This window comes from Hemiscyllium ocellatum, chromosome 20 (genome assembly GCF_020745735.1).
Source record: "Hemiscyllium ocellatum isolate sHemOce1 chromosome 20, sHemOce1.pat.X.cur, whole genome shotgun sequence".
Taxonomy (NCBI): domain Eukaryota; kingdom Metazoa; phylum Chordata; class Chondrichthyes; order Orectolobiformes; family Hemiscylliidae; genus Hemiscyllium; species Hemiscyllium ocellatum.
In genome coordinates this window covers 52,211,567-52,355,745 of record NC_083420.1, presented here as the reverse complement: position 1 = coordinate 52,355,745, position 144,179 = coordinate 52,211,567, and the positions used below count along the sequence as shown (strand labels likewise).

The following is a 144,179-nucleotide window of genomic DNA, read 5'->3' as shown; positions in this document are numbered from 1 at the left end:
GTTTGATATGCTTTCCTTTATTGGTCAGAGTATTGAGTACAGGAGTTGGGAGGTCATGTACAGGACATTGGTTAGGCCACTGTTGGAATATTGTGTGCAATTCTGGTCTCCTTCCTATCGGAAAGATGTTGTGAAACTTGAAAGGGTTCAGAAAAGATTTATAAGGATGTTGCCAGGGTTAGAGGATCTGAGCTACGGGGAGAGGCTGAACTGGCTGGGGCTGTTTTCCCTGGAGCATCGGAGGCTGAGGGGTGAACTTATAGAGGTTTACAAAATTATGAGGGGCATGGATCGGATAAATAGACAAAGTCTTTTCTCTGGGGTCAGGGAGTCCAGAACGAGAGGGCATAGGTTTAGGATGAGAGGGGAAAGATATAAAAGAGATCTACGGGGCAACTTTTTCACGCAGAGAGTGGTACGTGTATGGAATGAGCTGGCAGAGGATGTAGTGCAAACTGGTACAATTGCAACATTTAAGAGGCACTTGGATGGGCATATGAATAGGAATGATTTGGAGGGATATGAGCCAGGTGCTGGTAGGTGGGACTAGATTGGGTTGGGATATCTGATTGGCATGGACGAGTTGGACTGAAGGGTCTGTTTCTATGCTGTACATCTCTATGACTCTATGACTGTAGGAGAGTCATGATCATGTTTAAAATGAACATTGATTTTAGGGTGTGATAGAGAGAATAATAACAAAGTGTAAAAGCTGAACCCATTCAAAGTTTGCTTCTATAAAAGATATTTGCACATTTGAGCAATATACTGCAGGCAACAGAGAGGAGAGAAGTGAATCACTCAAATGATGGCTGCAATGAGAGACTTTAATTAAAATGTGAAAATTGAGAGAATTGTTCATTCTCTACAGTGCAAAAATTAGTAAAGGGACTGAAAGAGATAGTCAAAATTATCAATGATTTCAATAAGGATGGCATGATGCCTCAGTCGTTAGCACTGTTATCTCACAGCACCAGGGACCCAAGTTTGATTCTACCCTAAGGTGACTCTGTGTGGAGTTTGCATATTCTCCCTATCTTTAGAGACCGCAATTTCCCTTCCCACGTGGTTAAAGATGCCCTCCAACGCATCTCGTCCACATCCCGCACCTCCGCCCTCAGACCACACCCCTCCAACCGTAACAAGGACAGAACGCCCCTGGTGCTCACCTTCCACCCTACCAACCTTCACATAAACCAAATCATCCGCCGACATTTCCGCCACCTCCAAAAAGACCCCGCCACCAGGGATATATTTCCCTCCCCACCCCTTTCCGCCTTCCGCAAAGACCGTTCCCTCCGTAACTACCTGGTCAGGTCCACGCCCCCCTACGACCCACCCTCCCATCCTGGCACTTTCCCCTTCAACCACAGGAACTGTAAAACCTGTGCCCATATCTCCTCCCTCACCTCTATCCAAGGCCCTAAAGGAGCCTTCCACATCCATCAAAGTTTTACCTGCACATCCACTAATATCATTTATTGTATCCGTTGCTCCCGATGCGGTCTCCTCTACATTGGGGAGACTGAAAGGGAATAAATATTTTAGAAGAACACATCCTTTAACATTTATTCATTGCATTTAATGGAATATGTTTTACCCAGTTGGTTCTTAATTTACAGTATAAATTGAAGTTTTCGCCTTTCTATGTCAATCTTTCATACTTGGAATCATGTTCACTATATGTATTATCTATCAATGTAAATGAAGCTGAAAAATATGTTATTTTGAATTCTTGTGTACTTCATTAAATTCAAAAAATTATTTGGTGTGTTTTCTTTATTTTCTTGCGGGACATGGGCATTACTGACTGAGCCAGCATAATCTCTTGTTTCTCGTGAGAAGGTGTGGGTGAGCTGCTTTCTTGAGTCATTACAGTCCATGTGCTGTAGATAGGCACACAATGCCCTTAGCGAGGGAGGTCCATGATTTCAATGTAATGCACAAGTAGTTTAAAAATGGCATACAAAATCGAAGTATCATTTTAAAAAAAGTATGACTGATTATCAAAGTAGAATACATCCAATGTTTAATGTAAATCCTGGTCATTGTAAATTGCTTCAATGATGGGATTTAACTAATTTATACTATAAGTTAAAGTGACCTCTAGTGTTAATATTTTAATAATATTTAGTCAAATACTTTAAAGCAACTGGATGTAAGTTTGCTCACTGAGCTGGAGGGTTTATTTTCAGACGTTTCGTCACCATTCTAGGTAACATCATCAGTGAGCCTCTGGTGAAGCACTGGTGATATGGCCCGCTTTTTATTTATGTGTTTAGGTTTCCTTCCGTTGGTGATGTCATTTCCTGTTCTTTTTCTCAGGGGTTGGTAAATGGGATCCAAGTCAATGTGTTTCTTGATAGAGTCTCAGTTGGAATGCCATGCTTCTAGGAATTCTCGTGCGTGTCTCTGTTTGGCTTGTCCTAGGATGGATGTGTTACCCCAATCAGAGTGATGCCCTTCGTCATCTGTATGTAAAGATATTAGTGAGAGTGGGTCTGCTCTGTGGATGACACCTTTGTCATCACTAAATGAAACAAATTAGAGGAAATCTTCATGACCATCAATAATACCTTTACTGGCATAAAATTCACTAAAGAAGAGGAAAACAACAACAAACTGCCATTCCTAGATGTTGCAATAGAGCGAACAGCCAATGGGGAACTTCAAACCAGTGTCTACAGGAAAACAACACATATGGACCAAATACTGAACTACAGAAGCAATCATCCCAACATCCACAAACAAATATTATTTAGAATATTATTTCAATGAGCCACCACACACTCTAGCACAGAGGAACTATGCAGAGCAGAGGAAAATCACTTATACATTATATTCAAAAAGAACGAGTACCCAATGAACACAGTCCACCGATTTTGCAGCAACAAACCCAAACAAGCAGACAAAATGCATCTAGAAATCTTAGCCGCTTTCCCCTATATAAAAGACATCACAGAAATGACTGCCAAACTATTCAGACCTCCTGGCATCATGGAAGCTGACAAACTCACTAACACCTTAAAACAGCAGCTAATGATCTGAATGACCCTATACAAATAAAAAGCAAAAATAATGCCATTTACAAAATACCTTACAAGAACTGTAACAAACACTACATTGGACAAACAGGCAGAAAACTAGCCGCCAGGATACATGAACAGTCTCACCAGTATCTTAGATTAGATTACTTACAGTGTGGAAACAGGCCCTTCGGCCCAACAAGTTCACACTGACCCGCCGAAGCGCAACCCACCCATACCCCTACATTTACCCCCTACCTAACACTACGGGCAATTTAGCATGGCCAATTCACCTGACCCGCACATCTTTGGACTGTGGGAGGAAACCGGAGCACCCGGAGGAAACCCACGCAGACACGGGGAGAACGTGCAAACTCCACACAGTCAGTCGCCTGAGGCGGGAATTGAACCCAGGTCCCTGGCGCTGTGAGGCAGCAGTGCTAACCACTGTGCCACCGTGCCGCCCCTAAATATCTTTAAATAAATAGAAATAAATACACCTAAATAAAAAGTGGGCCATACCACCAGTGCTCACTGATGATGTTACCTAGTATGGTGATGAAAAGTCTGAAAACAAACTTTCCAGCTCAGCCAGCAAACCTACATCTTGAACCTCAACATGAGCCACAAATCTTCTCAAAACTCACTGACTTCAAAGCAACCACTAATTTAGCAGGATTTTTATACTTTAAAAAGTGATTTAGATGGCTTTGCCTTCCCATTAAATAATTTTGAATGGAAGGATTTTATCCAAATCTGCTACATCAATTGGAAACATGTTCGGTCCTTTTGTTCCAAAATGCAATGTGTAAGAGGCTCTGTTCCTCTTACAACTGTGTTGCAGTGGTATCTGACTCCGCCTCTCCAAGTTACACATAGACCTGATTTTGGCTCCTTAAGCATCACTGAGTTGACAATCCAGGAACTTGCCTATGGACGTATCTGCAGCCCATTGACTACATCCTCAGGGGCAATTAAAGAATGACAATTAATGCTGCCAAAGCCAGCGACCCCCATATCCATGAATGAAAAAAACAAGAAAAACTTAAATATTTAAAAAGTTGCAAAATTCTATACATATTTCACAGAATTAAACTCAACAGACTGAAAATATGATTTGTCCTTTCTGATGTAAATACTCTGTTAACATTGTAGTAAGTATTAATTCCTGCCAAACAACCTCTTTGGTACGAAAAACAGTCTTTTCCAAGGAGAGCCATATACTTGTTAATTGTTGTTGAAGATATTGCACACAAAAGATTGAACTTTATCTCTCTGTCCGTCTTTTCTCGCTTTCCCAATTCAATCCTTTCCTTTATTTAATTTTGAACATCAGATTTTGAATTAAATATTCTAAGTGACTTGTCCTTGCTCAGACTTTGTATTGTTCAATAATGAAACATCAGACTGGTTTCTAACGGACACACACAGTTTCCAGATGATCGAGAGAGGATATTGCACTTTTAAAATGCTCGGGTGACAGTATTTTCCAATGCAAAAGCTTATAGAAAGTAATGAGCAAGTGTGATATTTATTTATTGTAACTGTCCATCTAAACAGCCATTTCCACCAATCTTTTAGGTTCTCTGCTGACCTTGCACCAAGTTGTCAGTGATCACTCCCTAACAAGTATGATTGTCTAGCTTGGGAATTCTGTATCGTTAGTTATGGCTGAGGTTTATAAAATCATGAGGGGCATAGATATGGAGAATAGCGAAGGTCTTTTCCCCAGGGGTGGGGAGTCCAAATGTTTAAAGTGAGAAAAATTAAAAGGGGCCTAAGGGGCAACATTTTCATGCAGAGGGTGGTGTATATATGGAATGAGCTGCCAGAGGAAGTGACGGAGGCTGGTACAATTGCAACATTTAAAAGGCAATTGAATGGGTACGTGAATAAGAAGTATTTAGAAGGAGATGGTAGATACGAATTCAATAAATATCTGAAATTAAGAGTCTAATGATGACCATGAAACCATTGACAATTGATGGGGAAAACCCACCTGGTTCACTAATTTCCTTCCTTCAGGGAAAGAAATCTGCCATCCTTACCTGGTCTGGCCTACATGTGACTCCAGACCCAGAGAAAAGTGGTTGAGGCTTAAATGCCCTGTAGGCAATACATGCCCACATCTTGCGAATGAATTTTAAAAAATAGTGTTACAATTGTTCACCAGGTAAGGACGTTTAACCTTCATCCTTCACCACTTGGCATCCTGCTTCACTTAGGACATAACACTGACCCAGGCTGTAATTTGGATACAGAATGGTTTTGTGGCATGCCTTTCTGTATTGGTGAACAGAGAAAGGGCTGTCCTAATCTCCGCAAGCCCATCCATCAGTACCTCCAGGATCTCATCTGTGAAGTAGAGGCTGAGTGCTATTGGTAACATCTTCAATGGCGATGTACGAACATTATGAGGGTCAGTTCCAGGCTTGGAGCACCTGAAGTGGTGTGAAGTTGGGCTTTGAATGGTATGAATTCCAGAAGGTCCCTGCTGTAATGACCACTTCAGTCTCTCAGTCTCAGCCCACGAGTCTATGAGACAGAATTAATAAGACGAAGTGTTTGAGATGAAGTGAGAATGCAGGAACCATGTGAGAAAAGTCAATCCAAGTTATGGCAGACAGGTGCCCTGAATTGAATTCAACAAAGATAAGAAAGTTCCACCCTGGAGTTTGGTTTGAAGAAAAAGCCAAGAGCTTACTCTGCATGCTTCTGTGCTCAATAACATTTGGCACTTATGCAGCATTTTCTGAACTGTAGTGCTCATTGAAGAGATGAAGTTTCATTCAAAGTTTCATTGCAATTTCGGCCAAGCGTTACAGTAGAATAACAAGCACGAGCAACAATCTGTGACAGAGTAGCAACCATTGGGGCTTACTGTGGACAAAGGAAAGGGGTTTGGCAAGTTAAAGCCACAATTTGATCAAGAATCCATATCCTGGCTGGCATTATTATTTCAAGCTGAGATTTAAGATGACATTTTGTGAAGATTATTCATTTATGAGGTCAGCGCTAGCAGACCTGAACGAAACATGTGGCTTGGAACCTTTGAAGTCAGATTGGTCATAAGCTTTCCTTGGCTAAGTCAATGACATCATAGCTGTCTACCAGCAGGAGCTCATTATCATCTTGATATATGTGGAAAAAGTTAAAAAGAAAACAGCAGAAGGATGTAGTCAAAACCAGAATTGATGATGTGTCCTCTGAGGAATTCTTTACAAGAAGTTACAATATTTAGGGAAAATATTGCATTAAATATAGTACTGAATTTATATTTGGAAAATAGCCATTTGATTTTCAAAGGGTTTTTTTCAACTTCTTACCTTTTATTTTGTTTACAGAATATCTACATCTACACTACCAATCATGAATATTAAAAAGTAGGTTTAGAATGATTGAATATCCAGTGAAATTCCCCTCACAAGAGCCATAAATACCAGTCATAGGCAGGTTTGTGCCCAAGTGGAAATCAATCCCATTGAGTTTCCTAAAGATTGCCACAGCAGGGTTGCCACCACAAATGCCTCCACTCTGATGCTAGTCTGATGCTAGAGCACCTAACTGAAGAACTGTTGCCTTATCAACTTTTACCTTTTGCTTCAGAAGGTAGAGATTGGTCATTGTTGTGTCAGTTTTATAGATCAAAAGCAGAGTTAAAAATTCCCAATTTTGAGATTCAAGATGGCGGCGACCCAGCAAGTCTGAGTCTGTAGTGCTCTGCCTAAGACTCAGGCCAAGTGGGGCACCCGCCTTCACCTCACCCTTTAAATCATTTAAGATAGCTTTTGCCCAGTGTAGTCAGTCATTTTACATCAAACTTGGATAGTTTGGTGTTGCTTCTAAAATGACTAAGGGCAAAAATTCCCGCAGCTCACAACAGGCAGGGACCCCTCCCAAACCCCCTCGTGCAGCAGCAGGGACCCCTCCCCTACCCCCTCCTGCAGCAGCAAGGACCCCTCCCCCACCCCCTCCCACAGCAGCAGGGACCCCTCCCACAACCTCTCTCACAACAGCAGGGTCCCCTCCTCCACCCCCTCCCACAGCAGCAGGGGCCTCTCCCACACCTCCTCGTGCAGCAGCAGGGACCCCTCCCCCACCCCCTCGCGCAGCAGGGACGTCCACTGCCGCCTCAAGGGACTTACCTACGGAGGCGAGCCTGATCTCCGGGATCACCAAACTTCAAGAGAAGATCGACATTTTTATTGAGGAGTCCCGGTCCAGGTGGGAGTCGTTCTCAGTCATGCTGCAGAAGTCTGACCGAGAAATCGAAAAACTTGAGCAGCATGTCGGAGGGGCGGAGCAACGGGCCACGGCCTCAGAGACAGTTGCCGAGTCGTCTGTAGGTCAGGCTCTCGAGCAGTGAATTTGGACCTTGGAGGAGCGCATCGATGACCTCAATAATCGGGGCCATCGGAAAAATATTCAGTTGCTTGGCCTTCCCGAACGGGAAGATGAAGGCCAGCTTGTGGATTTCTTGGAGCGATGGCTCCCACAATTATTGAAGTTAGAGTCAGGACTGGGCTGAGTGCGGATGGAGTGGGCCAACTGTGTTGCTGTATGTAGGCCCCCGCCCAGTTCTAATCTGACTCCAATGCTACAAAGAAAAACAAATGCTGCTGGAAGCCTGGGAAAGGATACCCCGCCCATGATGCACAAGGGCTCCAGAATAATGTTATTTCAGGACTTCTCTCCAGCCGTGGCCAGCAAAGGAGGGCATTCGATCAGACGGAGAAGCGTCTGAGAGACCTAAATATCCAATACATCATACGTTGTCTGGCAATGTTGCGCTTCAGACATGGAGGATCCATTTACAACTTTGGGTGACTGAAAAAAGGAAAAGAATTCTTGGATTCTCTTAAATAGACTGCGGGATCTGAACCATATGGATAATGACTTTATTTTGACCCCCACCCCCATTGTTTACCCCCTTTTTTCTCTTTTTCTTTTCATCCTTCTATCATTCATTTTTCCTTGGGAGTTGGGAGGGGGGGGGAGCCTTGTTCTTTACACTTTTCCTTTGGTTTCCTTTTTATCGTTCGTGTGGCTTACTCGATTTGTGGGTGAGGGGAGTTTGTTTTGTCTTGCCCTTTTCTTAAGAGTGGAGATTTCCTCTTTTCTCATTTTACTTAGTTGCTGAATCCTCGCCGGGATTGTAATTTTATATACTTCTATTTTGTACTGTATTTGCTAAATGCAACCAGGTGTTGGTGTGCGTGGGGTGGGGGGTGGGGGAGGTTACTCAATTTTAACTTTGGTTTTATAAAATACTTGAATTTGTCCACTCCATTTTATAATGCCTGGGCCGAGGGCAGAGCTCTAGCTAGGAGAGGTTACAGTGGGGTTATCGATAGTAGTTATGCCCCCTGGGAGCAAGGGGGAAAGTCTCCTTTCAAACACGTTTTGCGTTGTTTTTTTTAACTTAGGAATAGCTTTTAATTGTGTTGGTTTAAATGTTTTAAAGGATTCTTGTATTTGTGAATTTACTACGGTCTTTATTCAAGGTTTTCTGAGTGGGGTTCTTCCTCCTGGGGGTCTCGGGCTTGCCGAGACGATCATCGCTAGCCATCAAGTCTCAAAAAAGGGATTGATGTAGCTCTCTTACAGTAGACACATCTACTTGGCAAAGAACATTTAAAGCTACAACATGGTGGATTTGATCAGGCTTTTTTTTCATCTTTCAGTTCAAAAAGTAGGGGAATAGCCATTGTTATTCAGAAGAATCTTCCTTTCCAAATGTTAAACCAGATAAAAGATATCTCATGAGCTGTACCACCAATGCTGCATGTGCAAGATCCTGTGAATCTGCTGGGAAGAAAGATGCACCAATACTAGCTTTCTTGAGCAGGCCAACATCCCCAGCATTGAGGCACTAACCACACTTGATCGGCTATAATGGGGTGGGAATGTCATCCAAATGACCAATACAAGACTCTGCAAGCAGGTGCTCTACTCCCGCCTCTGAAACGGCAGGCGAGCGCCAGATGAACAAAGGAAGCAGTTCAGTGATACCCTAAAGGCCTTACTGGTGAAGTGGGTACCTGGGAATCATTGGCCCAAGATCATCCAAAGTGCAGAAGGAGCATCGAGGAAGGCATCGAGTACCTTGAGAATTGCCGTCGGAAAAAAATGAAAATCAAGCGAAACAACGAAAGGAGTATGCTGCAACACCAATACCTCACCCATCCCTTCCCATCACCATCTTCAACACCAGGTGTAACAGAGCCTGCAGGAGCTGTTTCAGTCTGTACAATCACCTAAAGACTCACTGTTAGAGTGGAAGAGAGTCATCCTTGTCTGTGATGGACCACCGATGATGGTAATGACATTGCCTTCCATACTCATGCAAATAGTAAACGCACACATAAATGGAAAATGGCTGTGACCACACCCAGAGTGAGCAGAGTAATTGCTCTTTTCTCAGCTGGAACAATAGCGCTTCTCTTGTAAGGTGAAAGTGAGGACTGCAGATGCTGGAGATCGGAGTCAAGAATGTGGTGCTGGAAAAGCACAGCAAGTCAGGCAGCATCCAAGGAGCAGGAGAATCAACATTTTGGGCATAAACTCTTGTAAGGCTCTTCAATGGGCAATTGCATTAATCAGGCATTTACACAGTGGAGATTGAAAACATCTATAAGTGTCATACCATGCAGGTGAAATGCAAGCAGTATCTAGCTGTGTGCAATGCAAATCCTGGTCACAGGCATCAACCATGCCATTGGTCATTGCAAATTGAAGATCATCATCTCTGTGAAACAGAAAAAAACATAGGCAACCTTAAAGGAGGCACCAGCATGCATGACAATATTCCAAGATCTTAGGACAATGTTGTAAAAATGTCACTTAGGAGAGATGCTAATGCTAACTGTTCATCTCACTGAGGACTTGTTCTGCTTCTGATATTCCCTGCACAGATTAATTGGCACTGTGACAACTACAGCACAGGTAATCCAATCAACAAAGGTTCATAGACACTGAGAAGGAGCAGATGTAGTAGCAACCTTCAGCAGCTGCCAAACAGTCTGCATATGAAGAATTTACTGCTGATGGTCACCTCAGTATGTGCAGGAGATTTGACTTGATTTATTATTGTCATAAGTACCTTGGTACAGTGAAATGTTTTATTCTACCTACAGTGCAGGCAGATCATTACATACAAAGTGCTTTACGGTAATAGAACAGAGCGAGGAATAAAATGTTGTGGTTGCAGAGGTGCATAGAGAGTGAGACCAACATTAAACTTAAAATTTGAGAGGTCCATTCAGAAATCTAATAACAAGTGGGAAAGAAGCTGTTCTTGAATCACATTGGTGTGTGTTTAAGCTTTTGTATCTTCTGCCTGACGTAAGAGGTTGGAAGAGATTATAAGTGGAAGTGGAAGGAATCTTTGATGATGTTGGTTGTTTTGCTGAGGCAATGAGAAGTGTAGATGGAGTCAGTGGACGGAAGGTTGGCTGGTGAGTTGGAGGTAGAGCAGGCCCAGAATCTATCATCCTCAATTGCATTTCCACAAGATTAGAAAGGAGCAGTGCTATTGCAGATTACAGATATCCCAAGATGCTACCACAGAACTATGCCAACTGCTGGAATGGTATCTGCTACGTAAAAGAATTGGTATCCCATTGGCTGTTAAGGCGATGACTGTGCAAAGTCTATTTTATACCCCTGGTTGTTTTCAAGGAGTTACTGGGGAACTGGGTGGGATATCTCAGTCTTCAACAAACACATGTATAAAGGCTGCTACAAATGCAATTTCTGCCAGACCACACCATTTCATCTTGTTACCCCAGAATGCTACAGTCTGGAAAGTAGACTTTGGCAATGTAGTTGGATTTTCCAACTGTGCTATTAACTATACATGTCACAATGCGTGAGCCATTTGAAAACACAGCCAACTTCATCAATACAAAAGGTTCCATTCCATCAAAGTGCAAATGACCTGAGATGATATCATACCACATCTTAGAGGTATGCACACAATATTCTGAGAGCTTCTAGAATTCCACAATGTTTTTCCAAATGGTGGCTGGAGAGTTGGGAGAGCAGCAACAATCTTCAGAGGAGGTACATGAGGATGTAAATCAGGTAGGTGTACAATCAACTTCCACATGCTGAAACAGGGTAAAAAAAACACAAAACACCAGGTTATAGTACTAGCTGCTCCTTCATCAGGTAGTTATCACAGTTAGTTGAAAACGACCTGATAAAGGAGCAGTGCTCTGAAAGCTAGAACTTTCAAATAAACCTGTTGAACTATAACCTGGTGTTGTGTGATTTTTAACTTTGTCCACCCCAGTCCAACACTAGTTCCTCCTCATCATGCTGAAGCAGTGATAGATTGACGCATGGTGCTTTATCCTCTCATTTTAATTTTTGTCCACAGTACTGAATACAGGCTCTCCATTCAGTCTATTTCAGAACCCAGCAGCTTCTCGGCTCTCCACAGGTCACCTCACTTGAGCTCCCAACCATCCTTAACCCAAACTTGGATTGAAAATGGGTAATCGTGAGTCCTTTACAATGGGCATGTCCATACAGTGGGAAGTTTTCATGCATTTGCACACCAGACCTGGGAATGAAACTCTGGGCCCAAAAATCACGACACATTCTGAATAATTTTTTGAGAAATCTGATGAGGTAAAAGACATGAAAACAGAAAGTGATAGGGAAACTCAGCAGGTCTGGCAGCATTTCTGGAGTGAGTAACAGAGTTAGTATTTGGAGCCTGGTATCCCTACAGTGTGGAAGCAGGCCATTTGGCCAATCGAGTCCTCTTCACCCCTCCAAAAAGCATCCCATCCAGACCCACCCCTTACCCTATCCCTGTAACCCTGCATTTCCCATGGCTAATCCACATAATCTGCCCACCATGGACACTATGGGCAATTTAGCATGGCCAATCCACCAAACCTGCACATCTTTGGATTATGGAAGGAAGCCAGAGGACAAGATTAGATTAGATTACTTACAGTGTGGAAACAGGCCCTTCGGCCCAACAAGTCCACACCGACCCGCCGAAGCGCAACCCACCCATACCCCTACATTTACCCCTTACCTAACACTACGGGCAATTTAGCATGGCCAATTCACCTGACCCGCACATCTTTGGACTGTGGGAGGAAACCAGAGCACCTGGAGGAAATGCACGCAGACACGGGGAGAACGTGCAAACTCCACACAGTTGCCTGCGTCGGGAATTGAACCCAGGTTTCAGGCACTGTGAGGCAGCAGTGCTAACCACTGTGCCGCCCACAGGACATGGAGGAAACCTATGCAGAGACAGGAAGAACATGATAGCGTCATAGAAACAGACCCTTTGGTCCAAAATGTCCATGCCAACCAGATATCCAAATCTAATCTTGTCCCACCTGATAGAGTCATAGAGATGTACACCTGCAAATGTGTTGCTGGTCAAAGCACAGCAGGTTAGGCAGCATCTCAGGAATAGAGAATTCGATGTTTCGAGCATAAGCCCTTCATCAGGAATAGTATTCCTGATGAAGGGCTTATGCTCGAAACGTCGAATTCTCTATTCCTGAGATGCTGCCTAACCTGCTGTGCTTTGACCAGCAACACATTTGCAGCTGTGATCTCCAGCATCTGCAGACCTCATTTTTTACTCATAGAGATGTACAGCATGGAAACAGACCCTTCGGTCCAACTCGTCCATACCGACCAGATATCCCAACCCAATCTAGTCCCAGTTAGTTGAAGAGGTCGATTGAAATAAATGAAAATACTTAAATTAGAACTTCTTACCGCCATTAACATCAACTCTACATTAATGGGAAAAAATGCTCAGTTTAATTATTTAATGGGAGAAAAGTAAGATTGCTTTTCAAATTTTAAGGCCAGTTAAGGTCAATGTTTGGACTTCGTGTGTTGTTTTTACTGTCCTATTTTAGCACAGGTCTATATCTGATCTATAGCTAATGGTGTGATGAGCTGGAAATTTGAGAGCTATGAGGACATTGTCACACAGACATAATTTACAACATTCAGCATGTGCATGTTCTTTAAAGAGGCATTTAGTGTCAATATTTCATCTGTTTTCCTCATTTTTACTTTATCCTTTTGCTCCTGACAGTGAAACACGAGCCATCCTAAGTCAAAGACAGCTTCCTTTGTGCCTTCTCTATTTAAGAAAGAGTTCACCTATTCCCATATGAATCAATCTGAAACAATGGAGAGAATTTTACTTGATGTGGATTTAACAATAGCTGATTAGAGTTTGAGGAGGGTTTGTGAGATCAAGTATCCTATTGCGCACATTGCATCTGTTTCATCAAATCAGCTCCTTAACATTTGTCATCAAATGTGAGGTCTTCAGTCAATTCTACTCACTTCACAAATGCATCAGATAACATTCTTGCCTAAAAGACAGTGAAAATACTCAATCACTACTTCAATTTTGCAGTCAAAATGTTCAATTAGAGAGAATGATAGACATTAGACAATGGCTGAATCTATCATTAAGACCTCAACAATTGATAAGGCATGAAATGATCTTACTGAGATGATAAAAGCAGCAATGTTTTTGAAAGACAGAGTTCCTGTAACACTGCATTACAGTAATAATAACCTTTGTGATAGCTTTGCAAAAAACAAAATAGTAGCTAAAGAATCCGTGAAAGAGTGTGATAGCTACTGTCAAACTATATTTTTTTTAAATGAACAACAATTCTTGGAATATACTAGAAAAAGGCAACATTTTAAAATGCTAATAATTTTGTTTATTTGTAAATGCTGGTAGATGTCCCCAACTTATAACAATCCAAATAGGGTAGCCCAAACTGTTAAGCTCCAATTATGAGGGATGATTAGTTCTCCTTAGTGTCAGAGAAATAGCATGGAAACAGATCCTTCGGTCCAACATATCCATGCTAACCAGATATCCGAAATTAGTCTAGTCCCATTTGCCAGCATTTGGTCCATATCCCTCTCAATCTTTTTTTATTCATGTATCCATCAAGTTGCCTTTTAAATGCTGAAATTGTTCCAACCTCCATTACTTCCTCTGGCAGCCAATTTCATACACGCACCACCCTCTGCATGAGAAAGTTGCCCCTTAGTACCCTCACCTTAAACCTTTGCCCTCTATTTTTGGACTCTCCTATCCTTGGCTATTCACTGTATCTATATCCCTCATGATTTTATAAACCACTGTAAGGTCACCCTTCAGCCTTCGACGCTCCAGGGAAAATAGCCCCACTCTATTCAGCTTCTCCCTACAGCTCAAAACCTCTAAACCTGGCAACATCCTTGTAAATCTTTTCTGTTTTCCTCAAGTTTAACAGATACAGCAGGGAGACCAGATTTGAACATAGTATTACAAAAGTGGCTTCACAAATGTCCTGGTTTTGAACCCAAGTGCAACATGTCATTCCAATGCCTATACTTAACGCACTGACCAATGAAGGCAAATAAATCAAACGTCTGCTTCACTACTCTGCCTACCTGTGACGCCACCTTCAGAAACTATGAAATTGCACCCCAAGGTCTCTTTGTAGGACTGTATAATTCCTATCCTGATTTGGCTTACAAAATGCAGCATCTTTGGGCAGCACGGTGGCTCAGTGGTTAGCACTGCTGCCTCACAGCGCCAGGGACCCAAGTTCAATTCCCGCCTTGGGCAACTGTCTGTGTGGAGTTTGCACATTCGCCCCGTGTCTGCGTGGGTTTCCTCTGGGTGCTTTGGTTTCCTTCCACAGTCCAAAGATATGCAGGTTAGGTGATTCGGCCATGCTGTAGTGTTGGGTTCATTAGTCAGGGGTAAACGTCAGGGAATGGGTCTGGGTGGGTTGCTCTTCAGAAGGTTGGTGTGGGTTTGTTGGGCTGAAGGGCCTGTTTCCACACCGTAGGGAATCTAATCTCATCTTCTTTATTCACTGGTCCCTTCAGTTAGTTGCAACAGGTTACTTTATAAACACAGATCCCTTCACTTGTGGAAATCTGTCAGTCCCAAAAGAGCCAATTTAACCACACTTTTCTTGAGTTAACAAAGAGTGAGTTTACTAATTACTACACACAAGAATTAATAATGCAACACACATGCACACAGGTTAAAAGTAAAAGGTAAGTTCAAAAAGATAAAGGCTTTTATAAATCAGAAAAAAATGAGTCTATGAACTGTTTGTGATGAGTCGATGGTCCAAGATTGTAGTTGTAGTTACATTAATGCTAGGGCATCTGAAGCCATTTTCACAATCCATGGTTTTGCAGACTGGTCGAGAATCCTTTCAACCATGATTAAATTCCAGCATTCAGGATGCGAAAGAGCTCTTTTGTTTACGGATTTCTTTTTGTCTAGCTGCAAACCAGCTGGCTTCTGGCATTCAGAGTAACAGAAGACTTTCACCTGCAATACAGAGATGATGAAGGGATAGTCCTTCATAGCATGCTTATGTTCACCCCCAGGCTAATACACATGAGAACATGCACTAGCACAGTTGAAACTGGCTTTTTCACCCCTGTTCTTCTGTATTTTTCAAAGGTAAAATTGCAAATTATGTCTGAGGTTTGGGACATAATCTACAGGGTTGGTTTGCTGTTAAGCAGAAACTTGTCAGCCCCATGTTATTTGTGTTATCATGAAAGATTGCAGTCTAAACTACTTGATGTTGCCTCTCTCCATCACCTCTCCCTAAAAGACTTCCCTTTGCATCGAAAGGTGTGACATTCCATGGATCGCTCTCTCTCTCTCTCTCTCTCCAGACAGCCATTTACTGGCTGGGATCAGCTCTTTTCAAAAATACAGTTTGGAATTACAACTTAAAAAATCATCCACATTACTTCAGTATTATGACAGTGATGATGCAAAAAGTTATAATTTTAGAAGACAATTCATTTTCCTGTCAATGCTCTCAACACGTTTTTCCTTGCTGGAGTGTTAACTCCTCATTGACATAATTCCAGCCTTCAAATTGTTATCCAAGTCATCAGTGCTCACATGCAAGTCTCAGAAGGTGAGGAGCAGTTTCATTGTGAGTCAAATCCTTAGACACATTTTTTCCAGTGGGATTGCTTACAAACATTTAAAAGCAGGATCCTCTTTGTTTCTAACTCAAGACCACTGAGCCTAACTGTACAAGTCTACCACCAGTTTGGCTGAGATTAACTAACTCAACACAGATTGAGGATTGGAGGCAAAGTCTTTTGATCTGGAGAAGTCAACAGCTCTCATCATAGACTTGCTGAACTATCTGAATTCTTTCTTTATAAAAAGATCTTCTAAATTAGTTATGTGTCACAAGCTTACTTTATGTTGTTTTTTATTATTTTATTATTGTTCTTTAGTGTTTTAATAGAAACTATATGTGCACATGTTATTCATTTACGACCAAAGATACTACTTGGCACAAACTTCACTAAAGTTTCTGGTTTCAGAAAGGTTACACAAATATTCAGCAATGCAGAATGGCCATGGACTGTGGCAAGTTACCTTAGTGTGGCAGTTTACAGAAAATAAAGTTAGTTATAAGGAAACTTTAACTGCAGACTGACTGTTTTATGCCACAGAAGGAGACAAGAGGCAAAGAATTTCATAGTTTCAATGTTCTTATTTGCAACATTGCTGACTGCATAGCAACCTACTTTCAGGATGTACATCAGAAGCAGTAACAGGCAAACCTATAATTGACATGCTAACCTGTACAGTACAGGACTAAAAGTATAGCAGAGAGCAGAGGTAACATGCTGTAGATCGATCTAAAATATTCCATAACCAACATGTAAACTCATCCCGTATTCATCCAGTTGGAATGAATGATTTCAGTTCCATGAACATCCCCAACTTCAACAACTGCAGAATCATCCATTAATGCAAAAGACAACGATAAATCGAGTGAATGATCCACCTTGGCCTCTTCCTAATGTAACACCATTACAGAGACCAGTCTTCAGTCCTATGAACCTGAACAAGACAATCAAATTATATTATGATTCCTTTTGCAATTTCTGAGATATTTATGAGTCTGTGCATATGCAACAAGACTGTTTTGTTTTCTTTATTCATTCACAGGATGAGGGCATCACTGGCTGGGGAGCATTTATTACCCATCTCTAATTGCCCAGAGGGCAGTTAAGAGTCAATTACATTGCTGTGGGTTGAAGTCACATGTAGGCCAGACCAAGTGGGAAAGACAGTTTTCTTCGCTAAAGGACATTAGTGAACCAGAATTTTTTTCAATTGAATTCAAATTCTACTATCTGTTGTGGCGGGATTCAAACCGGTGTCTCCAGAACGTTATCTAGGTCTCTGGATTAGCAGTAGGTGAAGCCCTTCCTGATGAAGGGCTCTGGCCCAAAACGTTGAATTTCCTGTTCCTTGGATGCTGCCTAACCTGCTGTGCTTTAACCAGCAACACATTTTCAGCTCTGGATTAGCAGTCCAGCAATAATACCATCAGGCCCTCACCTCCCATAAACATGGATTACTCTATTCCTGACGAAGGGCTCTTGCCCGAAACGTCGATTTTCCTGCCCCTCGAATGCTGCCTGACCTGCTCTGCTTTTCCAGCACCACTCTAGACTCTGGTTTTCAGCATTTGCAGTCCTTGTTTTTACCATGGATGACAATCATGCTTGGGCTGATAACTACACATAGCACAAAGCGGAGGTTCAATTCCCTTTTGTTGGAGATGATAATTGTCTAGCATGGGTTGAACCGTGTTGAAGTGACTGGGTTTTAAAAAGGAGACCTGATGTCAATTATGGTTGGATGCAAATCACTGATCTAACATAAACAGTGTTTAGATGATGGCAGTTAACCTCGTAGCAGAGATAAAAATGCTCCTGGTTACCTGACCATCAAACATGACAGTGAGGCAATGATGGAAATGGGCTTTGATGCAAAACAGTCCTTTTCTTTGTCTTCTGGTTCATGATTCACTGCCCTTGAGGAGATTCAGAATGAAGTGAGATTCAGATTACAGCTAAGAATGAGAGTGAGAAAAGATAATTAAAACATAAATAGAGGCAAGTGCTCCTGTAAGTTTACCTGCAAAAGATGTCCCATTGTTTGAATGGGAATTTTGAAATGTTGAGTGAAAATTTTGACCATGAGCGTTTTCTGATTGACAGAATCAAGTCATCAAATTTACTCATTTCCTTTCAGATTACAATTATGGAGCAGAACAATACGTGACCTGATTTAGTATTATCCTTGTTTCCATAAAACTTCAGAACATTTCAGGTAGTACACATTTACACGAAGTTGGAAGCATTAACAAACATCAACTTTGATAGTCTTCGCAGAGATCGCCTAAGTATGAATTAATTATAGGGATATGGACCAAAGGTTGGCATATGGAGTTAGGCCACAGATCAGTCATGTTCTTATTGATTGCTGAAACAGGCTTGAGTGCATGAATGGCCGACTCTTGTTCTTATATTCATATGTAGGTCAGAGCAAAATATAATTCCTTTGGAGCATTATTCACCAATACCAGTTCCAATAGAGGTCTTTTTTTAAATTCCCAAACCTTCATGAAAGCAACCATGGAAGTCTGCTTTTCTCTTTCCCAAACCATTTCATACAAACTATGACCCAGAAAGAATTAAGCAATGTTTATGTCTGACACACCCCTTTAAGAGGGATTTGCTGACGGTTCGTGGAATCCCTACAGTGTGGAAGCAGGCCATTTGGCCCATCAAATCCACACAGACCCTCTAAAGAGCATCCCACCCAGATCCAGTCCCCTACCTTATCCTTGTAACTCTGTATTTCGCATGATTAACCCACCCTGGCTGCCCATCCTTGGACACTATGGGCAATTCAGTATGGCCAATCCACCTGGCCTGCACATCTTTGGGTTATTTAGTATTCTTTCCCATTTTAACCACTCCTGCTTCTAACATATTTTAAAGAAATGCTGTTTATCTCCTGTATTATTCAAGAATGTAGACAACAACATGAAGAAGCAAGTTTCTGATTTGAGTTTCATTAAAGCAGTTGTCAGGGTCAGAAGAAAAGCAGAATTCTGTTTTCCCAAATCTAACAGAAACATGAAACAAGATGCTTAATGCCATGCAACAATATATTAAAAATAACTAATTTGTTACATTATACTCTAGATGAGAAGCATGACAATAAAAGTCATTGTGGGGGAAACTGACTTTCATGAGGAATCAGATTGAAATAACACAGAGGGCAGTATTTTCAAACTTCCATACATTCTAGTAAAGTCAAAATGGCAATTAAGCATCTCTTGCAGTTCATTGGACTAGCATACATTTCAAAACAGCTGTCAGTTCTATGGAATCCAGTTAGATATAATTGAACGCCTTGAGGTTGAAGAAACATTATCATATAAGTCAATTTTCCACTTCCAATTTCCTTGAAGGAATCTGTAGAATTCATGTAATTTCTGTAAATTCAATGGACTGGATTCTCCTCCACAATGCCAGATAAAGTGGAACAGATGGCAAAAGGAGCCGAACTTCTGACAATGAGGTTAGCTATTATCTTACTGCTCAAATCTGTACTCTACCCTGCCTTTTCACATTGAACCCTCAGTGTGTGCACTTTTCCGGTCTGTGATAAGCAAATATCTGGGTGCATATGGTTCAAGAGTCTGGGCAGATTCTATTAACCCAATGGATTTCCTTGATATTCTGGCCCAGTGACTGCCCTTCCCATGTCTTGTGTATGAAAAATGGCAGCAAGCCCCAAAATATGACATAACTATCCACACTTGAGAAAGACAGCACTGTGAGAAAGTGAGGACTACGGATGCTGGAGATCAGAGTCAAAAAGTGCGGAGCTGGAACAACATAGCAGGTCAGGCAGCATCTGAGGAGCAGGAGAGTCAACGTTTCGGGCATAAGCCTTCATCAGGAATGCATTGCAAAGTCAGCATTGTAACAGCCTCAAGCTTCCAATTAACTTTCTAAATAGGTCTTCTGGCGTGACTTTGTTACAGCAAAGCATCTTATTTGATCTGGCAACACTTATGTTACCTCCTGTAACATAAGAAATTGGATGTAGATATCATGCTATTGAAAAATCCAATAAACATTTATTACAACTACGTATTATACAAAAATTTGACATTCACAAGCACACAGGTGCCTTGGCTAACATTAAGCTATTACATTACAGAGCAGCATGCTTCCAGCAGCATGTCATGCTCCAAAAGATTCCAGGGTAAGATGGAATTAGAGTTTTGTAATATCAGATTATGCGCTATTATACAGTGATAATATTGTAAGCATGCCACTTGAAGGCATATTGAAATACTGACTGTGAGACATACACAACATTCACCCTTTGTTCAAAAATAAAAACTTATTCTAATCAGATATAGGTAGTTGAGACGTGTGGTGCTGGAAAAGCACAGCAGGTCAGGCAGCATCCAAGAAGCAGGAGAATCAACGTTTTGGGCATAAACCTTCATCAGGAGGGCTAATGCCCGAAACGTTGATCCTCTTGCTCCTCGGCTGTTGCCTGGCCTGCTGTGCTTTTCTAGCACCACACTTTTCGACTCTGATCTCCAGCATTTTCTCCTAGCAGATATACACATAGTTGTTCACTGGTACATGCTATCATTTGAAAATTATATCAATAAGTGAAAAAGAGTTTTTAACAGATTTACAATTCAAATTTCAATGTAACACTTTGGAGATTTGATGATGTGTCCTGATCTAGTGTTCTGGAAAAGTAGACAATATTCTCCAGTTGTCTTATAGCTGGTTGCTGTGACCAAACATTACTACACTATCAGCATTAAGCCAATATCATGTTCATGGTACTCCAAGGATACGTGAGTAGTACTGTGCTTGAATCTGTGTACTGGCTATCTATAACATCTACAATTGAGCTGGGAAAACAAAGTATCCAGTGAATATGCATTGTGAAACACTATCATAATATCACTTTATATGGTCTAAAGTTAAAAATTTTCAAATGTATTTTCTACAATAAACCCAAAATCTAACTATCATTCTTTAAATTCCTGCGCAATGTTTTTGTCAAATATTGCTGTCAGAAAATTTGAAACTAAAACTGAGATCAAGCGAATTTAATGCTTTTGTTTGTTTATGTTTAATTTGTGTTTTTCTTGTATATACAGCATTATGAATACTTCATAATACAAGAAATCGCACAGCCAATGCAAAATAACAATTATTGACTGGGATGGGAATTAAATTGTGCTCTGCACTTTAATGGTTGTAAGATCAAAATGAAAAATTGCATATTGCAACATTAATACTTAAACTTTTGTGCTGTTATTAGTCACTACAAGCTTATATTAATGTATTATGGAAGTTTAAGTGTTTTTTTTTCCCTTGCTTTCACATTGTTCAGGAAGCAGCAGTGCTCACATGCAGAAATAAAGTATCACCCAGGGAAACCCAATCAGTAGGTAGGAGGCTGAAAGCAGTCAATTTTGATATTTGTGAAGGATTTTGTCACTTTAGATTTAGTAAGATTATAGCTGTAAGTATTTTACAATGCACGAGGCTGTAAATATTTTGTTAGAGCACTTAAAAAAGACATTTACGAAGAAAGCTATATCCCAATCAAGTAATTAGAAAATACTTAATTTAAATTAAGTCCCACAGCCTCAACTGTTAAGTTTCAATGCTAATTTGACATGTAAAATGTGAAAGAAAATCTATTTAATTATGTTCATTTTTATCAACACTTGAAATTATACAGCAGCTTTAACATTATTGTTGTCCCAAGGCATTTCTACATATGTATGCATTTTGTTTTTGGACCTATTTTTTTCCGAATCAACTTATTTTCCTTCCATAGGTCATGTATTACCCTATATTTACTGTCAACCAAGGACAAAGACCATATGTTGTAACTAACAGGTCTCTTGTGTCATTACTCACGGCAAGTTAGATGATGCACTTTTTTTTATGACGGGGCATTAAATTATGCACCATTGATGCATTATTCTCTTGCTAAGGGAAGCTGAGTCTGTCCTATTAAAGCTTAAAAATCTCATTAATGTAAACAGCCTGAGGTCAATTATAGTTAATTCTTGTTGATGAGGCAAGTTTGTAGAAAGGCAGTTACATCTAGGTCAAAAGGCGGCAGCATGAAATGGCTTCCCTTTCTTTCTCTTTTCACTGCTTTTACCACTTCAAAGATACTCATGAATACACACACACACACACACACACACACACACACTGCTGCTCATGCAAGAGTCTGAGGTGAGAGTAGGGATTGAAAATCTTTAACAGTTTGAGATCCAGTCATGCAAGAGAGAGTTGCAATGTGTGCAGAAACAAGACTTTGAATACATTAAAATTGAATTATGCTGGATGCAGTGAATAGCCTCGAGTAGTCTGTATAAATAGCTCTTTATGAACATCAAGCTCCTGCATACCAATGCTGCACAAGTATCACCATTTTATTAATTTTCCATTTTCTTCATATTCTCTCCTTAGACAATGGATCATATTAGAGAACAGTACCACAGTCATAGCAATCACATTACAATACTTCAACTATAAACCTCATAGAAAAATATCAAAACTGTATTCGATTGCAGGATAGCACGGCCAATATCCAGCTTAATTTTAACATGGCACATACCAAAACAAAGAAAAAAACAAAATTACTGAAGAAACTCAGCAGCTCTGGCAGCATTTCTGGAGAGAAAGCAGTTAATTTTTTGAGTTCAGTAGCTCTTTTTCAGCATTGGTAATGGCTGGGAAAAAATCGTATATATACTGATGATGGGAGTAGGGGTGGAAGGAGTAAGCAGATAGGTGGAAACAGTGCCCAGAGAAAGAAAATTAGGAAGAAAAAGGGATATTGACAGCAATCCAGGGAATGGGGAAAAGCTGATAATGGTGATTTACATGAGTGGGTGAAAATGGGTTGGTTGTGCTGAAAGCAATCTATGTCATAACATTTTCCAGTGTTAAGTCATTGGCAGATTTTATTTCTGTTCCTAAAGTTCGATGTCTTTGCAATCTTGGTGGGCTATGATTTTGGTACAGGCCAGTTAACCTTTTCTCAACTAGATAAAAAATCAAAATTCCAGTTATTTGCTAAAAGTATAAAATCATTATGCTCCGTGGTGGAAAACAGAAGCATTTTAATTAATATAAGAGTCAGTATAGCAAATGCAACCTAACCTATTTTTAAACATCCAGAATTAACATGAAGTAAACATGAATTAATAGGCAAATTTTGATTGTATATAAATTGTACATTGCATATGAAATCACAGATACAATGAAGACATCTTATGAATTGGCTAAGCAGTCCACTCAGATCTTAGTGATCACAGGTAGTCACAAAATGCTTCAAAATCTGTCTTCCTCAGAAGGAATTTCAGCTCCTCTCCTACCAGGAGCTAATTTTATATCCAACCAACAGTAATGAAAAAGCAGCCCATAGTCCATGGTCATCACTACAAATGGAACACATTTGAAGAACATGCTAAACTCGATTTGGATTATCATAGAATCCCTTCAGTGTGGAAACAGGCCATTTGGCCCAACAAGGCCACACTGACCCTCTGAAGAATATCCCACCCAAATCAATTTCCCTGCCCTATTACTTTACATTTCCTCTGACTAATCCACCTAATCTACACATCATTGAACACTATGGGCAATTTAGCATGGCCAATTCACCTAACCTGCACGTCTTTGGACTGTGGGAAGAAACCGGAGCACCTGGAGGAAACCCACGCAGACATGGGGAGAATGTGCAAACTCCACACAGTCATCCAAGGGCGAATCAAACCCGGATATCTGGCACTGTGAGGCAGCAGTGCTAACAACCGTTATGGTTATGTAGACCCATCAATGTTATGTTCCACCAACAGAAGGCACTGCAACTTATTTTTGCTTCTGGGTCAGTATTGTTTGCTTTAGTCTTCCACAGCTTGCTTGTACTGCAATTATAAACTTCACAATTGCTACAGCTCATTTTGGACTAATCTTTATCATTATGTATCTTTCAACAAAGCATTGATTTCCCAAACTCAAGTTTGTTTTGGTTTTCCGAGAAATAGGTATACTCTATTTCATTTCTAAGTGAACTTTTTTTTGCCCTTTAAGTTTCATTTCAGTTCGGCTTCGAGTTGTGATTTGCTTATCATCAATTAGTGCTTCAGGAAAAGCAAAAACAGCTCTTCTAAGAATATTTTAAGGCAGCCAGAAACATGCAAGAAAACTTGTGAGAACTATATGGTCCTGAAAACACAAGGGCTGTACTTACTTTCGCCTATAACTTCAATGGAAGACAGATGGAATTCTCAGAGAAACAGTTTATGCTCCAGAAATTGACTATTTATCTAGTTTGTCTCAAGACTCTACTGTTAGCATTGTGACAGGAGATTTCAAAAGCCCTCACGGCTGCCTGAGCCCCATAATTCTAAATAGGTCCAGAATATTCTCAGGAGTTCTTGAAGGGGAGGGAGGGATAGTTTCAGGTAAAAATGAACAATGAAGTGGCAATAATTGTACACTATTTCTCTTATTCCAAGGAAGTGAGAGTTTGGTTACTGCAAGGCATCCCATCTAGCAACACATAAAAACTAACTACATTCAGCCCACTTGGTAGCAAACTGATTTGTGATACACAGACAAACATGGAATGGCATGCAGCTTTTTGATCTCGACACACACAGAAAATTGAGTCTGTGAACAGTAACAAAAGCCTTCTGTTTCATGAAAAATAAATACAACACCTGCATTCAGGGCTGTAACTGATAACCATTATTAACTCTTTTGCAATCGTGATGTTTATGACATGGTTTATCTCTATCTTGTAAGCATCAACATGGTTGGAAGTTAAGAACAATTTACTTAAACCTTAACTTATGACATTCATTAGTACCTTATTAGATTTAACTAGCTCAACTATTCTTTCAACCTGTGTAATACCTATGAAGATAAGGTTTGATAACCAAGTGTTGACAGGTATTACAAAGGTTAGATTAGATTAGATTAGATCCCCTACAGTGTGGAAACAGGCACTTCAGCCCAACCAGTACAAACATAATAAGATCATAGTCAATACATGTTCTTAAGAAGACTGCTAGATCTTTCACATATGTGATCAGGTTATTAAATCTTCAATATCAAATTTTCAACCCATCTCCAAATATAAATAATTACCCATTGTTCAATCTATTTCTGCAATTCAGTGAAATTTTATTTGTTAAACATTTTAGTTAATTCTATTTCTTCAAAATGTTGCCATACATAAAGAAAAATTGATTACTTGTTCTTAATACAAATCCACAATCAAAATACCGCAGATGCTAGAAATCTTGAAAAGAAATCCAGAAAATATTGGAAATATACAGCAACCCCTTCACAGACTCTAACCTCAAAGGGCCCCCAATCCCAGACAAAATACTTCTGCCTCCTTCCCAAAATCTGTAAACCTGATTGTTCTGCTCAACCTATTGTTTCAGCTACTGAACTTATTTCTTCCTCCCTTAATTCTATGTCTTTCTCGCCTCGTCCGGCTCATCTTGCCGAGATCAGTGATCTTTCCAACCTCCTACATCAATGCTATTGCTTCCAGTTTCCTAGCCTGCCTCTTCTTTATCATAGATGTCAAATCTCTCTACATCTCTATTCCCTTAGCAAGGTAGTTGGAGAACTCACTGCTTTTATTTTGAGTAAAGGTCCACCCAGTCCCCGTTCACCACAACTCTCCTCTGACATACTGAACGTCTTCTCACATTGAGCAACTTCCACTCACTTTCCCTAAACTAAAACAAGTTGTAATGGGCACCTACACGGATCTTCGAGTAAAAAGTGAGGTCTGCAGATGCTGGAGATCAGAGCTGAAAAATGTGTTGCTGGTTAAAGCACAGCAGGTCAGGCAGCATCCAAGGAACAGGAAATTCGACGTTTCGGGCCAGAGCCCTTCATCAGGAATGGGGGGCTCTGGCCCGAAACGTCGAATTTCCTGTTCCTTGGATGCTGCCTGACCTGTTGTGCTTTAACCAGCAACACATTTTTCAGCACCTACATGGATCCTTTGGTATCCATTACTGACCCTTCCTTTCCCTTCCTTCACTTGTCTGTTTTCATTTCAGAAGGCAAGTTATCAGCAAATGTTTGTAACAACCCACTGGCTCACAGTTAGTGTGACTACATTTTCCATACCCCATTTCCTAGTGAAAGTACAGAGCAAATATGTTCCTGTAAAGATAAAGGGTGAGGCCAACAGCAGAGAACCCAGGATGTCAAGGGACACAAAAACTAGGGTTAAGAAAAAAGAGAAGCTTATGGCACATACCTGAGGGATCAGTAAAGAGTCTCTAGGGGAGTATAAAAATGCAAGGGATCTTAAAAATAAAATTAGGAAAGGAAAGCAAGCTTACATAAAATAAAGAGTTTTCATTAAACATACAAAGAGCAAGTAAATAACTGGGACTGCATAGGGACTATAGAAGTAATGTGAATGTTGATCCAGAAATGTCAGGGTGAAGGACTGTGAAAATCTACGTTTCGGGCAAAAGCCCTTCATCAGGAATACAGGCAGAGAGCCTGAAGGGTGGAGAGATAAATGAGAGGAGGGTGGGGGTGGGGAGAAAGTAGCATAGAGTACAATACGTGAGTGGGGGTGGGGATGAAGGTGATAGGTCAGGGAGGAGGGTGGGAAAAGGTAAAAAAAAGTATAATGGGTGGTTGGGGGTGGGATGAAGGTCCCACTCCCATCCACCCATTGTACTCTTTGTTACCTTCCCCCACCCACCTCCCTGACCTATCACCTTCATCCCCACCCCCACTCACGTATTGTACTCTATGCTACTTTCTCCCCACCTTCCTCTCATTTATCTCTCCACCCTTCAGGCTCTCTGCCTATATTCCTGATGAAGGCTTTTGCCCGAAACGTCGATTTTACTGCTCCTCAGATGCTGCCTGAACTGCTGTGCTTTTCCAGCACCACTCTACTCCAGAATCTGGTTTCCAGCATCTGCAGTCATTGTTTTTAACCCACCTGAAGGACTGTGAAATAATAGTAAAAATTAACATAGAGTGACAGAAAGACAGAGTGTGTGAGAGAGAGAGAGAGAGAGAAAGAGAGACAAAGTACCATTGGGTATCTTTCAGGTTCTCTCTGGCCATAGCTGAGGTGTCAGATGACTGAGGACTGTTAACGTTATCTCATTACTAAAACTATTACTAAGACCAGGCAATCACAGGCTGATCATTCGAACCTTGTTGCTGGGGAGATTATTACACAGAATTCTGTGTGACAGCAAATATCTGTACTTGGAGAGCATCAGATTAAACCGGGACAATCAACATGGATTTGATAAGGTAAGGTTGTGTTTGACAAATTTGATTGAATTTTTGAGCAGGTAACTAGGCATGTCAACGGGTGGTAATGCAATTGGTGTGGTCCACAAGGCTTTTGATAAGGTTCCTTATGGCAGACCAATAAATAAACTAACAGCCCATGGGATCTAAGGCTAGGGGGCACATTAGATCCAAAATTAGCAAAGAAACTGGAAGGAGAGAGTGATGGGTAGAGGTATGTTTCTGTGACTGTAAGTTTGTTTCCTGAAGGGTTCCACAGCGGTTGGTGCTAGGGATCTTGCTGTATGTGGTGCATGTTAATGATTTAGATTTAAATATGGGGTGGGGGTATGATCAAGACTTTCACAGATAACATGAAAATTGGTAGGTGGGTAAGTAGTGAGGAAGATAGCCATAGACTACCTAAGGATATCAAAGGACTGGTCAATTGGGTAGAGCAGTAGTAGAAGGAATTTAAATTTAAACGGGGCAAGGCAAGGAATTGCACTGTGAATAGTAGGATCCTAGAAAATACTGAAGATCAGAGCAACTTTGCTGTTCATATTCAGAGATACCTGAAGATAGCAAGGTAAGTGGATGGTTAAGAAGGCGTAAGGGACTGAGGACACAAGTGCAAAGAGTATATGCTGGAACTGTGCAAAAAGATGGTAAGGCTGCATTTGGAGTAGTCACACAGCCATAAAGATGTACAGAACAGATTCTGGATTAGTGGTGCTGGAAGAGCACAGCAGTTCAGGCAGCATCCAAGGAGCAGCGAAATTGACATTTCGGGCAAAAGCCCTTCATCAGGAATAAAGGAAGTGAGCCTGAAGTGTGGAGAGATAAGCTAGAGGAGGGTGAGGGTGGGGGTGGGGAGAAAGTAGCATAGAGTACAATGGGTGAGTGGGGGTGGGGATGAAGGTGATAGGTCAGGGAGGAGAGGGTGGAGTGGATAGATGGAAAAGGAGATAGGCAGGGAGGACAAGTCCGGACAAGTCATGGGGACAGTGCTGAGCTGGAAGTTTGGAACTAAGGTCAGGTGGGGGAAATGAGGAAACTGTTGAAGTCCACATTGATGCCCTGGGGTTGAAGTGTTCCGAGGTGGAAGATGAGGCGTTCTTCCTCCAGGCGTCTGGGGGTGAAGGAGGCCCAGGACCTCCATGTCCTCGGCAGAGTGGGAGGGGGAGTTGAAATGTTGGGCCACGGGGCGGTGTGGTTGATTGGTGCGGGTGTCTCGGAGATGTTCCCTAAAGCGCTCTGCTAGGAGGCACCCAGTCTCCCCAATGTAGAGGAGACCGCATCGGGAGCAGCGGATACAATAAATGATATTAGTGGATGTGCAGGTAGAATTTTGATGGATGTGGAAGGCTCCTTTAGGCCCTTGGATAGAGGTGAGGGAGGAGGTGTGGACACAGGTTTTACAGTTCCTGCAGTGGCAGGGGAAAGTGCCAGGGGGGAGGGCGGGTTGTAGGTGGGCGTGGACCTGACCAAGTAGTCACGGAGGGAACGGTCTTTGGGGAAGGCGGAAAGGGGTGGGGAGGAAAATATATCCCTGGTGGTGGGGTCTTTGTGGAGGTGGCGGAAATGTCAGCGGATGATTTGGTTTATGCGAAGGTTTGTAGGGTGGAACGTGAGCACCAGGGGCGTTCTGTCCTTGTTACAGTTGGAGGGGTGTAGTCTGAGGGCGGAGGTGTGGGATGTGGACGCGATGCATTGGAGGGCATCTTTAACCACGTGGGAAGGGAAATTGCAGTCTCTAAAGAAGGAGGCCATCTAGTGTGTTCTGTGGTGGAACTGGTCCTCCTGGGAGCAGATACGGTGGAGGCGGAGGAATTGGGAATACAGGATGGCATTTTTGCAAGAGGTAGGTGGGAAGAGGTGTAATCCAGGTAGCTGTGGGAGTCGGTGGGTTTGTAAAAAATGTCAGTGTCAAGTTGGTCATCATTAATGGAGATGGAGAGGTCCAGGAAGGGGAGGGAGGTGTCAAAGATGGTCCAGGTAAATTTAAGGTCAGGGTGGAATGTGTTGGTGAAGTTGATGAATTGCTCAACCTCCTCACGGGAGCATGAGGTGGCGCCAATGCAGTCATCAATGTAGCGGACCCTTTGGTCCAACTCGTCCATGCCAGCCAGATATCATAGTAAATCTCGTTCCATTTGCCAGCATTTAGCCCAAACCCTAAACCCTAAACCCTTCCTACTCATAAACCCATCCAGATTCCTTTTCAATGTTGTAATTGTACCACCCTACACCACTTCCTCTGGCAGCTCATTCCATACATGCACCACTCTCTGTGTGAAAATATTGCCCCTTAGGTCCCATTTAAATCTTTCCTCTCTCACCTTAAATCTACATCCTCTAGTTTTGGACTCCTCACTCCTTTTCTCATGATTTTGTAACCCTCTATAAATTCACCCCTCAGCCTCCGATGCTCCAGGAAAAATAGTACTGCTTATTTCTTGCAGTTATGATCACATTATGGAAAGGTTGTGATTGTACTGAGGAAGGTACAGAGGAGACTTACATGAATGCTGCTTCAGCTGCAGGGTCCAAACTATGAGGACAGACTGGATAGCTTGGGGTTGCTTTTCCTTAAACAACAAATGTTGAGAGGACACCTCTCGAGGAATGTAAATAAATGAGGGCAAGGATAGGATGAATAGGAAAACACTTTTTTCCTTCATGGAGGCATCAATGACCAGACTTAAGATAAAGGACAGAAGGTTTAGAGGACATGTGAGGAAAAATGTTTTCACCAGGGATTAATGGGAATCTGGAACTCATTACTTGTGAGGGTAGTAGAGGCAGAAACTAAAGTAACATTTAAGAAATATTTGAATGTGCACTTGTGATGCCAAGATCTACAAGTCCAAGTGCTGGAAAGTGGGATTAAAATAGTTAAGTGGTTGTTTTTGACTGGCATGGATGTGATTGGCTGAAAGACTTTTTCTGTGCTGTAGACCTGTATGAGTAGAGTGGTCAATAATCAGCGACATAGATTTAAGTAGAAAGGTAAGAAGACAGCTGAGGAGAAACTTACTCAGAAGGTAGTGGGGAGTCTGGAACACACTGTCTGTAAGAATGGCTGCCTCAGAAACTTGTATAACATTTAAGCAATATTTAGATATAAACTGTGTTGCTATAGCCTCCAAGGCTATAGTCCAAAAACTGGAAATGATGTAATCAGATCTTAGTTGACTGATACAAATATGATTGGCCAAATGACCTCGTTCTGTGCTACCTGTAAGTCTACAATGGCATGCTTGATCTTCTTATCTGGAAGACTGCAGCTCCAATCTTGTAGCACTCCTTTAATATTGCAACAAAATGTCAGCCGAGATTATATGCTCAATACTTTGAAGTGAAACTTGGATAAGTGCCTTCTGACTCAGAAGTAAGAGTGACGATAACTAAGATAAATTGTACGGTTTTGACTAAAACACATTTATCTTTACCTACACTGGGTCCATATTGAGATTATAAATTACTTGGAAGTAACTTAGAGAGACTTGCAATAGTAAAAGGGTTAGAACAATTAATCATTTCTAAGTTTCACTTAGATAAGAAAAACTATTGTGCTGCAAGTGGATTCTTAGCAGATATTCAGGGTACAGAAGTTGTTACATGCACAGGGAAAGCAGTTACCTTCTTTGGCCAACTCATGAAACATGCATGTAATAACAACAAGCTGACTCTTAGGACCTTGCTGATTGAAAAAGGCCTCTATTCTCAGTATTTTGCTGTAAGGCTGTGAAACACTTATGATTAACATTTATCAAGAAAAGAAATTCAAAAATTTTCATTTGTGTCTGCAATACATTGTGGGTATATCCTAACAAAACAAGTTCACAGATGAAACTGTCCTCTCAAAGACAGAGCTCCCAACTTTGCTAGCACTCGTTAAACTGAGGCAGCTTTGTTGGCTCAAGCACAGCGCAGGATAGAAATCAGTCACATACTCAAGGATTTGCTGTGTGTCAATACAGCCGGAGCCAGATGACTAGTAGGATTCCAATGCATCAGACCTAGGATGCTTGCAAGCATGACATAAAGACATTTAGTCTGAATTATCTCACCTGGAAGTCTCTATTTGATGACAGAGGAAAATTGTTATGCTGTAGGCTGGTGTTCATCATCATAATGACCAGAAGCTACAGTGGCTTTGCAATAGACAAATATTAAACAAAAAATCTACAATGACACTCAGTAACTTCTATCATAGCATATATGATAGAACTTTACATGAAGCCACCCCTCCTAAATTGGCTTTAGTTGTTCTGCATCCAGCATCTTTTGGAGATGGAAGGAAGCCAAAATAGTATACGACATGCTTAACGAGGGATGATATGGTACTAGATTTTGTTTGGCTCTAGATAATTATTCTGGGCGAGTAAATGAATTGAAGGTCACAAAACAGGTTAAAAATATGGCTATCATAAATTGAATAAGAAGAATTGTTGGAATTTGCAAGTTCAGACCGAAAATACCTAATTTCAAATTGGTGAAAGAGAGCCTAGCCTAGATTAAATATATGGAAGAAAAGTATGGGTTAAAGCAACAAGTTGGTGATATTTTAGTACCACATGTACTAAAGCTAAGTATGTTTTGAGGAGAAAAGTGCTGCATCAAAGGTTCAGATTTCGGGTTTAAATAAATGATGGGAGAAAGTGTTAGGTTTTCAGAAGAGGTATATTGTAAGGGCTTTTTTAACTTAACTTTTCTATTTTTTATATCTTAATACAAGGGAAATAGGAAGCGAAAGAAAATTATATTTATAAGCAAGTCTAAAATTGCTCACGTCCAACAAAAGAATAGAGTTCATTCTTTATAAATCACTGAAGAGGTAAAAAGGCAGTCAAAGAGGGGTTATGACCATAGACAAGGAGGTGGACACATTATATAATTGAAAGTGAGGAAAAGAAAATTATTTAACAGTCATTTAGATTTGTTTTTTGCCTTAGAATGTAAATGTAGTACTTGAGGAATAGAAAATATACTATGCTTTTTCTATAAGAATACAATTTGCCATAATATTCCAACAAAATATACAACCAACTACAAACATGACAATTTTTTACAAAAAAAACTTTGTCATTCAAGGAGACAATGCTGAATTAATATCTTCTGGTCCCAATTACTTGTGAAGATATTTTTCAGCACCAATCCTAATTTGTCATCAGTGGGTGAAATAAGTACTAATCATTTGCAAACTGAAATTTCTGCCGCAAATCATTGGCATGGCTAGAGCTATAATAGACTTTTGACATAATAAATATGACAGCAATGGTGATATTAATTTTCATCAGATTAACTATCCCAATGAAAGATGTTGTAATATGAGGTTACTTGACACAAGTATTACTCAACCAGTCTGAATATTTGCAACATTGACGACATTAGGGTTCTATTCTTCACCTGAGCAAGATCAAAAATCATGTCATTGCTGTTATGGTTTAATTAATATTGATTTACATCCTAAGTATGATGAAGATGGATGGCCAATAGTCCTTTGGCATACTGCAATAAAATGGCTCAGGATTAATTTTTTTGAGAAGTTGATTGACACCACAGCGGTAAATAAATCAACTGAAGATTACTTCTTACTATTTGAACAATAACCAAAGGATTAATTTACATTAAGATTAGAATGAATGGTATAGAAAAATAAAGAAAAGGTATGCAATGTGTAACCGGCAAAATATAATCTAAACTGAATTGCATAATATCAGAAATGGCTCATGCCCGAAACGTCGATTCTCCTGCTCCTTGGATGCTGCCTGACCTGCTGCACTTTTCCAGCAACACATTTTCAGCTCTGATCTCCATCATCTGCGGTCCTCACTTTCTCCTAATATCAGAAATGGTCAAACTTGTTGAGAACTGTCTGGCAATATTATTTGCTCTGAAATTATACATTTAACAAAATTATAATTAAAGTAAATGAATGTAGAAACTGAGAATTCTGTCCTCTGGATGTATTGTTTAGAACAAGATATTTCCTGATAAGTAACATCCACAAACATTTTGGCAGTTTTCATAATTACTTTTTACTAAACAATTTACTTATTTATGTAAATACATATTAACCATACATGAAGTAAAACCATTTAATTGTCCAACTTAACAGTATTTTCTAATCGTCTCTTTATTCAATGTCCTCTTATGAAGGTGGTAAATCATAAGTTTCTATAGGTAACAGCCTGTCAAATCTGAGAGAGGGAATACTGGCATGCTATTCGGCAATGGGGAGAATCATCACTGACCCCTTCCTATTATCCAAAACTAAGAGTGGCTCAGTAGTACAATTATGGACTGAGTCCTGAAATTATACTAGTAGGGCTGACCTTATGGCACCAGGTGAGAGAACCAACATGAGCAGAAAATCTACTTAATCTTGTCCTCACCAATCTCTCTCCTTAGATACAACAATCCATTACATTATCAATGAGAATAATTGATGCTCAGTACTTATGGGGATGAATTTTCGAAACTGATGATGCTGTGCATGATGTGTAAATCTTCAAAGTTGTTAAATGGCTTAGATCAAGACTAGATCTGCAGTTTAATCCAGGTATCTATCAACAGCAACAGAATTTTATTCTACCTCAATCTGTGATTTACATACAAACATATGAATTATGGGTATGGTCCATTCAGCCCCTCAAGTCTGCTTCCAACAATTGGTAAGATTGTGGCTGATCTAAACCTTGTGGCCTGGTATATCCCTCACTTTATCATTACCATCAAGCCAGTGTACCAAACCTGGTTTAGCAAGGTGTGGAGGAGAACATACCTGGAGCAGAATCAGGAACACCTAAAAATGAGGCATAAATTTAATTAAGCTACAACATTAGGCAACATGCATGTTGAATAGTGAAAGTAGTATGCTGTAGACAGGGCTAAGTGATCCCATAACCAATGAATCAGATCAAAGCTATGCAACCCTGTCATATCCGGTCATGATGGTGGTGAACAATTAAATCACTAACAATTGGCAGAGACTTCATAAACATTTCCAACCTTAATGATGACGTATGTCAAATGGTTGATCAAGTTTGGTCTTTTCCTGAAATCCCCAGTCAGATTTAAGACAATTCAAATTACTTTTAGGATATCAAGAAATGGTTGTGTATGTTGGAAAGGCAAAAGCTTTGAGTATCAACATCCCAACTATTGGGCTGAAGACCTGTAATCCAGAACTATCTGTGCCTCTAGCTAAGCTCTTACTTGGCTACAGCAACAAAATAGACACCTACTGAACAAACTGAAAAGCAAACAAAACAATTAGTCTTGGTATGTCCTATTTATGTAAAGCAAGACAAATCCAACATAATCAATTATCACCTGATCAATCTACTCTCAATTACCAACATAATGGAAGGGGGTTGTTGATAGAGCTATCAATCTGCATTCTGTTCACCAATAATCAGCTTACCAATGATAGTTTGTTCCTGTCAGCATTGTTCACTTCTAGACCTTGTCATCGTCTTGGTCCAAACACGAAAGTGATGTGATGAGGGTGGCTGTCCTTAAGATAGAATGTAAAATCATCGTCTCATAGAAAGATACGCACATGAAATGGCCACTTAATCCATTATTTCTGTGCCAGCCCACAAAAGGGCGATCAAGACTTCCAGTTCCTGGTCCACAATCTTATAGGTCACTTCAAGTGCAGATCCAAATACTTTTAAAACATTGAAGGTTCCTTCTTCCACTATTCCTGGATTAAAATGCTTTGACAATTACCTGCTAACACTCTTATTGATTTCTTTCAGTATAAACCACCTAGTTATTGACATGTTTGTTTAGAAAAATATGTTGCTCCCATTCACTTTATCTCATAATTTTCTACATCTGAATGAAATCTTCCCTGACCTTCTTTGTTCAAAATAAAAAAAAACACCCAAAAATCTTCCCTTAAAGCTAAAATTCTCATTCTTGGTGATATCCTTGTAAATCTCTTCTATCTCCTCACAAGTACATACACATCCTTTTTTAATTTCCAAGAACATAACTGTACATTCTTTTCTAACTGTGATGCAACTAGTGTTATACCAGTCTAACAGAACTTCCTTGTGTTATATTCTGTGCCTTCAATAATCAAGTATTACCACCTTATCTACCTGTCCTGCTACCTCCAGAGATCAGCTGACTGGTCTCCAAATTCCTCCTTCATATGCAGTATGAGTATTATTTACTATATACTGCATTGTCATGTTTGTCCATATCAAATGCATTACCTCACTTCTCTGAATCCATTTGTCACATTTCTGGCCACTTGACCTGAGTATTGATAATTTCAATAGTCTAGAGCTTTGTTCTTTTTTGATCTACATATAGCATTAATAAGTCTTACTGAAACCAAAGTCATTAATTTTTGTTGCGCCTGCCACACAGTGTTTTAACTCACATCTAGCAAAGAAACTGTGAGTCAAATCTTAATAGTAACAAACAATATATGTGATGGATGGCAATTAGAAAAGGGGGGGAAGTCTCAGATACACTCACATAGATGGGTTAACTCCAGGAAAGGGAAGATAGGCAGGCAGCTAGTGCAGGAGTCTTTTGTGGATATACCCATTTCAAACAGGTATCCTGTTTTGGAAAATGTAGGGGTGATGGATTCTCAGGGGTATGTAGCACGAACAGCAAGTTTCTGATAGTGAGACTGGCTCTAATGCAACGAGGGGTATGTCGGGTTCCAAGAGATCAATTGTGTTATGGGATTCTGTAGTCCGAGGTACAGACAGACGTTTCTGTGGCCTGCAGCGAAAAACCAGAATGGTGTGTTGTTTCCTGGTGCCAAGATCAAGGATGTCTCAGAGAGAGTGCAGAATGTTCTCACGGGGAAGAGGGGCCAGCAAGAGGCCATTGCCCACATTGGAACCAACGACATAGGAAGGGAAAAGTGTGGTATTCTGAAGGGAGATTACACAGAGTTAGGCAGAAATGTAAAAAGGAAGCCCTTGAGAGTAGTAATATCTGGATTATTCCCAGTGCTACGAGCTAGTAAGGGCAGGAATAGGAAGATAAAGCAGATGAATGCATGGCTGAGGAGCTGGTGTATGGGAAAAGGATTCACATTTTTGGATCATTGGAATCTCTTTTGGGGTAGAAGTGACCTGTACAAGAAGGACGGATTGCACCTAAATTGGAAGGGGACTAATATACTGGCAGGGAAATTTGCTAGAGCTGCTCGGGAGGATTTAAACTAGTAAGGTGAGGGTGGGAACCAGGGTGATAGTGAGGAAAGAGATCAATCTGAGACTGGTACAACTGAGAACAGAAGAGAGTCAAACAGGGCTGGCAGGGACAAGGTAGGATGAATAAATTAAACTGCATTTATTTCAATGCAAGGGGCCTAACAGGGAAGGCAGATGAACTCAGGGCATGGTTAGGAACATGGGACTGGGATATCATAGCAATTACAGAAATATGATTCAGGGATGGGCAGGACTGGCAGCTTAAAGTTCCAGGATACAAATGCTACAGGAAGGATAGAAAGAGAGGGGGGGGAATGGCATTTTTGATAAGGGATAGCATTACAGCTGTGCTGAGGGAGGATATTCCGAGAAATACATCCAGGGAAGTTATTTGGTGGAACTGAGAAATAAGAAGGAGACGATAACCTTTTTGGGATTGTATTATAGACCCCGTAATAGTCAGAGGGAAATTGAGAAACAAACTTGTAAGGAGATCTGAGCTATCTGTAAGAATAATAGGGTGGTTATGGTAGGGGATTTTAACTTTCCATACATAGACTGGGACTACCATAATGTTAAGAGTTATTAGGCAAGAATGTTCAAAAGCTGACTGGGGGCAGATATTCACACGGAAAGGGATGGCTGGAAAATGGGAAGTCTTCAGAAATGAGATAACGAGAATCCAGAGAAAGTATATTATTGTAAGGGTGAAAGGAAAGGCTGGTAGTATGGGGAATGCTGGATGACTAAAGAAATTGAGGGTTTGGTTAAGAAAAAGAAGGTAGTATATGTCAGGTGTAGACAGGATAGATTAGTGAATCCTTCGAAGAGTATAAAGGCAGTAGGAGTACACTTAAGAGGGAAATCAGGAGGGCAAAAAGGGGACATGAGATAGCTTTGACAAATAGAATTAAGGAGAATCCAAAGAGTTTTTTTTTAACAAATATATTAAGCCCAAAAGGGTAACTAGGGAGAGAACAGGGCCCCTCAAAGATCAGTAAGGCGGACTGTGTGTGGAGCCGCAGAAAATGGGGGAGATACTAAATGACTATTTTGCACCAGTATTTACTGTGGAAAAGGATATGGAAGATATAGACTGTAGGGAAATAGATGGTGACATCTTGCAAAATGTCCAGATTACAGAGGAGCCTGACGTCGGTGGTGGGCAAGTTGTTGGAGGGAATCCTGAGGGACAGGATATATATGTATTTGGAGAAGCAAGGACTGATTAGGGATAGTCAACATGGCTTTGTGCATGGGAAACCATGTCTCACCAACTTGATTGAGTTTTTTGAGGAAGTAACAATGAAGATTGATGAGGGCAGAGCAGTAGATGGGATCTATATGGACTTCAGTAAGGCATTCGACAAGATTTCCCATGGGAGACTGATTAGCAATGCTAGATCTCATGGAATACAGGGAGAACTAGCCATTTGGATACAAAACTGGCTCAAAGGTGGAAGACAGAAGGTGATGGTGGAGGGTTGTTTTTCAGACTGGAGGCCTGTGACCAGTGGAGTGCCACAAGGATCGGTGGTGGTTCCTCTACATTTACATAAATGCTTTGGATGAGAGCATAAGAGGTATAGTTAGTAAATTTGCAGATGACACTAAAATTGCAGGTGTAGTGGTCAGCGAAGAGGGTTACCTCAGATTACAACAGGATCTTGACCAGATGTGGCAAATGGAGTTTAATTCAGATAAATGCGAGGTGCTGCATTTTGGGAAAGCAAATCTTAGCAGGACTTATACACTTAATGGTAAGGTCCAAGGGAGTGTTGCTGAACAAAGAGACCTTGGAGTGTAGGTTCATAGCTCCTTGAAAGTGGAGTTGCAGGTAGACAGGATAGTGAAGAAGGCGTTTGGTATGCTTTCCTTTATTGGTCAGAGTATTGAGTATAGGAGTTGGGAGATCATGTTGTGGCTGTACAGGACATTGGTTAGGCCACTGTTGGAATATTGCGTGCAATTCTGTTCTCCTTCCTATCGGAAAGATGTTGTGAAACTTGAAAGGGTTCAGAAAAGATCTACAAGGATGTTGCCAGGGTTGGAGGATTTGAGCTATAGGGAGAGGCTGAACAGGCTGGGGCTGTTTTCCTTGGAACATCGGAGGCTGAGGGGTGACCTTACAGAGGTTTACAAAATTATGAAGCGCATGGATAGAATAAATAGGCAAAGTCTCTTCCCTGGGGTCGGGGAGTTCAGAACCAGAGGGCATAGGTTGAGGGTGAGAGGGAAAAGGTATAAAAGAGATTTACGGGGCAACTTTTTCACACAGAGGGTGGTACGTGTATGGAATGAGCTGCCAGAGGAAGTGGTGGAGGCTGGTACAATTGCAACATTTAAGAGACATTTGGAGGGTATATGAATAGGAAGGGTTTGGATACGGGCCAGGTGCTGGCAGGTGGACTAGATTGGGTTGGGATATCTGGTCGGCATGGACGGGTTGGACCAAAGGGTCTGTTTCCATGCTGTACATCTCTATGACTCTATTTAACACAATTAATATGATAATATCAAAATATGCTACAAACTAACAATTTATACTGTAAATCTAATCAATTATCTTGTGCTTTAACTTAACTGTGGATGATCATATACCATCACACTAGATCTTGGCCTTGATCCATGTGGTGATGATTTTATGGTCTTCTCGCGATATCTCAGAGGTATCTTCTCTACACAGTGGCTGGTCTTGAGTTACTGCTCTGGAGGGTGGTTTAGCAGCCATTCTTATACTTAGAAGTCTTTGCACCCTTTTGGGAGGGTCTTTGATGTTCATCAATAAATCACCCTGATCAATCGGATCCAACCAAGTGTTGACATGTCGATGGCAGGGTGGTCCTTGAGCATCCATTCTGGGGCTGTTGGGTGAAAATTGGTCAGGTAGCCCTCTCCAAATTAGGGTGTGAGTCACTCTTGTGTCTAGTAAACAACTCAATGTTTACGATTGTCCTAGGGATGGCATTCAAATCTTTTCTATTCAATTCCAATTCAAGGGTATATTGTATTGTCCGCAGCTGCTGGATCAGTTACACACTGTATGTCTATAACTGCAGCCTGTCTGAATTCTGCAGATTATTTATTCCAGAGTCTTTGAGCACAGTCACTTTTGGTCAAAGCTTGTTTCAATTTCCCAGCATGCCTCATTTATTGTTCATTTTTCATAAAACTATCGTTTTGAGCGGCCCATCCAGCCACTCTTTCCTGGCTGGTATTATACCTGGCATGAAAGGAGATGTTTGTTGGAGGCTAATCACCTCAGCCCAGAACAATGCAGTTGGAGTTACTCCGATATGCTAAGCTCCACCATCTTCAGATCCTTCATTCATAACCTTCCCTCTGTCTTAAAATCAAAATTCAGGATGTTCATGATCCAATCACAAATCCTCAGACAATGAAGCCATTGTGTCCATACGAAACATGACATGGACAAAATCTAAGTTTGGCCCAGTAAGGGGGAAATAGCACATAAGGCCAAACAAATGTGAGACAGTGACCACCTCTGAATAGTGTAACATCTCAGAAAGTTCTTCCTTAAATCACTCAGGTATACACTTGCTCATTTTCAAAACCAATTTCTGCAACAGTCCCAAATTCTACCCTAAATTCCCAATGATTTTTACCCTAACTAATAGCCTTTGATGTGGAACTTTGCCAAAGTTCTTCTTGAAATTAAACAGTATTAGTGAGACTATTGCTGAAGCTGTAGCCCAATTAGGAACTTACAGTTGAGATAATAATTATAACTTGAACTTTATTGTTTTAGATCATTTGTTGATCATTTCTAAAAGAAAAAAAATACATGGCAATAGGAAAGAAAAGCAGGAGAGTGAGGCTAATTAGCTAGCTTCTTCAAAGAGTCAGCACAGCTACAATGCATGTTTTGGCCTCGCTTGTGCTATGTGGTTTAGTTCATCTACTGCTGAAACTCTCAACTTCACCTATTTTATCTCAGCTTGACAATTCCAATGCTCTTCCAGCTAACCTCTCAAATCTCAACTTCCATAAATGTGAGATAATCTAAAACTCTGCTCCTATATCTCAGCTACACCAAATTCTAATTCCCCATATCCTCTGTGCTCACTGACCTACATTTGTTAGTGGCCATATAACACCTTGATTTTAAAACTCGTCTCCCTGTTTCAAATCTTTCAAAAGACACAGACTTCCCTATCTCTGCAACCTCCTACAGCCCCCAACATATCAGTACTCATCCAATCCTGGACTGTTCTGCTACTTTAATTGCTCGTACATTGGGGAACATGCTTTCAGCTGCTAAAGTCTTAAATTCTGAAGTTTCCTCTCTAAACCTTATTTTTCTCCTTTGAGATACTCCCGCAAATCCACATTCTTGATCAAGCTTTTGATTATCTGTTCCAAATATCCTTATGTGATTTGGCATCAAATTTTGTTAGATAACACTGCTCTGAAATGTGTATCTATGCAAGGGCTTAGGTTCATGCAGGATAGCTACAACATTGATCTGTATTGGTGTTCCTCAGCTATCAAATAGTACCTCTCCCTGGACTGTGATTTGGGGGACAGAGCTGGAATCTGACATCTCTCAGCACATTACAGCGGAATAATTGCCCTCAATTCTACTTGTTGGACCATATTGAATTAAAACATCAATTAATTAGCTCTGTCAGTACAGTAACTAAAATTGACAGCATTGATTTGAACGTTGATGTGGATTAAATTCAAAGCTCTGATCTACTTCAATGAACTGCTTACATTCTTCATGTTTAGACTTGGCAACAGAAATTGTTATTTAGAAACTTCTCCACAGTCTCTATTTACACTCAGTCAAACTCAGCTGATTGTTTGAACAAAATCTTTGATCTATTTTTCTGACAGCTGCAGAGTATTGCATCTTGTTATTTCAACTTTTAGATTTACCAGCTGCAATTCCTGAAAGAACCATCCAGACATTGCATTGCCTATTTCCACTCACCTGTCTTGGTGCCTGTCTTCAATTTGTCAATTATTATAACTTTATATACCTTAAGTTAAACCTAGATTTTTTTTACTCACATTTCAGTCTTAGCTGTCTTAATCTAATTTGCAATCGTGTTGTCTATATAACCTCATTTTCCCATGTCCTTTTCACCATGGCTGGTACTCCAGACTCGAACCTGCATTTTTATTCCTCTCTTCTCTAAGCCTTCCCTGTTATTATGCCTCATTTTTCTCTCTACCCGCTGGTAATCCACTGTTAAAATTTCTATATCTCAAGTACTCAGTCTTTCCTACTCTTATGCCACCATCTTAGGCTTCATATCCTCTTAATAACCCTACAGCCTCCTTCTGTGCCTCTCTAGGTATTCTCAAAAGACCTATTGTGGTATTTATCACTGTCTCCTAATGAGTAGCAATACCCATTCTGTTCCTGACTTCACCATCCAGCCTGCCTGCTGAGAATATTACAATCTCCTCTGTCTGTCTTGTCACTTCTAACGCTGTTCCTGTGAACATTTCATGTCGGATGCTTAGTCCACTGTTTCAAATCTCCCCCAAATATGCATTTTAATGAAGGTTTTGCTGTTCATGAGTTAATTGTAAACAATTGCATTGATATTATTACCTCAACAGAGACATGACTAAGAGTTGATGACATCTTTCCCCACACATAGCTTTTCCAACTGTGTAGCATCCATCCTGCTACACTTGCATAATTGTGTACTCATCTTTAAACCATACCTTGATATTTTTCCCCTCTTTTAGCAACTTCTCATTTGGACAGTCATCATGTTTCACTCTTAACACTTCTCAGTTAAAATCCTTGTTTTACCACCTACGCAGTTATCAAATCACCCAATTAACCCAATATACCCCATTAAACTTCTCAATAAGATATCCTCTCTGCTTTTTTCTCTCTCCTCCTGTATTTAGTAACCTTTCATCCTTGGTGATTTCAACTGCCATCTCAACTCTTGTTCTTTGCAAACTGAGCTTACTCTGCTCCTTTCCTCCATAGATCTATCTTTTCTGAAAAACTTCTCTTATCACAGATTCAATCACCCATTAATGCATATGCACAAATGGTCCCATTGAGTATTCTTCTTAAATGACTTGAGTCGGACTTCTATGTTCACCGATTTGAATATAAATTGTAGTCTATGCGAGGTGGAACCAATGTAAGGCAGGCTGGCTCTTATCTTAATGGAAATAGTTGTTATGGAATGAGAAACTGGTTGATGCACGTTAAATTTGTTTCAAATCGGTACCACATTAGTAGAATGATGTCAAATTTGGGCACATTAGTATAAGTTCATGTGATCCAGTAATATCACAGTTTTGTTGGATGAGAAGTCTTCTTTTAAATATTGTTTGATGATAAAATAAGCTTCTTAATGAATACATTGGTAAAGAATAACTTAACTGACCACTGAGTCGGATAAGTTGACTATGGTCTGCTGTACCTATTGAATGTTTAGTGTTGGCGAAATAAGCAACTCACCAAGGCTCCTTCTACACCATCTTTCAAATCTGTGACACCTAACACCAAAATGGGCAAGGGCAACAGATATATGAGAATCTTATACCTGCTAGATTCCCTCCAAGCGACATATTCTCCTGACTTGAGTGTAGTGCCAATACTTCACTGTAGCTGTTTCCAAATGCTGAATCTGACTCTGTGACAACACTGATGCTATCATATTAACCGTAATGATTCAAAAGGCAGATCACCATCACCTTCTCCAGGATATTAGTGGTGAGCAATAAAATCTGGCCTGGCCGGTAATGCCCACACCCTGTGCAAAAATAAAAAGGTTAGTGGATTTCTTGATTAGTAGTTTGAATATTTTGGCTGTTTTTGAGTCATCTTGTATGTTGGAAATACTTTAGAGGAGATGATAGCTCTTAGTGTCGGCTCTGCTTTATAGATCTAGGGTTGCCCAAATTGAAGAGGATGAAGTAGTATGAAGTTTATAAGAAAGCTTGGATAGAAAATTATCAATGTGTACTGAGAGTAACTTGCTATGAATTTAGCTCTCAAAAACTAGGGTGGAGTTTCTGGGAAGATTCTTGTAGAAGTGCTTTGTTCAATAATGTTTTGAGTCAATGATCTTTCATTGGAATTTCTCTGCTGCACCACAATTTCTTTTTTCCATGAAGACTGTAAGAGCAACTGAACACTTGCACATTTTCTGTGTTCACATCCATTTTATCCCCTGTTGTAGCCAACGAATCATTCACAGCTGTTTCTCTTCCACTTTCTGCAATGTAGCTTCCATTTAAAAAAATCTTGGGCATTTCCTATTCTTCGTCTGCCCCCTTGAGACATCATCCAAAATCAAGTTTCCACGATTACAACGACACACAGCTTTCCCTACTTGCACCTCTTGATCTGTTCTCTTTCCAAGTTGTCTGAGACTTACCCATCCCTCTACAAAATTCCTGTCTACACACTGATGAGGTAGAGGAGTTTTCAACTTTGCCATAAACTCTCTGATGACATGATACCATTGCATGGCCACTGTCTGAACTTGAACAACAGACTGCTATATTTGATCCCAAAGATGAGCTTCCCACTTTACAAATGCACATGACATCGCTTGATCCCACATTTTATCAACTCGTGGCCTGCTGAAACCATCATCCGTGCTTTTTTGTCATCTCTAGATTGACCATTCGAACTCAGTCTTGGCCAGGCGGTTATTCAGGGCCGTTCGGTAACTCACCCAAGAGCGGAAGTTCGGAGCCAGCCAGCCAGAGGGGCTTCCGGTGACGTCACCCCGAACTGGCTTCAGCTGCTCGGTGACGTCACCCTGGACCGCTTTCAGCTGCTCGGTGACGTCACCCTAGGCCGCCTGCAGCTGCTCGGTGACGTCACCCTAGGCCGCCTGCAGCTGCTCGGTGACGTCACCCTAGGCCGCCTGCAGCTGCTCGGTGACGTATTTCGCGGGCTGTGTTCGGGGCACGTTTCAAATCCGTACGGACGAAAGGAATAAATCTGACCGTCCAGACCCTGAATCCAGGTGATATTCGGTGACGTTAAACCGACGCTTTCCCCCTTCACTGAGCGATTCCCGAATTCGGGCGAAGCCGCAGGAGCGTCGCGAGGAACGCCACGCGCGCGGTCGGTTAAGGGCAACAGGCGCAACACACACCGAGCCCTCCCCTCCATCCACCTGCACCACCCATACACACCCCTCCCCCCTCCCCTACACACCCTGCCCTACCCCCACACCCTCTCCCCTACACACCCTGCCCCACCCCCACACCCTCTCCCCCACACACCCTGCCCCACCCATACACACCCCCACACCCTCTCCCCCAAACACCCTGCCCCACCCCCACACCCTCTCCCCCACACACCCTGCCCCACCCATACACACCCCCACACCCTCTCCCCCAAACACCCTGCCCCACCCCCACACCCTCTCCCCCACACACCCTGCCCCACCCATACACACCCCCACACCCTCTCCCCCACACACCCTGCCCCACCCCCACACCCTCTCCCTACACACCCTGTCCCACCCATACACACCCCCACACACTCTCCCCTACACACCTGCCACACCCTCTCCCCTATACACCCGCCCTACCCCCACACCCTCTCACCTACACACACCTGCATCACCCCCACACCCTCTCCCCTACACACCCTGTCCCACCCCCACACACGCCCCAGCCACACACACATCTGCCCCCCCACACGCCCACCCTCACACCTACACACACCTCCCCCACCCTCACCTCCTCTCCCCTACACACCCTGTCCCACCCATACACACCCCCACACCCTCTCCCCTACACACCTGCCCCACCCCCACACCCTCTCCCCTACACACACCTGCCCCACCCCACATCCCCTCCCTACACACCTGCTCCACCCCCACAGCCCCTCTCCTACACACCTGCCCCAAACCCACACCCCCTCCCCTACACACCTGCCCCACCCCACACCCTCTCCCCTACACATTTTGGAAGGTCGAACTCGAATGCTGAATATAGGATTAAAGACAGTGTGGAGGAACAGAGGGATCTGGGTGTGCAAATAGATCCCTCAAAGTTGCCACCCAAGTGGATCGGGTTGTTAAGAAAGCATATGGTGTTTTGGCTTTTATTAACAGGAGTGTAGAGTTTAAGAGCCGTGAGATTTTGCTGCAGCTCTACAAGTCCCTGGTGAGACCACACTTGGAATACTGTGTCCAGTTCTGTCGCCCTAATGTAGGAAAGATACAGAGGCTTTGGAGAGGGTGCAAAGAACGTTTACCAGGATGCTGTCTGGACTGGAGGGCTTGCCTTATGAAGAAAGGTTGAATAAGCTCAGATAAAAGCAAATTACTGCAGATGCTGGAATCTGAAACCAAAAGAGAAAATGCTGGAAACTCAGCAGGTCTGGCAGCATCAGTAATGAGAGAAAAGAGCTGACGTTTCGAGTCTAACTGACCCTTTGTCAAAGCTAAAAAAAGGGAGAAATAGGGAGGTATTTATACTAGGCTGAGAGAAGGTGAGCCATGGCTCCAGAAGCAAAGGTAGCAATAAATATTTCCTTCCTCAGTGACTGTCTTCGCCTCCGACAAATATTTCCTTCCTCAGTGACTGTCTTCGCCTCCGACCATATTTCCTTCCTCCGTGACTGTCTTCGCCTCCGACCATATTTCCTTCCTCAGTGACTGTCTTCGCTTCTGACTTTATTGCTACCTTTGCTTCTGGAGCCATGACTCACCTTCTTTCAGCCTAGTATAAATATCTCCCTATTTCTCCCTTTTTTTTTAGCTTTGACAAAGGGTCAGTTAGACTCAAAACGTCAGCTCTTTTTTCTCTTTACAGATGCTGCCTGACCTGCTGAGATTTTTCAGCATTTTCTCTTTTGAATAAGCTTGGATGTTTCTCTCTGGAGAGAATGAGGAAGAGAGGAGACTTGATCAAGGTGTACAAAATAATGAGAGGAACAGATAGACTCAATAGCCAGAGACTTTTCCCCAGGGCAGGATTGACTGGTACGAGAAGTGTGGAAGCAGAGTCATTTGGGGACATTTAAGCAATGGCTGGACATGCACATACATAGCAGTGAGTTGAGGGTTGCGTAAGTTACTATATTTTACATTAGGATTAAATCTCAGCACAACATCATGGGCCAAAAGTGCTGTATTTTTCTATGTTCTATACACCTGCTCCATCCCCATAGCCTCTCCTCCTACATACCTGCACCACCCCCACACCCTCTCCCCTACACACAAGTCCTACACCCACACACTTGCCCCTGTCCCATACCCACTCTCCCACACACCTGTACCACCCCCACACCCTGTCCCCTACACACCTGCCCTATCCACACATCTTCTCTTGCACCCCTGGCTCACCCCCACACCCCTCCCCTGCTCACCTGCCCCACTCCTCCCCTACACACCTGCCCCCCCACACACATCTTCTTCCACTGCACACCTGCCCCCACACACCTTCTCCCCCTACACACCTGCCCCACCGCCACACCCTCTCCCCCTACGCATCTGCCCCACCTCCACACCCTCACACCATACACACTCTCCCCAAACACCTCCCCACACACATTTTCTCCCCCTACACACCTGACCCACCCCCACATCCTCTACACACCTGCCCCCCCTCACACGCACCTCCTCCCCTACACACCTGCCCCACCCCCAAACCCTCACCCCATACACACACTCCCCTACACAACTGTCCCACCCCCACACACTCCTCTACCCACCTGCTCCATCCTACACACCTACCCCACCCCAACACCACCTACAGATCTGCCCACCCCCACACCTCCCCTCCCTCAAACTCCCCTCTCAACCTGCCCCACCCCAACTCCCTCTCCCTCCCTCACACCATCCTCCCCATATCAGCTGCCAATACCTGCCCCTCCCCCACACCTCACCCCACACATCTCCCCCCCACACCTTCCTCTCCCTCAAACACACCTCCCCACCTGCCCCTCCCCAACAACCTCCATCTCCTCCCCCTCCCTCACATCACTCTCCCACGACCCTCCCACCACCATCTTCCTGCTACACACCTGCCCCTCCCCCACACCTCCCTCTCATTCCATCTTCCTCACACCACCCCACACCATCTCCCCCTACACATCTTCCTCTATCCCACTCCTCCATCTCATCCCCCTCCCTCACACCACCCCACATCATCTTCCCCTACACACCTGCCGCACCCCACACCTCCCTTCTTCACCTCCCCCATTCCTAACCTCCCCCATTCATCACCTCCCCCTTCCTCACCTCCACTCCTCACTTCCGCCTCCCAACACCATCCCCCCTTACAAATCTGCCCCTCCTTCACAACCCACTCTGCACACTTGCACCTCCCTACCACCTCAGTCTCCCCTCCCCCACTCCATCCCCCTCCCCACACCATCCCCCTTCCCAAACCATCCCCCTTCCCATACCATCCCCCTTCCCATACCATCCCCCTCCACATCTGTCCTTCCCTCACACCCTCTCCCCCTACACACTTGCACCTCCCCCACACCTTCCCTGTCCCCATACCATCTCCTCTTACATACTTGACCCCCTTCCTTACCACCCACCGCCTTCTTCACCCCCCCTTCTACACCCCCCAATCACCCTACCTTCTTCACCGCCCCTCTTCACCCCTCCCCTTCTTCACCCCTCCCCTTCTTCACCCCTCCCCTTCTTCACCCTCCCCCTTCTTCACCCTCCCCCTTCTTCACCCCGCCCCTTCTTCACCCCGCCCCTTCTTCACCCCGCCCCTTCTTCAGCACCACCCCTTCTTCACCCCGCCCCTTCTTCACCCCGCCCCTTCTTCACCCCGCCCCTTCTTCAGCACCACCCCTTCTTCACACCACCCCTTCTTCACCCCCCCTTTTCCTCACCCCCCCTTCCTTAGCCCCTCTCTACACACTTGCCCCTCCTCTACACCTCTCCCTCCATCACTTCCCTATCCCCCCACACCTTCTCCCCCTACATGCATGTCCCTCCACCACACCTCCCTCACCCCCTATATACCTGCAGCTCTCCTATATCTCCCCTCCCTACCTCACCTCCTCTTGTCCGACACATCTGCCACTCCCCACAACACTTTGCTTGACACACCTTTCCCTCACCATACCCTTTTGACCTTCCTCACCCGACTCCCATCCCACCTCCCCATGCCCCATTCTTCCTCCCCACACTTCTGCCCCCTACACCCCCCCAGTCCTTTCCCCCTTTCCACACCCCCATCCTCACCACAACCCCTTTTTTCCTTCTTTGCCATACCATTTTTCTCCCTCTGCCTCATCACACCTCTTCTATTCCTCGGCCTCGCACCTCCCCCACACCCATACCACTGCTCCCCACTCACTACTTACCCCCTCCATGCATCAACCCCCCTCCCATACTCTCCCCAGGTCTCTGTTCCCTCCACAAATTCCGCTGCCCTCCCACCCGCACCCCTCTCCCTCCCCTCCCCGCATCCCTCTCCCTCCCCTCCCCCTCCCCCTCCCCCTCCCCCTCCCCCTCCCCCTCCCCCTCCCCCTCCCCCTCCCCCTCCCCGCATCCCTCCCCCTGTTCCCCCTGCATTCCCCACTCCCCTCTGTATTCCCCACTCCCCTCTGTCCACCCCTGCACTGTCTTCATTCCCCCCTGAATTCCTCACTCCTCCCCCTACTCCACGATCTTCTCTCCCGGATCCCTCTCTCTCTGCCCGCGGCCCTTTCTTCCCACACCCCTCTCCGTCTGTCTTCCCACGCATGCCCTTGCCCCCCCCCCAACAGCACACTGTCCCTTGCCCCACCCCCCGTGTCACCCTCCACTCTCTCTCTCTCTGCCCTGTCCCACAGCCCCCTCTCTTCCCCACACCCCAAATCTTGTCCTTGCCTGCCTCCCCTCAACCCTTCTCCCCTCCATCCCATTTTTTCTCTGTCCCTCCCCTACTCCCTCTGCCCATAACCCACACCCCACCTCTATTCATTAACCCACTCCTCTCCTTCTTTGCTCTCTTTAACCACTCACTTTTTTCCCCTGTCTCTTTCTCCCCCACCCCCCTCAGCTCCATCAAACCACCAGCCCATGAACTGATTTTTACTTTAATAAAATCTTTGTTTAAAATTTATGATATCTCATAAAGTCTTTTGTGTTGTAAACTCCTGAACCTGACTCACTAATTTGTTGTAATGGTGAGGGGTGATGTATTTTAAAGTTATTCTGGACCCTAATAATATCCTGAATGTTGTAATCTGGCTGAAATTTATTGAGCCGACTATCTGGAGGACAGTAATTGCAACAGGCTCCTTTTCTCTTTAGAGAAATAGATTAGTCGTATAGACAATTTCCCATCTTTAGTATCTGTTTTTTCTCAGTCTAAAGTTCGGTGGAATTATTTGTGAGGTCGGTCTAATCCTTGACTGTCCCAAAATGGGCTAGAATTAAACATCTTGTAACTTTTTTTAATCAACTACTTCACAGATGTTATTACACAGCTCTGGAGCAAGTGGGACTTGTCTCTGGTGGGGACACTAGCACTGAGCCACAGAAGGGCTGTATGAACTAGAATTATAATCAGATGTGGTTGCTGGAATTTTAACAGAAACTAAATTGTTACATCTCAGGGAGAGTGGAGATTATTTGTGTTTCCACTTTGACACATTAGATAAAGAGCATTTATTTTTGGGGTGTTAAGTTCTCTTTTCGTATGAAGAGAGCACTACAGGCAGAAGAAACCTGCACTACTCTTGTCACTGTCGAGTTTCCATTTAAGCAGTAATCAAATCCAGCTTCACTTGGATTTGGAAAAAAACAAAGATTAATTTGACTAAATAAACATTTACGACATTCACAAATGAACAATGGTGAGCTTCCATATTTGAAATTGGTTCGTGGGTGAAACATATGGGAAATGCTCAATTATTTAAATTAAATTTGTTGAAAATGTTTAGAAGCTGAATTTATTATTTCTAAATTACAGGATAAAATGATGGCGTTTGGTTCCTCTGGCCAGAACTTCGTTCCGATATCTGACCTTCATCCAAACTCAGCACGACCTGTAGGTGCTAATTGGACCACAGCGTTGTAATAGTTCAAATCTGTTACATTCATATAACATTTTAAACAGTTGTCTGATAGGACTTATTTATCAGTGTCTATTTAAGCTTGATCCAAAAATATTCCATTTTATCCTTCTGTTTCCGGTATAGGAGAGAGCTGCAGAAACCTTTTGTTTGTGAATCATTCATCACAGAATCAATTCTTTATTCAGCCATGATATGTAGACATGTTTTTGCAGGTTAAAATTTCACATTGTCAGAAAATAATGTGTTGCCCTTTTGCATTACGTTAAAACACATGTCAATCTTCTGTGGCAATGTATGAGAAGTTAAGTCTTCAGATGAAACAGGGTTGAAGGCTGAGGTAATTGGATTAGTGCATATGTTCACAATGCAACTTTTTAATATCCATTCATTCCTAATTTTTCATTTTTTTTTAATGTTTCCAATTTTGTGGAAACTGGCTTTGAATTCTAGCTTTCTAGATAAGTTAACGTGGACAGTTTCCATTGTAAGAGTAACAGTAGAAATTTCTAGTGGGAAAATTTGAGGTACTTTGCTCTTAATGATAGGGGTGGATACAGTGATACTGATCAACAAGCATTGATTCTCCACGTGCACTGAAGTGAATATTACCCTATGATTTTTAACATTATGTAGGTGAAGATGCATTTAGTGTTTTACTTATACATTGTCAATCTGAGACTAGTAGCTATGGGGTGATGCTTAGCTAATAAAAACAGTGCTTCACTGTCAGTTGCGACTCACTTTCTTTGCCAGAAGAAAGCTGTCTGCACCTGTGCAGTGAATTGGTAACCTGAACTCTGCCTCCTCAGCAATAATTTTTAAAGGTTTGGGCATTGAGTAACAATGTTTGCTTGCTTGTACCTTAAAATTTAGTGTGTCTTTTCGTTATTCAGGAGACCTAAGTGCCAGGGTTCACAATGGTTTAGCCTTATTCCGCATCTTGTGTTTTAAAAAAAAACACAAAATCGCTTCCTGAAAGAGGAATAACACTGTTTAGCTTCAATGTAGAAGCGCATCAGATCAGGCAGCATCCAAGGAGCAGGAGAATTGACGTTTCGAGTATAAGCCCTTCTTCAGGAAGGGTTATGCCTGAAACGTCGATTCTCCTGCTCCTTGGATGCTGCCTGACCTGCTGCGCTTTTCCAGCAATACATTTTTCAGCTCTGATCTCCAGCATCTGCAGTCCTCACTTTCTCTTAGCTTCACTGTATTCAGGCTTCATATCAGGATCTGCATCAAGTTATATTGTCAGTGTGAATCCAGAAACACTTTGTTTGGCATATAAGTAACTATGCCATTGCTGCCTGCAAACAATATATGGGTGTCAGTAAACCTACTAATACACTTAATAGTACACCACTACGCTATGTAATGATGTAACAAACCTTAATATTACACATTGATTCCTTCCAGTGTTATTCTCGATATGCTATTTTATTCATTTCAGAGTGTGGCTGGAATAGTGATTGGAAAAATTGATGCGAAAGGATTTCCAGACCGAAAAAGTTGAGTATTTGTGTTCTCTTAAAGAAAAGGATCATTTTTTGGTCAATTTACCATCTAGCATTTGCAGAATTTATAATGTTATTGATATATAAATTAAATTTTATTCAATATTGTATGAATGAATTCAATCTATGATACTGATTCAGATGCTTGCTACTCGATTCTGTGAGTGAACGTGCAAGCTATTGCTGTAACTAATTTAATAAATGCATGGCTTTCTTTGTAAGGAGCATATGATGTTCTTGTAAAATATAATGACAAAAATGAATATTAGCCTTGACCTTTGTGTTTGTTAAATTGACAGGCTGTCTAATTTGGACAGCTTTGTACTTGTATGTAGCATTTAATTGACATGTCTGTTGATGCATGACACATTGTTAGACTTAACATTGGTAGCCTCATTGTATCTGTGTTTGAAATTGTTTATTTTTATATTAAGCTTTTTTTAATCCCCTAGTTATTTTAGTTGCAAATTATGGAAGGTAACTGAATTGAAGATAAATATAAATACATTTATGTATTTTGAGCAACTTATCCACATCCAGTTTCCATGTTTGAATTATTGTTCAAGGGGCAGGGTGCTTGTTGTGCAGACCTCTTGTTGCAGTTGATCTTTTGCCTGTTTGGGGGCTAACTTTATTGGTGTAGACATTTAATAACATGAAAGATGGGGTCAAGTGTAGTGCTCATGTAGCTTCACTTCCATTATTACAAATTGCTTATTTTCTGCACAATTCGGTTTTCAACATATGCAATTTCACCTTATGTACTTCAAATATTTATTCCTTCTTGCACTACTTGATCACAATTGGCAATTTTCTGTAAACTGTTTTGACAACTTTCTGTCCAGATCCACTCTCAGATCATGAGATTCACGCTATATTTTGTCTACTCAGTTCTTTTCTTTGATCTGAGGGGAGTGTGTTTATCTAACATATTGGCAGTACTCACAAAGAAACTGAAAATATGGTTGATGAGGAAAATGGGACAGTTCACATTGGTAGAGTAAAGAATAATCTTCGCAGCTTTGGCATCATGTTATAGCAGAGGACAGGACAGCTTTGCTCATTATAGGTATCACTACTACACCTGACTTGTCAGTGTACATTAATGTTTTTACAGTGAAAAACCACAGCCAGTACTCAAAGCATGGTCATTTATCAGCACTGCTTCAGCAGTTTGGCACCTGGGCTTGTTTTGCCAGTCACTGACACCGTTTGAAAATATTTTAATCTATTAACATCTATAAATATATTCAAAATTTTCTCCAGATATAGCCCATGTGAAAATAGACATTTTCTTGCACTTAATTAAAATAATTCTCCCATTCATGCAATACATTTAGGTAAAAATGCTGCTTATTATTTTGTAATTTGTGTAATTACCTGCAAAAATCTCTTTTAAAACTCATGAAATTGACTGTTTGGTTTACAATAGAGCTAAACTATTTGGCTGATGCTGTAAACAAGTTTATTTATTTGAGTAATACGGCATGTTATTTAATTCTCTGCTGAAGAACTCCTTTAGTAACTATTGATACTATATTAAGTTCATTCAGGAAGAGTATTTGTTGCATTTCAGTGTTACACCAGCACACCGACAAATCTGGTAAACAAAGCATATGCTGCTACACTTAATGGTCTTGTGCACTGTAGCATCTGTGTTACAAACTTATGTGGGATATTAACCGAAAAGAGATTTAAAAAAGAGAAACCTCAGTTCAAAATGCTTTCCTGTCCTATATAAGTAAAAAGTACTTTAATCTCTAAAGAGGCAATATTGTATTTATTTCTTTTTATTTTAAACCCATGGAATCTCATCTTTTAAGTCTTCAGTCTCTGCAAGTAAATTTTCTATGTCAGCAATGTGGGCACACACAATGGTCATTTTGGGAAGCACCCGGGTGAATTCAGAATTCAAATAGACAGACCCTTGAAGTGGGAAAATAGATGTTGCTGTACATTAGGGCACTGTCATTCTCAGCAATCTTGTGCATCCCCTGGTGGTTATTTCAGAAAAGCATTGCCAGAGGTCTGAAAGCCAATCAATCACAATCTGCTCTCTTGGGCAGTCTGAAGATCTTGAAGATAAATTAAGGAAGAACAATTTCAAATAAAACTTTTGGAAGTAACTATCTACTGTAAATATTAAAAATAATATTGCTTTATCTTAGATAATATAATTTGTGAAGATCTTTGAGAACAGTACAGACACAGCATTGAGCACTCATTGTGTTTCTACAATAGGAAATATAAATGTGGTTAGGGAGCAAAATCACTGAACAATTACAGCAAATTCATTATTGTGCTATTGCTTTGTAATATTCAATATTTAAAAAAATAAACTGTAGACCTCATACAAAGTGGAAACTTGTATGTTTTGGGAAGTTATAATGGGAGTTAAAAGGTAGAAAATATTTACTCAGGAATTCATGTGAAGAAAACTAATACAGACTGGGTTAATAGTTCGTACTTCTGGTTTCTATCAGTTTCAAATGGGCAATAAATGCTGGCTAGCCAGCGACTTCCATGTTCCACTAGTAAATTTATTTCAAAAGTTCAAGGTGAAAGTGAGGATTGCAGATGCTGGAGATTAGAGTCAAGAGTGTGGTGCTAGAAAAGTTCCACAGGCCAGGAAGCATCCGAGGAGCAGGAAATCAATATTTCGAGCAAAAGCTCTTCATCAGGAATGAGATTGGGAGCCTCGGGGATGGAGAGATAAATGGGAGGAGGGTGGGGCTGGGGGAAGGTAGCTGAGTGTGCAGTAGGTGGATGGAGGTGGACGTAAAGGTGATAGGTCAGAGGGAAGGGTGGAATGGATAGGTGGGAAGGAAGACAGACAGATGAATCAGGTCATGAGGACGTTGCTGAGCTGGAAGGTTGGAACTGGAGTAAGATGGGGAGGGGGAAATGAGGAAACTGGTGAAATTCACATTGATGCCATGGGGTTGGAGGGTCCCGAAGTGGAGGATGAAGTATTCCTCCTCCAGGCGTCTGGTGGTAAGGGCATGGTGATGGAGGAGGCCCAGGAACTGCATGTCCTCAGCAGAGTGGGAGGGGGACTTGAAGTGTTAGGCCACGGAGTGGTGGGGTTGATTGGTGCGGTTGTCCTGGAGATGTTCTCTGAAGCACTCTGCGTGTAGGTTTCCCGTCTCACCAGTGTAGAGGAGACTGCATCGGGAGCAACCGATACAGTAAATGACGTGTGGAAATGCAGATTAAACTTTGATGGATGTGGAAGGCTCCTTTGGGGCCATGGACAGAGGTGAGGGTACAGGTTTTGCAATTCCTGTGGTGGCAGGGGAAGGTGCCAGGAGGGGAGGGTTGTTGGGGGGCATGGACCTGATGAGGTAGGCGCAGAAGGAATGGTCTTTACAGAAAGTGGATAGGGTTGGGAAGGGAAATATATTTCTGGTGGGATCTATTTGTAGATAGTGGAAATGGCAGAGGATGATGCGTTATAAATGGGGATTGGTGGGGTAGAAGGTGAGGACCGGGGAAACTGTCTTTGTCACGGTTGGAGGGGTGGGGCTCGTCTCAGCTTGCTCCTACTCTTTCCCCCCCACCCCAATTCATCTCCACATACCTCGATACTGTCCTATCCCCTTGGTCCAGGAACTCCCCACATACTTTCCGGACACCACCTACGCCTCCATCTCCTCCAAGACATCCATTTCCCTGACACCCAATGCCTAAATAGTATTCTTCTTTGAAGACCGGAATTTCCCTTCCCATGTGATTGATGATGCCCTCCAACACATTTCATCCACCTCCGCCCTCAAACCCCACCCCTCCAACTGCAACAAGGACAGCCAACTTGTCTGAAAAATATGAAAAAATTGACCTTTTAGCAAGCAACATTAAAACCAAGGACCTTTTCCATCCAGTTCCCTGTACCCATCCCAGAGGTTAAGACTAGTAGTGAGATCATGGAAAACCAGCCTTTGTGTACAATAGCAGCCCGTTCTTGACTAAGAAAGACACAAGTGTCAAAATCTATAGTGGCCATAAATGTGTCAGGTTAGCTTTTGGCTGACTGAAGAAAAGAATATTTGAGGGTTCTTAGTGATCCCTGTTTATGTTTTGATGATTTGGAAAAACTACATAAGCACCTCAAAGCACTGGAGAAGTGCCACCAGTGAATTCCTTCAAATTTAAAGGCAGAAGGGTGGTCTAAAACAGACCCTGAAGCAACAGCTGTTCTCAGAATGCTTTTGCAACATGCGATGTCCAGGAGAAAAGGGACATGATTTTGGGAGATCCTCAAAGCATTCTAGAAAGACATTAAACATTCCAAAGGACTCATGACAGGTGTATGGCCTGTGACTAGCAGAAAATGAAAAAAAGTCATTCAGAAAGTTGTGAAACACATCTAAAGACTTCGCCATGAATATGTAGAGATGAAGTCAAGGCATCAGAGGAAGCATGTAAACCCATTAGCCAACCCTTCAAGCAGCAACTTGCATGTCACAGAGACCGTGGGTCACATATGGAGCTTATTTGAGGAACAGCTACTGTGGCTCCTTGATAAGTATACCTATCAGGAAAGGAGGTAGTGTCGAGAGAGGAAGCCATGGTTTACTAAAGAAGTTGAAGCTCTTGTCAAGAGGAAGACGAAGACTTATGTGAGGATGAGGCATGAAGGCTCAGTTAGGGGACTTGGTAGTTATAAGTTAGTGAGAAAGGATCTAAAGAGAGGGTTAAGAAGAGCTAGGAGGGGACATGAGAAGTTGTTGGCAGATAGGATCGAGGAAAACCCTAAAGCCTTCTATAGGTATATCAGAAATAAAAAAAATAACTAGAGTAAGATTAGGGCCAATCACAGATCATAGTGGAAAGTTGTGCATGAAATCTGAGGACCTAGGGGAAGCGCTTAATGAATGAAGCACATTAGAAAAGGGCACTGTTCGTGAGAACACAGAAATACAGGCTACGAGATTAGATAGGATTGAGGTTGATAAAGAGGAAGTTTTACAATGTTGGAATATCTGAAAATAGATAAGACCCCTGGACCACTGGGATTTATCCTCCGATTATGTGGGAAGCCGGGGCGAGATTACAGAGCCTTTGGCTTCGATCTTGATATCATCATTGTCGACAGGAGTCGTGCCAGAAGACTGGACGATAGCAAATATTCCCTTGTTTAAGAAGGGACAATTCTGGTAATTATAGGCCAGTGAGCCTTACTTCGGTTGTGTGTAAGATGTTGGAAAAGTTTATAAGAGCTAGGATTTATAATCATCTGGAAAGGAATAATTTGATTAGGGATAGTCAACACAGTTTTGTGAAGAGTAGGCCATGCCTCTCTAACCTTATTAAGCTGTTCGAGAAGGTGACAAAACAGGTGGATGGAGGTAAGGTGGTTGATATGGTGTACATGGACTTCAGTAAGGCGTTTGATAAGGTTCCACACGGTAGGTCATTGCACAAAATCAGGAGTTTGGGATTGAAGGTGATTTAGCGGTTTGGATCAGAACTTGGCTAGCTAAAAGAAGAGAGAGGGTGGTGGTTGATGGGAAATGTTAGTCCTGGAGCTCAGTTACCAGTGATGTGCCGCAAGGATCTGTTTTGGGGCCACTGCTGTTTGTCATTTTTATAAATAATCTGGAGGTGAGTGTAGAAGGATGGGTTAGTAAATTTGCAAATGACACAAAGGTTGGCAGAGTAGTGAATAGTGCTAAAGGATGTTGTGGGTTTCAGAGGAACTTAGATAAGATGCAGAGCTGAGCTGAGAAGTAGCAAATGGAATTTAATGCAGAAAAATGTGAAGTAGTTCACTTTGGAAGAAGTAACAGGATTGCAGAGTACTGGACTAATGGTAAAATTTTTGGCAATGTTGATGAGCAGAGATCTCGGTGTCCAGCTGCACAAATTCCTGAAAGTTGCCAGCCAGGTTGATAGGATTGTTAAGAAGGCATCACCTTGGATGGTGAAGGCTAACATGAGGAGTCATAGCTTTAAATTTAGGGTGATAGATTTAGGACAGATATCAGAGACTAGCAGGGGCATGGAATGGCCTGCCTGCAACAGTAGTACACTCACCGACGTTGAAGGCATTTAAATGGGCATTGGACATACATATGGATAATAATGGAACAGTGTAGGTTACATAGGTTTCAGATTAATTACTGCACCGTAATGTTCCATGTTCTATATTCAACTTTTCAGCCATTTCAGAACACAGCTGAGCCAGAATACAAACAACTCAGCTATGATCTCAAGGCACTACCTAAGTAAAAAAACGTAATGCAAAATGTATTATTCTTCTGTGAACATTAGGTTGATGTTCATCTAAAACATGCTGTAATTAGGCACATTTGTTAGAGGCGTTTGAAATAATGAAAGGATGGGACAGTGAAACTGGAAACAGTTCTGGCCAGGTTTTTCGATGCTAGGCCAGGAATCCAGTGCTTGGACAAATTCGGGGTCTTGACTCTGCACTTAAGCTGCTTCACGATTATGACGTGATCTTCAGTTCAAATGGCCATATTGCCTAAGAGACAAACCCTAAACCCAGTCAAAGTCAATACGTACGAGGCTGAAATTATCTGGATGGCACCTGACTGGCACAGCTATAGTGGAGGTTGCTTTGCTAACTTGAGCAGGCAACACCTCGCCAGGCTGAGAGTTTGAATTAGACAGGTTCAAAATGGCTCTACTTGACCATTACTGTGCACAAACAAGTATGTTCACTTGTGCCGACAAAGATGTTGAAAATTGAATTCCGTTCCATACAGCTCCTTTGGGCATTTAACACCTTGCCTGCCCCTCTCAACTAATGGTCTATTGAAAATTTGAATTGTCTTGGAGGCATCAGGATGCCAACCTGGGCTCAGTGACCACCATTTTCAAAGCCGCACTGCACTGGGGCCTGAATTCATGGTCCTTTGTAAAATGGTATCCCTCATGTTTGAGAGCAGAAATGTGGGAAAGAAATAAGAAACTTCTTTTTAACACACAATACCGAGACTGTGAATGTACTCCAAGTTAGTGAGAGGAGTGAAGATATTTAAGTAATCCAGAACAGTTAAGGTAGATGGTTAAAGCAAATGTGGAGAAAAGAGGAATCAGAAGAGTAAACACTAACAAAAACTAGTTGATCTGAAACTTGTGTTTTGAAATTTCTATGTAATCAGAATAAATAAAAAGAATAAATAAATACATAAAAGTTGAAGGGAAAGCTTTTCTCTACATGTATAGTTGCTTAAAAATTCCAGAATCCTCCTGAAGGCAAGGAGAAAGCAGAAGTAAATTACTTTTCTTTTTACTAGTTTAAAAGTTGTGATGCCGAAGTTTGTACTTGTATTTTATTTTTATTCATTCATGGGACATGGGTGTTGCTGGCTGGCCAGTATTTGTTCTTATTACCCATCACTAGTTGCCCTTGAGAAGGTGAAGGTGAGCTGCCTTTTTGAACAGCTGCAGTATATTCAGATGTACATTAATGATTTAAATCAGTAACAATCCAGATATTTACATATTTTATTAGAAGTACAAATGCATACAGTTTGGTAACATTTTGTTTACTTTCTTTAGACATTGGGACAGAAAGATACACGTTTACTTTCACAATTCGAGATTGTCCAGTTTCCTTCATCAATGTAGTTTCATGGGGGAGAGAAGAATATGTAAGAGGGCTTTCCAACAGTTTCAGAATTGGGGACTGCGGTATGTTTTAATTAAATGACTAGCTAATAAAATTAACCTTAAAACAGAAATATTCCATAACAAGTGTGTTTTTCCCATGTATTCAATGTTGCATATTATTTTGAAGAAAGTGCACCATTCAAACAGTTAAGTGATCCATATGCATGTTGATTTTTGACAATTTAATTCATCCAAGACAGACATTTTGCTTAAAAATCAGTCACACACTAGTCTATTTGTTTTGTTAATTATAAATGCTAGCAGTAGTTGAGTTTACATTATCTGACCCATAGACTCTTGATTGTTATTTAAAATAAACATTCTACAATATTAACCTTGCCTCAATACCCATGGGCTTCATGAAGAAAATGATTTGTTCTTCGAAATGATTCCATATTTATCAGCAGTCTTAAGATGTTCATCCAAATGTCTATTTTTCAGGACAAAGTTTTCAGAAGTCCAAAGTCATGCAGTTTGTATGTTTTGCATGCATTTCAGAAAATCAAAGAAATAAACCCAAGTTCTTCTAATGAGTTGATGTATGCATGTAGCTCATCAATAGTTCTGTCAGCCAGAACAGTGACTGTTGACAACTATATACCCTCCTAAGAATAGGGGTCCCTGAATCTGGAACTTCCTGATATTTTAGGAATTTTGAGGAATGCTGGATATCTTTAGTAATAAATTCTGGTACTCATTTAATCAAATGTTGTCTTAGTGGTAATTTTTAATTCCCGTTTACAGGATTATATTTTGTGTTTTAAGTTACAATTGCATTTTTTTGCCTTTGTTCTATTGTTTAATCAGATTACATCAATATGATGGTGCTGATTTTGAGCTTAGATTGAAACCAGGAGTGACTTGAAGCTTACTTTCATATGTGGCTTGACTGACTTAAGCTGTGTGCTTCTCTGAAGCCAGTTATTTTACATTAATTCGGAATTAGTAACATTCCGGCTCTTGAATACTGACTTCAGAAAATAGAATTGTGAAAAATAGTTTAATTAATACAATGCACTCTGGCCTGTCAAAGTGCAAACCAGTTGAATGGGTTATTTTTTTCATGTTTCTAGAACTGTTAACTAATTTTTTTTAAAGTTTTGTTTTAATAGACTTAACTGCAAAAAATTGATGCCATCTACACCATATTGTAGTTTGAGTATTTTTGGTTGGTCAATAGTCTGAGATATTAATTGGCTTTTGTATTCCAGTTGCTAGCGAATCACAGGAACTGCACAGCAGGAACATGTGGAATTCCCACTGCAGCTGATTATGTGGGAATTGCCTGAAAATAATGAATTTTCCAATGGGCAATTGCCCTCCATTTGGAACCCTCGAAAATAATCCATTAAACTCACAGAATTCAGATTCAGATTGGGCAGTTGTTGGAAGTTGTGTGCCAGAAACCTGTGCAAGTCCTGACCAGTGAATCCAAGTATGAGTTTTCCATTTGATGCCTTTTAGGGACCCAAGTTTAATATACTAGGATTGTTCTCTCCATACTTGTTTGACCCTCTTTCTTATTATAGTTATACAGAGTCTCAAAGATGATGTATCCATATACTTATAATTTGAAAACATTTTTTGCTAGTTGTGATTGAAAATCCACTAGTGCAGGCCAAGGATATAGAAAAGGAGGAAAGATTCAGCCCATCTACTTCAAGGTATATTGAGAGTTATATCTTCACCACTCAATTATAGTATGAATGCATGAAGTCCTCTGATGTAATTTAAATTGCTCAATTGTTAACAGTGGAGGTTCTGGTCAAATATAATGAAAATATTTATGATATTTTGTCCTCAACATTCATGGTGGGGCAGGGAGGTGAGCAATGATGAAAGCTGATGGAGGGACCCACCAAACTGTAAGAACACCATCATTTGATCCCACATTGGGATGTCCCTTTTGAATTCACTCTGGCCTGTGAATTCCACAGTGCTGTCTGAAATGCAAATTCCATTCTCAATAAGTTAGCTCTATTGGACTCTTTATGGAATAGAGCATTGGAGATTGTGAATATTTGAATAGTGAAATTTGTTTGATTAACTGAACACCAGTAAGAAATGAAGATCAAGAAATTCTGATTCATATTTTTTGGAAGAGTGACTAATACAATAAACAGAAAACTGTGAATGTTTTTTTGAGGGAACTTTGGATAATATCTTTCATATTTCACTGTAAGCTAAAATTGAAGGCAAATATTGACCTGGCTAGGAAATTAATTGAACAGCTGAAGATAGAAAGTAGGAACAATGGCCAGAGGCACCTACTGGTGTCCTAGAAGGATTCATGTTCCAGTCTGAACTATTCATCATATTTATTAACAATGTAGATGATGAGATAGAAAGCTACATATCCACCTTTTGACAATGAATAAATTTAGGTGGCATTGTAAGCAGTATAGACAGAAACATAAAATTACAGAGATATTGACACATCAAAGAAATGAATAAGTTTTGGGATTTCATCCTTCCCCAGCTACCTTCAGTTCTGGACTTTAAACGTTAACTGTTTTCTCTCTATTGATGCTGCCAAATCTGCATTGTTTCTCCAGCACTCTGTTTTTGGTTTTGGCAAATAGTAGAGTGAGACATTGGTAGAGTGTTTATTCATTATTTCACATCATCATTACTTGGGAGAAGGAGGATGCAAGTACAGAATTTGGTAAGAGAAACTGTGAAGTTCTTAAGCAGATTAATGTAAGAAGCTAGGAAGATTTGGAGAATTTCAGAGATTTAAAAGATCCAGATGAGTTACATTTCAAGCTATTGCAGGAGATAAGGGAGTAAAATACAAAGGCCCTTACTCAAACTTTTAAATTGTCTCTGGCCACCAGGGAGGTGCTAGAGGACTGAGTGGCAGCTACTGTATTTCTATTTTACAAGAGGGGTGGTAGAGATAGACCAGGGAGCTATAGACCAGTGAATCTAACATTGGTAGTGGGGAAACTATTGGAGAAATTAGTGAAAGAGAAAATTAATCTCCATTTAGAGAGGCAAGGTTTTGATCAGGGATTGTCAGTGTGGCTTTGTCACAGTGAGGTCACACTGAACAAATCTGGTGGAACTGTTTGAGGAGGTGACCAAGTTTTGGATGAAGCTAAGACAGTTGGAATATCTGTTGGACTATAACCTGGTGTTGTGTGATTGTTAACTTTGTCCACCCCAGTCTAACACCGGCACCTCCACATCAAGGCTAGGACAGTTAGTTTATATGGATTTCAGCAATGCCTTTGATAAGGTCCCACATAGGAAACTGATAACAAAGCTAAAAGCTGATGGGATCCAGGGTAACTCAACAAGGTGGATCCAAAATTGGCTTGAGACAGGATGGTGGTAGAAGACTATTTGTGTGACTGGAGCCCTGTGTGCAGTGGCATACCACAGGATCAGTGCTGGGCTGTCTATTGTTTGTGATATTCATAAATGATGTAAATGAGGATGTGGGAGGGATGCAGGTTACATATATATTGGTCATGTTGTTGATAAGGAAGACGGTCTCACCTTATAGGAGGACATAACTGGATTGGTCAATTAGGCAGATCAGTGGCAGATGGAATTTAATCCTGATAAATGTGAGGTGATGCACTTTAGGAGAAGGAACAAGACAACAGAGTACTTAATGAATGGCAAGGCGAAGGAAGCTCAAAGGAACAGAGGTTTTTGTTTTGGGATGTTTGTCCACAGCTTCCTGAAGGTGGCAGGATAGCTTAATAAGGTATTTAAGTAGAGATACAGTAAACTTGTAAGAGCATGGAGGTAATGTTGGAGCTATACAGAACTTTGGTTAGGCCACTGTTGGATAACAGCATGCAGTTCTGGTCACCACATTATCAGAGGTTTATGATTGCACTGGTGGAATTCAAAGGAAATTCATCAGGATGATGCCTGGGATGGAGAATTTCAGTTATGAGGAGAATTTGGATAATTATGGGTTGTTTTCTTTCAAACCAGCAAAGTTGAGGGGGAGCCCAGTAGAGGTGTACAAGATTATGAGAAGCATGGACATGTGAATAGAAAACAGCTGTTCCCTTTGGTTGAAGGGTCAATAACGAGAGGGCATAATTTTAAAATAAAAGGCAGAAGGTTTAGAGGGGATTTGAAGAAAAACTTTTCCACAGAGGGTGTTAGATTCAACTAGGAGAAAGTGAGGACTGCAGATGCTGGAGATCAGAGTCGAGAGTGTAGTGCTGGACAAGCACAGTAGGTCAGGCAGCATCCAAGGAGCAGGAGAATCTACGTTTCAGACATAAACCCTTCAAGTCTGAAATGCACTGTCTAGGAGGGCAGTTGAGGCAGGAAACCTCACAACACACAACCAAAAAGTAGGAATTGTTTGCTTTATTTATTTTAAAGTAGGCCTCATTAACCCAATAGTATTATCAGCAATGTCTCCAAACTCTGATCCAGGTGTTGCATAGTCAATCACTGATGTATGAACAGTTCATAATTAGTCTTGACTGGCTACGTAGTGAATGTCCAATTTCTGATTGATTGCCAGTGAAAGTGACGTTCATTTACAGGTAGTTCTTCTATGATGTGATGGTTGCATTCTTGTGCAACCCTGCATTATAGAAAAATCACATGTTAGCAGCAGTGCTTAAAGTGTTGGCGATATAATCGCATTATAACCAACACCATTTTAAAAGTTTGTGCTTTAGAAACAATGTCTCCAATTCATCAATCATGTAACAGTGACTTCACGTTAATGAAACATGTGTTACAGCAGAATGACCTGTACTGACCTCACTTCCCATTATCTTATGATTTGATCTTCAAGTTGATAATGATCCATGGGCCTACCTTCTTCTTCTTGGTTTACTGTGGTTATTTTAGACTTTTTTCTAAGATAAAAGGAAAGCTTAATATATTCTTCACTCATTTGTTTTAGAAAGGAAATAGATGCTGTTAAAAGCCAAAGATTGATACTCAAGTTCAACGTCTCACATTTTGCTTAATGATGCAAGTTTCTATTATATCAGCCACTTATCACTGACATTTATTCATTCATTGAGTCATTTAGGTCCTTATAATCTTTTTTAAAATAAATGATGTCGTGTAAAACGTTGCGCATACCCTAAAAACTCTATAAAACTATGACAGAATATCACAATATATTAATCTAAACAAATTGTTCTAGAGAATGTAAAAAGGAATGAAGTAGTGAAATATTCATATATATAGAAACTCTAAGGAAATGTAGAGTAACAAACTTAAACATACATTGTTACAAAGTATTATTACAAAGTTAACTCTAATACAAGGATAAAACTTAATGCATGAACTCAACATTTTACCACATTATATTTCATTTGCCAAACTTTTGTCCACTCACTTAGCCTGTCTCTATCCATCTGCAGATTCATAGTATCATCCTCACTGCTTGCCTTCCCACCAATTTTTGTATCATCCATAATTTGGTGGTAGTAAGTTCACTTCCATCATCCAAGTCATCATTATATATTGTTAACAATTATGGTCACGCACTGATATAAACTTAGAAAATTGGAACAGGAATAGTCGTTTCAGCCCTTTGAACCTCCACCACCATTCAGTATGCTCATAGGTGATCATCCAGTTCAGTGCTCAGTTCCCTCTCTCTCTCCATACCCTTTGATCCTTTTTCGTCCTAAGGGCTATATTGTACTCATTGAAAACATCAACATTTAAAGCACAACCACAGGCTCACGACTCTCGGTAAAGCAATTTCTCCTCACCTCAATCTTAAAGGACCTGTCCTGTATCCTTAAACTGTGGTCTCTGGGCGTGGACTCCCCTGGTCATCAGGAACTTCCTGCATTTACCCTGGCTAGTCCTGTTACAATTTCCTAGGTCTCCATGACATCCCTCCTCATTCTTCTAAAATGCTATGAATATTGTCCTCACTGATGCAGTCTCTTTTCAAACATCAGTCCTGCCATTCGAGGAATCAATTGCACTCCCTTTATAGCTAAAATATTCTTCAGATAAAGAGGCCAAAAACTGCACACAGTACTCCAGGTGTGATCTTATCAAAACAATTGAAGCAAGCCATCCCCATTCCTGTACTCAAATCCTACTGCTATGAATACAACATGTCACTTGTCTTTTTCACCACATGCTGCATCTGCATGTACACCAACATTTCAACTGATTCGTGTACAAGGGCACTCAGGTCTCACTGCACCATCCTTTTTCCCAATCTGTCACCATTCAGATAATAATTTACCTTCCTCTTCTTGCTACCAAAGTGACTAACCTCATATTTAACCACATTACTCTTCATCTATCATGCATTTGCCACTCACTTGTCCAAATCACACTGAAGCATCTTTGCATCCTCCTTATAGGTCATCATTCTGAAAGTGATTGCTTCAGGGTAAAAACAATGACTGCAGATGCTGGAAACCAGATTATTAGAGTGGTGCTGGAAAAGCACAGCAGTTCAGGCAGCATTCGAGGAGCAGTAAAATTGATGTTTTGGGCAAAAGCCTTTCATCAGGAATACAAGCAGAGAGCCTGAAGGGTGGAGAGATAAATGAGAGGAGAATGGGGGTGGGGAGAAAGTAGCATAGAGTACAATAGGTGAGTGGGGGAGGGGATGAAGGTGATAGGTCGGGGGGCGGGGAAGGGTGGACTGGATAGGTGGAAAAGAAGGTAAGACAAGTCATGGGGACAGTGCTGAGTTGGAAGTTTGGAATGGGGTGAGGTGGAGGAAGGGGAAATGAGAAAACTGTTGAAGTCCACATTGATGCCCTGGGGTTGAAATATTCCGAAGCGGAAGATGAGGTGCTCTTCCTCCAGGTGTCTGGTGATGAGGGAGCGGCAGTGAAGGAGGCCCAGGATCTCCATGTCCTTAGCAGAGTGGGAGGGGGAGTTGAAATGTTGGGCCACAGGGCGGTGTGGTTGATTTGTGTGGGTGTCCCAGAGATGTTCCCGAAAGCGCTCTGCTAGGAGGCATCCAGTCTCCCCAATGTAGAGGAGACTGAATCGGGAGCAATGGATACAATAAATGATATTGGTGGATGTGCAGGTAGAACTTTGTTGGATGTGGAAGGCTCCTTCAGGGCTTTGGATGGAGATGGAGGAGGAGGTGTGGGCACAGGTTTTGCAATTCCTGCGGCGGCAGGGGAAGGTGCCAGGATGGGAGGGTGGGTTGTATGGGGGGGGGGGGGGGGTTGCGTGGACCTGATCAGGTAGTTACAGAGGGAACGGTCTTTGCAGAAGGCAGAAAGGGGTGGGGAGGGAAATATATCCGTGGTGGTGGGGTCTGTTTGGCGGTGGCGGAAATGTCGGCGGATGATTTGTTTTATGCAAAGGTTGGTAGGGTGGAAGGTGAGCACCAGGGGCATTTTATCCTTGTTACGGTTGGAGGGGTGGGTCTGAGGGCGGAGGTGCGGAATGTGGACGAGATGCGTTGGAGGGCATCTTTAACCATGTGGGAAGGGAAATTGCGGTCTCTAAAGAAGGAGGCCATCTGGTGTGTTCTGTGGTGGAACTGGTCCTCCTGGGAGCAGGTACGGCAGAGGTGGAGGAATTGGGAATATGGGGTGGCATTTTTGCAGGAGGTAGGGTGTTCATTGCTTATCAGCAGTTCACATTGCTTCACGTTAGTGTCTTTAACCCAGCCATCTGCACCTGTTTAAAAATGACCTTCCTTCCAACATAAGGTTAGATTTGCTGATAACATATATCCAAAAGTCATCCAGTTAGTGAAGAAGCCCATGCCAAGTTATCCAGGCTTGGGAGTCAAGTTGTAAGTCATCAACAGTTCCAAGGATGACACCTAGTCAAGGTTGTGATCTTCTAACACCTGACTGAACAGGCCAATTTTCTACTTGTATATCTTTGAGCATTGTATCTGGATTGTCAAGAGCATCACCCCCATCAGGTCTTGCTTTTTCCAAGCGCTCAAACATTCCAGGTGAGGACAAAGACAATACAATAAAGACACACCGAAATTGGTAGCCTTGACATTAATGGCTGAGAGGAGCTTGTTTTCAATGTTCATAATGGTAATAATTGCACCATCAAGCTGCTGCATGCTTTGAGTCCGACAGCTTGATGATGAAGCAGAGAAGTGGATAGGAATGTGAATAAAAGAAGAAAATCCTCCCCTCTGGAATTCACACTCTCATGACAGATGAGGCAGGATCTGTCAGCATATCCCTGGTACTTGTGACTTATTTAAAAGACCACTGTGCACCCAGATGAGCCCAAGCATTGCAGAACTGCCTTACTCAGTCAAGGATGAAATCTGAACATGTCAGAGAAGGGGATCATAATATCACTGTCCTTCAACAGGGACTAGGAAGTTCTGGTCAAGGGGGTGATGAAAAGGGGAGGAGTCCTTTTCCCAGAAGATTAACAGAATAGTCACAGCACCACTGGCAGCATATTTTGAAGTCACCACCCAGACAGAACTATTGTGATGGTGAAGAAGCACGGCCAGCAGTGCTGCAATAGGATCAGTTACCCTCTCCATTCTGGCAGGGTAAGTGCCATACTTTTCTGTTCTCTCACATCTGCACTACCTCTGCTATTGTACCTAGCACCTACCAAGGGTCACACTCTGGCATTCGCACTCTTACCTATGTTATGAAGATGTAAGTGTGTACTGTACCTTTAAGAGAGAGAGGAAGATGGCAAGGACTGAAACCACAGAGTGTGCTGAACAATTTAAAAATGTAACATTTTTTTGAAACAAATAGCTGGAGTTGCATTGCATTGAACAAAAACAAATTCAAATTCAGCCAATCAGTTTAAATTATGCCCCAGATACCAAAATTCAATCAAATTTTAATTTTACTATTTGAGATGACATCAAACCAATGAAATCATCTGATGTTTTAGGGTATAAAACCAGACATTTTGAACAGTTAGAGACAGAACAGCAAAGAACTGCCAAGCATCAACAATGGCCAACAAAATAACTCTCTGAAAGGTACCTGTCCATAAGAAATTTGTGCAGCAAAACCCTAAAGCCGACCTAGAGAAATCTACAGAGAAAGTTCAAAGACAACAACTGGGTTTGAAAGTGATTTGCCATAAATCTGAGAGGGAATCTATCGGATCAGTATTGTAGAGTGGAAGGTAAACTATAGGCTTTAGAGAAAGGAGTAGTACATGGTGTTGTTTTAATGATCTCTTTTGGATTTAAAGAATAAAATTATTAATTTTTACTTTAAATAATGAGATCTGGGATAATTCTTTGCCTCTCGAAATTTAACAGAATACAGCCTGAGGTGAGCTTCTCTGTGTGTAAGGTTTAAATTTGCAGAGAGGTTTACACTGTGTCGTAACAGTTTGAGGGCTCTCGTCCGTGATTTGAACAGGTTTAGACAGATCCAGTCTGGGATTTGGACAGATTTGAATAGATTTGGGGATCTAAAAAAAGCCCAGTAAATTTAAACACTTGCCAGTTAGTGTTCTAGGTCATTAACTAAAACATAGGTGAGACAATTTGTTTAATTTTGGTTACTTGTACTTAGTTCAATTCAAAGGGAGAGAAATGGCTCTTAATTGCCAAAGAGGTTCTGGAGTTTGCAAATGATTACCAAATTTGCCAGGAAAATTTAGAAAATAAAAGACATACTCTTAGACTGAGCAAAGAGGTTAGAATTGGATTTAACCAAAGACAGAAGTAAAGCTGAAATTATTACTCCAACACTTAGAGGTATGAGAGAAACAGACAATTGCAGTAGAGTTAGAAAAACTTCAATTACAATTGAGGAAAATTGAGTTTGAAGATAAAGAAAGAGAGAGGAAGAGAAGAAAGGGAAAGAGAGAAGGAAAAGAAAGAGAAGGTTCTTAGCTGAGCAAAATGAGAAAATTTGAACTCAAGAAGTTGCGACTTAATCAGCAAAGTAAAGAGGATGGAGATTAAAAGAGAAGGTAGCATTATATGCAACTATGTCAGAACTCTGCCACATTTTGATGAGAAAGATGTGGAAGTCTTCTTCATTTCAATTGAAAAATTGGCTGGGCAGATGGGGTGGTCCAAGGATTTATGGGTAATGCTAGTTCAGACTAAATGAATTAGTACTAGAAGCACATAGACAGCCGTTCAGAAACATAAAGAAGGAACTGGATCACACTTACGTTAAATTCAAAAGAATTAAATGTAGTCATTTTGATAGATGAGTGTGGGCCTTAAAGATAGAGGCTCTAGGAGAGATTATTCTGCAGGAGGAGTTTAAAAACTCACTTCTAGAGATGATTAGAATTGACATGGAAGAACAGAAATTTCAGAAATTGAGAAGGGCAGCAGAGTTAGCAGATGAATACATGTTGGTGCAAATGACAAGCTATTGGCCAGAATTTCATCCTGTGAGGAATAGAAGTTGGGAAAAGGGGAGATCCTACATTATGAAACAAAGAGTAGAGAACACTGGTTACTGTTTACCACAGGTTAAAGAAGCTCAAGTGAGTAGAAAGGAAGTGAAAGGCCTCAAGTGTTTTCACTGTAATGGAGGAGGTCACAGAAAATTACAGTGTCCTGTTTTCAGAAGGGTACTGGGAAAAGGTGTTTTCACTGCCAGAAAGTGGGACACGTAAAGTCACAGTGCTGGGCATTAAGGAAAGGCACTGTGGGAAAAGATGTGGTAAAAGAAGCTAAGCCAGTGGCTTTAGTGAACGTAGTAAAGGAAACCCCAAGGAGAGCCCAGGATATGTAGGAGAGTGTATGGCCTAGGAAAGGGCTGGGTATAGAGTTAGTGCCTGATCTCTATATAGAATTTGCCTCTGTGGGTAAAGTTTACTTGGAAACAACAGGGGGAAAATGGACAAGAAGTTTTCATTTCGAGAGGTACAGGATCTAATCAGTGTCTAATAGTAAGAAATGAGTGAATTTGCACTCTTTCTGGTCTGTTACTTGAGAGTGTGGTAATTTGTGGGTTAGAAGGACAAAAGTTTGGCATTCCCTTATGTAAGATCAGGTTGGAGTGCCAACTCAAGACTGGGGAAGTATCTGTGGGAGTTATTCAGAGTGTCAGTTTCAGGAATCCAGTTTGTTCTTGGGAAAGATTTAGCAGGGTCCAAGGTGAGAGTGACCCCCTTGTTATGGAGAAGCCAAGAAAGATCAAGTAACTGAGGAATTAAAAGAAAAATATCCTGGTATTTTCCCAGACTATGTAGGAACAAGATCCCACTATCATAAGTGACAGCACAAAACAAAAACTAAAGAGAAAGATGAAGGAGTTGAGGTTCAGTTAGCGGACATCCTGCTTGACGTAATGGTGCAGGATAAACCCGTACAGGCAGAGGGTCAGACAGATGTGTAGTTCTGAAAGGTTGAGGGACTTGCAACGGAAAGACAAGATGATTAAGGTTATATGTGTGGATGTATACTCCGAAAAGGAGGGAGCGGATATTCCTGAGGGTTATTATCTGAAAGAACTGAAGAAACAGGTGTTAGTTACTGCCCCACAGAGTCAGGAATCAAATGCAGATGTTGTGGATTTTGATGTGCCTCAAGATATGTTAAAAAATGAAGAAATCCTTGAGGAGTGAGATAGGTTATTAAACTATCTGTCTCAGGAGCAAAGAACACAGTTGAAAGGTTTGTTACTACAGTATGAGGACATATGTAGGAATCAGTTGGGGAGGACGAACGCTATTGCATGTGAAGTAGACGTAGGGAATACTGTTCCGATAAAACAGCACCCGTATTGGCTTAATTCTTTCAAAGCTAGACAGGTCCAGAAGAAGGTGGAGGCCATGCTCAACGAGGATATCATCGAACTGAGACAGAGCAAATGGAGTTCACTGATTTTCTTAATTCCCAAACTGGATGGGACTCAATGATTTTGCGTGGATTATCGGAAGGTCAATGCCTTTACAAAATCATTCATTTTGGAGGACTGTATCGAGAAAGTTGGACAAGCCAGTTACATCACCAACTTGGACTTATATGGTTACTAGCAGGTACCTTTATCAGAGACGACAAAAGAAATTTCTGCATTTATAACCCCAAATGGGCTATATCAATTCAAAGTGATGCCCTTTGGAATGAAGAATGCACCCGCCACATTCCAAAGACTCATGAACAGAGTTGTGGCTGGGTTAACAAACTGTGCATTCTAATTGGACGATTTAATGATCTTTAGTAAGTCCTGGAAAGGTCACATGGTACAGTTGGCAGAGCTCTTTAACGACTATGAGAAGCAAAACTGGAAATAAACTAAAAACAAAACTGAATTTGTGAAAGCAGAGGTGACATTCTTAGGACATAACATCGGTCATGGAAGGTTGACCCCATGGAACGCAAAGACAAAGGCCATCGGGAGGAATTTCCATGACTAACATCACAGGAAGAGGTGCTTCAATTTGTGGGACTAAGTGGATTCTATTGGAAGTTTGTTCCAAACTTCAGCAGTGTAGTGGCACCATTCACTGATTTACTGTAGAAGAACACAAAGTTTCAGTGGACAGAACAATGCCACAAGGCATTTGACCATTTAAAAGCAATATTTACTAACGCACCATTTTTAGCTAGACCAAACTTTACAAAACCCTTCAAAGTTGCATCGATGCTTGTGACAAAGGAGTTGGAGCTGTACTCCTACAGGAAGATGATGATGGAATTAAACTGCCAATTGGTTAATTTTCGAAGAAACTCAACTTCCACCGAAGAAATACTTCATGATTGAAAAATAACTATTGAGTTTGGTACTGGACTTAGAACATTTTAAAATGTATGTCACGAACAATGTGTAAGAGACAAGTGAGTACACGGATCACAATCCCCTTACATTCTTGGAATGTTTTAAAGACAAGGATATGAGACTATTTCATTGGAGTCTTATGTTACAGACTTTTAATTTACAAATTGTACATGTCGCTGGTCTTAAGAATATAATCACAGATGCATTATTGCGGATTTAATTGATAAAGTATAGATGAGATTGGTATCTATTCAATCATATATATATATATGGGAATAAGTTAATATGGACTTCAATTAAAGTCATATGTAGGTCGTGGTAATGTGGTTAAGGAATAGAGAAACAAAATGAAGCTATCTTTTCATTATGATAGTTCATTTTTTTTCTTAAGGGGGGAGGTGTTATGAAGGTGTAGGTGTGTACTGTACCTTTGAGAGAGAGGAAGCTGGCAAGAACTGAAACCACAAAGTGCGCTGACCAATTTAAAAATGTAACATTCGATTGAAACAAATAGCTGGAGTTGCTTGCCATGGAATAAAAACTAATTAAAATTCAGACAATCAGGATAAATTATGCCTCAGATACCAAAATCCAAACGAATTTGAATTTTACTGTTTGGGATAACATCAAGCTAATGAAATGATCCGATACTTTGAGGTATAAAACCGGACATTTTGAACAGTTGGGGAGAACACCAAAGAACTGCCAAGTACCAACAAATACCAGCATAATAGCTCTCTGAAAGGTAGCTGCTCATAAGAAATTTGTGCAGCAGAATCCCAAAGCCAACCTGGAGAAATCCAAAGAGAAAGCTCGTCATCCGAAGATGACGCTGGGTTTGAAAGTGATTTGCTGTAAATTTAAGAGGGACTTTATGGATCAGTATTGTAGAATGGGAGGTAAAATATTGGTTTAAGCGAAAGGAGTTGTACATAATTGTTATTTTAATGATCTCTTTTGGGTTTAAAGAATAAAATTATTAATAATAACTTTAAATAATTTTGTGTCTCAAAATTTAACAGATTACAGTGCTAGGTGAGCTTCTCTGTGTGTCAGGTTTAAATTGGCAGAGAGGTTTACCCCATGTTGTAACACCTAAAACACCATCTTCACTCACTTTCGCTTGCCCCCAATCTCCCCCACTACTACCTTGCCTGGCCTATGTATTGTCGAATCACTTGTCTGGGATATCTCATTACTTTTTGATCATGTGTGCCCCAGCACGAACAGCTATGATGCTCAGCTAATGTCACCTCACTCAAACCTTCCTTGAAGCATTAACAAGGCTGCTTCATGCACCTCAGATACTGACACCTTGGTGGGAACATTAGCCTTAGAAAGTTTGGGAGCAAAATCTGGTGAGCACCTCACTGTGACAGCTCTGTAGCTGGTCAAGGATGAAAAATACCAGGCCATTGACATCCAGAGGACCAGGCATGTGGCCAGCCCCAAGCAGGAGAGGATCCCATCTGCATTCATGGATTTCGTAAGAATCCATATGGAGGAACAGAAGCAGACATGAATATTGGATGCAATTACCTCCATTGCCAGAAGCTGCAGTAGTGCAGCAAGTCACGTAACGTCTGGTTGTCCAAGGACAAGTTGGTTACTGCTATAGAGAGCCAAGCCTGGCACTCAAGATCTGCTGGAGAGATGCACATATCTGTACTCCATCACTCCAGCCATTGGTCCTCAGATCAAAGGTACCCAATAGGGTGACAGGAAACATGGTGAGGACCCTTGATTTCATCAACCTAAACATAGCTGAATTCCTTAATCCCTATAACTATTCTGATAAAGTTGCTCTACATCCTTGCATTCTTTCTAAAGTTATTATATTTAAATTCCACTGATGTGGAGGTGCCAGTGTTGGATTGGGGTGAACAAAGTTAAAAATTTCACAACACCAGGTTATAGTACTGTTGAACTATAACCTGGTGTTGTATGATTTTTAACATAACTTCCACAGTTAGGTTTGAATTTGTGTCCTCAGAGCATTAGCCTGGGAATCAGGATTGCTAATGCAGTGGCATTACCACTTCGCCATCATCTCACTTTATGAGAGAAGAGTTTAATTGATGGAGAAATTGAAGATAGTTGGGCCTAGGATACTGCTTTGAGGAACTCTTGCAGTGATGTTCAGGGACTGTTCATTGCTCTACTACTGCTTTCTTTCATTTTGCTAGTCATGACCTCAACCAGTGGGAGCAATTTCCCCCTCATTGCCATTGACTTCAATTTTGCTAGGGCTCCTTGATACCACACTGGGTCAAACATTGCCTTGTTGTCAAGGGCAGTCATTCTTACCTCTCCCTCATGTTTGAGACAAATCTGGACCGACAGAAAACAGGAGTGAAATCCAAGGCAGAGATTGAGACAATAAAGAGGTGAGAGCTATGCAGCAGAGATATTCAATTAATAAGCAGAAATTAGACTCTTATTTCAATTCTCTCCAAGAGCGACATCTTAAGATTAAACAGCACAACTATTTTATATGCTTTTGAATTCATAGAATTGCATGTTGGTATGCCATTAGTTTAATGACAACTCAAGTGAAGTTTGTTCAAATATAAAACTTAGTTTTGTGCCAACAATGGGATTGAAAAGGTTGCTGAGAATCTGAACATATTGATGATGTATGTTTTTTTTAAGAACAAATTGGATCTATTTTCCAAGCAATGTTTAACACAATAATTTAGACAATGTAACAAATAATTACTATTTTAAAAAAAAGATTCATCCTGTAGTTGAAACCTTTCGCATTAATGTTGTTTGTTGTTTCATATTTAGTTGCTATAAACTTCTAGTCAGTGAGAACTTCTCAACGGTGAGATTGTGCCATGACTTGGACCTTGAATCCAGACTTCTCTCCTTGTTGCATTTACCTGTGAAAGATCCTCAGGATTATTATTCACTTGGAGATATTGTTCATAATGGCCAAAGCTTGAATGGAAACATTATCAATATACTGGCATCAGTCAGATCGGTGAGCTTTTAGTAATTAAAATATAATGGATGTTTTCTTCAGTGAAGCAATGAACGTTCACTACCACACATATTCTATATATGAGTTTAGTAGAAGAAAAATTACTTTCACGTATCTAAAACAATCATCAATTAATACTAAATGCTAAGCACTGACAGTTCTTTTGCACATTGTTAAAAGAGAACATGACAACATTCTTAATGAGTTTTTTAGATTAGTAATGTGAAAAAAGATTATTTTCATCATTCCATTTATTATGTTTCTCTGTTCTTATTTTAATTGGTGATTTCTGATGACATTCTCTGGGAATTGGAGGCATTAATGAATCCAAATGTGACATAACCTAATATGCACAGCTAAATGAAGAGTTTGCAGAAAGACTCTGAATTAATGATGTTACCTGTTGACATTTATTCAACTTTCACATGCCAGCCAAATGAATCTGATTTATGGAGCCATCCTCCACAACTTAAACAGCTTTGGAAACACATTCATTGGTCATGTTGGTTTTGTGTATTGGTGAACTGCAAATGCCCTTGGAATGACTGATGAGGAGCCGGCTTTAGAACTCAAACCATAAATTGGTTTGTCCTGAACATGATAGAAGTTGAGGTTACTGTATAAGCTTACAGGATTACCAGGTCTACACTTGTCCTAAACAATGATCATTAAGGGAATCACTCAAGGTTGCTCTCAAGATGCTGATCTTAATGTGCAGCCTGGGGAGTAGGAATGTTCTTCTCAATCTCAGTGCTAATCACCACTTCCCTATTTCTCAATTGTGTACCACAGGATTAAGCTTTTGGCTAAAACCCCAGCCAACTGATCTTGCTCACCTGCCCCTCCCCTGCAAGGGCTTTCTCCACCACCAGTTTCTTATTCAATATCCTTGACAAAGTGTGGGTCAAACCAGGAGTTGATTAAATTTTTACCAGAAATTAATCACTTCTAAATATTCTCGTACCTCTTTCAGCACTTCATATGGTTTTACCCTTAAACACGGTTATTGATGTTCCTATTAATAGTGATTTGCATATTTTTATGTTTACACCAAAGAAGTCAAATTAATAGTTTTAAAATAATGTGTTTGATTTAGAAAAGCTGTAAAATTTTCAGATTACGTTTAAGTAGTGTAGACTCAGCCAATAGCCACTGTCATCAAACAGGGGTAGAACTATTCTCACCAGATTTTATTGTTATCCCTCTAGTCCTACCAGTAAATTATGTGCCATGGTTCCTCCTCCTACTCCCATACTATTACTTATGATGTCTCCCAAAGATTCATCAATATTTCTCATTTCCTTGGTGTCACCTCACTGACATCAAACAAAAACCTCAGCATTAGTTTCCATATGCACATTGATAAAACACAGCTTTACCCCATTTTCATTTCTTGACTATGTTTCCAATGGTTAGATTGCCTGTCCAACAAACAATAGTGGATTGGCAGAATTTTCCCTCAACTAAATATTGAGTAGGAAGCAGTTACTGTGTTCAGTCCTTGTCAGAAACTCCATTCCTTTGTTATTGTCATCATACCTTTCTCTGTTAAGTTGCCTGATGTCAAACTTGTCTGCTGTAATCTTGATGTTATGTTTGAATAAATTGATGTACCTACTGTATGTCTGCACCATCATCAATATTGCTGTTTCAACTTCTCTTTCAAATGTCCAATCTGCCCTTGTCTCAGCTTATCTGTTGCTGAAATTCTCATCATAGTTTTGCTACCTCTAGCCTTGACTGTTTCAATAGCATCCTGTGCAACCATCCTGTTCTACCTTGTGTGAATTTGAGATCATTCAAAACTTCTAGGTAGCTAGGCTTGAGTAGACTTGTACTTCAAAAATTACTGCATAGGTATTATGCAGTTTATTTCTGGATTTACTCATTCTAAGTGAAGCCTAAGGAAATATGTTGAAGTAGAAATCAATTTAAGATTGAGATCTTTAATTTCAATAACATTAATCTTCAAAGAACTCTGTTGTGATGTTTATCCCTTGATGTTTATGGTAAAAATGTAATTATTTCACTATTGAATTAGTATAAAGATTAGAAAAAATACTTTGTCTTAAGGTAGGGGAGCAGAAATATTTTACTACTGCAGACAGAAGAAAAGGACAGCGATGCGAAGTAAAACTGTTTGACGAAACTGTACCTTCGTTCCTTTTGAGATGGTCAGTGTATTTTTGAACTCTCAGTAAATGCCATTAAAAAATTTTGGAAGTTGCTTTTGGTAAATTCTTAGATTGATTTGATGGGCTGTTCAACCAATGTGTTATTATTCTCTTAGAATTCTAGCCTTTTACCATATTTGTGGTAATGTATCTAACTGAATCTTGGTGTCCTGAATTGATGTTTGTGAAACCATTTCCAAATGTTGGTCAGCCTTCGTGTAAATAAATGCTTTCAGATTTGTCTCCTAAATGTCATAACCCCATAGCTGTGCCCTAAATATTGCTTTTCCATCATAGTGGAAAGTATCACTTAGAACTCAATTGATATCACTCATTAATTATCTTATGTGCTTGTATAAATTTTCTCTTTGGGGTTGAGAGGCTTGAGTTTTTCAAGCTAATATAACAATTTCTTTTGACATCGGAGATCAGCCTTCTAGTACCTTTCTGTACTGTACTTCTAGGCTCTGAATTCATCTCTTGATGATACTGCATTACATGGCATTACAGTGCCAAATGATCAGGGCATGCATTTTAGTACTACCTTGCTGGTATTCAGTGCAAATGACTTACAGCATTTTCTCTTTTGATCTCCCATCTATAGACTTTGTTACTTTTATTGGTTTATTTTAATTATTGACGTCATTATATTTTGGATTTTAAAACGTTAAAATTGTTAGCTGTGTCTCTGTGATGAAAAGCGTCCCAGATTTTCAAAATACATTTTAATTATATCAAATATTAAAAATAGGAAAACACTTTCACACAGAGTGTGGTGAGAAACTCCCTGCTTGTAAGGATGCTAGAGGCAGAAACCCTCACAACATTTAAGGTTAGATGTGCATTTGTGGTTCCAAGGCATTCACGGGTATGGGCCATGTGCTTGAAAATTAGATTAGGATAATTAGGTGTTTATTTTTGTCCAGGAGAGACTCGATGGGCTAAAGGGCCTTTTCTATGAGCCACTATGATTCTGTTAGACAGCAAATTATGCTTTGCAATGCTTATTTGCTCATAAATTGAAATAGATTAATTCTTCAACAGTGAGAAAATAATAGATTTTTTATATTTTTGAAGGAAAGAAATCTTTTTACAGGTTGACTAATATTTATGTGATTTCCATAGTTGGGATAATGAATCTATACAGCTTGCACAGACATGGATACCCAGGGAAACAGGTACTGTGTGTGTCAGTTTGTGTTGGGTGTGTTTTTTTAAATCTGCTGAAATAAACTTTCATCAAGTCTTCATATTTTTATCAATTATTTTTGCAACTGTTACAGTACTGTTCATAGCTGATGTACGAGTAAATTATGATGGTTTTCGCAACACTATGGCTGCCACTGTGATCTCTAAAACCATAATTACAACAAATCCCGGTAAGTCTTTCTGACTTTTAATTAAATGTAACATTAGATTGACTTTCTAAACTTTAAGAATAGTTTTCAAGTAATAACTTTAAGAACATAGCATGGAAATCTTGGTACACTCAAACATACTAATCAGACAGTCACAAAGATGTGCGGGTCAGGTGAATTGGCCATGCTAAATTGCCCGTAGTGTTAGGTAAGGGGTAAATGTAAGGGTATGGGTGGGTTGCGCTTCGGCGGGTCGGTGTGGACTTGTTGGGCCGAAGGGCCTGTTTCCACACTGTAAGTCTAATCTAATCTAATCTAATCTAATCAGGAACAGCAGGCTCTTCAGTCTCCTCCATTCAATAAGATTGTGTCTGATCTGATTGTAAGTTTCATATCCATATTCCTGCTGACCCCTAATAACCTTTTAATCTCTTGCTTAATAAGAATGTATCCCACAACACCAGGTTATAGTCCCAACAGATTTATTTGAAAGTTCTGGCTTTCGGAGTGCTGTTCCTTCATCTAGTTACCTGATGAAGGAGCTGTGCTCTGAAAGCTAGTACTTCCAAATAAACCTATTGGACAATAACCTGGTGTTGTGTAATTTTTAACTTTGTCCATCCCCAGTGCAACACCGGCACCTCTACAAATATATCCAGCTGAACCTTAAAATATTCAAGGACTGTAAAGTTGTATTTTTTTTAAAAGAAGTTTTTTTAGAACATCTGGTTAAGGCAAACTTTCAAGTTTCTAAAATGATTTTATATTTACAGAAGCAAAGTGCTTATTTCATGACCAATTTTCTGTAACCACATTATTATAAATAGAAATGTTACATTCATTGGTAAATACCCCAAGAAGATGAGTGCCCAATCTCGAAGCCAATAGTTTTCATTTCAAGATTTCTCTCCTAGTGGGTTTTGATATAACCAGAGTAAATTATGGATCATTTATATTGCAGAACCACTTTGATTTGAAGTAATATTTTATCTCAGGTTATACATAACAAACTTAGTTAGAACATTTTTTAGAAGTTTAAAAGAAAAGATAAATAGATAATATTCAGCAGATCAGTCAATTTCTTTGGAAGGATGTCTTCAGATGACATGGTTAATGTGTCCTAACTTGCATTGATTTAATCAGCCTGTGCTCACTGTCCAGCATTGGGCCATGGTGAAGTAAAACCTTGATTTTAAAATCCCATTCCTGCCTGTGTTTATAATCTCTTCCAGTCTTACAACTCTCCCTGATATCTTGAGCACCACTCAGCTATTGGCAGCCATGCCTTCAACTACCATAGCTCTAAGCTCTGAAATTCTTTGCCTAAATCTCAACTGTTTCGACAGTTGAGGCACTCATTGAAACTTCTTCGACAAAACTTTTAGTCACCTACCTAAACAGTACTGTTAGAGGTTTGGCTTGTTACGGCAATGGAATGTCTCAATAGACTATTGTGGTAATCCTTCAAGGTTTTCTTTGATAGTTCAACTTAAATTATATGGAATGAATTTAACTTCTTGTGAAATGAAATGCATTTAAAAAGAACACTGAAGCCTCTGAAATCAGGCAATGCATGGCCAAGATGTAAGGTAACCTCACTACTTTTAACCTAACCTCATAAAAAGTACATTCTGCATTGCTAGTGTAACGCATTTTGATTTAGTGGAAATGACTATGTAATGAAGGATCATTAATTCCAGATACTAATAGATTACGAGCCGATGCCATAAACATAATTTTTGTTCATTTACTCACTAGATGTGGGCATCACTGGCTAGGCCAGCATTTACTGCCCACCTTATTTCATTTGAGAGGTTGGTGGTGACCTGTCATCTCAGTCCATTTGACATAGTGCTGTTAAGGGATGATACTCCAGGATTTTGACCCAGACCCAACAACACTGAAGATATAGTTCCAAGTCAGTTTGGTGTGTGACTGAGAGGGGAACTTACAAGTGATAATGTTTCCCATGTTTCAGCTGTCCTTATCCTCCAAGTTGGTAGAGTTTGTGGGTTTTGAACCTTAAATGGTACGCACTGCTGCTATTGGGCCTCAGTTTGGATGAAGTGAATTTTGAGGGTGTCAAATGGGTGCCAGTCAAATAGGCTGCTTTTTGCTGGAGCTTTTTGAGTGTTGTTGGACCTGCACCGATCTAGGCAAATAGAAGGTATTACATCATACTTTTGACTTGTGTCTTGTAGATGATGGATAGTTCAAAGGTGAGTTCCTCGCTGCAGAATTCCCAGCCTCTCACCTGCTCTTTTGGCCATAGTACATATATGGCTCGTTCAGCTCATTTCCTGGTCAATGATAACACCTGAGAATCTTGATAGTGATGGATGCAGCTTTGGAAATGTAAATCAGTATCAGGAGAGTGAGGTCACTGAAACAGTTAAAGTTGATTGGACCAAGGACAATACATTAATGTCCTAGTAGTGAGATGATTGATATCCAATAACTGCAACCACCTTCCTTTGTGTAAAGCATAAATCCAACCAGTAAAGAGCTTTCCCCTGATCTCATTAACTCCAATTTGCTGGGACTCCTTTATGCCACACTCGGCCAAATATTGATTTGATGTCAAGGGCAGTCACCCTCGCTTCCCTTCTCGAGTTCAGTTGTCTTGAAATGCCAGTTCTAGCAAATATACTACATACCCGCATTCCAGTTATAATCTACATTTTTTTTAACTAATATTTTAGGAAAAAATATTGGTCAGAATGTAAGGAGATCTCCCTCCACTTGACTTCAAGAGTGCTATGTAATATCTAACTGATTTTAACTACGGAATATATTCTCTTAATTGAAAAACAGCTTTAACGATGTTCATTATTCCAACTTCTTGTTCCAACCTAAATTGTTTGTGTAAATCCTGGAGGAGTTTAAAACCAGTTTTTTTGGCGATTACACTGACCTTTATCCTGGAGGAGATTCAGTGGTGATAGTGACCACAATTCAATTATGTTTACTTTAGTGATGGAAACAGATAGGTATATATCTCAGGCAAGAGTTATAGCTGGGGGAAAGGCAATTATGATGTGATTAGGCAAGATTTAGGATGAGCAAGGAAACTGCAGGGGATGGGCACAATTGAAATGTGGAGCTCATTCAAAGACCCGCTACTGCAGGTCCTTGATAAGTATGTACCGGTCAGGCAGGGAAGCAGTTGTTGAACGCAGGAGCCATGGTTTACTAAGAAGTTGAATCTCTTGTCAAGAGAAAGAAGAAGAAGGCTTATGTTAGCATGAGATGTGATGGTTCAATTAGGGTGCTTGAGAGTTACAAATTAGCCAGGAAAGACCTAAAGACAGAGCTAAGTGGTGGCAGGACAGGCATGAAAAGTTGTTGGTGGATAGGATCAAGAAAAACCCTAAGGCTTTCTATAGATATATCAGGAATGAAAGAATGACTGAAGTAAGATTAGGCCAATCAAGGGTAGTAGTGGGAAGTTGTCTGTGGAGATAAGGAAAGCGCTAAATGAATACTTTTCATCAGTTATCACACTAGAAAAAGACAATGTGGTCGAGGGAAAACTGAGATACAGGCTACTAGACTAGATGGGATTGAGGTTTGTAAGGAGAGGTGTTAGCAATTCTGGAAAGTATAAATATTGATAGGTCCCCTGGGCTGGATGGGATTTATCCTAGGATTCTCTGGGAAGCAAGGGAGGAGATTGCCGAGCCTTTGGCTTCGACCTTTAATTTGTCATTGTCTAAAGGAATAGTGCCAGAAGACTGGAAGAGAGCAAATGTTCTCTTGTTCAAGAAGGGGAGTAGAGACGATCCTGGTAATTATAGACCTGTGAGCCTTACTTCGGTTGCGGGTAAAGTGTTGGAAAGGGTTATAAGAGATAGGATTTATAATCATCTAGAAAGGAATAAGTTGATTAAGGATAGTCAACACGATTTTGTGAAGGATAGGTCATGCCTCACAAATCTTGTTGAGTTCTTTGAGAATGTGACTAAACAGGTGGGTGAGGGTAAAGTGGTTGATGTGGTGTATATGGATTTCAGTAAGGCATTTGATAGGGTTCCCCATGATAGGTTATTCCACAAAATACAGAGGCAAGGGATTGAGGGTCATTTCGCAGTTTGGATCAGACATTGGCTAGCTGAAAGAAGACCGAAGGTGGTGGTTGATGGGAAATAGGTCTGCAGATGCTGGAGGTCAGAGTTGCTGGAAAAGCACAGCAGGTCAGGCAGCATCCAAGGAACAGGAAATCAACGGCTCTGACCCGAAACGTCGATTTCCTGCTCCTCGGATGTTGATGGGAAATATTCATCCTGGAGTTCAGTTACTAGTGGGGTACAGCAAGGGTCTGTTTCGGGTCCACTGTTGTTTGTCATTTTTATAAATGACCTGGATAGGTTACTAAATTTGCAGATGACACTAAGGTCGGCACAGTTGTGGATAGTGACAAAGGTTGTTGTAGGTTACAGAGGGACATAGATAAGCTGCAGAGCTGGACTGAGAGGCAGCAAATGGAGTTTAATGCAGAAAAAGTGTGAGATGATTCACTTTCGAAGGAGTAACAGAAATGCAGAGTACTAAGCTAATGGTAAGATTCTGGTAGTGTAGTTGAGCAGAGAAATTTTGGCTTCCAGGTGCATAGATCTTTGAAAGTTGCTACCCAGGTTGATAGATTGTTAAGAAGGCATACTGTGTTTTAGCTTTTATTGGTCGAGGGATTGAGTTTCAGAGCCATGAGGTCATGCTGCAGCTGTGTAAAACTCTGGTGCGGCCATACTTGGAGTATTATGTACAGTTCTGGTCACTGCATTATAGGAAGGATGTGGAAGCTTTGGAAAGGGTTCAGAGAATATTTAATAGGATGCTGCCTGGTACAGAGGGAAGGTCTTATGAGGAAAGGCTGAGGGACTTGAGGCTGTTTTTGTTGGAGAGAACAAGATTGAGAGGTGACTTAATTGAGACATATAAGATAATCAGAGGGTTAGATATTTTGGACAGTGAGAGTCCTTTTCCTCTGAGGGCGATGGCTAGCACGAGGGGACATAGCTTTAAATTGAGGGGGTGATAGATATAGGACTGATGTAAGAGATAGTTTCTTTACTCAGAGGTTAGTAGGGGCGTGGAACGCACTGCCTGCAACAGTAGTAGACTCACCAACTTTAAGGACATTTAAATGGTCATCGGATAGGAAGATGGATAAGAATGGAATAGTGTAGGTTAGATGGCTTCAGATTGGTTTCACAGGGCAACGCAATAGCGAGGACCGAAGGTCCTGTACTGCGCTGCAGTGTTCTATAACACTATTCATTCCAGAGTACCTAAACTGCATATCTGAATAATTTTATTTATAAGCTGCATTTCAAATAGTCCTACAAATAGAAAACAATACTATAACTCTTTTATTGACTCATTCATTTTAACCCAAAGATCTTTTGATCTTTTCCTGTTTTGTTCATTTAGTCTGCAATGATATCATACTGATATGATCTTCTTTCTGTACGGTTATGATCAGCGACTCGTATATAGTTTATTTACTATTGCATTATCATTGAATAAGCAGGTCATGGATTTCTTTTTCTGTGTCATGACTAGATTATACTCCATTGACTAATTTGTAATTTACTTAGATTTTTACTTGATGTACCAGAACATTGTTAACTTTAAATATCTAAAATGGATTACTGCTAAATTTTGTGTTTTTACCTGGAACTACGAAGACACAAAAGAAGCCAACCTGCTGTTTAACTTTGCCAAAGAGTGTGCAGAAAATGGTGAAGATGATCCAGAACAAAGAAATGAATCAATTAACTGTAAGTCATTAAGTTTTACATTAAATTGTACTTCCAAATGTAATATCCACCAGTGATTTAAAATTATAAATGTGATTTAAAATTTATAAAAGTTATATTAGACAAACAATGCAAGATCCTTAACTGTGATAAATATAGTTCTGGCTTGCAGTGAGCAGCAATACAACAGAGTTCCTGCTAAACTTGAAGCAAGTTACATGCAAAGACATGCTGACCTCAGTGGCAAAGGTTTCCCCAACATTTGTGTCATTGAGTAAACAAAACAGCTAATCACATTGAGACATTTACCAAGAAATCTGAATCACTGATTATCTTTTGATTTTCAATATCACTACACTAGTTAGAGTCAAACCTGGTAGAAAGGAAGATGGTTGCAGTTGTTGGAGGTCAATCATCTCAACTCCAGGACATCTCTGCAGTAGGTCCTTAGGGTAATGTTCTTGGCCTAGCTATCTTCAGTTGCTTCATCAATGACCTCTCTATCATAAGGGTCAGAAGTGAGGATGTTCACTGATGACTTGTTCAGTGCTCAGCGCCATTTGCGACTCCTCAGATATTGAAGCAATCCATATCCAAATGCAGCAAGACCTGCACAATATCCAGGTTTGAGCTGACAAGTGGCAATTTATATTCATACCACACTAGTGCCAGGTGATGAATGTCTCCAACAGGACAGAATCCGACTATCACCTGTGACATTCAATGGCATTACCATCAATGAATCCTGTGCTATTAGCATCCTGAGGTTCCTATTGACCAGAAACTAAAATGGACTCGGCATATTAATACTGTAGCTATAAGCACAGAATAGAGGTTATTAGTAACCATTAGACTTGCTAAAGACTGTCCATCATCTACAAGGCATTAGTCAGATGGATGATGGTACATTCCTGACTTGCCTAGATGAGCACAGCTCCAACAACACTGAAGAAGCTTGAAACCGTCAAGCCAAAGCAACCCACTTGCTGAGCACCCCATTCACAAACATTCGGTCCTTCTATCATCGATGCTCAGCAGCAGCAGTGTGTATCATCATTTATGAAATGCAGTGCAGAAATTCTCCAAAGCTCTTTAGTTCCTTCAGAGTTACTGGGTCAAAGTCTGAAAATCCCTTTCTAATGGCTTCCAGACCCACAACCCCTACAATCTAGAATGACAAGGGCAACAAGGTCTTCTCCAGGAGGTAACTCTTTTAAGATGATTAACAGATTTAAAACAGAGATGAGGTGAAATTATTTCTCTCAAACCGTCATGAATCTGTGGATTATCTTAGAGCACAGTGGATGCCAGGACTTGGAGTAAATTTAAGGAGGAGATAGATAGATAGAATTTAAATTTTAATGGTTCAAAAGATAATGGACAGGAAAGAGACCAAAATGAGATCAACAATGATCATTTTAAATGGTGGAGTAGGCTCAAGGGGCTGAATTGCCTTAGTTTACTCCTATCTCCTACGTTCTTTTAAATTGCACACCATCTTAAGTTGTAGATATATCACCGTTCCTTCAGTGTTATTGAGTCAAAATCCTTCTGTAACGGCTTTATGGATACAGCAATGGACTACAGTGTTTCAAGACAGCAGCTCACCACCACTATGGATGAGCAATAAATGCTAGCCCAACCTGCGATGCCCACATCCCATGAATGTTTTTAAAAACTGGGGTATGATATAAAGATTGGAATATATATTTGGGATTATGGTAAAATCTGGATATCATTGAAAAAAACTTAAATGTGAATAATACATGGAATTTTAGAATCATATTAAAGAAATCTGACATTCCAGAAGTATGAAAATAGGTTTTCTGATCAGTGGGGCAGTTCAGCAATGACTATGAAAATCGTCACTGTTAAATGCTAAATTGTTCTTCAGACAACAGGGTGTGACTTTTTCAGGGGGTTTTATAGCAAAGCGAACAGCTTGAAAGGCCAAATTTTCATCAGTTCAGTGGTTTTTCATTGATTGTTGTCTGGTAAGTCAAACATACATGCTTTGGGAAAATGAAGAATCACTGACATCAACTTCTGGATTTCCACATGAAGCTGTGCATGTGCAGTTTCCAGAACCTGCTGTCAGTTTCAGGGAAATAATGCAAATGACCATTAACAATTCCACCAACATTACTACTTAGATCTCTACTTAACAATTCCTCCACTAAGTATACAAAAATGAGATTGTGATGTTTTTTTCTTTATTCTCTGCTGGGATGTGGATTTTACGACAAGTGCAGCATTTGTTGCCTATTTGTCTTTGAACAGAGCTGTTTCAGATGTATAGTTAAGAACAGTGCGTTATTGACACATCAATGCTGAAAAGACCACTTTTTGATTTTAATGCAGAAGCTAGGTATGTTTGAAGTTGTCTTGTCTGTTCTTTTATCACGTACATAAGTCTAAACAGCAATTTTAACAGGTAAATTTTATTCTGCATTGTTATTCAGTCATTGTGACTTCTATTAATATGGCAGCAAGTCTTTGAACAGCATCAAGGTTGTTGAGCATCAGTTAATGTATTTTTCGATGAATATTAAACAATGACATTGAATCAATTATGCAAGAGAGTCTAGCAAAGAAAAAATTCTAAGGCCCAAGGAACATGTGTCAACACCTAATGAATGCATAAATGGCAAGATGTTTGTGATCTTATTAATGTAATGCCAGAATATTGATTATGTAATAATATTAAAAAATGGTTCGCTGACTACAAACAGAATGCAAAATAAGCTGCTACAAACAGACAGGAACAAACTGATATTGGAGATCTCACGAATGCTAACAATAATACACTAAGACAAAAGTAGTTAATTTCTATCCCTAGAGATTTCTGAAATGGTGAAGCGAGTAGAACCGGGTTACCTCTCCCTTGAAGGAAAGGATTCTGGTATAAATTGTAGTTAGTTTTAAATACCTGCTTGTTTAATCAATCAGGATTTGAGGTGAAGTGCCTATATATGCTCGGAGACTTGTTTATTGTCAATGGGAGCTAATTTGTATGTAATGGAAGAACTGCAGCACAAATGAAATCTTTCAGAGTAAACACTTTTTAATTTATTTGTTACGACCCACAAAATATTCTTTACAGCTTAACATTATTTGCCTGTTGGCAGAATTCTAAGCAACTTATTTTTATGTTACAACCAGCACACAATGAAATCAAACAGAATAAACAGTTACCGTGAAGTAATGATCTTGATGCCTATAAAAGTAAAACCTTTTAATTTTTCCTATTTCTAAAAACAGAGATCCATTAATCCAAGTGACATAACAACATTTCCAAGATTTTTTAGTCATTCACAGGCTAGGGCAGCATTAGTTTCTCATATCTAATTGCCCTTGACAAAGTGGTGGTGAGCCACTGCCTTGGATTACTGCAGTCCGTGGAGCTGAGAATAGGTGTGGGTAGCTATGTCCATGGTGCTATTCGGTAAGGGAGTCCCATGATTTTTGACCCAGCAATGGTAGAGGAATATAATTCCAAATTGAGATATTATGTGAATCTGAGGGGGACTTGCAGGTGGTGATACTTCGATGCATCTACTGCCCTTCTAAGCATTAGAGGTCATGGGTTTAGAAGATGTGGTCAAAGTAGCTTCCAGCTCTATTAATGTCACTAGCACCAGTGTGGATGATGACAACTGGATCCCTCCCCTCTCACACCAATTTCTGTCCAAACCCAAAGTGATGTCCTTAACCCTGGTTCCAGATAATTAACACAGCCTTCAGGACTCAGTCTCACAGTTGCAGAAAACAGTATCTATTCCTGTAAATTTACTATAGGGATATCGTGGTAGATCATTTATCTTCTCATTCTCATCCACATAACTGGCAAGAGCCTTGTAATTGTTAGACGATTGCAAGGACAGACGCTGTTTGAGATCTGCCCCATTGGTCCCGATACTTGCCTCACCACTTGCCATACCTACCAAGTTTGAAGTACCAAATCTAAGGGGTGTGACTGTCTCCTGGAGCAAAATATCGAGGTAACTTTTCCTCTGCCAGAATTGGCAGAATATCTGCTGCTGAGAATTCATCTCCTCAACTTGGATCCAAAGTTGTTCAAGCTGCTAACACTTGCTCCACATATGTTCATTGTGGATCACGTTGGTGATCAATTTTGACATGCTGCAGCTGCAGTGCATCACTTGACTTGACATCGCTATCCAGTTAAGTTATTAACAAAATCACTCCAGTATCTTTGCTACCTACACTTGAAGAATCCCAATTGTTAACACTATTCAGATTTTTCCCTTTTTAACATCTCAGTATCAATTCTATACCTAACAATCTATTTTTAAAAGAAAAAAACTAAAGATCTGTATGCAGTCTAAATACCTTACTTTTTATTTAAACACCAGAAATCAGCTGCTTTGCTTAGGCAAAAACAACCAAATGACTTATTCCTCTGCTGAGCTTCTGAAACGGTCAACTTAGAGACTGAATTGTAACTCGCTCTCTCAAATGCTCAGTCACACTAAGTTAGCTGCTTATACATGTTGCCAGAGCTGGGAGTTGATCTGAGTCAGTTAATGAAGGTTCAGTTTCAGCCAGTTCTTAATTCGGCAGTTCTTTCAATGCACCTCCTGAAAATAAGATGACTCAAAGTTTGAAAACACAGAATTTGAAGCTGCAGATTTCACTTTAAAGCCAGTCACAAACTACAATGCAAATTAACTTTGCACATTTTGATGATTCAGATTCGCAAAATTATCAACTACATGCACTGAGCCCAACTCTGAACTGGATTTGCTCATTGATTTGATTTATTTACTTTAAACCAATTTTTCTAATCAACCTGTTCAGAGATGTGGGACCTGAACTTGGGATATGAACACTATTATGAGTCACAAGAGGACCCCCACTTATTGAACTTGTAGTTCCCAAAACAAAGGGTTTATTTCACTTAGTTAATGACGGTCCAGTTTCAGTAGGTTCTTAATTGGGCAGCTCTTCCAAAGTAACCCTTGAAAATAAGTTTGCTCAAAGCTTGCGAATACAGAATTTTTGACTGCAGATTTCAGTTTACAGGCAACTACCAATTCCAGTCTAAATTAAATCTGTGCAAATTAAAGATTTAGACATTTTCTTACCAAGCAAATGCACACACTTAGTCCACCCATAGTCATCTTGCTTTGTTGTAGGTGAGAGTTCAACCATTAGATATTTTTCCCCATGTTTCTCATTGCTCTAGCAATACTGGAGTCATTTTGATGTCAAACTAAGTCCATGACTGCCTTGATGTCACCTTGCCTCTGGACTTCAGCTCTTCTCTCCATGTTTGAACAAAAGGTATAATAACATCAGGAGCTGAATGTCTCTGGCAGACTCTAAACTGAACGTCAGGTGGCAGGTTATTGCTGGGCTTTTTATCACTGTCAATGATTCTTTCCATCACTTGGCTTATGATTAAGAATAAAGTCATGGGGCTATAATTGGTCATGTTGGAGTTGTCCTGCTTTTTAATGGATTGGACATATCTGAGCAATTTCCACTTTGCAAATACCAGTGTTATAGCTGTACCAGAACCACTTGGCTAGGGGCTGGGTTAATTCTGGATCACAAATCATCAATACTGTTGCTGGGATTTTGTTAGGATCGGCAGTATTTTCAGTATCTAGTACCTTTAGCTGTTCCTTGATATCATATGGAGTGAAGCAAATTGGCTGAAGCTTAGCATGTGTGAAGTAGAAGCCGAAGGAGGAGATTGAGATTGATTTTCCACTTGGCACTTGTGGTTGAAGATGGTTGCAAAGCTTCTGTGCTGGACTCCTTCATCATTGAAGATGCAAGTTTTTCTCATTCATTTCTGGTATGTGGGCATCACTGACTGGTCAGCATTTATTATCCGTCCCTAGTTTCCCTTGAGAAGGAGATGATGAGCTGCCTTCTTGAACCACTGCAGCCCACCTGCTTGGGTTGATCCACAATGCCATCAGCACTACTGCAACTAAGTTACTTTTGGTGGTGGAAATTGTCCCCCCACTTTGAAGACATTCTGTGCCCATGCCCTCAATACTTTCTCCAATTGATGTTGCACATGGAGGAGTACTGATACATCAGCTGAGGAGGTCAGTCCTTGAGTTTCCTTGCCCATGTTTGAATTAATGCAAAAAGACATCATGGAATCTGGCGTTAGTATTAAGGATTCCCAAGGCAGCTGCACCCTGACTGTATATCATTATGCCACTGCCTCTGGGTCTGACCTATTAGTAGGACAGGACGCAGCCAGTGATAATGACAGTATTTTCTCGATGTCTGTAAGGTATGATTCAGTGACTATGACCAAGTCTGGCTGTTACTTAACTAGACTGTGGGATGAACCTGGATGCTAGTGAAGTAGACTTTGCAATGTTGACAGGCTGCATTTGTCATTATTATTTCTGATGCCTAAGTTGATGCCAGGTAGTCTATCTGGTTTCACTTTGTTTTTCGGGCTTCAAAGTAGTTTGTTACAACTGAGTGACTTGTTAGAACAATTCAGAGGGCATTTAGAGTCAATCATATGGCTGTAAGTCTTGGGCCATATATAGACCAAACCAGGTAAGCATGACAGATTTCTTCCTGTAAAAAGCATTAATGAACTAGATGGGCTTTTATGACAACTTTTTTTTATTCTCTTGTAGGACAAGGGCATCGCTGGTTGCCTGTCCCTAGCTGCCCTTGAGAAGGTGGTGGTGAGCTGCCTTTTAAAATTGTTCCACTGTCGGTGGACCCCCAGTGCTATTCAATGGAATGCACAAAAGCATTCTGAAAATGACATACAAGATTTAAGTTATCATGATTTTAAAAAATGGCAGATTATCTAACTAAAATACATCCAGATAATGCAGGCAGCATTTTGACCCAGTGACACTGAAGGAACACCAAATCAGGATGGTGAGTGGCCTGGAAGAGCACTTGCAGATGGTGCTGTTAGCTCCCATCCAAGCCACTCATCATCCTGACATGGTTGCGACTAACAATGGTTTCATGGTTACCATTAGACTGGCTTCTAATTGCAGATTTATTAATTGAGTTTAAATTCCACAAGCCGCTATCCTTAGACTTGAGTCCATGGTCCTAGAGAATTAACCTGGACCTCTGGATTACTAGTCCACTGACGTTACCACGACATCATTGCCACCCCTGTAAGCCTGTCTAGCTCCATATATTAATCATTTCTGAAGATACAATATGCCCACACTCAAATTTCTGCTTTCCTTATGGACCAGCATATTACAAAAGGTATGTGCTAATAAAAAAAAATTACAGATCCTAGGCAGTGATTAAGTGTGAGACACCCAAGTTGATACTACCATTATTTGTGCAGTACCTGTATAATGAAGGCTCCTTGAACACTTTTCGAAGGGTTCTTGGGTGCATGCTATATAGATATCTTAAAGAATAAATTTAATGGCAGCTGACATTTTCTTTCATCCATAGAACTATATAATTTGTAATGCTTATGTATTGTGCAATCCTTTTACTATTGTAGAAAAGGAACATTTTATTATGCTGTTCAAGAATTATTCCACCATGATTTATTTATTTTCATTTATGTTTGCAGTACAATCCATTGTGGATGTATTCACTGTCCAGCAGTTAAAAAATAAAGTAATGGACAATGTTGGCAAGGCAGAACCCATGTATGGAATCATTTTTGCTTATATTACTATGTTTAACATTGATTCTGACAGTTCAAAGATAATAAAATCTAAATGGTAAGAATTACACTAATTTTAAATTTGAATACTAAAGATACCCCATTTTATGTGGTGTTGTACATGACATAGCAGTCATATTTTTAACAGAAAATATATGTACTTAGCATTGCTCTTCCATGTTGCGTGGTCACAATTTGGTAACAAATGTTTACCAGATGCAGGGATTTATTTTGCATTGTCAATAATATTAAGTTTGGAGATGTCTTCCCAATAGTAAGGAAAAACTGAAATGATGCCAGAAAACAAATAATATTTTGGCCTGAATATTCCAATATGGGGAGCAGTAACTTACACAACTGAAAATGTCCTAAAACATACATGTGGACAATACTTAGGCAGGAAGTCTTAACTCCTAATTGGTGTTTTATCCTACCCTAATTGCTGCACAATTCTCTTGGACAAGTTGACCATATATTCATGTAAACTAGTGCACTTTTACCCTCAACAGAACATTTCCTGCTTTTTAAATGGATTTACTTCCTGCTTTCCTGCTCAGGAGCTTAGCGCCAAGTAAATTAACTAGTATGTTAAAGCCCCTGGAGAATCTGAAATTACAAAAACAAAATGCCAGTTAAAATTGTGCAAAACAAAAAACTGAAGCTATGATTATGATTTCAAGTTGAGGAATTTGATGTTGAATCCAGAACATTGTAACATGACAAATTGAAAGATTAGAACTGCTGAAGTTTTAAATAAGTTTCATTATAACAGTGTTCGGGATGGAGTAGGGCGCAGAATTAAAATAGCAAACAAGAACTATAAAAGTATTTTGTGTTCCATATGTAATAGGAATTCTAAATGCATAATTCTGTGTTTGTCAAAGTGGCAGGTGCAGATTTTTGATTGATGTTGGTTCAAATGCATGCACAAATCCTTCCTGTTCATCTGACACACTGAATCCCTCAAGTATCATCACCAGTTTTGATTTCTGGCTGGATGTGTCTGACCATACAGGCACTCTTCAATCATGTAACTTATCAGGAAATACAGCTGAAAAAACTCTTGGCTACACAGTAAGTAACTGGTACTTGGAGTTTTGATTAAAGTTGGAATATGATAACTGATAGAGTGTTTTTTTTTAATGTTCTTTATTCCAGTGGTTCACAAACTAGGGTTTGAAGAGATCTTTTGTATATGCTAAGAAATAATATAATAATTGAGACACAGATCCACCAGTTTTGTTGATATCTGTAGGTAAATATCTGTCTACCAAATAATATTAAAACATTGTCTACATGTTGTACTTCCATTTTGAGGATTATATGGAACTGTAATTTAGATTGGAGTGGAGTGGGGTCGTGCTATCTGTGTTTGCTAATCTATTTGAAAAGGGGACCTTTAACCAAAAGCCTTTATTGCACCACAAATGAATGATGAACTTCAATTACATTGGCCAGGCCATCTGGAAAATTTATATCTCTGGACAGGCAGAGAAGATTAGGAATGTTGGCTAACCTGAAATCAGTAGCATTAAAATCAAAAGAAATAAGTCACCTGATCTTTTATGGATGCAGGTTAAAATTAAAAGTTTCTTTTTCAGATTGTTTATTTAATAAGTTTGCATTATGCCTGTTCGCTATCAAAAATCTGCATTTACATTTTTCATATTAAAAACAACTCTATATTAAGAATCAGTGTATATCGCATTTTTTCACAGTTAGCTAAATCAATTTTTCAATTTTGCTGTACCTGTGAAAAATAGCATCGCATTTAAATATATATAATAGTCCAAACAGAAAAACAATTAGAATGCTTTTTTTTCTTTCTGTGGATCATTAAAGGACTGTACTACTCTAAAAAGAAAGCATTTAATAAGAAAATATTCATGTTTTGTATAGGCACATATTAATTTCTTAAATTATAGCTACACCAGGAAAATCAAATGTCCTTTATTGAAGTCTAGTTTTTCAACTTTGTACTTATAATAAATTCAGAATAAAATTTAATTAGCAATATCATAAAACAAAGCTTTAAGATTATTTGTATTTAACATGCTAGTGCTAGCTTTCCTGTGGAAGGACCAGTTTGAAATGAGAATTTTCCCACAAAGACAATGTTATTTTATATTGTAGTCAGAGCCGCTACTGTTACCCCACACAGAATGGTGTTAAATATAGTCTGATAACAGTGTTATGGTGTTGAATATAACTGAGAGACTAAAGATGATGATCCCAGCTACACTGCCAGTCACATTCCTCAATCAAAGCATTTCATTCATAGAGCCATACAAATTGAAACAGACCCTTCAGTCCAACTCATCCACGCTGATCACACTTCCCAATCTGTCCTAGTCCTATTTGCCAGTATTTGGCCCCTATCCCTCTAAACCCATTCTATTCATGCACCCATCCAGATGCCTTTTAAATGTTGTAATTGTACTTGCCTCTACCACTTCCTCTGGCAGCTCATTCCATACACACACCACTCTCTGTGAATAAGTTGTCCCTCTGGTCCTTTGTCAATCTTTCTTCTCTCACCTTAAAACTCTGGAATCAATCTAGCAAACCTCCTCTGAACCACCTCAAATTGAACTATATTCCTGTTTTTTTAAAAAAAATTCACAATTAATTAAATCACATTCATGTTATTAAAGTTATCTCAGAGAAAGAAAGAAGACTACAGCCCTTAAATGAATGTCATGCTGGTTCATCACCCTATTGCAGATGTATTTACAAGTTATACTCCCCATATATGAGAAATATATGAGAACATACAGATGCCTAGTGATAGTTGCTGCTATTTGTAATGGGGTTTCTTTAAAAAGTTCCTTTAATAAGGTTTAAATGATTGATAATATAAAATTATTTTAGTCATAAAGTTTGCACTGTTAACTGTGTGTGTATCAGATAAGGTTCAAAATTATGTCCAGCTGACTAATAATATATACATTAAAACATACATTACCAGTAGCTTGGACTATTTTTCAAATTCCAGAACACACGGTGGACGTTTCCAATTCCACTATTGCCCACTAGTGGTCTGTATTCTTTGTATGCTGATTTCTGAGTTATGTCATAGTGTTCGAAAAAATGACGATCTATGTCTTATGGATACGGTAAACATTTTATAGGACCCTTAAACAGTCAATGCAACTAAAACCATAACCGGAAGTATTTTGTCAAAAGCTGTAATTCTGAAATCATGTGCTTTTGACCATTTTGTAAACAGCAAAATAACTAATTTCCTTGCACAAATGTGAAAGACTTAATATTAACCAGGATGCATTGTGGAATAATTTTGAACTGTAACCAATCCACACACACAAAATATTGTGTTTTTATACAGAAGTATATTTGATTTTTGACTTACAACAGAAAATATTATTTGTATATGAATGAAATTAGATATGATTTTTAAAAATAATGTTACACCTTCTAATCCTTTCTTCTGATTTAAATTTCAATTACTCTAAAAAGGGATGCGAATCTAATTTATACGTAAACCAAATTCTTTTATATAGTAAACTGGATTCATTTTCAATTAGATATGTTATTTAGCCATAGCTCTTCCACTATCCGTGCCTTTGTCCTTGTTTAAATGATCTTCCCCAGTTTTGATGAAAGGTCATCAATTTGAAACATTTGTTTCTCCAAGGATGACCTGATACATATTTAGAGCATTTTCTGTTTCCATTTCATAGATAACGCTAAAACCCAACATCAAACTTCATGTATTTAAGTTGCATTCCATCAACACAAGTGATATAAAGCAGATATACTGCAATTAAATCTGTGCAATTGCAGTAAATGTGCAGTACTCTAGTACTGTGGATCTTCGTAGGTCAAGCATCAAATTACAGATCCTCACCTAGAATTGATTTGTTTTAATTGTTTGTCCTTGAGGATCCATCATACCCTCATTTCTTTCTAACTTAAGGTGACTTGGGAACAAGAAACGTCAGTGTCAGTGCCATTGGTGTAGCTCCAAGAACAAGGTTGCAGTGCAGGAAGAGCTTTAATGATCTATGAGTTAACAAAGTTTGTGAATTTAGTCTTCAAATCATATACCCTAACAATAGCACCCCACCAACCTACTCAACTGGTCTATTAGCTGTTTCACCATCCCACACCAACAATCAGTACTCAACCCTTCAACTCATATGTTTATCTCACTCACTCAAAATTAAAACTGTTGCAAAAAACACTGAAGATGAGTGACTTCGAACAAATCCAATCCAATTCTAAACAATCATATGAGGAATGTGTAAACTTAAAAGGTATCAATCAAATATTACGTTTGGATCATCTTCTGTTTGATACATTTGCATTTCGGACATACTCAAGTACAGTGTTTAATTTGAATTCATTTTTAAAAAATCAGAATCTGGCAGTAATAAAGAATAACAAGAAGCAGAAATGAAGTGGGGCTAGATTAAAGCAACAGTTGCAACTTCAGCACCCACTAACTTCATACTACTTATTCATTTCAAAATGTTCAGCCTGCAGTAAATGTCAACTGTGCTGTTGATTATTGGCACATCTCGGGGGCCAAAATTGTGAGTGACGAGCACCACTTATGATCAGCCTGTATTACTTATATCTAGCCTTAACGGTGAACTGCAGTATGTTTGGAACAGATGCTGCCAATTATGCAAGAATTCTTTCTTGGCAAACATTGAGTTTATAAATGCAGATGCATGGTTTTTAGATGCTGCAGTGGTAATCTTACTGGAAAGGATCAAAAGAAACGATTATATCATATCCATTACAAGGCTTCCCAGACAACCTCAGAAGGCAATGGGAAAAGACTGAATTTAAGTCAAAGCATGAGGACCTGGATATAGTGCTGCAAGAAGTTTAGTGACCTCACGAGTTGCCAAGATCAAAGAATGTATCATCAATTACTATTTTCTACTAACTGCACCAGTAACCTCAAACACTGCATAATTCAATTCCCCATAGCACCTAAACTGACATCTTCCCCCAATGGAGGACAATATGGTGCTCAACCACAGGCAGCAGGAACTAATTAGAGGCCTGCCTGCAATGATCTAACCCCAATGAAGGAGTGCAGTCATTGTGGCAGACATTATTGGAACAGCCATTACTGATACCATGACCAGCAGCATGGCTGAATGAATTGAAAATGACAAGACTTCACATTACATCACTTGTTATCCTATTCTCTCCGGATCTTCAACAACTTGTAGCATCTTTGAAAACAGTACTAATAAACCCAATTTATTTGCCTGGGAGTAATTTAAAGAAGAACCTTAATTTTTTGTTGTATAAATATGCACGGTGGCACAGTGGTTAGCACTGCTGCCTCACAGTGCCAGAGACCCAGGTTCAATTCCCGCCTCAGGCAACTAACTGTGTGGAGTTTGCACATTCTCCACGTGTCTGTGTGGGATTCCTCCGGGTGCTCTGGTTTCCTCCCACTGTCCAAAAATGTGCAGGTTAGGTGAATTGGCCATGCTAAATTGCCCGTAGTGTTGGGTGAAGGGGTAAATGTAGGAGAATAGGTCAGGGTGGGTTGCTCTTCAGCGGGTCGATGTGGACTTGTTGGGCCGAAGGGCCTGTTTCCACACTGTAAGTAATCTAAATATGAAAAACTTAACTTAATTATATGCTTTAAGATTACAAAACTGAATCTGCGTGTCTTATGCTATAATTCCTAGGCAGATGAGTTTTGCAATTTAACAGAAGAGCAGAGAACATCATTAAAATGGAAATTCCTTTTGGAAAGATGCAAGATTTATCTAAAGGTTTGGATCTTATTCATCCTTAATTACTTTTATATTTTGCAGCATATTACATACGAAAAAGTCATGCTATTTAAAATAAAAAATAACAATATTTTGTTGTAATGCAAAACTGCTTCCTGTAAAGGACCAATCGTAGTCCATGTTGGTCTGAATGTACTGGTTATATAATCGTTACATAAATGGCAAATCGAGTCCTTTGAAAGTCAAAACTTACTGAAGAAATCCAATCTGAATCCACCAAGAAAGAATATGGGAAAGGAAATCTTCAGTCCACTTCCTCCATTCAAGATATATCCTCATCTTGCTCCAGGGGTGAAATATCTTCTACAGTGTTCAAACGAAGGGACAGCAAACCAGGATGAATCAGATATGCTGACACTGAATATCACAACGCAGTGAAATTCAAATCTTCTATGTTTGAACCTTCTCCCTATCAGGCCTCTTTCCCCCAAACTCCCCTTTTCCTCCAGAAAGGGTCCATTTGACATCACTGCCTGCCCTGCTCTGTGCCCTCCCTCACTTTTGCTACCTGCTGCTTTGTTCCACAGTTCATTGCTTGAGATTTGCTGTCCTGGCAAGTACACATAACACACAGTGATCATTTGCTATGCATTTTCATGATAAGCAGGTTCGGTTGTGCCATGATGGGTACAATGGTCATTTCCACGTTAGTGGCAGCCTTCGCTTCTTGCATCAGTCAGCTGATGAAGGGCTTCCTGATGAAGGGCTTATGCCCGAAATGTCGAATTTCCTATTCCTTGGATGCTGCCTAACCTGCTGTGCTTTAACCAGCAACACATTTTCAGCTCAGTCAGCTGGACAAATGATGAGGGATGGGGTGATATTCTGCATTTCCTCGCACGGACCTTCTTGGCCTCTTAACCTGTACAGGTACCTACCATGGTATCTGGGCTCTGTGGTGAATCACACACATTGGGGTCTAGCTTAGTCAGGTCTCCAGGAGTCTTGTGATTAACAAAATGTGTTGAACCAGTTTCTGCCTCTTGATGGGTCTTCCCAGTACCATTTTCCAGGAATGGAGAAGCCCTTCTCTTATAGGATGATGCCATTGGATTCGCAACTCACAAGTCACTACAAAATTTCACATCATATGTACTAGCCTCCACCACTTCCTCTGGCAGCTCATTCCATTCACACACCACCCTCTGTGTGAAAAAGTGACCCCTCTGGTCCCTTTTAAATCTTTCCCCTCTCACCTTAAACCATGCCCCTCATGATTTTATAAACCTTTGTAAGGTAATCCTTCAGCCTCTGACGTTCCAGGGAAAATAGCCCCAACCTATTCAGCATTGATCAAACCCTCCAACCCTGGCAACATCGTTGTAAATCTTTTCTGAACCCTTTCTAGTTTCACAACATCCTTCCTATAAGAGGGAAGCCACATGGGATACCCTGAACTGTTATGTTCCCAGTTGAGGGAGAATGATTGTAATAAAGTTACTTTATAAAGGATTCCTTTCTCTTGTGGATACCTTTCTCGCAAACACAAATAAACCTAATTTTTAAAAGCAGCCAGTTTAAATACACTTGTCTTGCTTTTTAGCAAAGCTTCAAAGCCACGTTGCTTGTCATGGTGATCCGCCATTATCAGTCAAGGGGCCAGGCAAGTTGCTGTCTGAAACTATGCAACGACAATCTCACACCTGTACCATGTGCCAGAAGCAACAACTGCAAAGCTTCAACCAAATAGCCTTGTGTCAAAATCTAAGGAGGGAGGGGAGGGTTTTTTAAAATTTATTCATTCACAACGTAAGGGCTGGCTAGGCCAGCATTTATTGCCCATTCCTAATTGTCTAGAGGACCGCTAAGAGTTGACCACATTGCTGTGGTCCTTGCAGTCAACGTAGGCCAGACCAGGTAAGGATGGCAATTTTCTTCCCTAAAGGACATTAGTGAATCAGATGGGATTTTCCTGACAATCGGCAGTGGAGTCACAGTCATTGTTAGACTCTTAATTCCAGATTTTTAAAAAAAATTAATTTCAAATTCCACTGTCTGCAATGGCAGGATTTGAATCTGGGTCTCAGGATTAGCAGTCCAGTAATAATACCACTAAGCTATCACCTCCTCCTGTGGTAGTCCTTAATTAACTTAAGGGAGACACCCTCCTCTCAGGGTATCATAGAGTCATAGAGATGTATAGCATGGAAACAGACCCTTCGGTCCAACCCGTCCATGCCGACCAGATATTCCAAACCAATCTAGTCCCACTTGCCAGCACCCAGCCCATATCCCTCCAAACACTTCCTATTCATATACCCATCCAAATGCCTCTTAAATGTTGCAATTGTACCAGCCTCCACCACATTTTCTGGCAGCTCATTCCATACACGTGCCACCCTCTGCGTGAAAAAGTTGCCCCTTAGGTCTCTTTTATATCTTTCCCCTCTCACCCTAAACCTATGCCCTCTAGTTCTGGACTCCCTGACCCCAGGGAAAAGATTTTGTCTATTTATCCTATCTATGCCCCTCATAATTTTGTACACCTCCGACGCTCCAGGGAAAACAGCATCAGCTTGTTCAGCCTTTCCCTGTAGTTTAGATCCTCCAACCCTGGCGACATCCTTGTAAATCTTTTCTGAACCCTTTCAAGTTTCACAACATCTTTCTGATACGAAGAAGACCAGAATTTCATGCAGTATTCCAACAGTGGCCTCACCAATGTCCTGTACAGCTGCAACATGACCTCCCAACTTCTGTACTCAATACTCTGACCAATAAAGGAAAGCATACCAAACGCCTTCTTCACTATCCTATCTACTTGCGACTCCACTTTCAAGGAGCTATGAACCTGCACTCCAAGGTCTCTTTGTTCAGCAACACGCCCTAGGAGCTTACCATTAAGTGTATAAGTCCTGCTAAGATTTGCTTTCCCAAAATGCAGCACCTCGCATTTATCTGAATTAAACTCCATTTGCCACATCTGGTCAAGATCCTGTTGTAATCTGAGGTAACCCTCTTCGCTGTCCACTACACCTCCAATTTTGGTGTCATCTGCAAACTTACTAATCTCTTCTGCTCACATCCAACTAATTTTTGTAAATGACAAAAAGTAGAAGACCCAGCACCGATCCTTGGGGCATTCCACTGGTCACAGGCCTCCAGTCTGAAAAACAACCCTCCACCACCACCCTCTGTCTTCTACCTTTGAGCCAGTTCTGTATCCAAATGGCTAGTTCCCCCTGTATTCTGTGAGATCTAACCTTGCTAATCAGTCTCCCATGGAGAACTTTGTCGAACGCCTTACTGAAGTCCATGTAGATCACATCTACTGCCCTGCCCTCATCAATCTTCTTTGTTACTTCTTCAAAAAACTCAATCAAGTTTGTGAGACATGGTTTCCCACGCACAAAGCCATGTTAACTATCCCTAATCAGTCCTTGTCTTTCCAAATACATGTACATCCTGTCCCTCAGGATTCCCTCCAACAACTTGCCCACCACCGAGGTCAGGCTCACTGGTCGATAGATCCCTGGTTTGTCTTTACCGCCCTTGTAAAACAGAGGCACCACGTTTACTAACTTCCGGTCTTTTGGTACCTCACCTGTGACTATCGATGGTACAACTATCTCAGTAAGAGGCCCAGCAATCACTTCTCTAGCTTCCCACAGAGCTCTCGGGTACACCTGATCAGATCCTGAGGATTTATCCATCTTTAACCATTTCAAGGCATGCAGCACTTCCTCCTCTGTAATCTGGACATTTTGCAAGATGTCACCATCTATTTCCCTACAGTCTGTATCTTCCCTTTCCTTTTCCACAGTAAATACTGATGCAAAATATTCATTTAGTATCTCCCCCATTTTCTGTGGCTCCACACAAAGGCCGCCTTGCTGATCTTTGAGGGGCCCTATTCTCTCCATAGTTACCCTTTGGTCCTTAATATATTTGTAAAAACCCTTTGGATTCTCCTTAATTCTATTTGCCAATGCTATCTCATGTCCCCGTTTTGCCCTCCTGATTTCCCTCTTAAGTATACTCCTACTTCCTTTATACTTTTCTAAGGATTCACTCGATCTATCCTGTCTATACCTGACATATGCTTCCTTCTTTCTCTGAACCAAACCCTCAATTTCTTTAGTCATCCAGCATTCCCTATACTTCCCAGCCTTCCCTTTCACCCTGACAGAAATATACTTTCTCTGGATTCTCGTTATCTCATTTCTGAAGGCTTCCCATTTTCCAGCCATCCCTTTACCTGCGAACATCTGACTCCAATCAACTTTTGAAAGTTCTTGCCTAATACCGTCAAAATTGGCCTTTCTCCAATTTAGAACTTCAACTTTTAGATCTGGTCTATCCTTTGCCGTCACTATTTTAAAATGAATAGAATTATGGTCGCTGGTCCCAAAGTGCTCACCCACTGACATCTCAGTCACCTGCCCTGCCTTGTTTCCCAAGTGTAGGTCACGTCTTACACCTTCTCTAGTAGGTACATCCACATATTGAATCAGAAAATTGTCTTGTACACACTTAAGAAATTCCTCTCCACGTAAACCTTTAACACTATGGCAGTCAGTCAATGTGTGGAAAACTAAAATCACCTACCATAACTACCCTATTATTCTTATAGATAGCTGAGATCTCCTTACAAGTTTGTTTCTCAATTTCCCTCTGACTATTGGGGTGGTGGGGGGGGGGGGGGGGGTCTATTATACAATCCTAATAAGGTGATCATCCCTTTCTTATTTCTCAGTTCCACCCAAATAACCTCCCTGGATGTATTTCCAGGAATATCCTCCCTCAGCACAGCTGTAATGCTATCCCTTGTCAAAAATGCCACTCCTCCTCCTCTCTTGCCTCCCTTTCTATCCTTCCTGTAGCATTTGTATCCTGGAACTTTAAGCTGCCAGTCCTGCCCATCCGTGAGCCATGTTTCCATAATTGCTATGATATCCCAGTCCCATGTTCCTAACCATGCCCCCTGAGTTCATCTGCTTTCCCTGTTAGGCCCCTTGCATTGAAATAAATGCAGTTCAATTTATTAGTCCTATCTTGTCCCTGCCTGTCCTGACTGACTCACTTCTGTTCTCAACTGTACCCGTCTCAGATCGATCTCTTTCCTCACTATCTCCCTGGGTCCCACCCCCCGCCACCTTACTAGTTTAAATCCTCCCAAGCAGTTCTAGCAAATTGTTGTGGTTCTGTTCGCCGAGCTGGGAATTTGTGTTGCAAACATTTCGTCCCCTGTCTAGGTAACATCCTCCGTGCTTGGGAGCCTCCTGTGAAGCGCTTCTGTGATGTTTCCTCCGGCATTTATAGTGGTTTGTCTCTGCCGCTTTCGGTTGTCAGTTCCAGCTGTCCGCTGCAGTGGCCGGTATATTGGGTCCAGGTCGATGTGTTTGTTGATAGAATCTGTGGATGAGTGTCATGCCTCCAGAAATTCCATGGCTGTTCTCTGTTTGGCTTGCCCTATAATAATAGTGTTGTCCTAGTCAAATTCATGTTGCCTGTCATCTGCGTGTGTGGCTACTAAGGATAGCTGGTCGTGTCGTTTCGTGGCTAGTTGGTGTTCATGGATGCGGATCGTTAGCTGTCTTCCTGTTTGTCCTATATAGTGTTTTGTGCAGTCCTTGCATGGGATTTTGTACACTACATTGGTTTTGCTCATGCTGGGTATCGGGTCCTTCGTTCTGGCGAGTTGTTGTCTGAGAGTGGCTGTTGGTTTGTGTGCTGTTATGAGTCCTAGAGGTCGCAGTAGTCTGGCTGTCAGTTCGGAAATGCTCCTGATGTATGGTAGTGTGGCTTTACGCAACCCAAAGGACATAACTCACTTCATTAACTATCTACCATGCCCCTTTGACATCCACTCACTTTACAGAGGAACCTCGATTATCCAAACAAGATGGCAGGCACTATTTCATTCGGATAATTGATTATTCAGTTAATTGATTCAATGCCTCTCCTTTGCAGCTCGGAGCTTTCTGAAGTTTCCCTTTTCCTTACTGTGCCTACCTTGCTCCCTCTCTCTGTCTCAGAGTTTATTTCTGAGCAGACACACACTAGAGTGTAAGGGATCTGCAGCATTACTGAAATCTCCCTCAGCAGTTCAATGGGATTGACACAGTGAGCACTTGCTAAGTCTGCTCCCCTATCAGGAGACTAGGCAGCAGCACACAGCATGTGATCCCTTGGCCGACCCAGCCACTGCACTCCCGTCTGCCCATCCGCCGCAGTGAGCTCTCCTGTCCACCCCACTCCCCCTTCGGGGCAGCCGGACTGGACACCAACAGCAAGACTGCTGCTGCCTTTGTGGGTGAGTCTCAAAAGTGCGCATGCGCGCACACACACACAAACATGCAACTTTTTACTGCAACTTATTGACAAGTTCCACCTCTGCCCTGTACAAGACAATGTTGGAGAGATTATCTGCAGAAGGAGGGCTTAGGTACCCACATTATTCAGTGGCTGGGAAAATTTAGTCCATTCTTTCTAAAGCATTGGACTGAATTTTACCAAAAATAAGCTAAGTTTCAATTTCAGGGAGTGTTATGAAGGATTGCTCTCAGTCAACTCTAACAAGTTATCTCTTATCATTCTCCAACACTCACTTCATTACCTACTCACAATAACTTTATGGCACCATGCTCATCCTGTCTTCCATCTCACCACAGACAGAAGTACCATCACTGCCTAGAACAACCTGGAATCCCAGTGCCAGTACCACTTCTAAGGTCCAGTGCACCAGGTCAAGTATTGCCATCCAGGAATTCCCCTTCACCATGCCTATAGGATAGAAGCAAAAAATAAACACTTCTCACAGTGTGTAGTGGGCACAGCTGACTTCATTGTAATTAAAAGTGCACATTCATAAAGGTCCTGCTTTCAATAATAAGCTACACATTTTGGGCTCAATGCAATTTTAAAACGCTGTCTCAGGGCATGCTGTTCTATCCCAATGCCCGGTGTAGCCTAATAGCTCATTGTTCAGTGGGGGACCATCACATACTGTACTGGAAAGCCTTAAAATGGTTTGAAACTCTACACTTGTTTTCAGCAACAGCAAAAGTGAACAAAATCAAACAAAAGCTGCATTTGCCTCTCAGAACAAAGAGGGACCACTTTCTTTTCAAGCAAAATCAAATTTACAATAAAAGAGTGATAACTACACCCAGCTGAAATCTATTTGAACTGTCTGGCTTGTTTCACCTGACACTATACCACACTCACATTCGAAGATGATGTTCTTCCTGCTCACAAGGTTGTAGCCATTTTCCCAGTCTTCACTGTCTATCACACCCCTCTTTGCTAGCTGCCATTTTGCAGAGCACAGCATACAATGATTATTCAAACTCTGTACTTACACTGTAATTCTACTGTAAGGCTCCCCCGAAAATCAAGCCTTATCGTTAGCAAATCTATCACCTGCTCCACGAAGGCACTAGTTGAAAAATAGGCTTCATTGTATCAGTCTCAGTGACGGAGTCATCAGCCATGGATTTAGAGGATAGTCCTGGTCTCTGAGTAATCATCTTTGAACCTGGAAACAAAGCAGTAATATGGGATTTCTCAAGGATATAGGCATCAAGGAAGCTCCTAGATTACCTGACACAGACTTCTGATGAGCACAGAAGATTTCTAATTTGTGGAATGGAATATTTTTCTGTTCATGAAGTCATCTGCAGTATGATTTGGTATTCTCAATGCAATGTGTAAATAGTCTTTGACATGCAGCCACTGGAGTCTGCTGCTGGCACATTTAGTTCTTCAGTTTCTCTGCACCTTCATTGCACTGTAGCAATATTGACAATAACCCCTACTATGGTGGGATCCAATGAATCTGTGTGGATAACATCAGAAACATAACAAGTCTTTGGTAATGTCAGCAGTCAGAATTCATATCACTCAAAAAAGATGGTTTAGCATGGTCTTCCATATAGTGGGACATGCAATCCAATGAGGAGGTCTATGAAACACCTCCACATGGACCTTTAATATAGGGACTTTATTCCAATAAATATAATAAGAACCATGTCACACAAATATAGTAGGTGATTTTAGATGCTATGGTGATATTAGTGATTCCTTGTCCACCCTCCACACCATTCAGGAAAGGCAGCATTGCATGTAAGAGATTGGTTAAAGTTCAAGGTGAGAGAAAATCTGTACTGTGCCTTTGTGCAGCCTAGACTACTGTACAGATAGGCAATTTGGACCATCGCATCTGTCCTGACATTTAATGAAATCATAGTTAACTGATAATCCCTCATCTCCATTTCCTATCTTTGCTCCATAACCTTGATTCTCTGATTGATTTTAAAACAATCTCTGCTTTAGTATACTTAATGAAAGAGCCTCTACATTCCACAGATAAAGAATTCCACAAATTTATTATCCACTGATGAAATTCCTCCTCATCCCTGCCATTAATGAACAACGCCTTACTGAGATTATGCTCACTATTCTAGACTCTTCTACAAGGGAAGACAACTTCTCAGTATCTACCCTGTTAACTCCCCTAAGAATTGTATATGTTTCAGTCAGGTCACCTCTAATGAGTCCTAGCTCAACCTACGCAACCTTTCCTTATAAGAAAATCCCTCCTTAACTGGGATCAACCTAATGAACATTCTTTGTGTTGCCTCCAATACCAGTACCTTTCCTTAAATAAGGGAATAAACACTGTTCACAGTACTCTAGTTGTTATGTAACTGGTGCCTTGTATAGTTTTAGCAAGACTTCTTATGAGATGTTGGATTGGTTTTGTGAATTGTAGCTTGTAGGTGCAATTTTTTTAAGGCCACCTTTGATTACATCTATTTTGTAGAGATGACTATCTTCATCTGCAATGACCAAATGATATGTCAAGATTGCTTGTGACCAGGATTTATATCCCACACAATTGAACATTGCATGCATTGTACATGCAGAGGACTCTGATTACAAGTGACTTTGACCTATACTATGAACGTGCCTAATTAAAGTGGTTGCCTCTTAAATAGCCTCACATTGCTCACAATTAGAGCCTGCATGGTCAGACAGAAAAAAGATACAAACTCCATCCACTCCAGGTGTAGTCATACCCATTTTCTATTTCCATCGTGTTTTTATGATTCACCTGAAGTTGTGCTTGACGTAGCAAGTTGCAGGCTCAGCCTGGTAATCAAGTGCTCCTCCCGAACTGCCATATTCCTCTCTTCCTGGCACTCCTGTCAAGCCCAACAGTATTGAATATCCTTACATTCCCACATACCTCTTTGAGTTATAACTTCTTCTCCCAACATTACCCACTGAGCTCCAGCTCAGTCAAGTCAGCCAAAGTGCTGCACTGTCCTTCCACTGAAGCCTGACTTGGACAAACAGCCCCAACTGTTAAAAGCAAATTACTGTGGATGCTGGAATCTGAAACCAAAAGAGCTGTAAGGAGAGAAAAGAGCTGACGTTTCGAATCTAACTGACCCTTTGTCAAAGCTGGAGTTCTGTGCAACCCCGGCCAACTTCTTGCAACTTCCTGGATTAATCGCATTGGACCTGTAGGACTGATCATGACCTACTCCTTGAATTTCAGTGAAATGGACCTACTGAGCCTGACTACATTGAATGATAGCAAATGCTACTCTTGATTTACAGTGCTGGAACCCTCAGACCGAAGGCTTTCTCCATTAGCCTGATTGAGGGCTGTCCTTAGACTTTGAGTTGTGACCATTCCGTTGAAGCATGTGCACTGTTTGCTGAATATGCTGCTGGCACATGGTGTAGGTGTGAGATTGATATATCACAGAGCCATGCAGCAACATGTTCACCCTTTGATTGATGACTGCTGAAAACCATGATAAATAACCTGGCTTTGTGTCTGTGCTAAACTGCAAACTAAAATACAAGTACTGTGAACTTTTAAGTTCTGGCTGAGGGGACAAAGCGCAAAAAGGTAAGGAAAACCAGAAATGCGTGAGCATTCAAGTAGACGTAAAATGAATGCATGTTAAGAAAGCAGTTAGGAAGATCTGAGATAACAAAATTGTATTAATCTTTCTTCATTTCTTGAACCAAGACCATATTGACTGACATGCATTCCTGAAGTTTCTTCACTGATTTTAGCATTTATCACACCAGTTCATTTATCTTGGTCATAAAACTTGAAGATGTCACCATAAAATGCCTCTGTTTCCTACTCAGTGATCATATTTTGAAGTGTAAACATGACAACCAGATTAAAACTTTCTTTCATCTAAATCATGAATACTCCAGCTGAGATTGGCCAGTAACCTTGAACTGATCTCTTGGATCTTAGGTTTACTAGAATTGTTTGTGCTTTTGTACTTTCTCACCCCCCTAGAAGTAAAACATTACTTTTTTTTCCATTTAATAACTTTCTAGCTATCTTGCTTCTGCAAGGTCCCAATAGGTCGATGCAATGTAACCTATATGCAGTTTTCATGCTTTCTTGCCTGATATAAAGTTCTTGCATTCCATGTTCCTAATTTCAACGAATGACCTTTCTTGCAAGCTTAGGTCAACTTCAACATTGTTTTTGTTATTTCATTGGGCAGGGTTTCTCTGTCCTTGTTACTGTTTACAACAGAATTGGTTGCAGAAGGGTCAAACTAGGGTATCTTTTTATTTCGTCTGAGACTTCTCATGACTAATATCGTGTTATTTCCTCTGCAAGGTTCCAGACTCTTCACAGTTGACTGGCCATATTGCCTTGCTAAGTATAGAGGCTGCACATTTTGGTGTGTCACACAACTTACTGATCTCTGCCTTCTAAGCCAATGCCTTACTAATGTGTTCGGATCATCTGTCTCTTCTGTCGTTTACAGTTTTCATTTGCTTTAGAAGGAGTGACACACCAGTTGAAGCTGATGGATCCTTCAGTTATTTTATCATGTCTGCTGAGTCATGTTCTTGAATATAAGTCCTGGTGTATACAACAGCTACTTGAATTCATAAGTAAGAGTTACATGGGAGACATTGGTTTTCTTACTCACTCTCTTTTGGACATGGGTGTCTAGCGTTGCAGGGGATCAAGGGCATTAGGCCTCACAAACATCTTCCATATATCCCAATTCAGTTTAAAATTTTAGAAATGTAAGTAGAAGATGATAATTTTACCCACTAATTGGATGAAAAATCAAGATGACAACATAATTGGTGAAGCAATGTCAGAGGTCACTTAACATCACAAGCAAATTTTCATTGCTGAAGAAATTATAGTGAAAGGAATTCTGAAAGCATTTTGAACAATTTGTGGCCTTGTTGTTGCAATCCCTTCTCCCAAGAGATAGCATTGATGTGGCTGCGAAAGTGACCATAGCGATAGGTTTCATACAACTAGTTCATTCCAAGCCATTGTATGGGTTAAATGAATCACCCAGCTTTGAATATGTCACAGTACAACCAAGATGCTGGAGGGAAATTCTGATGCTCAAAGTCTGCTGAGTATTTCCAGCATTTTCTGGGTTTTTTTCTCAGACTCCTAGAATCTATATTAACATGTTTTGTATGTATATTATGCAAAATAAATCAATTCTTTAACTTCTATATTTTTCCTATTTTATTAGATCTTGTAAGAAAAGTTGTAAAGCTTGAAGGTTCTCATTACTTTGTTGAGAATAGGTTACTTTAAACACTCTAACTTGTTACTTTACTAATCAATTAAATTTTTACTGGCACTTCTTTAAAATCTCTCTATAAAAATGCTTTTTTTGTTGTTGTCACATACAGTTACTTGCATCAAGCAGTGCAAGAAATGGTGTGAGAACAAGCCTGCTTTCCTGCAAAGTAGCTGATCCTGAAGAGGCCAGTCAGACTTTGTCCACGTTAGCAATTTTCTGAAACAGCTGCTAATTATATTGACGATTCCCTTGGAGTTCAAATAATCTACCTCCAAGGAAAACATTGTGCATAATGTTTTCAGTTGTCAGTTTATTTGGACTAATTAGTCTTTAGATAATTTCTTTCAATTATTTTGATGTTGAGACTTATTAAACATAAGAATATCAAACAAAAAATGTTTCTGTAAAAAAAACTTGTTAAATTTACTGTAAGTTAACATATAACAAGAAAACAATGTGTGACCAAGGTGGAAAATACTTTACCTACAGACATTGAAACTTGCTGTCATCTTTTCTAAATTCACATTTTGCCCCTCAACAGTTTCCTTCCAGTAGACTGACTTTCTTCAAAATGTTATCTTTCTTAAATATTACAGCCTTGAAATTATTTTCATGGACTTTAGAACATTTGCAAATCTTCTAGTTAAACCTTACCAATATATCCTCCTCTTCTGTGTTCACTGTAAGTAATAAAGGCATTGTTTGTAAGAAAAAAATGTAAAAAAAACAAGAGAAACATCAAATAGTGTTTCACTCTTGTGTGTCATCCATAGCACAATATTTTGGGCATACCCGTTATATGTAACACCTAGATTCAAACATCCAAACAGTGTGCAATTAAGTTTTCAGGATGTCAGTTAATTTAAACAGAAATTCCTGGCAAAACTCAGGTTGGGTAGCAAACTGTTATGAGAAAGCAGAGTTAATGTTTTGAGTTCAGCGAAGAGTCACCAGACCCGAAACATTAACTCTGTTTTCTCCTCACAGATGCTGCCACACCCGCTGAGTTTCACCAGCAATTTTTGTTTTAGTCTCAGATTTCCAGCATCTGCAGTTCTTTGTTTTATGTCAGTTCACTTATTTGCTGATGTCACAATATCTACTTAAATAGCTACTTGTCACCTTAAAGAACTTTGGAATTTGACAGTTTATTTTTTAACTGACAAAACGGTCAGTGATTTCTGATACTAGGTAGGTAAACATTTCCAAGTAAAATCTGTCAGTTCTTTACTTTCACCAGATGGTGCCTTTTTGTGCAGTTTAAAAACTTATTTTTCTCTGATCTAGTGTTTTGTCACTGAAAAACATGTCTTAGTAATATGGAGACTTTATTACTTGACAGTCGTTTTTTCTCAATACTGCCATGTCTTATAGCAAGTTAACATTTTTGCATTGCTTTGAAATGGTCTTCACTATGTTTTAATATTATAATATACATGTAACTCTAAAGTTAACTTGGACATTTGATATCGAAGGCATTAAATACGTGTACAACTGCCAGTAGAAATTAGATTTTTGCGGAGTTTCAGAGGTTTCCACCTACATCCCTGAATATAACTCTCCAGGTTATAGCTTGTCTCTGAATAGAACATGGTTTGCATCCAACCCCATTGAATTTGTGCTTTCTATGAAATTTCCATTGTGTGCCAGATATCTTTATAATAAAAACAGAAAATGTTAAAGAAATTCAGCATCTGTAGAGAGAGAAATACAGTTAACATTTTGAGTCCAACGACTCTTCTTCAGCACTTTGTTTTTATTTCAGATCTCTAGCATCAGATGCTTTTATTTCTAAACCATAACAATAAACCCCAACTTATTTAAAAATTTTAAACATACATTGTCATTAAGCCTTTGTTAACAATGATAATCAAACAAACACTGTTTTCAATGTGGAATGTAAAGACTATTTTTAAGAAATATTAGATTATTTGATCATTATAATTTTAATTCCAGTGCTGCATTTTAAAATGTATGTTCACAAGTCAAATTATGAAATTATTCTGGAAACACAGATTCTTCCACCCCTTTCTCTAAAAATTAAAACTCCCATGACTGCAAATACTTCATGCAGCTTTTCAGCTATATGTCTGCTTATATTTATGATGAAAATAGCCTACGTGAATTTACCACATTGTTATTACATCCTAAACCCTAACTGCAAAGCTACCACCTTTCAGAGGGTGTAGTTACAGTGTAAACATTTACATAGGCTAAATCTAAGGACAGAATGTGAAGACTGTAAAATGGGAACAATTATATCTTTTTGTATGGGTACAATTACAGTAGCCTAGCCTCCCACTGCCTGAAGTCTATATTTAGAGGTGACACCTCTAAATGGAATGTAATGACGAGAATCATACAAAACAGGACTATATCTAATTAGTTCTAGTCCCCTTGTCTTTCCCTCTATCTACCTATTTTTATTTTGTTTTCAAAGTTCTTCTTAAATTAGCTTCCTTTCCATTGTCAGGTAGTGCATTCCAGATGGTGGAACCACTGTGCATCAAATGATCTGTCCTGAGCTCGCCCTGGTTTTTCTGCCAATTATCAAAGTATCAAAAGTAAACAGAGTTAACAGTACATCAGTTTTGTTCGGGACAAACCTCACCTATGAACACAGGTGTTGAATTATTAATTGTCAATCTCAGCATCAAATATGTCACCTGTGGCCAATAAATTAAAATGTTCATCCAAGTGTTAAAACTACTGTTCCATTTCAAGATTAACAATGATTTCCTTTTACTGAAAAAGCTGTAAAAGTTGTAAATTTCTGATATATGTTAATCTCAAAGTAACAGTGTGCTTTTTCTGCAGAAATATAATTCCTGAACAGTTCTAACTGACCATTATTTAAAAAGATGATTTGTGTAATTTTGGAAAACATACATTTTCTACTGCCAACATAATCTTTGAGGAAAAAACAAAAACTATGGTAAAAATGTGAAGGCTACATTGGTTTCATTTGGGAACAATCCATAGGTCTATATTTCTTTGCACATTTTATTATGTGGGTATTCTTCCCAATATTCAACTCCGTGTTTAATGTTAAAGATATTAATGTTGTTTTTCATAGGATTTCTTGTATTTTGGTCTGTTACTTTCAATCTATGCAGATAGTTAGAAATGTTTATTATGCAGAACTATTTTAAACTTCTTTACTGGTTCAGGTCTTTTGTTTTTCATCAACTATTGCCTGTTTTATTTTCAAAACAATTATATATCAATTGAAATTTATATAAATTTTGAGTAATGCCAATCTGGCTTTCCTTTTGCAACATGTAATTTGTTCACATTATATTATTGATTGAACTCAATAAAGTCAAAGCACCTTCAGACATTTGATAATGCTTGATCTCTATGCTTCATCTGATGTTGATCAAATGATTCACAGAATAACTTACAGTTGTGCATTTGGAAATTTTAAATTGAAATTCAGCTAAGTGAATATGTGGTTACTCTCAGATCTTCTCATTCTGGTGCCATTGTGGGGACAACAAAAAGATCTGATTAAGGAAAGTCTCTTGAGTGTTCGAGCAATATGTTCAGGCTACATAAAGACCAATTCCCAAAATTGATGGATAGTGACAGTAACACTGTATTACTACCAGCTAAAGTAAGCATTTTTGATATTGCATGTAAGCAGCTGAGCTTACTGTATTTGGGTCCAAACCAGACTCAGTGGGGCTTTTAGTAAATAACCCAGCCCAGCTTCACAGAAGCCAGATGCTGAAGGAGCCAACTTTCTTATTTGTTCTTGGAATCTGGGTCTCACTGGCTAGACGAACCTTTATTACCATCCCCAATTGCTTTTGCTGCCTTCTTGAACTGCTGCAGTCCATTTGGATTTGGTACACCGATAGCATTCTTAGGAAGCAAGATGCAGGAATTTGGCCCAACAATAATGAAGCATCATATAATTTCCAGTCAGTAGTGTGCAGCTTGGAAAAGAACTTGCAGGTTTGGTATTCCTTTGCATCGAATGCCCTTGTCCTTTCAGTTGATACAGGTCATGGGTTTGGAAGGTGTTGCTGAAGCAACCTCAGTGAGTTGCTGTAGTGTATCTTACAGTTGGTACATTCTACTTCCTCTGTGCATCTGGCGGAAGGAGAGAATATCTAACGTGTTGGATCGTGTACCAATCAAGTGAGCAACTTTGTCTTGGATGGGGTCAAGCTTGAGTGTTGTAAAGCGTTAGATATGTTCAGGAAAGTAGAGATTATTCTTTTATATTCCTGACCTGTGCCACAATAGTTTTGCCTATAATTGAACAGGCATTTACCCACTTTTTTCTCACTCCAAAAACCTTAAAAATGCAGGCAGAAAGGCAGCCTGATCTAGTAATATCATGGTGCTCTTTCTGCTATTATAACTTGAAGCCAAAATTGGAAATACCTGCCAGAAACTGCACCAGAAGAGACAATAAAGCAAGTATTTTTCCCCAAGTTCTAGTTTCCTCCAGAGCAACATTAAGCATTTTAGTCCCCTGGATTTTGACCTATCCCTGAAATACATTCACTTCCTTACTTTGCATGCAAGTATCAGGTGACTATACACTTCACTTTTAACAGCTGGTAAACACATATCTCCAACTGCCCAAACATTTTGTTTGACAACAAGCATGTTTAGAAATGTTCTGTTTAAGAGTATGCCAGTACTGCCCAAAATCTATCAATAGCAACTTAAACTGAATATCTTGTTTTTCACATGTTGTCACAAGTGCTTTTCCACTCCTATTGAAGGCAGACAAACACTCGACTTGCTCTTGACAGTGCCTTTCTCTCAGATAACTTATAAATACAGATTAAACATCTGAGTTTAAGTAGTATACTTGACCAAATGTTCTCAATTGATGGTGGCTATCCGAGAAAATGGGCCTGGGAAGAGTCAGTTTATCGATTATAAATTCCACAAATTGGCATTTCTGGCTTCAATACATATTCAGTGCCTGTAGTGTTTGTCAACGTGTATGAAGTCATTTTGATTTAAAATGCAACCCTTAAATTATCACCATTAACTCATTCATAGAATTATTTCTGTAGGGGGAGACAGGGACATCGTGGTAATATTACTGAACTAATAAGAGATTGAGACAATGATCTGGGAACATAACTTCAAATCCTATTGCAGCAGCTGATGAAATTTAAATTTGATTAATAAATGTGGAATTGGAAGCTGATCATGGTGTCTGTGAAACTCCCGTTATTTGTTGTAAAAACAGATGACCTTTCGAGAATGAAATCTGATTGGCTTTCACAACACTGCAGACTCACACAATAACATACTGTATATGACACTTGTCTGCTTTCTGAAATCAGTTCAAGTGCATTTAGTAATGGGCAACAAATGCTGACCTTGCCGGTCACAAATGTGTCTCACAAAAGATCAATTTTCTAACAATCATATTTGGACAAAAATTACAAGAACTCCTAAAACATGAAACCACTTATTCAAAGGATTTGATAGCCACCTACAATAATTGTGTGTAAAAATCAGAAATTATTAATTTGGCTGACAGTGATTTTTCTAAGTATCATCACAAACATTTTAGTATAGTGATGGACATATATAAATTATCAAGGTACATCCAGATGAATTCTGAAAAACACCTGACATGTCCTATACAATTATAGATGTTTGCCTTTTCACAAGTTAGGACAAGAAAGATAATTTTGAATTGCATAACTTCAGAATAAAGTCCAAGTTTGTTGCAACTGATCATAAAAGATGAAGGAAGTTACATTTAAATTGTAATAACTATTCTCAAGAGATCCAAAAGTACTAAATTTTTTTTTAAAAGTACTATTACAATAGGCAGCCATGTTGCACACAGCAATATCAGTTCAGATCTATGGTGGGTGCTCTTGTGATCTTAGAATGGTCTGCATTCATCTCCTGCCTAACAGTGGTGTGTCATAACATCCATGATCAGGTTGATTAAAAATAATTTTAGTTGTGGCACTGGTTATGTAGTCACTGGTAATATAGGGAATTATTTAATATCAGGTTACATTTTAAATTGTTTATGGTCCAGAGAAATTGAGCCAAATAGAAATGTACTTGTCCCACTAGAAATCTCAAGAAATTTGTTATTCAGCAGTCGGCAGACATAATTGCACGCCACTGTACAGAAAACAATAATATAATTACTTTTGGAATGACATTAATCGCTTTCCACTTTGAACTTCATGGTGATCAGGTCGTCGATGCCAGCTTGCAACTCATCATGTTCCTGGATATCAGACACTCCTGCAGGTGTCCCCGTGAGGATCAGGTCCCCTTCTTCCAGTTTCATAATCCCACTGATGTAACTGATGAGAAAGGGGATGGGGAATATCATCTGGGAGGTTTGTCCTTGCTGCCTGAGCTGTCCATTCACCTTGAGCCAAAGAGTCAGACGGTGTGGCTCAGGGATCCTGTCCTTGGGGATGAAGTCGCTCACTGGACAGGAGCAGTCGAAGCCTTTGGCCAGAGTCCAGGGGTGACCTTTCCTCTTGCACTCCTCTTGTGTGTCCCGGGCCGTCATGTCCAAGCAAAGCGCGTAGCCTCCCAGGTAGCCCATAGCTTCTTCCTGCGGGATACAGCTGCCGCCCTTGGCCAGGACCAACCCCAGCTCTACCTCGGGCTGTAGCCGGCGGCTGTAGCGGGGTGGCCGGATTGCAAAGCCCGGCCTTAGGTAGGCACTGACCGGCTTCAGGAAGAGCAGCGGCTCGGCTCCGGGCACAGGGTTCCCCAACTCCCGAGCGTGTTCGGCGTAATTCCTGCCGACGCAGACTATCTTCCTGCCCCACTCCCAGAAAGAGTGGAGGTCCCGAGCCATAGTCCTGAAACTGAAAATTTTAAACAGCTTCAGTCCCCGCACAGCCTCTCTGTACAGCTATTGCAAAACCCTAACTGCTCCTTAACCCTCTTTAAAGTATTCGCAATGACAACGTGTGCAGAGGTTATGGTGAGAATGTTGCAATTGGTTGAGATTGCCCAATGAAGGAGAGGCTGCGGGTTGGAGGTGAAAGGCTGTGTCTGTGTCTGGAGCCGGAGCGTCCCCGGTCTCCTGACTCTGACTATGCTGCTGCCGGTACACCGGCTCGCCAGTGTGTCCGTGACCGTGCTGGCTGCTGCCGCCCGCAGGATCGGTAGGAGCTCCTTTCCCTTCCCTTCCCTCACCTTCTCCTCCCACTGTCAGCAAAGATACCTTTGCATTTGTCACTCTAGACCTGTGTCGCTGCTAAATACAATTTATTTTCTTTAATATTTTCTCTTGCAAACGTTTTAACCCGTTAGATATTCTTTGAAGTCTATATTTATTTCCTCTTGCAACCACTTTAACCCTTCTTCGAAAGTCTACCTTCCTGTTTAAAAAAAACGATTATTCGTGTGTGTCATTCTGTATCTGATATTGCGATTTTATACAAACCATGCGGAAGCCAGCCCAGCTAATTATTTAAGTGGGTAAAATCCACACACGTGGTATACCTGCCTCTTCCTGGTACTTTGTTTTGGTAGACATTTCTTTAAAATGGGGCCTGTCAGTTAGCACAGAGGCCCATCTCAGCGTCTGTTTACACTGTTTATGATATTGACCAAGAGTTAGTGCAGTGTTCTGGCAGTCTTACATTTCCTGCACTGGGGAGAAATTCAAATGAGGTCATGGCTGGGTAATAGTCGAAGAATGAGGAAAGTGAAAGCGTCTGTCTGGACTGCTCTTTAGTAAACAACTGTAGTACAGCATAGGAGTCTTACAGCACAGAAACAGGCCCTTCAGTCCAACCAGTCTACGCTTACCATAGTCCCACTTGCCTGCACTTAGCCCATATCCCCCTCAACGTTTCTTATTCATTTAAGTTAAAAATCACATAACACCGGGTTATAGTCCAACAGATTTAATTGGAAGCACCAATTGAACTATAACCTGGTGTTGTGATTTTTAACTTTGTATACCCCAGTCCAACACCAGCATCTCCAAATCTTTCTTATTCATGTACTTTTCCAAATGTATTTTAAATGTTGCAGGACCTGCATCCACCACTTTCTCTGGCAGTTCATTACACTCTGTCAAAAAGAAGTTGCCCCTCCGGTTCTTTTAAAATCTACCCCCTCACCTTAAAAATATGTCCCCTTAGTTTTGAACTCCCCCACCCTTGGGAAAAGACCCTTGCTGTTCACCTTATCTATGGTTTAATAGGTCATCCCTCAACCTCCTCCACTCCATTGAAAAAGTTGCAGCCTATCTTTATAACTCAAATCTTCTATTCCTGACAATATCCTGGTAAATTATTTTATTGAACCCTCTCCATTTTAATAATATCCTTCCTACAGCAGGATGACCTGAACTGTACACGGTACTCCAGAAGAGATGACACCAATGTCCTGTACAACTTTAACCTGACATCCCAAACCTCATACTCAAAGCAATGAAGGCAAGTGCTCTAAATGCCTTCTTAACCACCTTGTCTGCATGTGATGCAAATTTCAAAGTATTATAAATTTGTATCTCTAATTCTCTGTTCTACAACATTACACAGGGACTTATCATTAATAGTATAATTCCAGCCCTTGTTTGTTTTACCTTGCATTTTTTCCAAATTAAACTTCATCTGCCACTCCTCAGCCCATTGATCACAATTCATCTCTCGGTCACTGTCCGCTTTACCACCAATTCTAGTATCATCTCAATGTCTCTTAAATTCTCATACAAGTAGTTTGTATAAATGATGAACAAAAATGGACCCAGAACTGATCCCTGTGGAACACTGGACACAGGTCTTCAGTCTGAAAAACAACATATTCCCCTCTGTCTCCTACTGCTAAGCCAATTTTATATCCAATTGGCAAGGTCTCCTAGAATTCCATGTGATCTAACTTTACTGATTAGTCTACCATGCAGAACCTTGTATTATTGGAAACCTGATTAAAGAGTATGGTTAAAACAAATAATGTGCAAAGGAAAGTAAGTGTAAATGAAGGTGTGCTAGAACAAAAATAAAATTTTCTTTTAGCAAACTGACAAATCATATTTAATTAAGTTTATGTACTTACGGTGTTGGACATTATGCTGATGATTTATCATATGCGACAATTGAAGTTTTCCATCCTAGAGGCGATTGTGCTTAAACATGAGTAGGCTGTAAAACAGCATTTTACTACAATGGCCAAAACTATGGGTGCTCCACTTTAAATATAAACTGATTCCTTTGTGTCACAACAGACCACATTTTCCATATTAAGTAAATAACCTGTATAGTCCTTCCAAAGTCAACTCATATATTTATAATTATAATCAAATGGGGTCAGTGCAATTTGAAGTTGTTTTGTAAAGTCAGAGGTCCCCTTCAGACTTATTAAGTCTTCTTTAATCCATTCGATTATGAATGATATCAGTCTGAGTTAAGGTAGACGTTTATTGATTTGACATGAAATGCACTGGATGAAGCCAAGGTGAGAATGCAGAATGGGGTCTTTTGCCCATAACTCTGTTATCTGTTTGACCGAAGCCATTTACTCAAATTTGTTATCCCCAATCCAGTCTCTAAATGGTTTGTAAATACATTGCTTTGAAATCGGATATGGAGCGAATAATGCTTGGCTCAAGTTAGAAGCAAAGGGACTAAAGAATGTGGCTTTACTTATTACAGAATATCTACTTTCAAAACAAATTATATCTGGACTAATATGACATGAGCCAGGTTTGTGGTTAAATGTTACTACTGGCTTCAGCATCTTTTTAGAGGAAGGGCTATAAAAGCAGCGTGATGCTATGAAAGGATCTGTGAGGAAGTGCCTTTTGTGGATGTTGAATGAGGCTGGAAATGAAATGTAAAAGAGGACAGAGAGAACATCCATTCGGGTAAATTACAAAAACAAATTTAAGCATTTGGAAGAAATTTAAGCTTTCAGATGAAACATGGAAGAATAAAAACTTTGACAAATAATCATTGTTTTATGGATAATTAGACAACTCTTTACAAACCATATGAAACATTTATCATACTCTTGGTCAATTAAGCCTGTGATGTTCAATTATACAAAATATTCAGAAAGAATATATAATTTCATATGTGTTTGTTTATCTGCAGGTTCGCTATCTGCTCAGTTTGGACCTGCCGTTAGAAAGTCTGAAATTGTTATTCAGGCAAACATGAAGGTGGAAATGTTGCCAGCACTGGCTGATAACTATATGTATCTCCTCATTGATAATGAAACCAGAGAAGCAGCAATTGTGGATCCAGTGGAACCTCAGAAGGCAAGCAGGAATAAAACATTCCTTTTTTAAATATTTCAACTAGTTGGCTGTTGTCATTTAATTGTTTATTCGGTGATAATGCAACTGAGGCAAACTAGAAGTTATCTTTTATGTGTAGTTGTAAATTTATTTTTAATTCTATTTGAGTGTTTTATACGTGTTACCTAATCTTTTTTTTCTTATTCTTCCATGGCTGTGGCATTGTTGGCAAGGTTATTGCCCTTCTCTAATTTGCCCTTCCCAAATCACGTTTTAACATTTTCTGAGGGTGCAGAGTCTCATGTAGGCCAGAATGAGTAAGGATGACAGTTTTCTCTCCTTATTGGACATTGTTGAATCTGATGGGCTTTTACAAAAATCAGTGAGAGTGTCACAGTCACCATTTCTGATACTAGCAATTCGAAGTTTCTACTTGGAAACCACTGGTATGCCTACAGTGTAACCACTGGTATGAAACAAAGACTCCCAAGGCAAAATTTATACCCACAGACCAATGATCCAACCACAACTTCAGGTTGAACTTAATTGAACTTAAATACCACCAGTCACAATGGTGGGACTACTGCTATACCACCTCAATATAGTTCAGCTTGAGTGATCTTAGAAAAACCAACTCAGCTAAGATAGTGTAATAAAACATTTCAACTTGCAATGTGAATACAGTGCAATTCTGGTTTGAGTATCAGTCGACTAACACTGGAAAAATGTTATTCTGCTCCATCTGTAACATACTGTTATTGTAAGATGTGGTATCAACTATAGCAGAAATTTATTTCTAAAAATGTGACTATAAACTTGGTTCATCTTAACATAATATAATTCAATTTGGGGTACGACAGTATTTAAAGATCAAGTTATTATAGCATAACAGTAAAATTAGGAATTTATAATATCTCTTGGTAAAACTAGTTTTTGTATTGATATATTTCCAACATTAAATTATAATTTCGATAATGTTATTCTACTAGCATGTTTTTGGTAAATATCAGATTAACCAAAAACAGACTATCATACTGCTGTGGGTGGGAGCTTCTGGTGTGCAAATTGGCAACCGATTCTACTAGGAGAAAGTGAGGACTGCAGTTCTTCTAAACAACTCTTCAAAAGATTTACATTAGCTGTAAAGTGCTTGGGAAGTTTGGGAGTTTTGAATGCATGATAAAAATGTACTGCAGTATTGTTGGTTGACAGATTATGGAATTTAAAGTGCTGAAATCTCTGCATTGTACCTAATCATTAATGAGGCCCTAAGTTTTGATGTTTGCTAACTTGTCCCTAAGCCTTCTGGACTATGTTCACAGGGGGAAATGGTGCAAAGTCTATATCATGCAGTCAAGAGCTTTTCAAAGCCCACTGACCAACTAAGTGAATGTTGTATAAGTAATGATAACCCAACCTGAATGAAGAAAATGGGGAATTCTGATGAAAGCTGCTGTTTCATTCAATTTCTACATCATATCAGAAGGGATTTACTGCTGCAATTTCCTTTGTAAATCGCAATTAATTATACTTCAATAATTTGGTAACTGGATGTTATGAAGAAGACCTGTGATTTGAAAGTTTCCTATAATTTCAGTTCCAAGCAGGTGATTTCTGTTTTTCTGTTAGGTCGTTGAAGCAGTAAAAAAGCATGGAGTAAAGCTGACTACGGTTCTTACCACACATCACCACTGGTAAGCGTTTTTTTTTAAATAAACTTTACAGAGGGAGTAAATGACATAGTAACAGGAAAAAAAAACACCCATTGTAGCCACATAAACCTCCATAAAACTCAGTACAATCTGGCTGTTGATTTTTGCTCCATAGCTCAATGTATTCCTACAGGTGAGCATCGTTTGTCTCTGTACTCAGATCTGGACTTAACAGGAAAAGAGCAATCGAAGTTTATTAGCAGAGGAAAAGAGCAACCTAAGTTTATTAGTGGCGGGTGGTGAGTGCATGGAATGTGCTGCCAGAGGAAGTGATGTCGGCTGGTACAGTTATGACATTTAAACGGCATCTCGATGGGTAAATAATAGGAAGGGTTTAGAGGAATATGGTTTAAATGCTGGCAAATGGGACCAGACTTATCTAGGATACCTGGTGGACATGGACGAGTTTGTCCGAATGGCTCTTTCTATACTGTACATCTCCATGACTCTATAAATGCATTTAATATAGAAAAAGCCCAAGGCAGCTCATAGCGTAGATACAGTGGAAGAGTTAAGTGAGATAATCAAAAGCTTGAACAGAAATAAATGTTTGAGATTGGAAGGATGCAGCGAACTTGAGGGAGAATGCTCCAGAGTATAAGGTTGAGACAGCTAAAGGATTTACCACAAATGATGGAACAGTCAGAAGAGGAGAGATGCATGACAATGAAGGTATGATAGCAAAAGGTATTGCTTGGGAGGTAAGTTTGGAAAAGGCGTTAAGGAACAGCACTGATTATAGAGAGGCAATGATAGTAGTAATCTAGTGCAGTGCAGGATGGAGGAAACCATATTTGGAAATTCGGGATGTGAACAGAAGGATATTGGAAGTGTTGAGTCCAGAAGTGGCAAAGCTATTAATGAAGATTGCAGAAATCTTGAGAGTGAACAGTAATGTCACTGAGGTGTAAGTTAGAAGACTTGCTGAAAGGTTGGTACTACATTGGGCTAAACAAGATGATGCACTTTGCACAGTCTGAGTTTGGCTTTAGCAAAAGGTAAGAAAGGAGTACCAGTGGTACCGTGGTGATTCCTGAAGAAGGGCTTATGCCCGAAACGTCGATTCTCCTGTTCCTTGGATGCTGCCTGACCTGCTGCGCTTTTCCAGCAACACATTTTCAGTACCAGTGGTAATAAGGATATGAATATGCTCTTTAATATAATCTGTACTGACATGCTGCGGGGAACAGTGAGGCAATTATACAAAGAGAGAGAGTGTGAGACATATTGATAACATGGGAGTTGCAGAGTTATTGTATACGATGCAGAGTCTTGGGTTATAGTGCATCATAAAATAAAACTATAAAATGAAATGTGACCAACAGCAGTTTTCTATTGCAAAAACATTGCAGTAGTTGGTTATTGTCACTGGGGGATTGTGAATAAAAGCTGAAAGAGATCGCGGATTTCAAAATAAGAGGCAAACTGACACAAAAAGAGCAAAGAACTAATGAAATTCTTTATGTCCAATTCCTACCATTTCTCTTGTACTTCACCCAAAACTTCCCAGATGTTCTCACCCTCACTCATTGCAGCATCTGATTTGGACAGATCCAACACTCCGTGCTATAACCTCTAATGCAAAGGGGAAAAAGCCAATAATTCAGAACAACAAAAGACAAAAGTAAGATGGAGGGCAAAAGAGATAGACAGCTGATCAAGGGTACACAATAATTTTTAACAAGCTAGGCACCATTATACGTACAGGGTGAAAGCACGATGAAGAGATGCAGAGACAGATGGAGCTACAGCATTAGGCTAAGATAGTGCCATCCCACTGTTACATCTTCCAAGTGTGATACCAGAATATTTCTGGGTATTTAGGATCAGAGTGTGTGGTGCAGAGGACCAGCCCTGTGCCTGTGTGATGAGCATTGAGGTACTCTCTATTGGCTTATTTGTGTTGATTTGAGGATAGAGAACAGACAAGACACTTCAGAGGCAAATTGCAATTCAAGATCTCCACTAGTGCTGGGTTATATAGTGAAGAATGGAGCTAACTAAGAAGGTGGGGTTTGGATTGTTGTTTAGATAGGATGTTGATGTAGCTGATGGAGGAGATGATATACTAGTGTTTGCAGTTTGAGAGATAGGAAAGATTCAAAAGATCAGGAAGATACCTGTATCTTAACTGCCCATGAGTAGGTATCTATCCACCCTAGTCCCTCTATACCCACAGTACCACGTCTATGCAAATACGCATGAGCTGTTTTTCTGTATCATTTGATTTTGGTAATCTTGACTTGCCATCTTGTTTCCAGGGACCATGCTGGAGGTAACACTGAGCTGGTGAAGAAGGTACCTGGTCTCCAGGTCTACGGTGGTGATGACCGGATTGGAGCTCTCACGTGCAAAGTGAGCCACAAGAAAACATTCCAGGTACAAGAATCTGAGCTTTAACCGGAAAGATCAGCTGTGGCATAATCATTGTATACAATTTTCTGCTAGTTTCTGTTTGCCAGCCAACTACCTAATGTGATGAAAGAATATCCTTAACAGTAAATGAGTTTCAGTTGAACTTATGATTTTGTAAGTGACAGTTTATGAAGAAGACTTAAATTATTTTAAAGTTGCATTATCTGTTTTGACAAGACATATAATTGCCTTCTTTCCCTGGTGGTCAACTGGGTACACTACTGGCCTGGAGTGCTGTGGAGATATGGTTTGCACTGCTTGATAATTGTTTCTAGGAGATATAGGTGCAGTTTTGTATGTCTGCTTGATTTCTATCTGTCCTCGCACTCCCCCCGAAGTAGTCTTATGCCATTACTGTAACCATGCTAAGAGCTCTTTGATCCTCCGTTTACTGAAGGCAAATGATTGGTAGCCACATCTCCAAACGAACTGCTGGCTCTGTCCTGTGCAATCCAAGATTTACAATTTATCCCCTGTATTGCTATGTTAATAAGATCTTTCTGTGCACAAAAAATGAATTCTATACTGTTCTAGGCATGTTTTGCTTGCTTCTACATAAAGCTGTTTGATTTATGAAATAACATGGTTTGGAAAAAAAAGAGGGACTAGAAATGTCAAGAAGTGACTTAGGTCACTGATTCTTAGAGTGAGAGAAACCGTGTTTTAAAAATTAAACTAACTACAAGACGTGATGTGCTTAACCATTCAGGTTGGCTCTTTGAATGTGAAATGCCTGTTTACACCCTGTCATACATCAGGACATATCTGCTACTTTGTGACAAAAGAGAATAGCAGTGAAGCACCAGCTGTATTCACTGGTGAGTGTAGCTGAAACCTCCCTTTATAGTGTAACAAAATAATCATTCAACAGACAGATAACTCTCTGTACTGAATACTCATTAGATGTGCCTTGATTCTCAAGTGAAAGTTATCTACATTTAGCATGTTGAGTATTAATCAAGCTTTCTGTAATAAGGCCAAATAACTTTCTTTTGAAGTTTTTTTTAATAGAGTAGACCTTTAAAAATCCTTCAGTTTGATGCATATAATGTTGATTCTGTTTATATAAGCCTGTAGAGAAATCTTAAGTTGCTAGCTTTGATTTACCAAGTTTAGGAATTTTTCAAATTAATTTGCATTAAATCTAAAAATTTGATCAAGCCCATTTTGGAGCATGGAATGCCACTGCAGAGAACCAAGAGTGAGTTGTGAAGCACTCTCCGTACTGAGTCTGAGGTGTCAGTTCTGTTGTGCAAGGGGACGGAAATAGACACTTCCAAGGTACAATGCAATTCAAGTCCATAGGCACTGCTAAGTCAGATAAATAAAGGGAAGTGACAAGGATTGGGCTCAAGGGCACCTAAGCAGGGAAGCTGAAGGGAAGGGGTAGTTACCAGGAACAGTTGGGGACTAGTTAATGACAAATGGGGTCAGTTAACTTAGTTGGCTCCTTTGTGACACACATGGATGCCAACAGCATGAGTTAAATTCCTGTACCTGCTGAGGTTACTCCCCTTCTGAACCTCTCCCCTTGCCTGAGATGTGGTGACCTCCAGGTTAAACCACCATCAATCCTCTTTCTCTCCCTGTCTTCCCCTCTTTGATAGCAGTGGGGGCAATAGGGATTTTGGGAGATGAGTAAGTGAAAGAGTGAACAGCGATGATTAAGTGGACAGTAACAGTTGGTTGGGGTAAAGACCTCCCGCGTTATCCTGGGTCTTCAATCACATTAATATTTTTAGATAATTTACCTTGGTACTGGCTGGCTGTCATGCAATGATCCTTCCTGTCTGCAATCTGGGAAGTTCACTGTTATGATTCCATACTGATTTTCTAGGCTATGTTCGTTCAAGCATCATCATACAGTAGCTCATAAGGAGTCGTCAAGTCATATGGCACGGAAACAGACCCTTCGGTTTAACTCATCCATGCCGACCAAATACCCTAAACTAATTTAGCCTATTTGCCAGCATTTCATGTACCCATCCAGATGCTTTTTAAATGTTGTAATTGTACTAGCCTCCATCACTTCCACTGGCAGCTTGTTCCATATATGCACCACACTTTGTGTGGAAAAATTGCCCCTCACAACCTTTTTACAACTTCCCCTTCTGACCTTAAACCTATGCCCTCTAGTTTTGGACTCCCCACCCTGGCAAAAAGACCTTGCTATTCACCCTATCAAGCCCCTCATGATTTTATAAACCTCTGTAAGGTCACCCTTCAGCCTCTGATGATCCAGAGAAAATAGCCCCAGTCTGTTCAGCCTCTCCCTTTACCTCAAGCCTTCCAACCCCGGCAACATCCTTGTAAATCTTTTCTGAACCTTTTCGAGCTTAGCAATGTCTTTCCTATGGCAAGGAGACCAGTACTGAATGCAGTATCCCAAAAGTGGCCTAACTAATGTCCTTTATAGTTGTAACATGGCCTCCCAATGCATTGACCAATGTAAGCAAGTGTACCAAATGCCGCCTTCACTACCCTGTCTTTTTGACAGAAATGTGGAGGATTTTAAGGCTTGTGCACACTTTTGGTTCATGATACCTTTTAAAAGCTTGTTTGAAGTTACTTTTACAAAAGATCATGTGTAGCGGTCAAGATGTCCTCCATCTGTATCTGTGACCCACCTCCTCTTAAACAGTACCTCCTCTTTCATAGATACTTTCATTATTACTTCAACAACACCAGTCTTTCCCTGTATCAAAAGTAGTTGCAATAAAAGAGAGATTTGCATTTATATAGCACCATTGACAACCTGAGACAAATTGCTTTACATGTGATTATGCACTTTTTGAAATTTTGACTTGATTGTAATGTAGGAAATCTGGCAGCCATTTCCACACATCAGATTAAAGAGGTTTATGGATAATGAGCCTGTCTTGCAACTAATAATTCAGTCATTGTTGAGTTTGTTGTTTCTGTTCCTAAACTCATCATTCATCAAAATGAATGAAAATGCTGAGGCAGTTAGAAATAAGAATTTGTCAAAAGTACTTAGTAAACTAAAACTCACATCAAGAGGGACATTAAACATAAAGCCGAATGAAAAATATAATATACACTGACATTGTTTAACTCCAGTGACATTTTTTGTATGCCTTCTGTCCGATGTGTGGTTGTTCAAATGGTTTTGGTCTCCTCACAGGCGATACACTATTTGTTGCTGGATGTGGCAAATTCTTTGAAGGATCTGGTGAGGAAATGTACCGAGCACTGATTGACATTCTCGGCGGCCTGCCACCTCAAACGGTAAATGTTGTAATGTTCGGGAACTGACCGTGTGTTTTTTTTTTGAAACATCAATGCTTTGGTTGTTCGTGAAATCTGCCATCTTTATTCTATCATGTCTATAATTCTGCAAAGTCATTTCAGTATAAATATCACTGCACCCTGTTATCCTGGTAGTTTTCTTTCCTTACTCCTTTTTTTTTGAAACAACAATAAAAATTGCTGGAAAAGCTCAGCAGGTCTGGCAGCATCTGAGGAGAGAAGTCAGAGTTAATACTTCAGGTCGAGTGACCGTTCCTCAGAACTGATGGCAGCTTGCAAAATGTCAGTTTTCATGCAGAAGATAGGATTGGGGGAAAGGGGTAACGAGTCATGATAGGTCGGGATAGAGTCCAAAGAGAGAGAAGAACAGTTGGACAGACAAAGATAAAGCCAAATCTCTCCTCAGATGCTGCCAGACCTGTTGAGCTTTTCCAGCAATTTCTATTTTTGTTTCGGATTTACAGCATCCGCAGTTTTTCCTTTTTCTTTGTGAACAAATGTTTTTCCCTTCGCCTCCTCCATGCCTGGAGATATTAGCCAGTTACCAGGGTCAGAGACTCTTGAAGACATCATCCAAAGGGTTATATTTCAAATGTAAATTAGACTTTGTCCTGATTGGCTGCCTTGCTTTGGCAGTATCATAGTTGAACAGAAGTCTGTCTTCATCCAGTGTTCTCACATGTACACGTGAACACAATGCGGGGACAACATATATAAATTAGGAAAATGAATTTGGGTCACTTCCCTTATTCAGATCCCTGATTTGTTTGCTTCCCTGAGATTATCTCACAGAACAGACTAAGAATTAAGGACAGTACTGAAGATTTGTGGTTATTCACTCACCAGGCACTGGCTCCATCACCTCTTCATTCTCCCTGCCTATGCTTCCTTCAAAGATAGACACCACTCATCCTTCATTTCATAGTTTCTCTGCATATTCCTTCACAACTTCCTTCACAATAAAGTCCTTTTTTTGTTTCTTCAATCTTTCTGTGGAGATTGTTAACTTCAGTCAACATTGTTAAACTAACACCATGCCCACTGGTTCTGTATCGACCCCTTTCCTCTTAAAATGCTGCAGTGAATGTCTGTCATTTCGACCATTGCCTTGTTTCCTCATCAGGTCCAACACCCAAGTTATCAATATTGTGAGAGTTTGAGCATTTCTAACTCATCAGTTTTTCTTCTATTTTTCCCAGCGCAACCATAGAATCGGCCTGATTGTTTTCTCCTATTATGCCCAGTGAATCAACTGTGGTATGCCCTTAGTCCTCCGTCCCATGCTATTTCTAATGTTATGACCAAGGCCAAAGGGCGAACTTATTTCTTTCTGATCCTTCAAAGATTATCAGGAATAGGCAGGAATGCAGAGCTGAGGTTAAAATCAGATCAGCCATGATTTTATTGAAGGGCAATTAAGACTCAAAGGGCCAAGTGACCTACCTTTGTTCCTTGTTTGTATGTTCCATGTCCCACTGGTCACAATAAAGTTTGAATTTAAAAAGGAAGGTGATATTGCCAGTTATATATCAGACCGTTTTTAGCTCAGTATGCGAAACAGCCCAATTCCTTAAGTAACAAGTAAAGGATTAGTTTATTAAAAAAAAACTTACTGAAGGCAGGGTATAAAGATTATTAACAAAAACTTTAAACTGTGCAAATATATGCAATTGTATTTGTTGAAAAGTAACACACTGATATGCACATAACTCCAAGTCTGTGAAAAGGTATTAAAACTTTATAGAGTGTTTTCTTTTGAAGTACTTTGGTCAATAACAGTTAAATTCAGAAAAAAGAATTATTCACAGATTGTCCCAAGTGCTGATTTCTAACCAAAATCACTTTGCATATACACTGTTGGCAGTGGAATTTCTTCCTGGATCAATTATGTCTGGCTGAATTCACTTTTGTTTTTCCTGGAGACAGTGGTGGTAGATTGTGAATTCTCCTTTCGGAAACCCTCCACTTGTGGAGAAGAGGTTTTGCTGTGTGTATGTTCAACACTCAAACTTTGAGAGCCATTTAGGAGAAAAGGAAAGGGGTAAATGTTATTTCTGTAAAATTATCTCTCTGACTCTGCCTGTTCAAATCCTATATTTTTATCTAACCCACGAACTAGGTCATGTGATCATTTTCTGAAAGTCTTGTAGACTTGACACCTTCTTCCAAACACTTTACAAATGTAATATTGAAGCTGAGTAGCCACCAAGTATTCTTTCCAAAGAGTTCAAGGTATATCCATGTCTTATCAATTATATTGCAAACTAATATTTTGGATAACACACCTTTGTTACAATAATCTATATGTTATCAGTAATGCTTCCATCTACAAATCCTTGTTCAGCTTTCAGATGTATGCTGATGACATCCAGTTTTACCTTCCCATCTTCACCACTGAGACTAAGATGCTCATACTACTATCTTAATTATGTCTCCAATATTAAGGCGTAGATAAGTCTTGATCTCCTCTTGCTCAACATTAATCCCTGCTCAGTGTGGCTATTTCATTGTCCTTGCTCACATTTTCAAATTCAAACTTCACTTCCTGTCTAATTGTATTTTTTTTCCCCAACCCTATATCTTCTGACCCAAGCTCACTATTTATTTATTTATTTATTACAGACAAATTGGCAATTGTATAAATTGTCGTGGTATCTCTAAGCAACCTTTCTTTGAGTGACTGTGATATTTATGACTGGGATACTGGGGAGGCAATAGCGTGGTGGTATTATCACTGGAATGTTAGTCCAGAGAGGCAAAAGTAGGTACTGCAGATGCTGGAGATTAGAGTCAAGATTAGAGTAGTGCTGAGAAAGCCCTTCATCAGGAAATCCCAAAATATCGATTTTCCTGCTCCTTGGATGCTGCCTAACTTGCTGTGCTTTTCCAACACTACTCTTAATCCTGACCCTGTTAATCCAGAGACCCAAGTAAAGTTTTGGGGACCCAGGTTCAAATTCTACCACAGCAGAAGCAACTCGGCCCAATTCCTTAAGTAACAAGTAAAGGATTAGTTTATTGCAAAAAAGAAGTTACTGAAGCAAGGATATAAAGATTATGAACAAAAACTTTAAACCGTGCAAATATATGCACTTGTACTTACAGCAGATGGTTGAAATTGAATTCATTCAAAAAAAAATCTGTAATTAAGAGTCTAATGATGCTCATGAAACCATTGTCAATTGTCAGAGAAAAAAACCCACCTGGTTCACTAATGTCCTTTAGGGAAGGAAACTGCCAGACCTTACCTGGTCTGGCCTCCACGTGACTCCAGACGCACAGCAATTTGGTTGACTTTTAACTGTTTTCTGGGTAATTAGGGATGGGCAATAAATGCTGGGCTAGCCAGTGGTACCCTCACCCTGTGAATGAATTTAAACAAAACGTTTTCATAAGTCATTCAACACCCACTCTTATCTCCTTTCCTTCAAAGTGGGATGAGAAGCATGGGCAGGCCTTTCAGCCCCTCAAGCCTGCTCCACTATTCCTTAAGCTCAGGGCTGATTTCATTGTTGAGCATGTGGTGCTGGAAAGACACAGCAGGTCAGGCAGCATCCGAGGAGCAGGAGAATCGACGTTCCAGGCATAAGCCCTTCATCAGAAATATTCCTGATGAAGAGCTCGTGCCCAAAACATTGATTCACCTGCTCTTCGGTTGCTGTCTGACCCACTATGCTTTTTGAACACCACACTTTTGACTCTGATCTCCAGCATCTGCAGTCCTCACTTTCTCCTAGCTGATTTCATTGTTGTCTCAATTCCGCTTTCCGATCTCTGAACCCTCCAATAAACTTTGACTCTGTAGTAGATCAAAATTCTGTGTAACTCAGTCTTGAATATATTCAATGATCAGCTTCCACTGCTCCCTGAGGAAGAGAGTACTGACCCTCTGAGATAATAGTCCTCCTCATCTTTGTTTTAAATGGGGTATGCTGTATTTTTAAACAGTGCTGTCAGTTCCTGAGTCTCTGAGGGGCGAATACGTCCTGTCAACATCCTGTGAAGCCCCCTCAGATACTTGTAGATTACTTCTTATTCTTCTAAACTGTCAGATGTGTACAGGCCCAATCTGCTTCATCACCTTAATAAAGCGATCCCTTCATCCCTGAAATTAGCCCAGTGAGCCTTTTCTCTACAGTTTCCAATGTCAGTGTATCTCTTAAGGAGACCAAACTGTGCATATTATTCCAGATGCAATCTCACCAATGCCTGGTACAGCTCTAGCAAGGTTTCCCTTTTATATGTTATTATCCTTGCAATGAAGACCAATATTCTATTTGCTGCCTTAATTATTTGTTGTCCTTCATGTTAACCTTTTGCAATTCACCTACAGGAGACAGCGATCCATTCAAACGGAATTATTCTGTAGTTTCTCTTCATTTAAATAATATTCTGTTTTTCTTTCTTTTTACTAAAGACAACCATGCGTTTTCTCCTATTGTACGCCACCTGCCATTTTATTTCCCCACTCACCACACTCTCCATATACCTTGGCAGACTCTGCTATCTTTCTTATACCTTGTATTAGCCTTATTGACATAGATGGCTTTAATATACTTGATCTATTCATCAAAATGTGTAATAGTGATTGTAAGGCCCAGCACTGATTCCTATGGCATGCCAAGCTTTATAGTTTGCCAGTCTGGAAATGTCTAGTTTATCCCAACTATGTTTCCTGTTCATGAGCCAGTTCCAGCCCTTGGTAATATATCATCCCAAGCCATGTAATAACCTTTAATGCAGCATCTTATTGAATACCTTTTAGAAATCCAAATATTTTATATCTACTGGTTCCCCTTTATCCATCCTGTTTGTTATATCCTCAAAGAACTCTGATGTATGATTTCTTGTATTGACTTTGTCAGGTTATGTTATGACTTTTAAAATTACATGGTACTGCCTCCTTAATAATAGATCTATTTTTCCAATAATAGATGTTAGTCTAACTGCTCTATCGTTTCCAGCTTGCTTTCTCCCTTCTTTTGTGATTAAACAAGTTAAATTTACGGTTTTCCAATTCACTGGGATCTTTTCAGAACCTGGACAATTTTGGAAGATTACACACACTGCACCCATTATCTCTGCAACCCATTCTTTTAAGACTCCATCAGGCCCTGAGGACTTGTCAGTCTTTCATCCCATTATTTTTCCTATAACCTTTACCCTAATGATTGTTTATTTAAAGTTCCTCCCTCCATTTTGCCTCTTTATTTTCTACTATTTTTAGGATATCCTTTGTGTTTTCTACTGTAAAGATATACAGTAGGCATTTGTTTAAGATGTCCATCATTTCCTTGTGTACCATTATTATTTTCTCATTCACTCTCTAGGAGACCAACGATCATTTCAATTTGTCTGTTTCTTTTGTGATACTTGTGGACATTTTACTATCCGCTTTTATATTTCTTGCCAGTTTACTTTCCATATTCGTATTTCTCCCTCTTTCTTTCAGTTATAGCATAGAGCACAGTGACAGACCCTTCAGTCCAACTCGTCCGCGCCAACTAATTTGACCAAGTCCCATTTGCCAGCATTTGACCCATATCTCTCTCAACCCTTCTTATTCATATACTCATTCAGATGCCTTTTAAATGTTGTTACTGCATCCACTTTCATCACTTCCTCTGGCAGCTCATTCCATACATTTATCACCCTCTGCCTGAAAAGGTAACCCCTCAGTTGATTTTTAAATCTTTCCCCTGTCACCTAAACCTATGCCCTCTAGTTTTGGACTCCCCCACCCTTGGAAAAAGATTTTGGCTAGCCATGCCCCTCATGATTTTATAAACCTCTATAAGGTCGCCCCTTCCGATGCTCCAGGGAAAACAGCCTCAGCCTATTCAGCCTCTCCGTATAACTTGAACCTTCCAGTCCTGGCGACATCCTTATAAGTATTTTCTGCATCCTCTCCAGTGTAACAGCATCCTTCCTAGAGATGTGCAACCAGAATTGTACACAGTATTCTAAAAGTGTCCTCACCAATGTCCTGTACAGCCACAACATCACCTTCCAACTCCTATACTCAGTGTGATGACCAATAAAGGAAAGCATGCCAAATGCCTTCTTCACCACCCCATCTACCTGCAACTCCACTTTCAAGGAGTTATGCACCTGCACCCCTAGGTCTCTTTGTTCAGCAGGCCCAGGGCCTTGCCATTAACTGCCCTGGTTTGTCTTTCCAAAATGCAACACCTTACATTTATCTAAGCTAAATTCCATCTTCCAATATCTGATCAAGGTCCCATTGCACTCTGAGATAGCCTTCTTCACTGTCCACTACGCCATCTATTTTGGTATCATCTGCAAACTTACTAGTAAATATCCCTTATATTCACATCCAAATAATTTATATAAATGATGAAAAGCCGTGACCCCAGCAGCAGGGTCTTGTGACACACTGCTGGTCATCGCCCTCCAGTCCAAAAAGCAATCCTCTACCACCACCTTCTGTCTCCTACCTTCACGCCATTTTCTCAGTCTTCTCACCAATTACTACATTTCATAGCATTGGACATCTCTTCGTTCAATTTGACACCACTTCTGAGATAGAGCAGACGAAGCATCTTCCCTTGGAGGTATTATTTCTCAATGGAATTTCCCATTGGTATAAACATTCACCAAATGTATATACATTTTTTTTAGAGGAAATTAATGAAAAGAATACTATAACATTGGCAGATGAAGAATTACTTTAGCACAGATCTAGAATTTGAAACAACAAGATGAGAAATGTGGAGTGTCACTGCAAGTATAAATGGGTATTATGACCGTATTCCCAATTTCTGAACGTGATTTTAAATTTAGCGTATTTTTGCTTTTAGAGAGTGTACTGCGGGCATGAATATACCATCAACAATCTCAAATTTGCCCGTCATGTTGAACCAAACAATGAAGCCATCAGACAGAAATTAGCCTGGGCAAAGGTAAGTTTGCTCATCCTGATGCACGTTATTAAAGTTAAACACTCATGGGATTTTATACAGTAATGTGTGAACTGCCCACTTCTACCTTTTGACTTGATTCCTGATTTACTGGCCCTTATGAATTAGCTGTCATGTTGGGTATCTAGAATCTGGCATCTAGAATCATAGTATACCTACAGCATGGAAGCAAGCCATTCGATCCATCAAGTCCACACCAACCCTCCACATATCGTCCCACCCAGACCCACTTCTCTACCCTATCCAGGTAACCCTGCATTCCCCAAGACTAACCCACCTAACCTGCACATCTCTGGACATTACTGGCAATTTAGCATGGCCAATCCATCTAACCTTTGGACTGTGGGAGGAAAGTGGAGCACCTGGAAGAAGCCCATGCAGGTATGGGGAGAATGTGTGCAAACTCCACACAGTCACCCAAGATTGGATTCCAACCAAAGTTTCTGGTGCTGTGAGGCAGCAGTGCTAATCACTGAGTCACCATATCTGTTGAGTTCAATGCTGTACATGTGCATGGCACTGTGAAAGGATTTGGCAAAGATGTGAGGCTTAATGTTTCACAGAAACAGACCAAATTTGACCACCTCACTATATTGTAACTTTATTTTTTATGTGGCTAAGAAACTGGTTGTGTTTATTATACTGTAAAGGCTTTTACATTATACCACTTCCAAAGTAAAGCAGTTATGACCTTCAGCTGTTACAAGAGAGAACGCAACTTGCCTTTTATCTACAGAGAATGTGTTTGCCTTCAGTAATGATGCAGAAGCAAGTTAGAAACAGACCTCCTCTATGCTGCCAGTAAGAAGCCAAATTAGAGGGAAAGAACATGATTAAAATACCAGTTGGTACTGCTGTTCTGAGTCAGGACCTGAGAATGATGATGGATTTGAATTAAGATTGTGCTGCAGGTCACCAAATTAGTAAAAGGTATGCTTAATGAATAAAGATACAAACTGCAAAGACCATTGACAGGAAAAGAAATGGAGGGCTTGCAATTATATAATCTTTATAGCCTCAAAAATAGATTATAACCATTTAAGTACTTTAAAGTTTAATCACTATTATCAATGTAGGAAATAAAAGTTAATTTGAACAATTGGCAATGCGATAATGGCCAAAATATCTATTTTAATCCTGTTAGCTGAGGGCTGTTATACAAAATCTTGGATCCTTGATATCTATCCGAGTTACTGGATGAACCCTTCATTTAATGTCTCGTGCAAAACAAGGCATCGGGGACAGTGGAGCACTCCCTCAGTACTGAAGTGTCAGTCTAGGTTTGTTACATAGACCATTGAAATGGGTCTCAAACCTTCAGAGACAATGACAGGAGGATAAATCTATGGTTAAGCCTCCCCCTAATTCTGAATTCCAGAAGTATGGAGTATTAGAAGAAGCCATCAAGAGCAGTGAGACTTGGCTAAAATTTCAGTGAAAGCATCTGACAAGAAATAAAGTCAAGCAAACAGTACCTAAAATAGCTTCAATCTTGGAGAGGATTTTTTTTCCTTAATTTGTCTTTAAGTTTTGTACGTTTTTCAGAACAAAATGAAATTGATTGCAGCAAAATATATTGGTTTCATGTCCTAAAGTTAAAATTCTAATATGCTCTGTACAACTAACTGACAGTTGTAATGGGTAGATAACCCATTACCAGTATTGGGTAAATTTAATTTTTTTTAATATTTGATTTTAGGAACATTATGATCTTGGAAAACCTACCATCCCATCCACTATTGGGGAAGAGTTCAGTTACAACCCGTTCATGAGAGTGAGGTACAGTCAAACTCACGTGAAACATTTTTAGGACTTTTGCATCTCCTCGGTCAAAATTCAGACTTATTGCCAAGATGCGGTATGAAATGGTAGAGTTGTGAAACATACAATTAACTTCCTTTTATTAACTTTATTAATACAAATAATAAGTGACCTAACCATAATTTTAATCTTATGGGAATTTTCAAAATATCAAAAAAGCTGCATAAAATATAGCAGAGAGTTGATATGAGATGGACATTTAAAATAACCTGACCCCTCTAATACCCCAGCTTTAATAACTTACCCCATTTTGAATGCTAATACAGTAGTTCCCTCCATATCCGTAGGTGATACATTCTAAGACCTACCGCAAACCCTATCATTTAAATGGGAAACGTATCACCCTGGCAGCCCCCGATCCCTGGTTCTGGAATGTTCCATGTAATCTTTTCGGGCTGCGGGAAACCGTGGATAACTGAAACTACGGAAACTGATTCTGTGGATGTGGGGGTTCTACTGTACAACTCCCAAGTGCCCAACAGCCTTTTACCAGTTTCTTTTTTCTTAAAAGTGGGGTTTTCTTGTTAACAATTCAGGGGAAAAATTTGGGAAGCTATGGTGCAAATGATTAGATCAGTATGCTGACATCAAGAGAAAGGTTTCCGAATTAGTCCCAAAGCCTTCAATTAGCGACTTCAGATTCTTACTGTTGAATGGCAACCACTGTATTGCACATCATCAAAACCTCAATTCCCCTTATTTACTCGCCATTTCCAACTTTCCTCTCCTTCCTCACCAAACTAATGACCACAAATTGCTGACCTGCAGACCAGAGTAGGTGCGGAGTGGCAGCAGCTCGGTGGCCATCATTAAACAGCTTCTTCAGAACTGTGTCCTTGCATGGACATTATCCTCCTCACGCCTTTGTCCACACAAGTCAACGTGAACTGAACTACAAACCCCAGCACATCCTCTCACCTGCTGTTGGACTCACATCGACACTTTGTTTTGGAGCTCAAGGACACCTACAACTTGCAGCCTTCTGCCAGGTCGCTTTACACACAAGGACACTATCACATCTCGTGCATCCACACAGGTTGCATCTTGTAGCTTTTGGGGCTTTCTTAGCGCTGACTCGCTTTGTGCTTTCTTGCAGACTGGCACACTCTGTCTGCATCACACTGTTTATTTTAGTGCTTAGGGTTTTCATTGTTGAGTTACGGGCTTCCAGCCCCTGTCCCTGCCATAGAATTGAGCACAGAGGGTGAAACAGGCAGTTTGTCAGGGGTGGGAAGAACTGAACGGTCAAAGAGCTGGACATGTCACCTTCAACACTGTTCTACATTAGTGTTAGGTTATCGTCCAACAGGTTTACTCACTTTCAGAGCGCTACTCCTGCTCCTTCATCAGATGAAGGAGCAATGTTCTGAAAGCTAGTGCTTCCAAATAAACCTGTTGGACTATAACCTGGTGTTGTATGATTTTTAACTTTGTCCATCCCAGTCTAATACCGGCACCTCAACATTGTAGCTACATTAGTGTCATAGCTGCAGCATGTGCCAGAGCTTAAGTGGCAAACATGCAGCACATGCTTCAAGCAAACGTCAAAGGCAAGCAGTCCTTTGGGGTCCAAGGAAGACTATAGTCGTCAAGGGATATCGCCACAATCAATCCATGACTCTGTCCGATTCCAGTCCCGGTAATTAGTTAAGGTCAGTCCGGCAGGTTGATGCAGCCAGGTCAGCTGCAATGTTGTGGAGAAGGCACAAGGAGATTTTTTTAAAAAATTCATTTGTGGGATGTGGGTGTTACTGGCTGGGCCAGCATTTATTGTCCATGCCTAGTTGCCCCTTGAGGAAGTGGTGGGGAGCTGCCGCCTTCAACCGCTGCAGTCCACCTGCTGTGGGGTGACCTACAATGCCATTAAGGAGGGAATTCCAGGATTTTGACCCAGCGACAGTGGAGGAGCAACGATATATTTCCAAATCTGGATGGTGAGTGGTTTGGAGGGGAACTTGAAGATGGTGGGGTTTCCATGTATCTTATGCCCTTGTCCTTGTAAATAGACATGGGCTAGGATTTGGAAGATGCTGACTGAGGATCTTTGGTGAATTTCTGCAGTGCATCATGTAGCTTGTACACACTGCTGCTACTGAGCGTCAGTGGTGGACGGAGTGGATGCTTGTGAATGTGGTACCCATCAAGTGGGCTGCTTTATCCTGGACGGTGTAAACTTCTTGTATGTTCTTGGAGCTGTACTCATGCAGGCAAGTGGGGAGGATTCCATCACACTCTTGATTTGTACCTTGTAGATGTTGGCAGGCTATGGTGAGCCAGAAGGTGCATTACCCACCTGCGACCTGCTTTTGTAGGAATGGACCAGTTTTCCTTCAGGGAGATGAAGGGAGAGATTGCATGTGATGGCAGAGACATATGAGAGGTGATAAAGAAGCAGGAGAGACGATGAGCTGCTCCCAGTGAGTGAGTACAAAGTGCAGATGGCAGGAAAAGATTGGTAGTTTGGGAGGATGCAGTGCATGAGTCAGTTAAGCGGACATGATGCATTCAGCTGAGAGTTGCGTCCCGTAAGCTTTGCTGAAGCGTATTTGCAGTGGTTGAGTTAGTCTGAGTTTGAAGGAGCAGCGAGAAGACGATGGCATGGAAGATCATTGGCCTCCTTCCTGCACTGCTGGGTGTCCCTTTTAACAACAGGACACAGGCCTGACCTGTGCCACTCTCTAGGTCCTAGCAGGCTGTGCCTTGTTGCATGGCCTCTGCAGCAGCCAGCTGTATAAATTACAGCCCTTCTGTCCACCAACCCAGCCACCCACAGCTACGTGCTGCAGTCCCCATGGCAGGCTATAGGCTTACCTTTCTGGGCCCTCTCCTCAATGACCGTGTTTGAGTAGCTGATCTTTGAATATGGTGCCAACAGCGTGAAAGGTCCTGGGCAGCAGTGAATGACCTCTGCTTCTCTTGGCACATGAGTGAATGAGGCAGGCACTGAACAGCCTGATTACTGAATGGAAGGCTGTGTGTGAAAAATAGCTCTGGGCCAGGGTGGACTGCGAATCTCACCCAAGAAAACCCCAGCTGAAACTTAGTTCATTGCACCCAGCAAATCCAAACACAAGAGACATCAGTCAACCAGCCAAGGGGTGACACATACATATCTTTATTTAAGCAGTCGAGACAAACATATTCAATGGAACCAGCACATGACCGTACAATCACTTTTTTTTTGTAACGTTCTGGTTTAAGCTATTTTTATAACTGCAGGAACTGCAACCAGTAAACGTATACAATTCTAGCATCAGATTTACTTCTAGAATTTGGCAAATCCATTACCATTGTCTTATTTTCCCTTTTCTGCTTGGGAAAGTCATATCCAGAAGCAGATTAACTTCAAATACTTTGCCAGTCAAAGGTGGCTCCTTTCTCAGTGACCAAATCTACTTGTACCTTCATGCTTTCTCTCCATAGCATCAGTTTCTATTAAATTCACTTTACACTACTCTCTCATTACAGCACAGGAACATCTTCATTCCTCAACCTGTCAGGAATGCAGGAACATTCCTCAACCTGCAGGAACAAATAATGCAAAGCTGTCAATTTAGGATCAAAGTATTCTGCAGCCATTTTACATCGTATTTGGCTCCTTCATTCTTTCCCTGAAACCTTCATCCATAAAACCTTACGGTGCTTGCATGCGCCTATGTCGTCTATCCTAATAAAGTAAATCTCTGCTCCATCAAAACAGAATCTTTCACAATTTATCATCCCCTCGTTAGAATGAAATTATTTTTCACGTTTAGGGTTTGAGGTCAGAACTCATGTTTATGACTGGGATGGAATGACTAAGTGCCAAACAGTAAAATTATTTTTACAGGGAGAAGAGCGTCCAAGACCATGTTGGACAGAAAGACCCAATTTTGACCATGGATGCAGTCAGAAAAGAGAAAGATCGATTTCAAGTTCCAAAAGATTAATTGCATCTGTACAAACACTTACCTCCAGCACAGTCTGGAGTGTGCCTGGAGTGGCAGTGATTTACAAAGTACATGTTCAGTAGTGAATATTCTGTGAAATAAATTGAATTTGCTTTGCAGGTGGAATTTGTAAAATGTATACAGATTTTCTTGTGATACAATCATTAATGATTGTCTGTATGTTCTGAAGTGTAAGGGGCTTTAATTCTATTGTAACCTGCTTCCATCCAGTTCTTTTTTCCCCCCTTTAAACCACATCATTTTCACTTCAGTACACGTCTGGTCTCCAAGAGCCAAGCAAATAACTGAGTTGATATTGATCCAGAAATCCACTGCAATTCTAAACCCCAGTGTTAACTTATCAGTTTGACTTGGCAATCATGTATTATTGAGTGATAAGCACCAAACATTTGCAAAGTACCTCACCTCCAAGTTTGGAAAACAAAATATAAGACCGTAGATTGCCCCACTCAAATCCATAATGGAGGGGACACTTTTAAAGTTGCTATAGACACATATCTCCTAAGTTCTTCTGACAAAAGAGGTATAGGGTGAATTTAACAAGTAGTGGTGTTTCCTGCTCCACCACTGCAAATGCCATCTGTCAGCTCTCCAGTGCCAGCAGCGGCACTCCCACCAAAGCAGAATCAAAAACTAGATGGAAGATGAGGCTGGTGAAGCCTCAACCATCTCTGAAAAACTGTAGCAAGGTTAGATCCGGGGTGGGGGGGATTGGTGTTAAGTGGCGCGACAGTGACCCTCAAATTTATGGCTTACCCATAACCACTAAGGATGGAGCTGCAAAATTCTATTCAGAAGCTCATGATATTTGGTCACTCTGGTTTCAAGACTTATGATGTCTGCATTGAAGTGTCCACTTCATTAGACTCCCATTTTTCTTCCCACCATTCGATCCCAATTTATTTGTTTCTGAATTTTGAAAATTGTGAAATTCAGATTAGCAGATTCTCTTTTAGTTAGCATAGTGGTTTGAACGAGAGAGAATTAATTATACTTTAAGTAATAAATAATATATTTTGCTTTTATTTACACACATTAATGGGTGCAATTAACTGACCATTAAGAAACTTTTTATCTGAAGAATCAAAACTGAAATCATTAAATGGATTGCAGCTTGTAGTTGGAAAAACTGCATGAACACTATTTTGTTTCCCTCTCCTTGTTAAAACATTAGGACTGCCTTAATATACCTGCATCTGTCTGTACGATAAAATAATTTCCGTTATATTATAGACCACATTTAATCTTGGCTTCCTTCCTGGCTTTAATTGTTTATGTGAAATCAAGGACTCTGAAGGTCTTTAAGAATGTGAGAATGCAATGTGAAAGTCACAATAAACATGTTGTGGTAATTTGTCTAAAGCTAAGGCTAAATTAGATAACAATGTATTGATTTAGGATTTTAACCAAAATGAACTGCTGTGTTGCGGATTGGTTCCCTAACAGAGTTGTAGCTAACATGACTGAACTTATCCCTCTTGCACCTCGCTTGTTAGTCTACTACCTTTCAACTCAATACAGATGCTTGTGTAGGCAGTCAATAGTTAGATTCACGCAGCTCTCTCAAAAGTGATCAAAATGTGATGCTGTTTGTGCAATATGTTGATTTAAAATTATCCCAGCTTTTCTGTTTAACATATGATTGGAAGCATTACTTTTTTGGTCTGATTTCTCCTCCTCTACTTCATTTTCATGGAATCAAGCTTCTCTAATGACACTGTATTTGCTGATTGGGCTTTTGATTTTAATAGCATTCTTGGAATTGGAGTGTTAATTTTGCTGTTAACCAGTAAAATACATTGAGAAAGTAAAACTCATTCTGTGCTTTTCATTTTCTTACAAAAGAAGGAAAATGGCAACTTTACATTTATAGAAATGTGGAGCAGTTTCACAATGAGGAACAATAAGAGATATTGTGCTCGTGCAACTGTGGACTGGTTTATTGCTTTATAAAGACATGCATTTATATAGCACTTTTCACAAGCACTGGCCAACTCAAAATGCATGTCTTTATAAACCAATGAAATATTTTGAAGACGCTGTTGTAGCTAAATTACACCCAGTAAACATCCACAATGAACACTGTTATAATAACCAGCTAATGTGTTTTCTACGACAAAAACAGAAATAATTGAAGGAACTCAGCAGGTCTGACAGCATCTGTGGAACGAAAGCAGAGTTAATATTTCAAGTCTTGTGAGCCTTCAATATCTGCAGTTTTTAGTTCCATACCGTACTGGATGGGGCCCTGCAGACACAGCCCCGGCTCTTTAAAATTGTGCAACAGACCCTTTTAAATTCACCTGTATAGGTGAATGTTTCATCTGCAAAACAGTGCCTTTGACCGTGCAGCACTCCCTGAGGACTACACTGGAGAGTCAGCATTGGTTTGTGTGTTCAAGTCATAACTTGCAACCAAACTTTGTAACTTGCACGAGGGTTACCCACTGAGATCCTATGCTGGCACTCAGTAAAATGGGAATCTGGGTCTTCAATGCTAGGTTGAGTATTTTCTGATTTTTCGAAGCAATCTCATCAGAGACTTCAACTGCTATTTTCTATCAGTGCTTTCTCTAGAGAAATTCATGGCATCCAGTCTGCCATGGTCCAGAACTCCGTTTTTCAAGCAATCTTCCACCTGAAAAGTGGACATTTCTGCCATTCATGCTGTGGGTGCCATATTTAAACCCAACTCCTACCACTTGAGATGCTGCAAGCCAGAGAACTGCCCTTCAGACAGTGGTACTCGATTAGAGCCCAGAGGAAAGGAAAGTGTTTTTAAAAAAACAAGAGGGCATCAGAAGTCAAAAATTGCTGGGAAAGAAATCAGCAGGTCTGGCAGTCTGTGCAGGGAGAAAGCAGAGTTGATATTTTGAGTCCAGTTCTGAAAAAGGGTCACTGGGGACCTAAAGGGTTAACTCTGCTTTCTCTTCACAGATGCTGCCAAACCCTTAAGGGTTTTTTTTTTCCCCAGCCATTTGTGTTTTTGGAACAGGGACATGGAAGTGTTAGTGAGCGGGGAGGTGGATAATCAGTTTTTACAGCATGGGGCGTGCAGTCCTCTTCCAAACCATGCCTTCTCAGTTTTGCCCCTCACCTCAGTCACGGTGACCCCTGGGTCAAACCACCACCAGTTATCTCTCTCCACTGAGAGAGAAGGCCTGTGGTCTGTTAGGACTATGGCAACTTCACTTTTCCCTTTATCCTGCAGTTGTTACTGAAAAAGGGCTCCTATTCTCTAAAAAGAACAGGAACATGCTGCATTAAGGCATAGATCCCAAACCACACAGGCACTGTGCCTATAAGACAGTTAAATAGCATCACAGCATGTGATATTCCAATATACAGGTGCTTATCTTGCCTTCAGTTATTCTCTGTGTCATAGAATCAATGTAGATAGTTATAGTTGTATAACACATAGTTAAGTTCTATGCATACTGATATTACTATGTGTGGTAGCTGGGATAGTATGGTAGATAACTTGCCAGATTTCTGACTTAACAGAGTCTGATATCTGTGGCATTTATTATGTGGGTTTACGTATGTTGGAAACCACAAACAGCATCAGTATGCATGCATTTAAGAAGAATCTACATATGAATAGAATTGAAAGAGTTGCTGAGCATGTGGAATGAAGATGATGGGTTCCTAATAGCACTCAGACAGGTCAGAGGTGATACATGTAAGTGATAACATGATATTGGTAGAATTCTGGGTGAATTAAAGTTTGAGAGTAGCTGATTGGAGAACTTGAATGTGAAATAAGGCTAGAGGTTGCATGATATTGTGAGGTGAAAATGGATAGTTTCAATGAAGGTCTTTGCACAATTCAAGCAGGGCACTAAATTTATCCATGGCTTGGAAGAGGACTGCACTCCCCATGTGTTTAAGCTGAGAACTCCTGGACATAAAGGGATATAATTGGATGAGTGTATGGATAGCACTCTATGTCAGTGGTTATCTGAGACTGTCAAAACTCACCCTATGTTGGAACTTTACTTCTACCAAAGGAAAAAGGAAGAGGTATAAATCACAGAGCTCCTGAGAATATTCTCCACAATACAGCTGATTTTTCCACCTCTACTCCACCTTCCTGCCTGACTCTTGCCAGCAGTTCCTTTGATTGCTCTCTTCCATCCTCTTCTGTAAGGCGAAAGATAGAGAAATTTTAACACGTGCACCAACAGGTTCAAGAACAATTTCTTCCCTGCTGTTATTTGATTGCTGAATGGACCTCTCTAACTTTAGATAATGTTGCTCTTGCTTTGTGCAACTCCTGTGCAGTTCTAAC

General features: G+C 40.4%; 3 protein-coding genes across 4 annotated transcripts; 2 read left to right on the top strand and 1 right to left on the bottom strand.

Annotated features, from left to right (window-relative positions):
* The first annotated feature begins 44,372 nt into the window (after nucleotides 1-44,372).
* On the top strand, nucleotides 44,373-109,780 carry meiob (meiosis specific with OB-fold). Its single transcript, XM_060840394.1, has 14 exons — nucleotides 44,373-44,457; nucleotides 50,378-50,455; nucleotides 51,931-51,988; nucleotides 59,525-59,656; nucleotides 61,227-61,299; nucleotides 75,070-75,265; nucleotides 77,339-77,439; nucleotides 78,565-78,617; nucleotides 78,723-78,818; nucleotides 84,485-84,577; nucleotides 92,121-92,274; nucleotides 93,101-93,294; nucleotides 97,902-97,984; nucleotides 109,670-109,780. The coding sequence occupies exons 2-14, from the start codon at nucleotides 50,384-50,386 to the stop codon at nucleotides 109,778-109,780; spliced, it is 1,416 nt and encodes a 471-aa protein (XP_060696377.1). The 5' UTR covers nucleotides 44,373-44,457; nucleotides 50,378-50,383.
* Nucleotides 109,781-115,201: 5,421 nt separating this feature from the next.
* On the bottom strand, nucleotides 115,202-116,675 carry fahd1 (fumarylacetoacetate hydrolase domain containing 1). The gene has a single exon (XM_060840865.1). It carries the CDS (start codon nucleotides 116,378-116,380, stop codon nucleotides 115,724-115,726), a length of 657 nt encoding a protein of 218 aa, XP_060696848.1. The 5' UTR covers nucleotides 116,381-116,675; the 3' UTR covers nucleotides 115,202-115,723.
* Nucleotides 116,359-141,658, top strand: hagh (hydroxyacylglutathione hydrolase). Of its 2 annotated transcripts, none has more exons than XM_060840863.1 (9): nucleotides 116,359-116,693; nucleotides 119,634-119,800; nucleotides 121,409-121,473; nucleotides 123,753-123,870; nucleotides 124,616-124,724; nucleotides 127,052-127,155; nucleotides 133,998-134,099; nucleotides 135,817-135,896; nucleotides 139,768-141,658. In XM_060840863.1, exons 1-9 carry the CDS (start codon nucleotides 116,624-116,626, stop codon nucleotides 139,865-139,867), a joined length of 915 nt encoding a protein of 304 aa, XP_060696846.1. In that variant the 5' UTR covers nucleotides 116,359-116,623; the 3' UTR covers nucleotides 139,868-141,658. The 2 variants fall into 2 exon arrangements, with proteins under 2 accessions (XP_060696846.1, XP_060696847.1); XM_060840864.1 differs by lacking the exon at nucleotides 116,359-116,693 and adding an exon at nucleotides 117,893-117,977.
* The last annotated feature ends 2,521 nt before the right edge of the window (nucleotides 141,659-144,179 follow it).

What these genes read in the sequence shown, in the direction of transcription:
- meiob (XM_060840394.1), top strand. Translation starts at nt 50,384, where the DNA reads ATGATGGCGTTTGGTTCCTCTGGCCAGAACTTCGTTCCGATATCTGAC. An exon ending in AAGAAATGAATCAATTAACT is followed by an intron (nt 84,578 to 92,120) that starts GTAAGTCATTAA and finishes TTATGTTTGCAG; the next exon opens with TACAATCCATTGTGGATGTA. An exon ending in AAGATAATAAAATCTAAATG is followed by an intron (nt 92,275 to 93,100) that starts GTAAGAATTACA and finishes TGTTTGTCAAAG; the next exon opens with TGGCAGGTGCAGATTTTTGA.
- fahd1 (XM_060840865.1), bottom strand. Translation starts at nt 116,380, where the DNA reads ATGGCTCGGGACCTCCACTCTTTCTGGGAGTGGGGCAGGAAGATAGTC.
- hagh (XM_060840863.1), top strand. Translation starts at nt 116,624, where the DNA reads ATGCTGCTGCCGGTACACCGGCTCGCCAGTGTGTCCGTGACCGTGCTG. An exon ending in TGCTGCCGCCCGCAGGATCG is followed by an intron (nt 116,694 to 119,633) that starts GTAGGAGCTCCT and finishes GTTTATCTGCAG; the next exon opens with GTTCGCTATCTGCTCAGTTT. An exon ending in AGAAATTAGCCTGGGCAAAG is followed by an intron (nt 134,100 to 135,816) that starts GTAAGTTTGCTC and finishes ATTTGATTTTAG; the next exon opens with GAACATTATGATCTTGGAAA.